This window comes from Salvia hispanica, chromosome 3 (assembly GCF_023119035.1).
Source record: "Salvia hispanica cultivar TCC Black 2014 chromosome 3, UniMelb_Shisp_WGS_1.0, whole genome shotgun sequence".
Taxonomy (NCBI): domain Eukaryota; kingdom Viridiplantae; phylum Streptophyta; class Magnoliopsida; order Lamiales; family Lamiaceae; genus Salvia; species Salvia hispanica.
In genome coordinates this window covers 35529163-35668486 of record NC_062967.1, presented here as the reverse complement: position 1 = coordinate 35668486, position 139324 = coordinate 35529163, and the positions used below count along the sequence as shown (strand labels likewise).

At 37.1% G+C, this 139324-nt stretch overlaps 18 protein-coding genes, 1 non-coding gene and 2 pseudogenes across 31 annotated transcripts; 10 read left to right on the top strand and 11 right to left on the bottom strand.

The window, feature by feature from the left end:
* Positions 1-326: 326 nt before the first annotated feature.
* LOC125212834 (probable arabinosyltransferase ARAD1) lies at positions 327-5078 on the top strand. Of its 2 annotated transcripts, XM_048113104.1 has the most exons (4): positions 327-608; positions 818-1953; positions 2391-2887; positions 3199-5078. In XM_048113104.1, exons 2-4 carry the CDS (start codon positions 1033-1035, stop codon positions 3218-3220), a joined length of 1440 nt encoding a protein of 479 aa, XP_047969061.1. In that variant the 5' UTR covers positions 327-608; positions 818-1032; the 3' UTR covers positions 3221-5078. The 2 variants fall into 2 exon arrangements, with proteins under 2 accessions (XP_047969061.1, XP_047969062.1); XM_048113105.1 differs by lacking the exon at positions 327-608 and having other exon boundaries at positions 619-1953.
* Positions 5079-6089: 1011 nt separating this feature from the next.
* On the top strand, positions 6090-7811 carry LOC125209980 (pentatricopeptide repeat-containing protein At3g47530). The gene has a single exon (XM_048109556.1). The coding sequence runs from the start codon at positions 6090-6092 to the stop codon at positions 7809-7811; it is 1722 nt and encodes a 573-aa protein (XP_047965513.1).
* A 709-nt stretch (positions 7812-8520) lies between these two features.
* Positions 8521-11645, bottom strand: LOC125212835 (malate dehydrogenase, chloroplastic-like). 2 transcript variants are annotated; one of them, XM_048113106.1, is made up of 2 exons: positions 11489-11645; positions 8521-10031 (listed from the first exon to the last, which is right to left on the bottom strand). In XM_048113106.1, exon 2 carries the CDS (start codon positions 10015-10017, stop codon positions 8782-8784), a length of 1236 nt encoding a protein of 411 aa, XP_047969063.1. In that variant the 5' UTR covers positions 10018-10031; positions 11489-11645; the 3' UTR covers positions 8521-8781. The 2 variants fall into 2 exon arrangements, with proteins under 2 accessions (XP_047969063.1, XP_047969064.1); XM_048113107.1 differs by having other exon boundaries at positions 11399-11623.
* Positions 11646-18155: 6510 nt separating this feature from the next.
* On the bottom strand, positions 18156-21506 carry LOC125212836. Its single transcript, XM_048113108.1, has 4 exons — positions 20939-21506; positions 18773-18811; positions 18518-18602; positions 18156-18341 (listed from the first exon to the last, which is right to left on the bottom strand). Exons 1-4 carry the CDS (start codon positions 21317-21319, stop codon positions 18259-18261), a joined length of 588 nt encoding a protein of 195 aa, XP_047969065.1. The 5' UTR covers positions 21320-21506; the 3' UTR covers positions 18156-18258.
* Positions 21507-24530: 3024 nt separating this feature from the next.
* LOC125212838 (probable calcium-binding protein CML46) lies at positions 24531-25258 on the top strand. The gene has a single exon (XM_048113109.1). It carries the CDS (start codon positions 24560-24562, stop codon positions 25037-25039), a length of 480 nt encoding a protein of 159 aa, XP_047969066.1. The 5' UTR covers positions 24531-24559; the 3' UTR covers positions 25040-25258.
* A 576-nt stretch (positions 25259-25834) lies between these two features.
* LOC125212833 (pentatricopeptide repeat-containing protein At2g03880, mitochondrial) lies at positions 25835-28961 on the top strand. Of its 3 annotated transcripts, none has more exons than XM_048113103.1 (2): positions 25835-26164; positions 26408-28961. In XM_048113103.1, the coding sequence occupies exon 2, from the start codon at positions 26439-26441 to the stop codon at positions 28368-28370; it is 1932 nt and encodes a 643-aa protein (XP_047969060.1). In that variant the 5' UTR covers positions 25835-26164; positions 26408-26438; the 3' UTR covers positions 28371-28961. The 3 variants fall into 3 exon arrangements, with proteins under 3 accessions (XP_047969060.1, XP_047969059.1, XP_047969058.1); XM_048113102.1 differs by having other exon boundaries at positions 26392-28961; XM_048113101.1 differs by having other exon boundaries at positions 26341-28961.
* Positions 28962-35501: 6540 nt separating this feature from the next.
* Positions 35502-37149, bottom strand: LOC125211146 (thioredoxin-like 1-2, chloroplastic). 2 transcript variants are annotated; one of them, XM_048110851.1, is made up of 4 exons: positions 36611-37149; positions 36331-36507; positions 36071-36235; positions 35502-35971 (listed from the first exon to the last, which is right to left on the bottom strand). In XM_048110851.1, the coding sequence occupies exons 1-4, from the start codon at positions 36812-36814 to the stop codon at positions 35759-35761; spliced, it is 759 nt and encodes a 252-aa protein (XP_047966808.1). In that variant the 5' UTR covers positions 36815-37149; the 3' UTR covers positions 35502-35758. The 2 variants fall into 2 exon arrangements, with proteins under 2 accessions (XP_047966808.1, XP_047966807.1); XM_048110850.1 differs by having other exon boundaries at positions 36331-36513; positions 36611-37146.
* A 2711-nt stretch (positions 37150-39860) lies between these two features.
* On the bottom strand, positions 39861-39934 carry TRNAI-AAU. Its single transcript has one exon. It is a non-coding gene; the product is annotated as a tRNA-Ile (tRNA).
* A 1214-nt stretch (positions 39935-41148) lies between these two features.
* LOC125217087 (two-component response regulator-like APRR1) lies at positions 41149-45782 on the top strand. Of its 2 annotated transcripts, XM_048118913.1 has the most exons (7): positions 41672-41788; positions 42474-42533; positions 42889-43050; positions 43123-43256; positions 43696-43866; positions 43953-44061; positions 44449-45782. In XM_048118913.1, coding segments are annotated over exons 2-7 (1452 nt in total). In that variant the 5' UTR covers positions 41672-41788; positions 42474-42532; the 3' UTR covers positions 45324-45782. The 2 variants fall into 2 exon arrangements, with proteins under 2 accessions (XP_047974868.1, XP_047974870.1); XM_048118911.1 differs by lacking the exon at positions 42474-42533 and having other exon boundaries at positions 41149-41788.
* Positions 45783-45890: 108 nt separating this feature from the next.
* LOC125216117 (vesicle transport v-SNARE 13-like) lies at positions 45891-48639 on the bottom strand. The gene is made up of 6 exons (XM_048117742.1): positions 48535-48639; positions 48145-48259; positions 46879-46937; positions 46607-46786; positions 46298-46468; positions 45891-46216 (listed from the first exon to the last, which is right to left on the bottom strand). The coding sequence occupies exons 2-6, from the start codon at positions 48236-48238 to the stop codon at positions 46052-46054; spliced, it is 669 nt and encodes a 222-aa protein (XP_047973699.1). The 5' UTR covers positions 48239-48259; positions 48535-48639; the 3' UTR covers positions 45891-46051.
* An 854-nt stretch (positions 48640-49493) lies between these two features.
* LOC125216705 lies at positions 49494-51047 on the top strand (annotated as a pseudogene).
* Positions 51048-51583: 536 nt separating this feature from the next.
* LOC125209979 (formin-like protein 20) lies at positions 51584-78975 on the bottom strand. The gene is given in 29 exon segments (XM_048109555.1): positions 51584-51687; positions 52317-52383; positions 52465-52533; positions 52611-52727; positions 53150-53221; positions 53677-53771; positions 53889-53970; positions 54045-54095; positions 54404-54484; positions 54758-54799; positions 54892-54990; positions 55242-55313; positions 60499-60596; positions 69903-69969; positions 70058-70126; positions 70211-70327; positions 70413-70484; positions 70600-70694; positions 70757-70838; positions 70920-70970; positions 71065-71145; positions 71302-71343; positions 71436-71534; positions 71725-71796; positions 71984-72104; positions 72517-76715; positions 76793-77014; positions 77125-77831; positions 78730-78975. Coding segments are annotated over 29 exon segments (7218 nt in total). The 5' UTR covers positions 78803-78975.
* Positions 78976-83216: 4241 nt separating this feature from the next.
* Positions 83217-84365, top strand: LOC125209977 (zinc finger matrin-type protein 3-like). Its single transcript, XM_048109554.1, has 5 exons — positions 83217-83221; positions 83315-83408; positions 83458-83571; positions 83649-83744; positions 83811-84365. The coding sequence occupies exons 1-5, from the start codon at positions 83217-83219 to the stop codon at positions 84363-84365; spliced, it is 864 nt and encodes a 287-aa protein (XP_047965511.1).
* Positions 84366-87658: 3293 nt separating this feature from the next.
* LOC125216790 (angio-associated migratory cell protein) lies at positions 87659-91492 on the top strand. Its single transcript, XM_048118560.1, has 12 exons — positions 87659-87812; positions 88513-88614; positions 88755-88805; positions 88932-88973; positions 89105-89224; positions 89776-89921; positions 90001-90151; positions 90251-90334; positions 90549-90664; positions 90748-90806; positions 90924-91023; positions 91103-91492. Exons 2-12 carry the CDS (start codon positions 88515-88517, stop codon positions 91328-91330), a joined length of 1197 nt encoding a protein of 398 aa, XP_047974517.1. The 5' UTR covers positions 87659-87812; positions 88513-88514; the 3' UTR covers positions 91331-91492.
* Positions 91493-91957: 465 nt separating this feature from the next.
* LOC125216009 lies at positions 91958-95821 on the bottom strand. Of its 3 annotated transcripts, none has more exons than XM_048117607.1 (3): positions 95421-95821; positions 93489-93714; positions 91958-93305 (listed from the first exon to the last, which is right to left on the bottom strand). In XM_048117607.1, exons 2-3 carry the CDS (start codon positions 93690-93692, stop codon positions 92088-92090), a joined length of 1422 nt encoding a protein of 473 aa, XP_047973564.1. In that variant the 5' UTR covers positions 93693-93714; positions 95421-95821; the 3' UTR covers positions 91958-92087. The 3 variants fall into 3 exon arrangements, with proteins under 3 accessions (XP_047973564.1, XP_047973565.1, XP_047973566.1); XM_048117608.1 differs by lacking the exon at positions 95421-95821 and adding an exon at positions 94876-95408; XM_048117609.1 differs by lacking the exon at positions 95421-95821 and adding an exon at positions 94628-94783.
* Positions 95822-101335: 5514 nt separating this feature from the next.
* On the bottom strand, positions 101336-104530 carry LOC125211303 (PLASMODESMATA CALLOSE-BINDING PROTEIN 3-like). The gene is made up of 4 exons (XM_048111034.1): positions 104374-104530; positions 103831-104070; positions 103550-103583; positions 101336-101783 (listed from the first exon to the last, which is right to left on the bottom strand). Exons 1-4 carry the CDS (start codon positions 104423-104425, stop codon positions 101558-101560), a joined length of 552 nt encoding a protein of 183 aa, XP_047966991.1. The 5' UTR covers positions 104426-104530; the 3' UTR covers positions 101336-101557.
* Positions 104531-105621: 1091 nt separating this feature from the next.
* LOC125216783 (protein CANDIDATE G-PROTEIN COUPLED RECEPTOR 8-like) lies at positions 105622-108637 on the bottom strand. Its single transcript, XM_048118551.1, has 6 exons — positions 108129-108637; positions 106885-107076; positions 106357-106516; positions 106161-106263; positions 106003-106084; positions 105622-105922 (listed from the first exon to the last, which is right to left on the bottom strand). The coding sequence occupies exons 1-6, from the start codon at positions 108408-108410 to the stop codon at positions 105845-105847; spliced, it is 897 nt and encodes a 298-aa protein (XP_047974508.1). The 5' UTR covers positions 108411-108637; the 3' UTR covers positions 105622-105844.
* A 1564-nt stretch (positions 108638-110201) lies between these two features.
* Positions 110202-113761, bottom strand: LOC125213855 (chaperone protein ClpB1). 2 transcript variants are annotated; one of them, XM_048114613.1, is made up of 5 exons: positions 113605-113761; positions 112130-113308; positions 111865-112046; positions 110684-111784; positions 110202-110594 (listed from the first exon to the last, which is right to left on the bottom strand). In XM_048114613.1, the coding sequence occupies exons 2-5, from the start codon at positions 113280-113282 to the stop codon at positions 110301-110303; spliced, it is 2730 nt and encodes a 909-aa protein (XP_047970570.1). In that variant the 5' UTR covers positions 113283-113308; positions 113605-113761; the 3' UTR covers positions 110202-110300. The 2 variants fall into 2 exon arrangements, with proteins under 2 accessions (XP_047970570.1, XP_047970571.1); XM_048114614.1 differs by having other exon boundaries at positions 112130-113284; positions 113605-113751.
* A 1124-nt stretch (positions 113762-114885) lies between these two features.
* LOC125211791 lies at positions 114886-124263 on the bottom strand. Of its 3 annotated transcripts, XM_048111726.1 has the most exons (11): positions 124130-124263; positions 122102-122200; positions 121805-122004; positions 119100-121660; positions 118878-119011; positions 116939-118801; positions 116727-116775; positions 116395-116639; positions 116186-116284; positions 115658-115865; positions 114886-115239 (listed from the first exon to the last, which is right to left on the bottom strand). In XM_048111726.1, the coding sequence occupies exons 3-11, from the start codon at positions 121992-121994 to the stop codon at positions 115234-115236; spliced, it is 5355 nt and encodes a 1784-aa protein (XP_047967683.1). In that variant the 5' UTR covers positions 121995-122004; positions 122102-122200; positions 124130-124263; the 3' UTR covers positions 114886-115233. The 3 variants fall into 3 exon arrangements, with proteins under 3 accessions (XP_047967683.1, XP_047967681.1, XP_047967682.1); XM_048111724.1 differs by lacking the exon at positions 114886-115239 and having other exon boundaries at positions 115291-115865; XM_048111725.1 differs by lacking the exon at positions 114886-115239 and having other exon boundaries at positions 115291-115865; positions 122136-122200; positions 124130-124257.
* Positions 124264-131233: 6970 nt separating this feature from the next.
* Positions 131234-134796, top strand: LOC125213189 (annotated as a pseudogene).
* Positions 134797-135380: 584 nt separating this feature from the next.
* On the top strand, positions 135381-138564 carry LOC125213190 (biotin carboxyl carrier protein of acetyl-CoA carboxylase 2, chloroplastic-like). Of its 2 annotated transcripts, none has more exons than XM_048113586.1 (7): positions 135381-135901; positions 136546-136596; positions 136729-136817; positions 136899-137211; positions 137440-137511; positions 137810-137875; positions 138298-138564. In XM_048113586.1, exons 1-7 carry the CDS (start codon positions 135779-135781, stop codon positions 138319-138321), a joined length of 738 nt encoding a protein of 245 aa, XP_047969543.1. In that variant the 5' UTR covers positions 135381-135778; the 3' UTR covers positions 138322-138564. The 2 variants fall into 2 exon arrangements, with proteins under 2 accessions (XP_047969543.1, XP_047969544.1); XM_048113587.1 differs by having other exon boundaries at positions 135386-135895.
* The last annotated feature ends 760 nt before the right edge of the window (positions 138565-139324 follow it).

The window sequence follows — 139324 nt, the reverse complement described above, 5'->3', positions numbered from 1 at the left end:
TAATGAATTGCACAATAGTTGATTATGAAATTTTACCTAAAATCATACAAATTAAATACTCCCTTCATCCTAATTACTGTCTCCCATTTCCTTTTCACGAATGCATGTTTCATTTATTTTTTACTTATTTTGATAAACATCTCCAAAATGTAATATTTTTATTATAAAATTATAAAATAGAATCCACATTTTAAAAAAAAATTATATTTCTTTTATAGTATATTTTTAAACCCAAACTAAAGTGACAGATAATCACCAAAAAGGGCGTAATTATTTTCATATATTCATACCAAAAACTTGACTTGTGAAAAGAAATCAACATCTGTCAAAAACTTGACAGACAAAAATCCGTTCTTGGTATTCAACATCTGTCAAGACTCAAAATCACAACAAAAATCGAGGAAATAATAATAAATTATACAGCAGCCTGCAAAATCTCTATTTCAAAATTCTCAAACCCTGCAAGCATTTTCTATTGAATCAGTGTAATTATTTTAAAATTCAAATTGAGTGTAGAAAAAAAATGGTTTTTCTTTTGTAGTGATGATCAAGATTTAGTGGGAATTTCAAGAAATTGGTGAAGAGAGCTGATGTTCAGCTGAAAACAGGTATCTCTGTCTTGCCCATCTTTTTCTGCTTTGGTAATTTGTTTATGGTGATGAAATTTGAATAAATTGTATAAATTCTTGATTGCCCAGAATATAAAAATTGAATCTTGACAATGTTTTGAGCTTGTAATTATGCTGTGATTTCTGTTTCTTGAATTTATCGATGTCATATGCTTTTCTGTGTGTGTGTGTGTGTTTCACTTTTGCAGGTTGGATTTTGGGGCATATTTATTGAGTGATGAAATGATCAAGGGAAAAAATATGATTTCTAGGGTTTATTCTTCAATTTTCAAATTTTTTTATAGGGAAATTGCTTAAACATGTGTAATATAGTAGGATTGGGATTCAATTGATTCCATATAATTTCCATTTATATGAATTTGGGAATAAAATTAGAAGTTTTTGGAGGAGATTTGTTGTGTAAATGTCTTCATCAGTTTTAGAGAAGAAGGTTATGCCATCAAGGCATCTCTCTTGTCTCATAGCAATCTCAGTGTTTCTTTTCATCTCATCAACACTGTCCATTATCGAGTTCCGTCGTTCTTCAGCGCCTAGCCCGGTTTTTCCGTTTACAAGCTTGAGCAATGCATCACCGGCTGGCTCGAACTTGAGTAGAGAAGGCGGTAAACAGGGGAGTCGTGTTCTTGATAGAGCGAATTTAGTTAGTGAGCTCGACTCACAGGGCTCGTCTTGTGACGTAGAGCGGGCTCTTCTTAGGGTGTATATGTATGACTTGCCTCTCGAATTTCATTTTGGGTTGTTAGGCTGGAGGGGGACCGGGGATCATCAAATTTGGCCTAGCGTTGATGGAGGGAGTGTGATCCCGTCTTACCCCGGTGGTTTGAATCTGCAGCATAGCGCGGAGTATTGGCTCACTCTCGACCTTCTTGCATCGAATGGCGCGAATGTGGCCAGGCCGTGTAGTGCGATCAGAGTCAACAACTCGAGAGAAGCTGATGTAATTTTCGTGCCCTTTTTCTCGTCTTTGAGCTACAACCGGCACTCAAAGCGACAGGGAAAGCAGAACGTTAGCCTCGACAGGATGCTGCAGGAACGGCTCGTTTTGTTTCTGAAAGGCCGGAGCGAGTGGAAGCGATTTGGTGGGAGAAATCATCTGATTTTGGCTCATCACCCGAATAGCATGCTGCTTGCTAGGGACAAGCTGGGGTCGGCTATGTTTGTGCTCGCTGATTTTGGGAGATATCCGCCTGAAATAGCGAATGTCGAGAAGGATGTGATTGCCCCGTACAAGCATATGGTGAGAACGATTCCGGCTGCTGATTCTGCCCCTTTCAGTGAGAGGCCAATATTGGCCTATTTTCAAGGAGCAATTTATCGGAAGGATGTAAGTACTATCTCTCTACCTATCTACATATATACCCGTTCGATAAAGTATTTGTCTTTAATGCTTATTCCGCTTCGTGTGGAGCTCGTTCAGTCATAGAGTTCAAAGAATACGAACATGTCTAGTTTCTTTTGTTTACTTGAGCTACCTTTTCAGATTTTTATCTATAAGACTTTGATGTTAGGCTATATTAGATCTCGAATAGACTTATGTAGTTGTAATAAATAATGATCTCGGGATATATCGTTGTGGCAAACGTAATACACAATTGTCATGTAGACAAGGGGTGTGTATTTTTGGCTGCCACAACGATATCCCGATCATTGGAAATCGTTTGCGGGGGCATTTTATTCAAAAAAATGACGGGAAAAAAAATCGACCATTTAACCTATTGTTTTTATCTATGGTATGGATATACCATTTGTTCGGTTTTTCAGGGTGGAGCTATTCGTCAAGAGCTATTCTACCTTCTTAAAGACGAGACCGACGTGCACTTCACATTCGGGAGCGTCCAAGCGCACGGGATCAGCAAGGCGAGCAAGGGAATGGCCTCGTCCAAGTTTTGCCTAAACATCGCTGGAGACACCCCCTCGTCCAATCGCCTGTTCGATGCCATCGCAAGCCACTGCGTCCCCGTGATCATCAGCGATGAGATTGAGCTACCGTACGAGGATGTTCTCGACTACTCGGAGTTCTGCATATTCGTCCGTGCATCGGATGCCGTGAGAAACAACGGCTACCTCCTGAATCTTCTCAGAGGCATCAAGCAAGAGGAGTGGACCAAAATGTGGGAGAAGTTGAAGGCAATTGCCGGACAGTTCGAGTACCAGCACCCGTCACGGCCTAATGACGCTGTCGACATGATCTGGCAGACTGTTTACCGCAAGAAAATGCACACGAAGCTCGATGTGCATCGGAGGACTCGCTACCGCAGGTCACAATTTCAATAATGTTTATAAAATCTTGAATTCTAGGGATTCATAGTTGAATGTTTTTGTTATCCCCAATTTTGCTGTGTAGAATATGAAAACTCTGTTTTTTTGCAATTATATATAAATCTTGTTTCAAATAGAAAGTGAACTATATATTCCTATGTGAAAATGAGCATAATACATATGTGATCAATGTATAGAATCTTAACACATGTTTGCTTCTTCGAGCGAGCTGTGTATACGAAGAAGATACAACATCTAAACAAATGAAACAATCGTAGGCAGCGAAAATTTGTAACCTCGTCGTTTGCAGGGTCAGGATCGGTTGTGAATAGGGTCCGATCCTCCTCGGACCGTTCTCTTTTCCGATTGGTTCGAATCAGAAGTCATTGCAGGTGAAGGCGCAGTTTCAAATGGCACGTCCACTTCCTCTAAGGCAACGAGAAGCCTCCCTCCTCCTCCTCCTCCTCCTCCTCGTCTTAGAGCAAGACCGACGCCTCTTGTCGTGGGAACAGTTATCGAGAGCAGCCCGACACAGAAGAATACGAGAAGGGTGATCCGGTAAGTTGAGCGGCACATCTTTGAGAGTGAGATAGATTCTTTGTCTGAAAATGAGGGTGCTTGTCTGTTTACTTAATGCCTTATTTGTACTTGAAATCTAATGTTGGATTAAAGCACAAAGTAGATAAAAGGGTCCCAAAACATCTAGAGAAGCTAAATTCACCCCAATCATAAGCAATGATAAGGCTGTTTTAGAAGATTTTGACAGGTTTGAACAAAAAGTTGGTTGGAAAAAGCATCAACCTTGAGAAGCCAAGGATCTTTGTAGCATTGGTTCCCAAACTCCCTATTCCTTTCCTTCCTCTTTAGACCATCACTCAAAAAAAACTGCCAAAACCCAGGAAGTTAGCCTAGCGGTGGAGTGAGTGAGCCACACTAGTGCACGACGATCAATTCAATGTCGTAAACTTAGGTTTTTCGAGACTATTAAAGAACGTAGGTCATCGGCTTAAGACAATGTCTAGACTGGTGAATCTAGGCTCGTCGTGCCTAATAGAAATAAACACAGTAATCACAAATATAACAAGACAAACACAAGAATTGTTTACCTACTTCAATACAATTTGTATCTACGTCTAGGGGTGATGTTAAGCTAGAGATTTTACGGTATATTTTCGGATACAAGTTACCATGAGAGACACCAACTCTATATCGAGACTTAATCCTAGTAACATTAGGAAATGAAATGGGCCTAAAGTAAAAAACATGTATTGGGTCTTTACTTATTCACTTCCTTTCGGGCTCCATACTTCTAACACTAGTAGATTCGTCCAAATAAAATCCTGATTGGATTTAATTAGGGCAGATGCACCGTAGATTAAGGTGTGCACAAATTTTTGCATTTAAGAATACAAGAACTTTGTAGTTATATTTTTCATCCAATGTAGCATATGAGAACCTTTAATGGGACAAGTGAATAGCTATTCTTGGTTTGTTGGAATCACACTGAAAAATTATACCAAGTCACTAAAAAATGTTGTGTTCCACATCACTTTCAAAAATAGTGGCTTGCTTACTAAAGTTGAGAATAGTGAGCTGCAAAAAAGCTAGATAAAGTGGAAAATTACTTAGGACATGTTGATAATAGTAGTATAGTACACATAAAAATCACCCACACAAAATTACAAAGCATTATTTTGCTCATTTTTTTTTGCAAAACTCTTGCATTGAGAGAGAGTCTTGGTTACTTGTGCTTAATGGATTTCCTTTATGCTTTTCTTTACTTCATTCTTTAGATTGTGTTCAACACTAATATAAATCTCCCTTCATTCAAACTTGTAATAGTCCTTCAAATAAAGTACTCCCCCGTCCTGCTTTAGAAGTCCTAAGAGTTCCAGTTGGGATAAACTAATAAAAAATGCTTTCAGAGTAAGTAAAAAAGTGTTAAAAGTGGGTCCCAACATCCACTAAAGTATTTATTTATTATACACTCAGACACTTTCTTAAAACATGTGTCCGACTCAACCGGGACTCAAAGCAGGACCGAGGGAGTACTACACTTATATTTTTTTCCTGTTCTTTTTATTTTTTGGGATGGAGAAAAGATAGAATTTTCACTAATCAATGCAAGACTTTCTTTTCCTTTCTTTAAATTTTTATCATGGTTAAACACTCTCTTTATTGAAGAAAATGTCACATCCGAAAACAAGTACTCCCTCTGTTCCATAGTAATGAAGACGTTTCTTTTCGGCACGAAGATTAAGAAAAATTGTGTTAGGTAAGTTAAGTAAAAGGAGAATAAAGTGAAAAATGAAAAAGGTAGAGAGAAGAAGAGAGTAAAGTAGGTGTGGAAAAATATCTTGACATTTACTAAAAAGGAAAATGACTTTATTACTATGGAACGTACTAAATTAGCAAAATGACTCTATTACTATGGAACGGAGGTAGTACTACTGTACTAAAAATTTGATTTGTAGCAGTAGACAGTGACAAATCTAGAAAATGGAATTGTACAAACGACCTGAAGCTTGAAGAATTCCTAAAGGCCATGCGTATTTGGGTTTAATATGTTGTTGTATCGAATTTTGTTTTTGCTCTCTTTTAAATATGGATTGTGTCAATGAATCCATTCGCTAGTTTTGTTGTATAGTACTAGTATTTTTTTTTTCCTTGTTATTTTAAACCGATTTTATTTAAAGTTTTTTCTTCAAAAGTAAATTTATGTATTGTATGAAAAGCTGGATTTAATTGAATTTCTGTGTCTCTCAACATTAAAAAAAATACTCGTACTATTTACATAGGAATTTATCTTCGGACTTTTTATTGGTGATAATATAATAGATCAAATCAGTAAATTTGATGTAAAGGGATCTTAAAAATGGATCCCAGTCCCCAAATGATCTTATAATTCAACTGGATTTTATATTCTCATTCTTTTTTTTTATACTAGAATATTATCAAAACACACACAAACAAATAGAGAAACTCTTAAAGGAAGAAAATCATACACTTACTTTATTAACAATTTAAAATTCAATAGTATATTTCGTTTGTATCAACTATTTTTTCCTTTCAAATATTATTACGGAGTAGTATTAATTTATTCAGCAGTTATTAAATAAATAAATATAATTGAGATGGATTTGCATTTGCAGAGAGAAAATTCGCCGGCAAATTCCTCCGGTAAGCGCGAATCGTCAAGATATGAAGATCATCTCTCTCATAAAATCAATCAAACACAAACCGCATCTTCTCCAACTCCACTCCTTCCTTCTCCGCTCCTCCCATTTCTCAAACCCCACCGTTTTCCTCGCCTTCCTCTCCCGCCTCTCGCTGCTCGATTTATCCTACTCCGGCAGACTCTTCTCCGCCTTCCCAGACCCCAACATCTCCCTCTACAACATCCTAATCAGGGCCCATTCCTTCCGCCGCGATTCCTCCCGCAGAGGTTTCCAATTCTACCATGAATTACTTCGCTCCGGCATTTCACCAAACGCGTTGTCAGCAACCGCCGCCGTCAAGTGTTGCGCGAAGATGGAGTCCTTGAGAAGCGGGACGCAGGTCCACGGAAGGATTTGGAGAGACGGGTGCCTATCCGATTCGCTTTTGCAGACAACATTGATGGATTTCTACTCATCTCTGGAGGAAGGTGACGACGCCTGCAAAGTGTTCGACGAAATGCCTGAGCCAGACGTTGTCGCTTGGAACGTCTTGATCTCTTGCTACACTCGCAACGGGCGAACCCGCGATGCCTTGGCTTTGTTTGATGAGATGAGAAGGTCGGATTCATGTATCCCCGATGACGTCACTTGCTTGCTGATGCTTCAAGCTTGCGGCAGCTTGAATTCGTTGGAATGGGGCGAGAAAGTTCACACCTTTATCATAGAACACGGCTTGATCGGTTCGAGAAGAGTCTCCAACGCCCTCATAACGATGTACTCCTGCTGCGGCTGCGTCGAGAAAGCGTTCGAGGTGTTTCGCCGCTCGGCTGATCAGGGGGACGTCGTTTCGTGGACCGCGATGATCTCGGGACTAGCGAGCAACGGCTATGGCAGGGACGCTGTTGAGGCGTTTGAACGGATGCTGCGCGAAGGGGTCTCGCCAGGTGAGCAGACGTTCACGGCTCTGTTATCCGCGTGCAGCCACTCAGGGCTTGTGGGCGAAGGCCGGATGTATTTCCAATCGATGACGCCCGATTTTGGCGTCACGCCTAATGTCCACCACTACGGGTGTATGGTGGATCTCCTCGGCCGCGCAGGGCTGCTGGACGAGGCCTACGGCCTCGTCCGTTCGATGAAAATCAAGCCGGACGCAACAATGTGGAGGACGTTGCTCGGAGCCTGCAGGATCCATGGCAATGTTGGCCTCGGGGAGCGAGTAATCGAGCATCTCGTTGAACTCAAGGCTCAAGAAGCCGGGGACTACGTGCTCCTTCTCAACATATATTCGTCGTGTGGGGATTCGGACAAGGTGATGGAAGTTAGGAAAGCTATGAAGGATAAGGGGATTCACACGACGCCCGCTTCTAGCACGATCGAGTTGAAGGGGAAGGTGCACGAGTTCTTCGCGGACGATATTTTGCATCCGCGGAAGAGGGAGATCTACGAGATGCTCGGAGAGATCATCCAGCAGCTGAGGATTGGTGGCTACGTGGCTGAGATATCCTCGGGGATGCAAAGGGCTGAATCTGGGAGCGAGGTGTATGTCTTGTCCTACCATAGTGAGAAACTCGCGGCTGCTTTCGGGATTCTCTCTACGCCCCCCGGGACTACGTTGAGGATTGCGAAAGACCTGAGGATATGTGTGGATTGTCATAATTTTTTCAAGATTCTGTCTGCGGTGTACAACCGGAGAGTGGTGATCAGGGATCGCGCTCGTTTTCATCACTTTAGGGACGGGGTTTGCTCTTGCAACGACTACTGGTAATGGGCGGCGTCTGAGGTTGAGACGGGACGATAACGGAATGCGGGCGAGGTTCATCAGTGAGGCTCACAAAGTTAAGCACGCCTGGGTGGAGAGAAGGCCGGAGCGCCTTGAGCTGTCACGACAATGCTAGCCGATTTTCGGGTGGATTTTGATAGTTGCCATTAAAGATCTACTAGCAACTGAATATGGTCCAGTACTTCAGCTCACTCTGTTTATCAACTTCTTGTTTCTTATGTATTTGGAATTGAGAGATGTAGAATCATACACAATCAAACATGGAAAAAGTTCTTACTTGGAGTTACAAAAATTAGTTAAGCACTTCTCTCTTTGATAATTCATTTTTATGAAGTATTCATTCCTCGATTATGAGTCTCCTTTTTCGGTATGAATTTAAAAAAATGTAAAGAAATACTAGTTGAAATGGAACTTCTATTTGACGGATGAACAGAAATCCAAAAGAGGGATCCTATTGTCGGAGGGAAAGAGTGTGCCGAGATTAAGTACTAGGTCATATCTACTCAATCGAACAATATTTAACAAACTATACAACAATATATTAATAAGATTCAATTTTATCTAATCCATCAAATCAAACAACCTGAGTTCTCGAGTCCTTTCTACTCTACGAAAACCGTGATAAATCAAAATTTCATCTAAATAACCACTCTGTGTGTCTGTGTGTGTGAGAGAGAGAGAGAGCAGTGCCAAATGAGAAAACACAATACAGCAGTTTGAACAGCGTAGCAACACTGTCTCTGCAATGTTATTACCAAATATAAATAAAACACAGAATCCCACAACTTGTAAAAACACTACATAACTTAATTTCTATGTAAAAGAAAGTGACGATGGGTTTTTTAGTAAGATGCCTACAAAACTGAAACAAGATGCCCCAATCGCCGCACTACTTTCATTATTATTACCCTCCAAATAGATACTGCCGCTCGAGCTCTACCAAGACTTACATTCTTCACGCAGCGACCGCCTGCTTCTGAACAAACGCGACTCCTTTCTCGATGCTCGCCTTCAGCTCCGCCTTCAGCTCCTCCAACGCCTTCTGCTCGTACTCGGTCAGCCCTTGAAGCTCGGACGAGATCACCGCCTCCACCCCGTCCTTCCCGAGCTTGATCCTTGATGCGAAGAACGGAAGCTCGGTCAGCTCGGACTGGATGAACGAGCACTCATAGACATCCGTGTCCCCGTCGAGCGCTCGGAGGGAAGACTCGACGAATCGCGCCGCGGCATACGCCATGGAAAGGGTGGCGGACCCGGCTCCTGCTTTTGCCTCGACGACCTCAGTCCCGGCATTCTGAATCCTCACGGTCAGTTCTTGCACTTCCTCGTCAGTGAAAGTGACGGACGGCTTTGCCTTCGACAGTAGCGGCAAAATGGTGATCCCTGCGTGTCCACCAACGACTGGGACGTCGACATCGATCAGCTTCAGGTTCTTCTTCTGGGCGACGAACGTGTTTGCTCTGACGACGTCGAGAGTGGTGACGCCGAAGAGCTTCTTCGGATCGTAAACTCCTTTCTGTTTCAAGACCTCAGCAGCGATCGGAACTGTGGAGTTGACTGGGTTGCTGATGATGTGAATGAAGGCATCGGGGCAGTTGTCAGCGACGGCCCCGACCAAGGTCTTCACGATGTTGGCGTTGATGTTGAAGAGGTCATCACGAGTCATGCCTGGCTTCCTCGGAACACCAGCTGGGATGACCACAACATCCACGTCTCTCAAACAAGCAGCCAACTCAGACTCTCCTGTGAAATCCGACACCTTGGACGGGGTGTTGCAGTGGCTGAGATCGGCAGCAACTCCCTTCACGTTTGCTATATCGTAAAGGTTCAACTTGGAAACCAGTGGCGACATCTTGACCAAAAGGGCTAGTGGTTGGCCTATACCACCAGAAGCTCCGAGAATAGCCACTTTATACGAAGCCTGAGGCTGAACACGACTGTAAGATCTGTTGCTGCATTTCCGGGCCTTCGAATTATAGCCCTGCTTAAGAACTAGAGTGCTTTCATCGCCCAAGAACGACGATTGTGACTCACAACTCACAGAGTTTGCTGCCTTGAGGCCACTGAAGCTCGTGAGGTACTTCTTTGGGTTCAACTTCACGCTGGAAGCCTTCAACTGCGTGGAGCCAACTCTGGGGCCGGCAGATGCAGTTGATCCAACAGAAAAACCGGTTGCAGATGTTGCGGCCATCTTAGAGTTGCAACCTGCACGGATCGGATTAAACTTTTAACTTTCTCAGATAACAATTACAATACACATTATACAGAACATCATTAAACAATGTAGCGAATCCATAAAGTGCACAATTTATGCAAGTTTTTCATGATAAATACGAGTAAAGAAATACAACCAGACAAAACACAACAAAAGCTTATTAAATCTCAATTTTCAGCATGCATCAGTCTCTCAGATAGAAACCCTATGTTTCAGCATGAAAATAACAAACTTTCCACTGGATTCAAAGGAAAACGATCTATTGTTCCTAATAAGATTGTGATAGAACATCAAGATTCATACGAAATCCTTTTCATGGTGTATTTATTCTTCATCACAGGATTTTGACTATGCAAGTAGGCATATCCAACCAATTGGTTGAGAATCAGATCTCATCAGACTCTAAGCCTCCAATGCTTGGACCTTAGCTTGACACCAACTAACATAATTTCACTTCCTAATATTTTTTATTTCAGAAACCGGTTCCAAACCAAACACTTCATGACTATAGTTTAGCAGCCTCATACCTACTCTCCGATGAAAAAGAAAAGGAACTGAATATACATAAAAATTCAAAAATAAATTAAGCATCCAAAAACATCTGGCAATTTTCATCAAAGAAAACTTGCATACAGAAATATCAAGGAATAAGTCAATTTCAACCAATATCAGCTTAAAAAACCACAAATTGAAGAAAAACTTTAGATCTATTGTATCACAGAACACATCAATAAGCACCCTACACACAGCAAACCAGCTAAAAAACTGCCTTTTTTCCTTTTCTCATTTTACCTAATCCCAACGACACTCAGGAGATCAATAAGAAACAACATAACATAACAAATAAAAAGGAACAACTGAAATCTGGCAGTTTTCATCCAATAAAACTTGCTGGCTTGCATACAGAAATCTCAATAAATAAGTAAATTTCAAACAATATCAGCTTAAATTGAAGAAAATTTTTAGATCTAATTCATCACAGCACACACCAATGAGCAACTCACAGTTCACACACAGTAAACCAGCTAAAAAATCTGCATTTTTTCCTTCCTTTTATAGAACATAACAACTTATAATGAAAAAAAAAACAACTGAATAAACACAGAAATTCAAAATAAATTAAGCATCGCAACAGAAATTAAGCACACCAGCTTCAAAAACCACAAGCAAAATAAAAACTCTAGATCTATTCAATCACAGCTCACACACAGTAAACCAGCTCGAAATCAATAAGAAGCAACACAACACAATAAAAAAATCAACAAAAAACGAATCTATTAAACACACTATACATCGAATCAGCACTTCCAACAAATGAATACGCAAACAGATCTACGCATGAGGAATCGAAACATACGGCGATTTAGGAATCAATGAAGAGCGAAAATTGAGCAGAAATGGAGTTAGGTAAAGAGAAAAAGGGAGGAAAAGGGAAGACAATGGGAACCTTTTGCAAGCGTGGACGTTGATTTCGACAGAAATGCAGATTTGATTTTTTTAGGAGGTTTGGTGATTTTGGAGAATAAAAAGGTGGGATTACAAAACACGCACAAACCCGCTGGAGTGTGTGTGGTTGAGGCGTCTTAATTTCTCCGCCAAATACCCCTCGGTTTAATCTCTCACATATATTTCCAATTTCACCAACTCTTATTCTTTTTGTTTTTTCTATTTTATGGAATATCTCAATAATAACGACCGTCAACCGAACCGAATCGAAAAATTGAATTCGGTTCAAATTTTTCTGATTTTCTGTTCGAATTAGTTTTTTATATAAGTCCAAGATCAAATATTTTAAGTTATATATTTAGTATATACGTACGTTCATAAAAAATAGTCTATCTTTTAGTATTTTGGATGGGCTTTTAAAATTAGTTAAATTCTATATATTAAATTTGTATTTGTTTATTTAAATATTTCTATACCTAATGCATAACAAAACCAAAATTTCTCTTGGATTTTTTGAATTTTTTAATTCGGTCGGATCTAGCTTTAAAAAATTGAAAATTTTGAATTTAGATTTTCATAATTTTGGTCCCTCAAAATTCTAATTTTCGGAATAATTTAAATTAATTCAATCAAAATCAATGTTTACCCCTGGTTCATTCATTAGATACAAGTAAATTTATTTTGGCAACCTTGTGGCTATTGAGTCATTACTAAAAGAAAAATCAATTATCAAAAAAAGCTTATATATTTGGGCATTGGAAAAGTGTCCAAACAAATTTCCAAAAGGTTACTTACTTATCAAGCATGCTAAGAGCCAACAATGAAATCAATTGGACTCTTACTTTTTGTTTATATATATTTGGGATTTTTAAAATTTAGGTTTGGACTCAAGTTGTTCTTAGAATGAAATTTGCATCACTAAGAAAGAAACATAATTCTTTTTTTATTTATAACAAAAAAAGTACACTTTGTTGATATAAAACGGGCCGGGCCACCTCAACATCGACCTGCCATATTTTTTTAAGTGTACAGGATCTTAAAATGGGCCCAAATTTCTTATCGGCCCATTAGTAAAAAATATATCTGCTGTTTGTTAGTGTGTTTATTGGAGTAGTATTTTTGTGTTCAATCCAAAACCAAAAGGACATATTTATGGAATAGTATAATTAGGTGTAGGAATTAGGATTGATAATAGTATCAGTTTTTCAGTTAAAACTTAAAACTGACCTCCTAGCAAATACTTGAGTGAAATGAACTCTCAATCTATCGACGGGGGAAGCGTCTTATAAACTGAGACGCCCTTCAGCGTGGTCGGATTTGATAATATCATCCGAGGCATATTTTAATAATTGGAGAAAGAGGTTGGTGGAAATTAAATCGTAGATCTCTTTGTTAATAAAAAGGGGGATTAGCCCTTTACATTCAATTAAATCCTAGATCTTCATAATGTATTAAATAGGTTTTGTATAAATGTATTGTATGCAAAATTTAATTAATATTAATTCAACATTTATAGTATAATTTTATATTAGTAATAGATCTAATGCATATGAAAATGTTATGCTACATATTTTATATATATTTTATATGAGCAACATTCGTGAGAATGAATATATATGTTGTTCACCATTACATTAATACTATACACATCATTAAGTTTGTAAATTGCATCAAATTAAATCCTTTATTTTTTGTAGTTCTTTAATGTCAAAATGAAAAAAGAAAGAAAAACAAATTGTTGATGTGAAGTGTGCTCATAAATCGCAAGTGACACATTTCCTCTATGGAAGTGATTGATTTGAGTGATACGGTAAACATACAAAATAATTCAACTTAATCGGATATTCGATTTGCATGATTCGACCCGTGATAGATATCTCAGTGCGCAAAATTAACATGTGAAGCTCCATAATAAGCATGACTTTTCAAGGGCATTTTGAGTTTGTTGCTCAATCAAAATTGCACCATAGGTTGATGGTGCACCACCTCAAAAAGCACTTGTTTGATATCCCAATAAACAATTGACCAAATTTCCTAGTTGGTGGAGATCTTTGTGGCACCCCTAAAATAAGGTGATTTACCTAAAAACCTCTCACTTTCAAACTTTTAACTTAAAAAAAGCTGCATGATATATTAATTTATGGCATATCTTAACAACCACAATAGATCTCAATTCTTTTATCCTAATCTAATAAAATACACTATTAATTCGATCTTTGCTTTAAAACTAAATGAATAGATGAATAATGACCATATAGTAGCATTTTCTTGATAGCTTAACTGATTTCAAAATTTAATTATGAAGAAATCATCAAGCTACATTTTTTTCTTTCATTTTCATGGAGGGAAATCAAATGTATAGAGATGCATAAAATCATGAAACAAAAACAAAAGAGACAAACATATTAGTACTTATCATTCTTCATGCCATAAACTTTGATCTTACAAAAGAAATTAAGAAAAATACTTAGAACACTACTTATTCATCCACTATCTCCTTAAATAACCTAGATATTCAGATCCCATAACTTAAATTACATCTCATGACTGTTTTCCTACTAAAATCAAAACTATGCCTACATTTTCTCATTGTGAAAACTAGACAACATCTACTATTATAGAAAATATTGAATCAACTATTACCAAATGATTCAATTTCTATTCATTTGAGGCCTTGGTGTGTGTCGATTGTTCGCCCCGGATCCCGGATAGTCATTCACCTCTATCTCCATTCTTCTCACCACCAAATTAGGGTTTTCCTGCAAATTTACACTCCAATTATAAGATGCCTTCAAATTTTACTATAACATAATGTTTGTTAATAATTTTCTACAAAAAGATCAAGATTTGGTTAATTAGTACCAAAAGGGCTCCTTCTTCAACTTGATATTGATCACTCTTGATTTTCTTGACAAGATTAGAACTTCCTGCAAAAAAGAGAGATGTAACAAAAATTAGTACTATCAATTTCACTATGTATAATTCATGATTGAATTTTTACTACTTACTTGTAAATGGGATGGCTCCATTCATGCTCATGTGCAAATACAAGCATAATATCACCACCATTACCCTAATGCAAGTGCTAGCCATTGATGCAACACACCAATTATCTCTCTCTCTCTCTCTCTCCCCTATGTGTATGTGTGAAATGTGAGAAGTGGATTAATGTATATATAGTTTCCAAAAGGCAAATTGAAAAGGATGGATTGTTGGTAATGTGGGAAGTGGGCAGTAGTGCACTTTGTATGGTGCATGGTTTACTATCACAAAAGTCAAAAAGGTGTTTTGATTGCAATATATTGGCATGTATTAGGAAAGTTGTTACACTATGATAATTATGTATAACATAGAATTAATGATAAAAATAATTAATGGGTCCTTTGATGTTGCCACGTTTTTGTACAATAATTGAGTCTCCAATTTTAGTTTTGTCAAATCTGGATTTTGGAATTTTGGATTATTTCCTAATTTAGTCATTGAATTTATTTTGATTTGAATTTATCCCTTTTGTTATTATAAAAAATTAATTAGTCACAATTAAAAATATAATTATTTTAGTGAAAATACATGATAAATTAATTAACCCATAATGAAAAGATGCTTTACAAGCAAATCAAACAAAAAAAAACTCAATTATAATATTATAATGTAAAGTTGAAGGACCAATTATTCATTATAATAGATTTAAAGTTCCAGCTGATATGAAATCTAGCTTGACATATACTGTATATGTCTGTTTATAATCTTTTTAAAAGTAAGTCAACAATGTGAAGTTTGCATGAAGGTTTTGATATGATGATATTTTATAAATGTTGGACTTTTTGATTAGTAAAGAAGTGGAAGATATGATGAGAATTGTTTAAGTCAAATTTGGAACAAAAATATGGTTCGGCAATTGCTAGTGGAATGTGACAATTCCTACAAAGCTATAGTGATGTATTTAATATATAGGTTCACATCATGATTACGGAATTCTGTGGATTAATTTCCAATTTGATTAATTCTTTTGATAAAAAAATTGTGTTACTAGATAATTAATTCTGAATTTTTTTTAAAAAAAATGATAATATATAGTATTATTTTGTAATTTTTATAGTGGACTTTTTGTAGTGAATTGAGGCCTAACGCATCGTATATATAATCGTGTGACGTGTTATTTTGTTAAGGTTCAATTAACATCTTGACAGCAGTTGCTTCGAACCTTTTCCAAAAAAATAAAAAAGAAAATTGCATTAATTGTTCATTCTAAGTTGGGATAGACTTGAACCTTTTTCCCAAAAATTAAAATGAAAAATGCATTAATTTCAGTCGAAGTAGGGATAGACTTAGAAATTTGTTTGGGAAGAGATTATACATTTTATTATTTGGAGTGTGGAGGTATTTTATTTTCTATGTTATTTTGTTAAGCTTCAATTTAAGTTGGGATAGACTTGAACCTTTTTCCAAAAAAATAAAAATGAAAAATGCATTAATTTCATACTAAGTTGGGATAGACATGGAAATTTGTTCGGGAAGGGATTATATATTTTATTATTTGGAATGTGGAGAAAGATATTAATTTTTCTATGTTATTTTGTTAGGCTTGAATAGTGTTAACACCTTGACAGCAGTTGTTTCGAACCTTTTTCCAAAAAATAAAAATGAAAATTGCATTATTTTTATTCTAAGTTGGGATAGACTCGAACCTTTTTCCAAAAAAATAAAAATGAAAAATGCATTATAGTTAATTTCATTCTAAGTAGGGATAGACTTAGAAATTTGTTCGGGAAAGGATTATATATTTTATTATTTTTTATCTGGAATGTGGAGATATTAAATTTTCTATGTTTTGTTGTAATTATATGAGTTTTTAAGATAAATTATTAAAAAAAATTATGAAAGTCTAGTCAAATTCTAATTTATCCTATAATATAAAGAATCAATCATAAAAATGAAACTTCGATTTAATTCCAATTATTCAATAATGAAAAATTATGGCATTCTACGTGTAATATTTGTTTATATTATTCAATCAAAAGATATTGTTTTTCTTATAAAAAGACAACATTGGTTAATTTATCTACGATGACATCCCTTTATGATTTTTCAATTGTCAATTTCACTAAAAATGTATTCAAAGAATAATTAAATACGAATTCAAATTTCATGTTTTTTCTTGTTAATTTTCATTATTACGAGGCGAATCAAAATTTGACCATAGTTTCATAGTTTTCTAGCAATTTTCTCATATTCACTGAAAAATATCAAAAATTTAATGATGCGAAATGGATAAAAAAATATTTTGAGAGGTGCTTAAACCCTCCAATTACCAATAAATTAACTTAATAATTAAATTGTACTCTCGATTTTTATATACTCCCACTGTTCCATAATAGTGGAGGCGTTTCTTTTCGGCACGAGATTTAAGAAAAAATGTGTTAGATGAATTAAGGAAAGAAAGAATAAAGTAGGAAATGAAAAAAGTAAAGAGATGAAGAGAGAATAAAGTAAAAGAGAGTAAAGTAATGTTGACGACTTTTACTGAAAAAGGAAATGACTTCACTACTATGGAACGTACCAAAATGATAAAATGACTCTATTACTATAAAACTGGGGGAGTAGAAAATTACTCACAATAAAAAATACTCCAGTATCTATTCATATGTTCTATCATAAGTCGAGAGTAACTTTCAAAAAAGTAAAAGTCAAGAGCAAAATAGACCGATATATCAGTACAATTTAAACACATGTTAGAAGTATAAAATCCAAATTCTCTATCAAAATGAATCATATATTAGTAAGTTTTATTTATGTACAGTTTTACTTTTTTGTGAAGAAATTAATCATAAATAGTTAAGACATGCAACTTTGTCACCACTACATAATTTTTAGCATGTGAACAGAAGTAATCATCTTCTTTACGTTGAACCTTTTGACTTTATATACCAAATTAATCAAGTAAATGGTAGATTTTAATAGATTTAGTCATTGACTTTCTATATGCAAGCTGTGAAGCGTGACATAAAATGATAAAAATGTCTACTATTTTTCACACTATGAGATTAGTTAACCTTTGAACATTATTATTATTATTAATCATAAAGCTTTCTCCACCTTGTAAATATTAATGGAGTCCCACAAATTCTCACGTGTAAACAGTGTAAGTATAGAATCAAAAGATTCGAAAATAGTTCAAGGATAAAATTAAATTAAAATCATTACTTAATTTCTTGAACACTTACTATTTACATTTATTATTATTTTTCTTTACATATATTAAAATTATGAGTTTTGAATAAAATAAAAGGTATTATTTCCATTATACAACTAAAAGTTACATATAAAAAAATCAATAAATAATTATTTTCAAATTTGAGAATTAATTGAGAAGCCATGTGTCACATGATCATTGGCTAAGCTAGTTTTAATAGGCCTATACTATACTACTTTGTGAGTACATGATATCGAATTTAGATGGGCCTTTGAATTAGAATATTTGTTACTTTTATTTCTTTTTACAAATTAAGCGTTACATTTCAATTATTTTTATTACATTTTTGTTATGTCATCCTTCCTATTATATTGATGGAGGAATATAGTCTCCAATATGGTATTGCATATATAGAATTTTAAAATTAAAAAACAAATTTCCTTCCGAGTGAACATGTGATAGTATACCTCAACTCTATAATCTAATTAAAATATTTAGCAGTAAAAATAGGATTAATATACAGTTCGAATAACTATTTGGTACACAGATTATATAACTTGGATCACATCCTAATCTTATCATTGAATCTTACATCCCCCGGAATCTTGGCCACGACGAACATTGCCATAGGACGACAGCTCAAGAAAGTCCATTTCGCGACCTGCACCCGTTAAAACAACATTCTCACTAAAAGAATCCATCACATTGGCTCCTATTTCATTCACCGATTCACTAATCTTGGTTGCTCGAACGTATTCTAACGTTTCATTGAAGTGACATGTTTGTATTCAAATCACTCTCAAGAGTTTCAGAGCCAAAAGTAGAAGTCGAATATACCTGAGACCCGGCAAGTGGCACTCCTCTGAATAAGCTCGTTTTTGGAGATCTCAGTCCGGTTTCCTTTTGATCGGTTGACAGTTGCCTGTGACACCAACAAAAACGGTGGGTTAGACAAAAAAAACAGGATTTTTATCTCCGTGCCCGAAGCCTTTTCAGACGTTATTAATGGGACGGAGGGGAGTAACTAACTGATTGGTAACAATGTGTTCATTTCAAGATAAGCAATGTTTGGAGTTATTAGGAGGAATTTACCTGCAAAACTTGACAATTTTCTAAGGTGCTTTTCCCACCCTGCATAGCAAATCTTGGATTTCATAAGCAGCATCAAAATCGAGTAAAAAGCTTTGAGAAACAAAAGGCTTTGGTAAGTTACGAACACGATACAGACAAAAACCATCGATCTTTCCATGAAAACCTACTGTACTGTCGTACGAAATACGAATACACAAGACAAGAAATGAAAAAAAAAATGACATACTAGTACGACTACTGCCTCGATCTGGTCCTAATCGTCCTAAAAAAGGCGAGGTGGAATGCACATTTTGTCATAAAAATGTCAAAAAACCAAGAAATTCAAGAACGTCAGGAACAGAAAGGCAACCATCGATCTTTATGCAAACATACTTTACTGTTGTACGAAATTAGAAAATGTTGCACAGTTTCGCATTATGACGGAATCTATGCTACTGCCCGACACCTACTTGAGATTCCGAGCCCAGAAAGAATCAACAAATTGGAATACGTAAGGATCTTTAGAACCAGCAATCTGAGCCTCCGAGTTCAGATTTATCCGAGATGAAGTGAACAAGCAAGATCTCAACTTTGACAGTAAAGTTAAGCCATATGGTTACATCAGGTCTAAAACAAACTGAAAACAACTTAAACGGTTAAACCGATGTCTACTCATTGGGATCGTTTCACAAATGTTAATTCATTTCTAATGACCAATTTGGCTGAAGATGAAAACAAGGTGGTTCATGGTCGTTAGCCACATTCACGTCATAAGACATAGTATTATGTTCCACACTACATATTAATCCCGGCCTTGGTAAGTGATAGTTTCTCAAGCCATTGGGGCGAAAATATACTTTATCTAGGATTAAATTAGTCACGGGGGTGGTGTGGGACCGTGGGAGAGATAATCGTGAGACACAATGTAACCTTGACACTATGGAAACGGGTTGGCATGCAGGGTCGTGGCCTCGTGGGCCAGGTTTTTGAGAAAAATGGCAACCCAACGAGAGATGAGAATAAATATGGCCTCTATTCATGAGCAATAGTGAGAACTGAACAGGTCCTATCGTATCTAAGTTCTAACGAACCGAGCACCACTATATGTACTAAAACAGAGTCGTCTTTGAAAAAAAATTCCCGCCATAAATCAAATACTCTCATGCAACAAACAAAGCATATATTCGGTTATTTAGGAAACCTTTCTCAACTTTTTTTTCTGGAAATCTTTTCCAAATGAACAAAAGAGCAAAATATTTGGATTGGAATTGGAATTGGAATTGAGATTGAAATTGGAGCCTTAAATTCCAAATTCAAGGTTTGGTACCATAAAATATTTGGATTTGAATTCAATTCCTATTTCACAATTTGAATTCCATATCAAAAGTAGATGATTGAATTTCAAAATAGCTATAAAATTTGGCATCTGCACACACTTACACACACTTGCACACACACTACACACTCATTGCACACACTTACACACATACTACACACGCATTGCACACACTTACACACTGCACTCACACTACACACACATTGCACACACTTACACACTCATTGCACACACTTACACACATTGCACACACTTACACACACACTACACACTCTGCACTCACACTACACACACTACACACACATTGCACACACTTACACACACACTACACACACATTGCACACACTTACACACACACTACACACTCATTGCACACACTTACACACATACTACACACACATTGCACACACTTACACACACACACTACACACTCATTGCACACACTTATACACATACTACACACACATTGCACACACTTACACACACACTACACACTCATTGCACGCACTTATACACATACTACACACACATTGCACACACTTACACACACACTGCACACACTTACACACACTACACACTCATTGCACACACACTTACACACACTGAACTCACACTACACACACATTGCACACACTTACACACACTTATACACATACTACTTACACACTGCACACACTTACACACACTACACACTCCATAATAAATCATCATAAAAAAACTCAACGGGCAAAATTTCTAAATCATAACATTATAAACAACCTCAATTCTACAACAAATCTCCAACGCATCGCAACCAACCTCAAATCAATCAATTTAACTAATTTCACCACCAATTTCCACTGAAAGACTACCTTAGAATAAGGAACAATGTGATCGTAATCATGGCAGAGGCAGCCTGGGCAGCCAGCGAGTTTCCGGAACACAATGTTGCCCAAGGAGTCGCGCCGCCACCTATCCGGATGGCGGCCCTTGATTTTCTCCGCCTTCTCCCAGCATTGCTGCTTCACATAGTGCGGGAAGCTCCTAGGGTTCGGACTCTCCGGCGAAATTCGAAGAGCCTCAAATTGCGAGAGCTCTTCGATTAAGAGGCCGCCGTCGGCGATTGGAGCTGCGGACGGTGGAGGGGAGACTCGCCGGGTTGGGCTGGTGGACCGGAACCGCCGCGTGGAGGGGAAGGGAGTGGATTTCTTGGCCCGGCGGCGATTTCCGGCGGTGGCGGAATTTGGGTTCATTTTTTGGGATGATGAAATGTGAACAAATAAAACAAGATAAAATTAATCAATTACTTAAATTTGATAAATAAAATTAAAACAAGTCAATTTTCTTTTTGCCATTTTTCGTGGTTTATACTTTATAGTGTTTAAATTTAGTATTACTGTATTAGTATGAAATTTATCAGTATTAGCACTATTAAATTAAAATTTTGGTTTAATTGATTGCATTAGTGTAAGAGCATCCACGCACAAACTAGTCATAAACTACTATAAGCAAACCAAAAATTTCACTGCCACGTCATTATAGACTTTTCACAGTTAAGCAATAGACTAATCAAACAACAACCTAGCAATAAGTTAGTCAACGCCCTAGCCTAGCAAATAAATTGATAAATACAATTAATTCATTTTAATTGATGATGTTTATCAAATATTAAAAAAATGAAGTGGAGCTGTAAATATAGAGTATAAATAAAAAAAAATTTAGTTAGTCTATCGATCACCACGCATTAGGCGGCTAGCGATTGGTTAACCGGGTAGTCCGCGCCCAACCTCTCATCCATCGTCCGTTCGTTCATCGTGTTAGCCTGACGCAATAGCAGACGTCAGCCATGCCCTTCCCGCTAGCCTGTGGCTAGTCCGTTTTGACGTTCCTTATTATGGATGCTAATAACAATTGAGACCTACTACCTCCGTATTCGAAAAATATAAACATTTGAAATGGCACGTATTTTAATGCATGATTGATAAAGTAAGTGAGATGAATTGATAAAGTAAGAGAGATAAAAAAAATGAATAAAATAAGAGAGATTGAGAGAAAAAGTAGTGAAAGTAGCATTAGTGGATTGTGGAGTCTATGTCCTAAAATAGAACGATTCTAAAGTTTCTATTTTTAAGGAACGGTAAATAGTTGCTATTTTTAAAAAACGGAAGTAGTATTTTGGTTTAAATAATAATTAATTGATAACCAATAAACCGAATTATAAGTCCCAATTAAAAATACAATTAGTAGATTAAAATACCTTGTGTGTATCTTAAATCCTTGATGATTAATATTTCGAAATATCCATCCTTATTTGTCAATTTTAAAGTCATAAAGAATAATTTTAAGCTTCTAATGAACAAAAGTCATCTATGAAATTTCTCTTAAACTAACTTGCCTAGCTTGAACCGTTCTAAACAATATACTAAGACGTGCATGACTTAGGGAACATTGCCATTATTATTGGTGATTAAATATATACTTACAAGATGGGGATAGAATAACGATTGGTTAATGCGATAGTAGTTCCAAACAAAAAAGTATGATTAATTAACTAAGTCTGATAATATTTTTGTACAGTTATCGAAAATCAGCAATTGGCACAGTTCACAGCTATGGTTTCTTGTCGTTTGTGAATATCCGATCTCTTTAGTGTATGATCAGATTCACGAATAATTTCAAGATGAATTATATATACTTATTTATTAATTTTGTTGGATTTGATGTTATTTTTCTTTTATAATAATTTTAAATTAAATACTAAATTTTGTCTATATAATAATAGTAGTAGCACTACTACTTTTTTTCTATGCCGTCGTTTGGTTTTTTTATAAAAAAGAAATGAGTCGATGAAAGTGACAAAAGCTTAGAACGAAGCAATTGCTTGCTGTGAATTTTGTCGATGAATTTAATATTGCTTTCTTTGACACAACAAAGTCTTCGTCTAACCTCATAACTAAGTCAAGTCATTTTTTATATATATTTCTTATCACGTTTCGAACCAAGGGACAAGCCATTACCACTTACTTGAGTGAAGTCACTTTAATTTTCCAATTTCGAGACTATTAAACCAATCAATACTCTTGTTAATAAATTCAACATGTTGGAGTGTTGATTACTTGAGATCAATGCTACTCGAGCTATTACTAAATGTCTACATTGGTACGAGATTTAATTTTATTACTCATGAGAAGGCCAAGACTTCTTTACGTGATACTATCTGAAAATAACTACTTATCGAGCTGAATTCACTTAATCGAACAAATATTGGTCTTTTATTATTGAGTTTACAAGTCAACCAAGAATAATGTTAAGAAATTCCAAATGTTTGGAGTTTTTTATTACTTGAAATTAATGCGAATCCCAGACAATTACTTAATTGTTATGAGATTTAATTTTATTATAAGAGAAGGCCAAGACTTATATACTAAACATTATACGAAAAAGACTAGTTAACGAGCCGAATCCACATAATCGAACAAATATTGGTCGTATATCGTTGAAGTTTACAAGTCAATGACTGATTTTGTTTTTTCTTTTCAATTTTCCTGACAATTAAAATCACATGTGTTGAAAGTTTAACGAAATGGGCAAAAGTGTGTTTACACTTCAAAATCAATAATTTTCTGGTCTACTATCTAGAGAGGCCTGCACTACAAATCTACGATATTAAGTGTAATTAAAAATTGATATTGTAAATCAATTTGTTATTAAAATAAATGTTACTATGTTTTATGATAAAATGAAAAATTACACCATATTAAGTGAAAAAAATCAAACTAATCGGGAAATTACGTATATATATTTATTCTGAAATAATTTTGTATAGTTATTTTGTTATTCTTGTTTTTAACTGTACGTTTCAAATCACATGCAAACAGTATATTTTTTTCTTTATTTTGGTCATTAGTCATGCTTCATAGGAAGGAAACAACCTATCAATCATTTATCATTGAAATCTTGACTTTCATTTTCACTAGGTCTCCCTCTTATTAATATTTACTCTTCCCATAAAATATGTCTCACTTAAATTAAACTAACAATATCATATTCTTATTTTTTTTTAAAAGCTCCCTTTCATATAATATAAAAATTATATTCATCTCTCCAATAAACATAAAAAATAAAACTTTTTAAAATCTCGTATCATTAAGTTGTATAATCTATTGTGGGACCTGGAGAGTATTTAAATAGCTCCAAAGTTATGTAAGAGTTCCACATTAACGTTTATCACTAAGCAGTCAAATTATTATTTAAATTTGACCACTAATTAAACAATGAATTAATTCACATAAAAATCCCTATTCCACAACTTACTCGGAAAGTCCATCCACACTCTTTTACTATACTATCACTTTCAACAAAGCTTACACAAAATTTCAAAGAAACTTCCTAGAAATTATTTTATTCCACCAACCATGTCTATAAAATTTACAAGATTATCAACTAACAAATGCCACAAAAAAATGTAATTCAATTCCCTCACACATTCAAAAATGTCGTCAATTTCACTTATCATCGCCTCTTTAAAAAATATGATCACAATCATATCTCTCATCTTATGCCATTTGTTTCATCCTCCACGGCCCGACTTCTGCCACCAGAAGTCGGGCCGTGGGCCCACCAAGAGCGTCGCTACCAGAATCACTGGCAGCGAGGTTGGGGTCGTGATGAGGCGGCTACGTCTACCTCATCACGAGCCGTTCTCGCAGGACTCTGTCGAGAACATCGAAGGCATCTTCGAGGGGACGGAGCCGGGGCTAGAGGAGGTGAGGGAGGCGTTCCGGATGTTCGACGAGAACGATGACGGGTTCGTGGATGCGGAGGAGTTGGAGAAGGTGATGAGCTCACTAGGGCTGGTGGGGTTGTCTCAACAAGAGTGTGAGAGGATGATAATGGTGTTTGATGATGATGGTGATGGGAGGATTAGTTTTGGGGAGTTTGTGAAGCTCATTGAAGAAAGTTTTTGTTGCTAGTTTTTTTTTTTTTTATAAAACAAAAAGGCTCGAGTTGGCAAACAGCAAGCAAAGGTTCAAGACAAGCGGCCTGATGCCAAGCCGCAAAACCCGAAAACATAAAAGTACAACGACATCTCAGTCAAAGTTTTTGTTGCTAGTTCAGTTGTTGGTTGTAACTTGTAAGTCTTTGTGGTTTTGGTTCGTTCTTAATAACAATTGTGTATATATTGAAGGTTTTTTTTTTGTGTGTGGTTTTATTTTTCTTGGACTCCTTGTCTAAATATTGAAGTGCACGTGTGAATCTTAAATTTTCAAAAATCCTAATCCGATGAAAATTTGAAAACCAAAAATAAATTTTTTTAATTATTATGGATACAAGGTTAGATGTTAAAATAGAATATTATTTGAGTAAATATAATATTTGAATATAATAATTAAAACAAGTATGTAAATTGAAGGAAAACTATTAGGATAAAAAAAATATTTAGAATTTTTCGTATGATAAATGGGACAATGTTAAACTTTATGATTCTGAGACACATATATGTTACATCAACAAGTGACTTGAATATTTCGTCATGGAATAATTGCAAATTAATTAAACTTCATTATTATTTTAATTAATTTTAAAATTACCACTATAGTCCATGTGTACAACAAATGGGCCTTGAAAATAAAATACTGATGGACCTTAGCCTAAACTACCCAAACCAATTTTCATTTATTTTGTTTATATATGTACTTATTTTTTAAAATTTCCACATATCTTTCTTCCACCTTTTATTTTTCATATTTCTTCAATAATCTGCTGTTTTTTCTCTCAAATTTTGGTTCTTTGCCATAAATTAATCGAACATAATTACTCCTTCGCCTAATACACAAGTTTTACGAAAAAACAGCTCCGAACACTCATTCAGTAATTTCAACAAACACATTGCCTGCCTAAGCAAAAGCATCCTCACCCTGTTCTTGTTATTTAATAGAGAAAGAAACCATCCTCGCCTCGGAACACGGTAGCTGAATACAGCGGCGTTGGATAATTTATATAACCAACCGGCGGCGCAAGCGGAAGGGTCGAGCTGTGATTTTGCGGCGGTGAAATGAAGCGGCGGGCAGATGAAGATCAAATTCTCACACTTTGAGGTACAATTCGAGAAAACTAAGCTGCGATACTTGTGATTATACAGATTAGCGATAATTTTAGGATTTGGATTGAGAATTGTGTAAGATATAACTCCAATTTGGTATTTATGATCGCTTGTCCTGTTTTACTGTATTTTGTGGATGCTATAGATGAAACTGGTGCTTATTTTTTGCAGAATGCTTCTAGGAATTTATCGAATTGGTTAAAAATGAATGCTTTTTCACAGATTGAAAATGTTGCAGTTATGATTTCAGTGGTGTTCAGTCTTTAGCTATGAAAATTATGTCAAGATTCAAATGCCCTATAGCAGTATTAAACGTAGCTATTCAGCTCCGAAGATTCGATTCTGTTCGGGTATTTGAAGGTAGGACGAGACCCGTTGGGTTTACGAGTGATCACCGGAATATAGTCGATGAGTTCACCATGTATTGCTATCAAAAGGATCTTCCCAATGCAATGAAAGCATTGGATTCTATGCAGAAACATAAGCTATGGGCGGATTCGATCACTTACTCCGAGCTCATTAAGTGCTGCATAGCCTGTGGAGCCGTTAAACAAGGGAAGCTAATCCACCGTCACGTCTTCTCTGATGGCTATGAGCCGAAGACTTTCCTTATCAACTCACTTCTGAACATGTATGTGAAGTTTAATTTGCTGGATGACGCGGAATTCTTGTTTGACCGGATGGTCGGGAGGAATGTGGTGTCGTGGACGACCATGATCGCTGCGTACTCTAATTCGGAGTGTAAGCATAAGGCCTTGCGAATGCTGGTTATGATGCTTAGAGATGGTGTTCAGCCGAATATGTACACGTATTCTTCGGTTCTGAGAGCCTCGGAGGAGATTTCGACCCTTAAACAGCTTCACTGTTGCATAATCAAGGTGGGCTTGGAGTTGGATGTTTTCGTCAGGAGTGCTTTGATCGATGTTTACTGCAAATGGGGTGAGCCGAGATCAGCGCTTTTGATGTTCGACGAGATGGGAACTTCGGATATTGTGGTGTGGAACTCCATCATTGGGGGCTTTTCTCAGAACAGCGATGGAGAGGAAGCGCTCAATCTGTTTATCCGGATGAAGAGATCGGGTTTCTGGGCTGACCAGTCGACTTTAACGAGTGTTCTGCGTGGCTGCACTAGTTTGGCGTTGTTGGAGCTGGGAAGACAGGTTCACGTTCACGTCATCAAGTTTAATCGAGACTTGGTCTTGAACAACGCCCTTTTAGACATGTATTGCAAGTGCGGTAGTTTGAAAGACGCTGATTTCGTCTTCACTCGAATGGTTGTGAAAGATGTGATCTCTTGGAGCACCATGATAATAGGCTTTGCCCAAAACGGTTACAGCCGGAAAGCGATAGATTTATTCGAGGCAATGAGGGCATCGGGAATGACACCGAATCACATCACAGTTTTGGGGGTTCTGTTTGCTTGCAGCCATGCCGGGCTAGTGGAGGAGGGACGGTGTTACTTTGAGTCGATGAAGACGGACTTTGGAGTTGATCCGGGAAGGGAGCATTACGGCTGCATGATTGATCTCCTCGGAAGAGCAGGGAAGCTTGACGAAGCTAAGAAACTGATTCATGAAATGAAATGCGAACCGGATGCTGTGACGTGGAGAGCTTTGCTCGGTGCGTGTAGGGTCCACCGTGACATGGATTTAGCCGAGTATGCAGCGAAGAAGGTCTTGAGCCTGGATCCTTGCGACGCAGGGACGTACACGCTTCTGTCTAATTTATACGCCAACAGCCAACGGTGGGATGAGGTTGCGAAACTGAGGGGACTCATGAGGGACCGAGGGATCAAGAAAGAACCAGGATGCAGTTGGATCGAGGTAGATAAGCAAGTCCATGCTTTCACGTTGGGCGACAATGCTCATCCGGAGATTCATCAAGAGCTGGGGCGTGTCGTTCGGAGATTGAAGGAAGAGGGCTATGTTCCGGACACGAGCTTCGTGTATCAAGATGTTGAAGGAGAGCAGATGGAGAACTCGCTCGTCTACCACAGCGAGAAACTGGCTATTGTTTTCGGGATCATGAGATTGCCGAACGGGAAGACGGTTAGAATTCGAAAGAATCTGAGGATATGCGGCGACTGCCATGTTTTCGCAAAGCTTTTGTCGAAAGTGGAGGGTAGAAGCATTATCGTTAGGGATCCGGTTCGTTACCATCATTTTCACGACGGGGCTTGCTCGTGCGGTGATTACTGGTAGTGGGAAACGAAAACACGAGCGTTAAATGTCGGATATCTCACGCGTAGATTTGTTGAAGTAGTGCAACACATTGTTGTACATCAAATAGACTGGTATTTTGATATGATGCTGGAAAGGTCGTTATATGGGGGCACGTGATGATTTGCCACTCGAAATCGAGACACTGGGATTGGACTTGTAATTGATTCATAACGTTTTGAGCACAACTAGTAACCATTCGAACCCGTTTAAATTGTAGGAGTGCGTCTTGGATCGGTCGATTATGTTATGGACGGGGTCCGACTCATGGCGATCTGGTTGAATTGGCAGAAGTCGTATATTATTGTAGGTCGATCGATTGGAGAAGCAATCACTCAAGTTAACATTATGAAATAGCAAGCAATTGCATGTGATTGAGTTGTTTGTGTAACACACACTATTTGCAGTCAAGGGATGCCATTTTCTTATGGTACTTATTTTAATTATATAATGTAATCAAAATATTTCCTCTAGCTCCATCCGTCCCACGTTGATTGATTTGTACTCTTTCTTTTCGGGCCAACCCATGTTAAATGACTAGTATTTTTTTTTTATAAAAATTAAATTTTATTCTCTTCTATCTCCTATTTTATTTTTCTTTTATCTTATAGTACTTTATTTTCTCTTCTATAATCCATCTAATTTCTTTTTAATTATTTGTATCAAATGAAACTGCTCACTTAAGCTGGGACAAATACTCTCTGCACAATAAAGCACCTTGTCAAATTTACTACTCCATTCGTCCAAAAAAAATAGAGGATAGTTATCATTTTTGGCCGTCCACAAAAATAGAGCATAATCATTTATGGAAAAATTCTTTCTTACTTTTTCTCCTTCTCTCTTACATTTTTTCTCCTTCTCTCTTACCCCACATTCCACTAACACTACTTCTCTTTTACATTTTTTCTCTTCTCTTTTACTTTACCAATTCTACATTAAAACTTGTGTCATATACACTTTGTTCTATTTTTTTGGACGGAACTCCTGCTAAACTCAGATTTATACAACCAAGATTTTTAAGCAACATGTATTTGCTCACAAAATGATAATCTTTCTATCAATAACAAATGTTATACTTTCCTTTTTAGTTTGTCGCAAAAAATATATCACATTTTCTTTGTTAGAAAACAATATCACCTAAAATCTCATGTCAATTCCCAAGTATGTCATCTGTTCGACGGAGGAAGTACTAATATTAGTACTAGTAGTATTATTTTGAAATAAACTTACAATATACAATTTCAATTTTAGTATTGAAGTCTAATTTTATGGGAGTACTTGCCACATAATTGAGGTTGGGACATGTGTTTGAAATCATCCTCAGCTCCACACGTCCTATTAATTGTTTTATCCTATGTTTGTTTTCATATTAACTAGTGTCATCCACGTGCGATGCACAGCTCAATATATTTTCTTCCAAATTGTATATAATATCAAATTATTATGCATCATAAATATGAAATGAAAATTCATATATTATTAATAATCCATAAATATTAATTTAAATCTTTTAAATATAAACACAAAACTGGCAGACATACATAAACTATAATCTAAGATTGCACTGATGAGGTACTTCCTAGTCGAGCTTCATTTCATTGCAATATAGTGACCCTATACGCCAAAAACCCAAACCCTGAAATCTAAATCCTAAACCCTTAACTTTAAAATATATTCATCATGACCAACAAATTATCAATAAAATTCTCCCTTCATATTCTTGCTATATTTATGTTAGAATTGTCTTAAATAAATTGACAATCATCAATTTTAATGTTTAAGATTTGACATGCCAAAATCATTTATGTTATTTTCCTTTAAAACCATTTTATTTTTTTCAATTTTTATTAAAGAATTCATAATGTTATAAAGTAAGCATCATCTAGATTATATTTTTCTAATGTCCATTTATTAAAGAAATACACTTTTAATTATTCGATGCAATTATGGACGAAAGTTATAAAACTGCATTGTTTTGACTTGCGTTTTTTTTCTTTTCTTTTTTTCATCTTATAGTGTATATTTATTAAAAAAACAATAGAAAGTATTTTAAAAATTGGAGTATGAAATAATGATATTTTGAAGAAAACATTTAGTCATCACAAGTCAATACTAAAAAAAATGATTTAGTTTTAATTAATTCATGAACAAATAAAAATACAAAAACAATATTGTGTTGTTAAAAACTCAACCAAGATTTTTAATAAGTGTTCCAAAATTATTGCTTTTTATAACTAAAATTTATCGTTACCCGCTAGTTTATTTTTATTTGAGTGAAATATTATTTCAAAGATTGTTTATTTAATATACGTCATTGTATAACGTTTTATTATTTTTAGATTTTTTCCGATCATTCTTGAACTTGTAAACACATTCAAGTTTATAGATAGTTTTTAATTATATAGTAATAGATTCTCTTAAGGATAGATAAAAGAAAAAAGTATTCTAAATTTATATTCCATTTTTGAGTTAAAATAAGTATAATCTCATTAAAAACAATAGACTTGAGTATTATAATTTCATATTACGATTTACAACTATTATATTCCATTTTAAGTATTGTGTTTCTAAATAAATACATAAAAAAATTAAATATTACGACTTACAACGATTTCATATTACGGTTTCGAACTATTCTATTCCATTTAAAGTATTGTGTTTTTAAATAAATACATAAAAATATACATATTAAAAAGGAAGAAAAATATGGTAAAAATGTGTACCGTAAATCGTAATTATCAAGGTGACTCATTTTAAAGGCCCACTTTAATCTAGTAAAGTTTAAATAAACATAGTGTTACTAATATTTACCATAATGCGCTGATTATTATTCTTATCTCGTATCTGTGGTCTTCACTCCCCTTTTACACGGCCCTCTTCACTCATTCATGGAAGATTACCGTTGCTTCTCACCATACAATCGCGCGCTTTTTTCGTTGTTGATTTTCAATGGAGATTTTTCGGTTAGTAGTTAGCTATTTGGATGTTGTCGGGGGCGCCTCCATCCTCTTCATGCTTTATCTTCTGAAATTTCTGGTAAGCACTCCATCTTCTTCGGAGTAGCGTCCATATTCTTTGTTCTCCAGCGACGCTTTATAGAATATTCACTATCAAATCGTCAGGAATTTTGGTACATAGAATGAAGAATGAGTATATTTATATATGATTGGGTGGTGTTATGAATTAATTTAATTAAAAGACTCTTTGTTTCTAATTCTCAACTCTTTATTTTCATATTTATTGTTATAATTAAAAACGGCTGAATTGAATAAATAATTTTAAATTAATAGAGAAGTGTAACTGCTGTCGTTATATATGAAACTAATACAATTATCCAAATGATGATTTGGAAACGCCATAATGTATATAATTATAATAATATATTATAATTGTAACCGCCATAATTTATTACCATGTATGTTTATGAAAATAAAAGAATTGTTCAACGGAAGGCAACGTCTATAGTCTATACTATAGTTTTTATTCTTAAATGTCTAGATTATAGTATCTAAATTATATATTTAAGCTTGAACGGTAATTCTATAAATACCCTCAAAACTCCCCAATCAGTCTTTACCCAAATATTAATATACAATATCACAGCCATATATTAGTTGTCGACGACTCGACTGGGATTATATTGGTTAAAAGTGGACAGTTTGAAGCTAGAAATCATTTTCAAATTTCCACTGTAATAAATCAAGACAAAATTTTAGTTTAAATCAAGATTTTTTTATTTTTTATTTGGCGTTACTGTGTTGTTTGGATAATTTGACTGCAATATTTTTTTATTAATCTAATTAAAAAAATTTCTAACTTGAAATATTTCGGATTTCTTTATTGCAGCAAAACTGAATTTGTGTGTGATCTTGTCAGCCAAATCACTAATATAATCACATTCAGATACCGTTATTTTGGCGTATAAAATATATAAATGAATGTATTATGATTCTGTCTAGAAAAATAATCTGATTCCTTTAATTTTAAATTTATGCGTTTATTACAATTTTTAATCAAACTGGGAAAGTAATCAGAATCCGAGAACAAAGAAAGTTAGTACAACTTTCTAGGATTCTGAATCCTAACTTTTCTTAGGTATTATTTTTCTCAGTTTTAGGATTCTTACATATTTAAGCAATATAGTATAGTTTTAATAATAATAATAATAATAATAATAATATAATGATAAATAATAATAATAATAATAACAATTACAATGTTTAAAAAATAATTTAAAATTATAAATCATACTTAATTTCACTATAATAAATACTATAATTAAAATTATCATAATTATATTTATATTTTATAATAATTCATAATAGTAAAAATAATTTATTAAATAATTAAAATATAATTATAATATAAATCTTATAATAAATAATAACTATTAGTATATTTTATAAATTAATAATTAATCAATAAAGTCATAGTGCAATTTTAATTTATAAAATTTATTCAATTATAATATTCATAATTATTATAATTATAATATAATAATTATTATATTTATTATTATAATAAATGAGTATTATAATACTCCATATAACTATAATTATAATTATAATTATAATTATATTATTATATATTACGATGGATAATCCATATTTAAACTATCCATCGTAATAATAAATATAATTATGTAATTATTATTATTTGTAATTAATAATTTATTTAAAATTTTGCAATATTTTCTTTTTTATAAATAAAAAAATAATAAGTATATTTTTAGTTTGATGTTTAAATTAAATATAAATTTAAAATCTTGATATTTTCCAAACACAGGAAAGTAAACTTACTAGAAATCATATTCCTGGGATTCATTTTCCCAGGAATCATTTTCCTTGCCAATTTTACTTTTCCGCCAAGCAAACATGGCCTTAATGAATTTGTATGATATATGGGGCGCATTCACTTAGAAAAATTTAATGTATGTCACGTTTAGCTGGACTAAGAGGATTGCTAATTAATGAATATATTTCTTTAGAACTAAAATAATCAAAATTTAATTATTATGGATTTACCATAACTATTATGTGTGGTAAAAAAATCATTCCGATAGAATTAGTTTGTAAGTCGCAATATATACGGTCCAAATTTTATCACTTTAAACATTAGGTGTTAATAATTCAAAAGCAATAAATTACTTTTTACAGAAAATTATTGCGTGACTACATTAAATACTTTAATATCCACTGGTGAAAATACGTGACAAAGTTTGGCACAATGAAGGCCTCGAAAATTCGTATGGTTTTGATTGAATATAGATATAGCTTTTTATTTATGGATTGTTTTTTCCAATTGCCATGGTACATGTCTCACTTGATTTTGATTTTAAATTTAGTGGTGATTTTTTATATTTTGTCAATTTCTATTATTGATTGTGGGACCAACATAATCTTCTTATATTTGTATAGAATCAATTAGTACGATAATTTTGTATTGACATTACGAAGAAAAATCAAATAATAATGACTGTTATACTTTCAAATAGAAATAGTGAAATACTATTCATCATCATCGTTATATAAGAATTTAGAAATATACGAAACTAATAAATAATATCAATAATAGGACTGCAAAATACTCTTCATTGTTAAAAAATTAGTACTATTAAAAAAAACATGTTTTTTTTTTTGTTTTAAAATACAATTCGAACACCAAAACCCATATTTTGATTTTGAAGGAAAAGAAGTCTGATTCTATCTTAAAAATTGAAATATCCAAATCGAAATATGATCTGATTCGATTCAATTATTCAAATTATAAATATTTTACTCATATATGATGCATTAAAATACATTTTTGAAGTGTAGTTTTTCATTAAAAATAATTTCATTTTCGAACTTTGTTAGTGGGTTTTGACAGCTGAAAATGTAATAAATTTGACAACGCCCTCTCATAAAACCAAGTGTCACGTTATAGTGTAATGTCTATTGTCTCATCCAAGAAAAAATGGTGAGCTACAAAATCACACGTTTCGATTTGCTTTCTGCATTTGATTCCATTAAACAGTGAAATCGACAAAAATAAAGTGGGGAAAGGACATCGATATTTTGTAGTTGGAAAATAAATTTTGTTCAACCACCTGCTTCATTTCAAACCAGTAATTTTTATGAGTAGAAACAAATTATTACATAATTGTTTACTCATTTTCTTATGGAAATAATAAATAACATAGAAAATAAAATTTACTACCTCGTCCACCAAAATTTGTCCCATTTTTTTATTTTCGTCCGTCCCCAAAATTTGTCCCATTTCACTTTTACCATTTTTTATAGTGGACCCATATTCCACTAACTCATTTCTACTCATATTTTATTATAAAACTAATATATAAAAGTAGGACTCACAATCCACTAACTTTTTTAATTCACCTTCTATTACATTTCTTAAAACTCGTGCCGGATCAAAGTGGGACAAATTTTGGTAGGCGGAGATAATATGAAAAAAAGGGAAAAATGCATTTATTAAAATAAAAAAGTTTCACTTTCCAGTTTGTAGGACCCCACCTCTTATATAATCCATATCATAACCTAAACCATAATATCAAAACTTTTTTTATTTGGAAAAAAGACAAATAATCTCTGGTGGTTGGTTATTTAATTTGGTTGAGTGCAAAACTTTATACACATTGTAACAAAAAGAAATTAGTCACTTCTTTTTAATCATGTGACAATACTACTACTTTCTTCTACTGCTATTAAAAAGACAATACTCCTACTTGCTACTTTTCCCAATTATCTTCTTCCCTTCCAAGTTCCAAGTTAAATCGATTCATATTTATCTTTCGAGATATTCTGAAGTCATTTTTTTTGGATGTTCAAAGTTATATCGATTCATAATTATCAGCATGTTTACTACTACACTATTCTCTTAGCAAGAATATTCTTTCGAGATGTTCTGAAGTACTTTTTCGAGATGTTTCAAAGTTAATCGAATTCATATTAGTAATTTTGATCTTTTGGAACTTATAAACATGTTTATTCTTTTAGCAAAAACTAAATCCAAAACACATATACTCCGCCTAACATGTCGAAGATCGAAGATTCTAGTAACCATAGATAAGAAAAGAAACCACTATCGATCCTCTTTAAAAAAAACAATTTCTCATGCTCTAAATCCATTTCATTTCATTGCATCTTCATTCTTCAACATACAAATGAGAAATCTAACACCACCACCAAAAAAAAGGTGCTCCATTTTGGAACCATTCTCCAAATACTTTTTCAGGGCTTATATCTAAAACAAACAGCCCTGAAATCATAGGAATATTACATATGAAAAACATATTTACACCTCCAAACAAAACATGACAAAACTATATTAAAAAACACACATAAATATCATTCCCAAATCTTGACAAAACCCTATGCAGCAACCATGGCATTGCCTTCCTTGAGCTCAACCTTGCTAAAAGAGGTCGATTTCGCAGCTCCATCCATCGCTCGCACCTCCAAATCCTTAGATATTAGATCCATCGATGCCAATGCCACGAGCTCCTTCTCCTCCAAACCCTTAGCCGGGGCGAGGGAGCATCGTTCCTTTCCATACTTCGCCAACGCATCCTTGAATTTCTTGATCTACACACAACAAACAATCACAACCGCGAGTCAAAATCCACAACAAACAATCACAAACGATGCAATTCTCGATCCAATTCAATCGGATAAATCGCTTACGGTTGCATTGGTGCAGCTGAAGCTACACACTTTCCCATCTGCACCTCTGTAGAATCTGAAGAAAGGCAAGACATGAACATGGAGGGCATAGCACATGGGCTTGTGCTCTTCATAATTCACAGTGAGGAAAATGGTGTTAGGGTTTGATTCAGCAAGCTGACAGATCTGCCCACACATACATACACAACAAATCAAAATCAAGAAACAACTATTGAAGTAAAAATCCAATCTTGATTTTAAAAAACCCCCCAAATTCTCACCTTTGGATGCAAAGCTTTACACCCTCCACAGCCAGGAGAGAAGAAATTCAGAACAACCAATCTATCACCAGCATTCCTCAAACCCTCCACCAATTCTTGAGCTGATTCAATCTCAATCACATTAGGCTGCAGAGATTTCTCCCACCATTTTTGAGTTTTCGGAAATGAAATTGCTCCCTGTGCCTTCACATTTAACAACACATCACTATCAAAAACATGAAATCCCAAATTTGGGGGTTTCTAAATCATCCCAAATCAAAGCTTGAAAACAGATACTCACATAAACAGGGTCCAAATTTGGGGCTTTGTTGCTCCAATTGGCGACGAAGCCTCTCTGATCTGGGAAATCGAGAGTGTTCCCCCAAATTTCCTTCGAATTAGGGTTCCTCAGCTGGAAACCCCCAATCGAGGACCCTTTCTCTCGATTGCCCACGATCAGGCTGCTTGAGCCAGAAACAGAGAAGGCAGCTGGTAGACACGACATGATTTTTCACCGATTTTTAACGAAATCGAAACTAGAAAAACAAATACCATGAAACGAAACAGAAAACCCACAAAAATAAATCTTTTTTTGTGGATGAAGAACCCTCAATTTTCTTGTTTACAATCAAGAATAAATCATATAAGAACTTGCGCTCAAAGAGGCGCTTCAAGGAATAGGAGGAATTCGATTTATGGTTTTCTTCTTGTGATTGTTTCTCTTGTTAGAGAGAGAAGGGTTGGGATTAATTGAAAGGGGTTTGAGATTTTGAAGCTTGGGAAATACAGAAGCGTGAATTGAAGGAATTGAGCTACAAATAGTGAAGACACAGAGAGAGAGAGAATGGATAAAATGAAAAAAAAATGTTTATCCAAAATTAAAATGTTCCCTTTTTAGTCTATAATATTTTTTTAACTTAAGAATAATTTCCTGTAATTTAATAATCGGATAAAACTATTTTTAATTTCGTTATGATTATTGTTGATTGGATTAAACTATAGTATTTTAAATGGATTAATTGAATTCGGGTAAATAGCCAATATGCATTCTAAACGGATTATTTGAATTATGGTGGATTAATTGTCAAATTTTAGTTCGTTTTACCTTTTTTTCAAAATTGAATTATAAATAACAAGGTTTGTAATATTTGCAGTTCGTTCACACTTCAAAATCTGAATTATCAATTACTCCACACAATTAGTAATTTTTGCAATTTTCTTGTTCGTGTCATTTTGGTGAAATACACAATGATTACGCCGCAGTTGAAATGTTATTATGAATGGCAGCAAGACCACATTTATCGGTAACCATTCAACCCAATCCAACCATTCACTTTTTTAATATTTGATTCATTTCTATTTCCTCCCCATCATCTTTCACATCATCAATATTCGTCCAACCAACTACACCTATTTTCATGATTTATCAATGACCACCCAACCACACTATTATACATTTATTTTTATATCATTTTTAAATAATAATATTATTACATGAATATTTATTATTGATGTTTTGGGAAGGATTGAAATTTAGGGAATCGGAGAATATCTCATCATACTCCATAGTTAACAACAAACGAAACAAAAAAATTATGAAATTGTATCAAACAAGGAGGATTATAGGGGGAGAAAAGATGATTTTTTTTTATGCAAAACTATAGCAAATGTGGTCTCTATTTATAGAGGAAGAAAAATTATGAATTTTGATATAATTTTTATAATTTTAATATAATATATTAAAGATATATAAATTTTAAAAAAATATATATATTAACCAATGAGATGATGCCATTTGGCACAATCACATTGGATGATGGAAGGGAGACCGCATGGTTGGTGTTTGGGTTGGAAGAGACCACGGTCGGTTGGGATTGAGGTATTTTATTCCATTTTTTCTTTTTCTTTTTTAAATATTGGGTGTGGTGGCGGTCAACCACCCCACCGATAAACGTGGTCTAAAGGTTTGTGTTAAAATGACAATCCCTTTTAAAGTGACATTGTGACACTACGTATCCAGCAATATTATAAACGCTACACAACAACAGTATAAACGCTATCTATCGTATTGGATATTGTTGGGCGAGAAAAAATTGATGGTATAGCGTGGTGGATATTGCTGGCCGAAAAATTTAGCCTTGAGCATTTTTTATAATTACCACATAATAATTGATTATTCGTCCACGTGTATAAATGATTGACTAGAAATAGTGGTACGGTGTTACTTTTGTCATCGTGAATTTTGTTAGGAAATATACGAATGAGAACATTACGAAACATACAAATTTCAAAAATTGATTTCTTTACTAACTTATTTGAAAATTTGATCTTATATAATCTCGTTTCTAAGTTTTGACTCATTCCAAATCAACGTCAAAATTTGCTAGCTCTAAAAACAATCTGCTTTTGTTTTAGTAGAAAATTCTTTAGAATTGATTAATTAATCACCCAACACCGGAAATTTATCCAGAAGGAATAATTTTACTAATTATAAAATGTAATAATCTAATCTCCATTTAGAATAGAACGGCAATGTAGTTAGTTAATGGGACTTTCTTTTTAATTCAAACCAGAAATTTGTTATTAGAAATTTAATTTTCGGATAATTTGTTAATCAAATCAGAAATTTAATTTGCGGATGATTTGTTATTAATACAAAGTGGATAAGAATTGCAGGTTTGTGTAATTATGCAGCTTTGGAATATGTATAAAATTATCATCAAATTTTTGGTTATGATTTCTGTGGTCCGTTGTAAATTTTAATCGTTCTTTATACATCATTATTAAATGGAGTTTCCAAATTGCAATTAATAGTAAATTGACTTTAATAGAGTTAATATAAAATGCTAATTAAGTAGTCAATTAAAATAACATTAAATGTGAAAAACATTAAATTTAACTTTAAATTCGACTACAATTCATTCCAGCAAAATTTTGAATGAAATTGAGAAGAAAATTAAGCAATAAATTATAACAACCAGCTACTTAAAAGTTGGCTAAAATACAACAGGAAGTACTAACTGTAGTATTTATATTAAACTTAAAATACCTTTATCATTCCAATTTTAACTTTAAAATACCGTTTTAATCTTTTGTTTCAATCTTTCTATTGTTTATTCCATTTGCTTCTCAACCAATTTCACCACAGCTTGCATACATATGAATGAATGAGTTGTTCGATGCGACAAGAATCAGCTTCTTGCAGCAAGGAATTCCATTCCACTCTGCCATTTCATCGAACACCTTCTTCGCTTCAATAACTCCATCTCACCCCACCATTCTTAACATAAAAATCAATCAAACTGCTCTAGAACGAAATCCGCTCTTCAAAACCTTCACGATCACCTGCATTCCGCGGATGATTTGGTCGAACAGGTGATGGGCGATGGGGAAAGAGTTGTGGGCCGTGTAAAGGGCCAATAAATTAACGAGAAGGAATCCGTAGCCCTTGTAAGCCCATTTAGCCCAAAAAGCACCAAACTTTGATTTTAAAAGCCCATTTAATTTAGCCCAAAATAAATGTAGAATTTACAACATAAAAAATAAAAAAGTGGCCCATGCAGGTCTCGAACCTGCGACCTTGGCGTTATTAGCACCACGCTCTAACCAACTGAGCTAATGGGCCCCTTGTACAAAACTATAAAGATTACTATATAAAACTAGTGATGACAAACACTGAAAAATCAACGTCACATCTTATTGAAGGGGATGTATTCAATATATGCACTTTTAACAAATGAAACTAAATTAACAAGTCAACCCCATTTCCTCCATAACTTACACCCAAAACCACAAAGGCATATTTTTTTTATCAATAAAGATAAAAGATAAGGCATATCATTTCCCATAATTGATAAATGGAGTATCATTTATCAATCCAAAACTCTATTAAATTTGTTATTTGGAATTGTCGTCTATCTCTTGACTTGACAACCACTTTTCAATTATTTGTGATAGTGGATTTTTGGTTAACTTTTGTTCTTCGTGTGCTATTAACTGGCAGTAAGATCCATCGCACCACCTCTGCCTTCAATGCAGACAAAGACATTTTTCACTGATTTTTATAATAAGTATCATTGGCTCTCATGATTTAAACATCATTCGATTCATGTGCTATATATCATAGAATCCAACATAAAATTCCATTAAATTTGACTATTAGAGTTTACGCTAATTCCATGGTCCGACAACTCCTTCCCAACTATTTGTGGTTAACTTTCGTCCTTCACCCGTTATCAATTGTCAATTGTACTGTATCACCGCATCTGCCTTCTACAATGAACTTTTTTCACAATACTCACCCACGAGTTCGATTTACCAAATCCACCCTCACCACCATCCAAATGCACCCCTCATTGTCACGACGACCCAATTGTACCCAAGTGGAAAATACACCAAAAAAGAAAAGCCAAAAGAATATCTAGTAACGTGATTGAATCAACATAAATATAATTCATTCTATTTAAAAAAAAAAAAAAAAACAATTTTTGTGGATACAAATATAGATGGCCAATGAGAGTTGCAAAAGGGGCCTTTGGACCCCACCAAGAAAAATCGAAATGTTCTGTCGAGTCTATCTTGATTCAAAATCACAGCTCATCCACCTTTAGTTAGATCTCTCCGCTGACGTGGCATTTTTCTATCTCTTTAATCGATATAATATCTTCCCTTTCCACTTTTTCCTCATCCAGCCTCTCCTAGCCCTCCACGTCATCCATTTCCCTAACCTGCGCCGAATGCGCTCGATCTCCGCCCTCCATTTCACGCGATCAACGATCCGCGCATTTTAGCAGCCACCACTACAGAATTGGAGAAGAAAAAGCGCTATTAAAATATCTTTTTCTCTCTCCCCTTTTTCGGCACTTTATTCTGAGCTTTTCTGCTACAAGCGAAGGAAATTCATTCACTGGATAGAAATAGATAGATACAGGTTTTGATAGGTGGTGTGCTAAAGTGCGCCGGGGCGGCTCGGGTAATTAACCGTTGGATTCGGAGTTTCCTATTTCAGCTGCTCCCTGTGATGATTGATTGCCGTTTATGGAAATCGGGGATTGTCAATTGGCTGATTGATGATTTGATTTGACGCTGTTGGCGCAGCTGCTGCCTAATTGATATTGAGCTGAGTTCTGTGGTTTGGTTTGTGGTGTGGTGATGATCTGGAGGAATGGATGTTTGTGGTGTATTTTGGCGGTGAATTGGATTGGATTGGAGTGTTTTTGATCGATTTGGGGAGGTTTTTGAGGTGTGAGAATGGAGTTTGTGTAGAGCTGATTGGTTTTGGGGGTCAATTTGGAACCCTAGTTAGTGATTGAGATTAGTTTTGGAGGCTGAGGAGTGAGGAGAGTGATGGAGAAGAGTGAGATAGCGAAGGCCGGGGACGGGTTTATTGATCGGAGTAAAGTGAGGATTTTGCTTTGTGATAATGATGTGAGGAGTTCTGAGGAGGTTTTCACACTTTTGTGTAGATGTTCTTATCAAGGTTTTGATTTGCTATTCCTCTTCTTGATTTGGAATTCATTGATTTTGAGTGTTGATTGAAGTTGCTTTTATTTATGGTTAGTTAGTTATTTGTTATGTGGATGAATTCTTGTTGTAAATATGTGTATGTTTGATTAGTTATTTGTTATATTGATGATTCTTGTTTGCAATATGTGTGCTTTAGTCATGTATGTACTTATGCTATTTGTTTATGAAATAGTTGTGAAGTTTTTAGTGATCTGTAGTTGTGATACTGATGTTTCATGGATCGAAAAGATTAAGGAAGCTGGAGTTTACTGTTGATCTTTACCATGGTAATTATTCTATTATAGAAAATAGGCTTAATTGCCGATATGTATGATATATGTTCATTCGAGATGTAGGTTGCTCTAAGCTGACGTGCTCTAAGTTACATATCCGAAAGATTTTAATTAATCACAGAATTCAATGAATTAAGTCAACTGGCTTCCTTAAGTTTCGGTACTTCAGTAAGGTTTCCTGAGGATCGGCTGGAATCTGGATCACCACTTAAACATGAGTCCAGCCGTTGGCTATCTCAACCTTGCAGAACTCCTCCTCACTTGTATCACTTTATCTTTGTCATGGCAGTTCACATGAAAAATATTGGAGTTGTTTACTTAAGAACTTGTTCTAATTAACTTTTACATCATTTGTCACTTAATCAGTTGATGAAGCTATAGGAGTTCATTCAACTCTGTATATATGCAGTACTGTCCATCTCTAAAGTAAGTTGCTTTAGTACTACATTTTGGAAATATTCTCAATCATATAAGTATGTCGTAAGGGTTTCTGTTCTTTTTTCTCATCTATAAAGTTCGCATCACACGCGCTAACAGATGTCTAAATTAGATTCATGTTCTTTCAAGTTCCGAATCTGTATGCTGTCCGCTTTCTACTCCTGCTGGTGATTTTGGGTAGTACGTACACTAACAAATACGTTTTTGATTTGGTGATGGTTTGAGAACTGAGAAAAAAGGATCTAGTTATTGATTCTGGAAAGTTGATTTGAGTTTTATTCTTTTAATGCATTCAACCATTTATGGAGTTTTGGTGCTGAATGTAATGGATCTTTCTTTTCAGTGACTACCGTAAAGTCGCCAAGACAGGTAATCGATGCACTGAATGCAGAGGGGCCTGATATAGATATCATTCTTTCTGAGGTAGAGCTTCCAATGTCTAAAGGACTGAAAATGTTAAAGTACATTACGAGGGACAAAGAGTTGCGACGAATTCCTGTGATAAGTAAGTATCCACTTTATTTGATTATGAATATTTGAATTTAATTTAATTATTTTTCTGCATGCGTTTTGTTAGTGATGTCCGCTCAAGATGAGGTCCCTCTCGTTGTCAAGTGCCTCAAATTTGGAGCAGCCGACTATCTAGTGAAGCCATTACGTACAAATGAGCTGTTGAACTTGTGGACTCACATGTGGAGAAGAAGGAGAATGGTACGTACTATCTACTTTGCATGACGTGGTTATCATTTAATTTAATATTTTCAAAAAGGCATATATTGAATAAATCAATCGTAAATTCTAAGTTGTTACCCTCTTGGCCCATGATGGGTCTCCACCGGCTACAGCCACTTCTTCTTAGTTGCACCCTTGGCAAACACCAGTTACCTTTAACTGACTAGCCGAATAAACTGATAGATAAATGGTTATTAACTACGGAGTATAAATTACATCATGCAAACCATACCTCCTTTTCGCACCCAGGCTACCTCTAAGCCAGGGGTCGTAGTCCTATTGTCAAACTTTGTATGCAGAGTGTTGCGTGTATATATATTTTGTTTACTTTGACAGAGTACATTAGCCATATATTCCCTAAGGTTTTAGTATATATACAATTGTTGCAATTGCATCCGTCTAACTTTCCTATCTTCAGCTTGGACTTGTGGAGAAGAACATCATAAGTTATGATTTTGATCTGGTGGTGTCAGACCACAGTGATGACGCTAACACCAATAGCACTACCTTATTTTCGGATGACACAGATGACAACTCTCGAAAGAGTACTAACCCAGAGATGTGTGTCTCAACTCACCAAGAAAATGAGGTGAGGTTAATTTAATGTACTGAAGAATCTGAAAGCACCCCTAAAGTGTGCCTGTATTTGACTTGTCTTTGCATCTATATTTTCAGATAAATACCACCACAGTTGTTCCTATAGCTACTGCAGATGAGACTCGTCGGGAGTGTCAGCCTGATGTGCCAGGAATAAGTGACAGGCGTACATATGAAATGAGGATAGGTAAATTAATCACAAGATTTAATCATTTTTTTACTACTAAAAGCTGCTAATCTTGTGCATGTCTGTCTATGTGTGTATATTTGAAGAATGAAGTTGAAACTGTTTTTTTTATTGGCTTAGTTGCGCATGATTTCTGTGACTGTTAACTAAAAGCTCGAAGCATGAATCGAATAGCTGAAGTGCATTTACATGCTAGAGAATTGTAATTTTGAGTTTCTCTGATAGTTTTCACAGCAAAGTTAGCATATGAGTCATCATTCATTGATTTCTTCCAGGTGCTGTATTTTAGATTCTTCTCAGTTAGTTCTTGAATTTCCTACTGAAATTTGAAAGATTAAGGCTTGATCTAAGCAAGCTTTTGTTAAGTGTGCTTTTAAATTGTTTCAGGACAAATTTTACCTTTTTTAAAGAAGAGCGAATTGAAGATAGGCGAATCTTCAGCCTTTTTCACCTATGTCAAATCCAGCACATCCAAGAGCATCAACCACGCTGTTCCTGAAATTACAGCTCAACATGTGAGCTTCGTGGAGAATCACATACTGAACCGTGAAGTGGGTTCGAGCATTCAAGGAGAAAAAACTCGAGAGACCCCAGAAAACCCTTCACCACAAGATGACCAACCAAGCAGTAACAGTGCTCCCGAATCTTCTGTTATGGACAGGTCAAGCACTCCTCCTAATGAGCATATGCATTTAGGAAATGATTCTCCTAATGATGTGACGGCTGCTTATAACCAGACCCCATATCCTTATTACATGCCCGGGGTGATGAATCAAGTGCCGATGTCATCAGCATCTATGTATCCCAAGAACCTCCCCGATACAAGCAACCATGCCAATTCTGCTTTGATTCCTCAGTACAGTCATGTTCCACACTGTCCTCCTCACATCCCGGGAATGGCACCTTATCCGTACTACCCGTTTGGCTTATGCCCACATCCAGGTCAAATGCCTGGTCCACATCCATGGACATCATTTGGGAATTCTACGTTCAGTGAAGTGAAGTTAAGTAAAGTTGATCATAGAGAGGCAGCACTGTTGAAGTTCAGGCAAAAACGGAAGGAAAGATGCTTTGACAAGAAGATCAGATACGTGAACAGGAAAAAGCTAGCTGAACGTAGACCTCGTATAAGGGGCCAGTTTGTGAGGAAGGTAAATGGCATTAACGTGGATCTTAATGGCCAACCTGCTCTAACCGAAGATGATGAGGGAGAAGAGGAAGAGTACGATGAGGAAGATCAAACTGCCAATATGCAAATTTGACACGAAGATGGCGCGTCCATGTGATTCATTACCAAATGATTCTGCATTCATCTTTGAGATCAGCTAGGTGTGATCATTAAAGATAATATCTCAGGATACAAAGGTAGGTATGTAGAGCTATTCATGGGGGTTCTCATCGGGGCCAGGCAGACGAGACGATTCGTGGAATTCAGCAAGTTCTCTAACTAGGCCAAAGAGGGAAAAGGTAAATTTAGATATATAGATTGATTTCCATCTGTGACAACTACTCATGACATGATCCATTTCTACGACGGCAATTTATGCCTTCTCTTTTACATGACTTGTGTCTAATCGAACAAAATTTGTGCTGTATTTGTTTGCTGTATATGTTTTGATGTTGTTAGGGAATAAGATATTCTTAGAGTAGAGAGGTACTTATACTTGTTGTAATATTGATAACTATCAATCATTTTGCAATTTTCACACTTCTTTCAAACATTTCTGCGACTACTCCACCTCTTGACGTGTGGCAATTTTGATATCAACAATTTTCCAGCTTTGAAACATCAATTTTTCCCAAAAAAAGTATCCCTCAAAACTGCTACGAATCAAAAAAATGAAGTCGTATTGAAACGTTATAGTATAAGCGACATCAAAATTGCAAAATGAGTCGTATCGATTTATTTGAGATTCAAACAACTCAAGGATGACAAATGCAAATCATGTGGCATAGAGATTGTATCCAAAACAACGGAATCAAATTCCAGTTATGAAGACGAGCGGCGGGTCAGCTTGAAGTAGAGAATAACGACTATGACAATTACCAAGAGTGCGATGATAGTGCCGATGATCCATTTGTTCCTGCTCATCCTTCTCGACATGTTGGTCAGAATTTTTTTGCTCCGGCCGATGTTATCATCCACCGCATGAAGCTGCAAAAAGGGGTCGTAAAATTGTAATGCACTAACAGTTTCACCAGAACGAGGTTGGCAAGGCAAGAACACAAGGCGTACGTTGTTATGTGCATGCAGTAGGGATTGCCGTTGCTGGTGGAGATCATGAAGAATCGAGACTCCAAGCTCTTCAGTTTCAAGCATTGTTTTACGACCTTCCCTGATCCTGTCGCTCGACTTACCTAATTTTTCAGTTGACATCAGCAGCCTTGCTCGTTGATCTGCTGATGCCTATTTAATTCAACATCAAATTCAATACCAGTATATTAGATAATTTATGGGGGGAAGAAACCAAACAAGTATGAAACATGATTCATTTTTAGGACAAATAAAGCCACAATACTAAAAGAGATATGGAAGAATCAGTACCGTCGCCATACTTGATTCCATCAAGTCATCCCGAGCTGCTTGGTTGGCATTACCCGATGCGATCCTCTTCACTTCTGATTTCAAATTGTTCAAGTCTGTTTTGTACTCTCTCAACTTGACAAGAAGTGTAGCTTTCACACCTGGCGGCAAGCTCCTAGCTTCTAGATCCATTTTACGTATCTTGGATGTTTAAGTACAAGTTGGATGTTAGTATAGAGTCTAAAGGCATAAGAATCAGCCGTAATTCATGTGTGTGTCGGTAAGCCAGTTACCAGTGCCTCGGCATCTTCTAATCCTCCTGCAACTTCGGATACCTTCTGTTTCTTTTGTTCTGCCAATGGGAAAGTTCCACCAATATCAGCAGCAAATGGAAGTAAAAATAAATTACATGCTTTAAGGGATTAAGGAACTATATGAACTCATCATCCATAAATTGATGGCTGATTGTTTCTGTCACAGTTTCTAAGTTATATAAGATCTTAAAAGACGGCCTAGCAAGCAGATTTGTCTATCAAGAAAAATAAATACAAACAACTTAAAACGCTACATCTGCCAAACTATGAGGGAGATTTTATCCAGACTTTATAGACGTGCACTTGCAATTTATGGCATGAGTAACTCAGTCCTTGTAGCTTGAGATTATTGTCAACAAGCGGATTCAATTTTTGTCCCAAATACTATGATACAAATACAGAAATACGTAAATGGTACTTGAACTTTAACAAATATTAGAATCTTTTTGCAGCTATGATGCGGAAATAGACCAGCTTGTTCGAAAAAGAGCAATCTTCAGAAAATTGTAAATATGATATTTCCATATTTTCATCAACTGACATGTTAAGCGAAATCGAAAAATAGGCAAATGGATCTCCTCTCAACTTTCCTCTGGTCTACTATTGAACACTATAAAGAGACAATTTACAGGCATTCAAATTTTCATCCTCCTCCCCAATACCATCCCCCCCAGACACAGTCAAGAAACACCAAATCATCATAAGTCATAACCATACACACCTCAGAAAAATCAATCTTAAACACCATGCATCAATCAGCAATTTAAGTTTAAGTCTCATTCTGCCAAGAGAATATTATAGGATGAAGGTAGTAGGGATGCATAGTTAAATCGTCCATGTTAGATGCATCAAATGTGCAGCTAGATGGAAATCCAAATATGCATAAATTTAACAAGACACCATGCTAAAAATTTCAAATAACATACTGTTTAAAACATGAAATCGGACAGACTTCTATCCACACAAAAAATTCAAAACATACACAGCCAACATATGTTCATCAAATTATGAGTACCACCACGTTTAATGCTTCGATCCATTTTCTAACATTTCATAAATGATTCCAATGAGCTGCACATTACTCTATCAAACTGTCATCCTACATTCACCAAGAAGCAACAATTCCTTTCCTCAAAGAGACACACAGACATTAGATCATAATCATCACATAACAATCAAACTGACACTACTGAATGTATAAATCTCATAAGAAACTCAAAGCAGAACGAAATATTTTCGCCTCACCTCCATCGAGAACAGTAGCTGAAGTAACCTTTTTCGAAAGATTAGCAGATATCTCACAGTATTGCCGCTCATAACCCTCAAATACTTGACTCATCCTTTAACCCCTCAACAATTCCTGCAATCCACAACAACAATGCTCAATTCCAAAATTAATTAAATCAATCATCGCCACGGATATCCGATCAAATTTTAAATCATCAGCTGATTCTAGTTTCTCAAAATCATACACCACACTCATTCCGTCAACACCAACATCTACCAATTTAAATAGACATTTCAGCACTGATTCGATAAACAGAAGCTATTAATCACCGGAATTCAATGAAATTCGAGAATGTGAATTGTGAAATGAGGAGCGCTTGAATTTTGATCAATCGATACGATTTTTACCTTCAATTGCTCGGATCGGCGCCGGAAATTAACAGGCAATGATCGGAGAATGCACTCCGGAATGCGGTGAAAATTTGTCTAGAAACGGTTAAGGTTAATGGCCTTCGGAAAATTGTTTAAAACGATAATGGAGATTGAAGCTCAACTGAATCTAAGCCGTGGCGCCACGTCAGAATACGCAAAGACGAAAATACCCTCTTAACTCCACGTCGGATGTAGTATAAGTTAAATGATTTAATCTAATGTAAGAATTTAATTTCAATAATTTTTTTCTCTACAAGTTTTGTGTAACTACTATCATTAATTTGAAAATGATCAATTATATACTCATTTTTCAATTTTTTTTATAAAATCCAATATTTCCTAAAGTCTTATTTAGCTAATTTTTAGGACGTTATATTCAAAATACTAACGCGTTTTATAAAATAGAAATACAACTACGGAATTTATCAACTCTTAACTAAAATCACAATATAACACTATATAAAATTTTATGATAAAAATGAAAGCTTCACATTTGATGACATGATATCTTTTATGCTCGTCTATTTATTTTCAGAGAAAGTAAAATGTAATGTCACCAATTTAGTTATAACATTTCAAAGATCATAAATTTAGTGAAGTAATAATATTATTCATACAAAATACTTCATTGTTATTTTATATTAATAGTACAAAATATTTGAAATTTACATAAATTATAAAAAAAATATCAATTTGATTAATTCATCTATACTTCAACGATTCCACTTTTTGTATATATAACATGTTTTATTGTTATTTTATGTTGCTATAAAAATTTGATAGGTAAAGAGTTTACAATTTCATTTTGCACTAATAAATAAACCTGCATTTGGAAGGTCAAATACAAATTTGAATTTCGTAAAACCGTTAATATTTCCACAAATAGAAACAAAACAGGAAGATAAACATTCTTTTTTTAAAATTGAAGACGACGATGAATCAACAGAAATATCGACAATCAATATCTCAATCATTCACGAGCTTCTTCAACAATCCGCATCGCCATTTCTAGATTAGAGAATCACACCATTGTTGAAGCTGAATTCGCCATTCATTCCCTCTCACAATGGGCGCAGATCCCGCGCATTCCGCTCAGAAACGGAGCGCCACCGTTCTCCCCCAATCCGCCGCCGCCGCCCGGAACCGCCTCCCTCCGAAGGGGCGGAGCGCCGATCGAGCATTCAACAACCTCAAAATCACAATCCTCTGCGGCCTCGTCACCATCCTCGTCCTCCGCGGCACAATCGGCCTCAGCAACCTCGCCTCCTCCGACACCGACGCCGAGCGCCGATTCCTAATCGAAGAAACCGAGCGAATCGTCGCCGCCATCCGATCCGACGACGATTTACCCGATTCCGACGACTACGCCTCCCGAATTTCCCCCAATTCCAGCTCGGATCCCGTATTAGGCCCTAAAATCACGAATTGAGATGAGGATAAGAAGCTCTGGCGCCGCCGGAACCCTAAATTCCCTTACTCCGTCGACGGCCGCCCCAAAACCTACCTCGCCACCGCCTCGCCGCCGCGCCCGTGCGAGAGCGCCGCCGCCGACCACTACCTCCTCAAGTTTTTGAAAAACAAGGTCGACTACTGCCGGATCCACGGCATCGAGCTCGTCTACAACGCGGCGGAGCTGGACGGCGAAATGTCCGGCGGCGGCGGCTGGGCGAAGCTGCCGCTCATCCGCCGCCTCATGGTGGCGCACCCCGAGGCCGAGTGGATTTGGTGGATGGACAACGACGCCCTGTTTACGGACATGGTATTCGAGATCCCTTTCCACCGGTACCGAAACGCGAATCTCGTGGTACACGGCTACCAAGACATGCTCTTTAACGAGAAGTCGTGGATAGCCCTAAACACTGGCAGTTTCTTATTAAGAAACTGCCAGTGGTCGCTGGACTTGCTCGACGCCTGGGCCCAGATGGGGGGCAGGGGGCCGCCCCGCGAGGAGGCAGGGAAGATCCTGACGAGTTTCCTCAAGGGGCGGCCGGACTTCGAGGCGGACGACCAGTCCGCCCTGATATACCTGCTCGTCTCGCAGAGGGAGCGGTGGATGGAGAAGGTGTCGGTCGAGAGTTGGTACTTCCTCGGCGGGTTTTGGGAGGGGTTGGTGGACCGGTACGAGGAGATGGGGGAGAAGTACCGGCCGGGGTTCGGGGACGAGAGGTGGCCGTTGGTGACGCATTTCGTCGGGTGCCGGACGTGCGCGGGGACGGGGATTACTCGGGGGAGAGGTGCTTGAGGAGCATGGAGAGGGCTTTTAACTTCGCGGATAATCAAGTGTTGAATGAGCTTGGTTTTAGGCACCGGGGATTGGTGAGTCCTAATGTAAAGAGGATTAGGAATGAGAGTGTTACACAATTAGTGGACAATGTAGATAGATTTGGAATTAGAAATTCTTTGAGTGGGAAAAGAGGTTGACTAATTTACCTACCATTTTCGAACAAGTATTGGATCTGTTGTTGTAGTTTGTGGTGCAAATGTATATTTTTATTTCCAAATGGAGGGTGTGTTTATGTTGGAAACTTCACCACTTGTGGAAAATTTAAGGTGGATTAGAAGTGATTTTTTTAAAAATAGTAATTTCATAAAAAAAAAAAAATTCTAAATTTAAAAAGACGTAGCTTGATGTATACATATTCGAAAATAAATTATGCAAATCTGGGTGGCGATCGTAACATTTCCTGCCAACTCTACAAAATTCATACTAATTTTTTTGGCAATTTCTTGGAAGGTTCTCTTCATGCTACATGAAAGAATCAGTGTGAATGTTAGTGCTTTGTACGTGAAACATTTTAGTATCAACAATCTTGAAACATTATAGTCTCATGACATCCTCATGTAGCTGTAGTCGCAACACGGGCTGGATTAGAGGGCCGAACATACCTCTGATTAGTGGTCGGGCCAGATGTATACGTTTAGAGGAGGCTGTAGTCGCATTGCTAGTTGATCTAGCAATGGCCGTGCTCCAACTGTTCTCTTCTTTTCTTCGTTTTATTTACACCTTCGACACGTTCTCTACAGCCTAAACCTTCTTCTGAGCCTTCTTCCTTTCAACTTCGGCCTGCTGTATGTTTTCTTCGCAGGCTTTCTGGAATTGCTTCACAAAGTTCGAGAGGGTTGTAGTGACTGGATGCATCAAAACACACTGGCTCAGTAGCCTGAAATGTGGAGGTCGCACAAGAAAAAGAAAAGGGAAAAAAGGGCACGACTGTCCAACGTCGCTCAATTTTTTCTAGTACAACTTTTGATTAGGTTTCTGCTTTCTCTCTCCAATTAACCACATTAATCAATAACTCTTAAAATCCCGTGCCGACTAAGAAATGTGTCACCTTAGTCGGGACGGAGGGAGTACTATATAGGAGCTTTGTAGAGTGATAATAATGGACCACTACTTTTCTATAATACTCCCTCCGTCCTACTTTAGAAGTCTCATTTGAGTTAAACACGAGTTTTAACAAATGTGAAGAAAAGTGAATGAAAAGAGATAGTGAAATGTAGGTCATACTTTTATATATTAGTTTTATAATAAAATGCGAGGGGTAAAAAGTTAGTGGAATGTGGGGCCTATTTCCATTTATTGGAATATTCCAACCGAGACTCCTAAAGTGGGACGGAGGGAGTATGTCTATATTTTTTTTGCATGTGTCTTTATTTTATTTTTCTACAAAATGTAAGGATGTTTTTAGGGAAAATGTCGTGTTTGGGTATTTTTCGTATACTTTTTTCGAGAAAAAAAGGGGGATATTTTCAGTCACCTTGTTCGAGGGAGATTCGCTTAGGATCTTCACCGAAGTACATAGTCATTGCATCCATATTAATACCCTGCCAAGTGCCTCAACTACAGTGAGACAGAGAGAGTAAAATCTGTAACTGATATATATAATGTTTGTGTGAAAATTTTACTGCGTCATCAAATGTCTTCTTTACATCGGCCACTTCACTCTTAGCAGAAGCAACAAATTCCTTCAACGTCTGCCAAACAACAACATGAAAATTGGACAACCGGAAACTATTTTAGCATGTGGTACAAGATGCTCTAGAATTTGTACCTAGTGAAAAACTTCGGAGATAGGACCATCATCTTCCGAAGCATCCAATTCCTTCTCCACCTCCTCTAAACCCTTGGAGATGGATTTCATTTCTTCCGCCGACGGCTTTTGTTCAATCTGCGTAAAGAGAGGTCATATTCGATTTTCGAAAGGCGGGTGGATCATATGACAGAATATTGAAATATGAACTAAAATGAATAATGTTATCCATTAACAAGGCCCGACGATAAAATTACGGTCCTTAAACTACTCTGTCATGCTTGTTATAATGGAACAGAATGAGGGTGGAACGAAATGAAGATAATATGGAATGGAGATAGAAATTAAATGACAATTAGAAATTAAATAGAAGTAAGAATCATATTTCATTCTACCGTACCTTTGACAAAGGGCGTATATATACTACTAAGAAAATAAAGATAACAATTGCAATAACTACTAAATGTAACTATTCAAATAACTACCCTAGCCTGTCATTTAATCATCAAGCAATGATATCAACATAACTCAATTTAAGTACGTGTGGTTGAGATAAGAACCTTGGTGGAAGCTTCTAGATTAGGAAGATCCTTGTAAAAGTCTAGAAGGTCCGGATTCTTAGCGGCAAGGGCCTGTAAACAAAAATATTGGTAGGGCTCAAGGAAGAGAATGAGAAATAGTCTCACTTGTCGAAGACATAGATTTTAATATGAAATTAGTAAAGGAAAGAGGAAGAGAAAAATAAATAAAACTGAGAGAATGAATAAACAATTATGAGAAATTTTCCATGAATAAAAACAAAAGTAATTTTGGTAAACGGACCAAAATGAAAATATTAGTAGTGGAGGGTAGGATATTTAACAGAAAACATCTATATTGATACTCATAATTAACATCTATATTGATGCTCATAGTTATAATGCCCCATCCGTCCACTAAAATTAGTCTATTTACAACTTAATTAAACAATTATGGTCAACCATAATGTATCTCATTATCCACTAACACTATTTTCACTATTTTTTTTTCTTCTTACTTTATCAGTTACAAATTAAAACACGTGTCATCCCAAAGTCTACGCAGATACCTTACAAAGATAATGCATAAGTGTCATCCAGCTAGTGGTTGAACGCGTATCGGCCAGTTTCAAAAGACTATCCAGTTTGAATCCGACGGCGGCACCTATTTGCCGGAATTGAAATTGAAGACATTAATTAATTTCAGCAAAAACTTACTCTAAATATAATGCTTAGGAAAAATTTTAAGCAAAATTTACTAAATCCATAAATATAGATATACCTCTTGCAGTTCCCTCATTCAATGTATTTCCAAGAATTAATATTTTCTGCAAAATTTCTCTTAGTTTGCTGGAGTTGCGAATCTGAAGAAGCATGAGTGAGATGCTGTGAGGGTTCGTCGATGCACACCTGAACTCACTAGAATCCATATGTTTACCTCTTCACATGCCGAGTTTACAACAACCAAGTTTTTTCTGATATTAGAAAGCTGGGATCATGATAAATAAAATTAAATTAGAAGAAAAACATGGGAAAATTTGCACATATATTAAGTACTTCCTCCGTCCCAGACAAAGTGAACCATTTCTTTTCCTGCGACCGAGTTTTATGTAGTGTTGTCTTGTATGTTAAGTGAAATAATAATACATTATGAGAGATAATAAAGTAGAGAAATTGATATTTTCATATTTAGAAATGTGTCAATTTTGAATGAAACATTCTAAAAAAGAAATTGTGTCACTTTGAATGAGAACGAAAGGAGTACTTCTCGTAAGTTTGTTGAGTAGTAATCAAGACCTGAGAGTTGAATTGAATCTTGAAAACGAAAACGCGAAATTTAGCTTCCACTCGTGGTACCTTCATCAGTTCTAGGAAAAACTAAAACATGAAAAACTGTCACAGACAAATGCAGAAAAATATGTGTTTTAATTAGGAAAAATAAAACTTCATCAAACAAAGCACCATGAAAATTTTTAAATAAAATATTCCCCTTTTTCATTAGCATTGAAGCATTTCTTTTAGGGAAATGTAATTAAAGAATAAATATTTAGTAAATTAAGTTAGAATAAAATAGGTAAATAGTAAATTAAGTTAGAAAAAAAAATAAAAATAAATCATCAGTGAGACAACCCAAAAAAGAATAAGACGAACCTGTTTACTCTTTCCCAACATCTCTAGATCACCTGCGTATGCCTAAAAGAAATAATGCTAAATCAATGAAAGTGTAAGGGCTTCACTCACCACAGTTATTACAAATTCAAAGTTATTGTCTTTCAATATTTTACCTTGAGAAGCTTCACATCCTCCTCATTTGGACAAAACTTTATAAGATTTTCTACTTGATCAGCATCCAGATCTGTATCATCCAGTGAAAGTACAGCGGCCTATCCAAGAATATATAAACGAAACAGAATCATCACCAAGTTGATATGATATAAGAATGGGGAGTTTTTCAACACACTCCCGCACATGTGGACCGGAGTAAATATCGGATTTACACATGTGAAACAGAGATCCATCATCGACTGAGACATGATCATTACCAAGTCGATGTATAATAAGAATAGAGTTTTTCAACAATTTCAGTTATATAATTAAGAAATGACAAAATATATGGACTACTAGTTTACCTTACCATCATATCAGGAATTGACATTTTCACTTTTGATAGCATGATTTCAACATTATAGGCCCTCTTAAGATCAATCTACAAGATGCCATGAAACCATAGAATAAGAAAAATAATACTTCCATAGTAAAGTGATAACAAAATAGATTAAGGGTGGACTAGTACGATATACCACACCAGAACTGTCATATCGTATACTGTACCGAAGATTCAATATGAGTAAAAATCATACATTTACCTTACCGTAATTTTTGATATAGTTTTTATGATATACCAAATTTTGATACGATGTACCGCAAAAAAATCAGTATCACAATATATATTGAAAAAACAATATATATTAATATTGATATATATACAATATACCTTAAATTACAATATCTTCATCCATCCCTTAAACCTATGATTTTTTTTTCTTTTTAGTCTGTCTCTTCAAATTATGAATTTTCTAATTTAAGAAATTATTTCTTTCTAATAAGAAAAGACTCATTCTACACTAACAATACTTCAATCAATTTTTCTTCTTTCTATCTCTTACTTTATCAATTGTGCAACTAAACTTGTATCCATCCATCAAAAGTTCATACTAGTGTATATCAAGGATGGAGGTATTATATTGTAACTTAGGCATGCTTTGGTATATCATAGTATAAGAAAATTCATAATGTTAACATAACCAAATTGTTATCTTATCGTACCGAAAATCATGATGTAAAAAAAATTGATATTTTTCGATACGATATGTCCGGTATACTGGTATTTTGGTATGTTTCCTAACATCTAAATGTTACATGCGTGTATATATCAGCTAGTATTTCATCATTATATAGTTTACCCCAAAAATAGATATTGGATTTACACTACTATTTTACCAGCTGGATTTTAGTAGGCTTAGCTGCAAACTTCTTAGCTCCATTGTTTTCCGCTATTACACGAAAAAGAGTCTCAAGTTCTGAAGCATCAAATTCTGGTGCACTAGAATTAAAGGGACATAAATTAGTAACTTCAATAAATCAAGAACATAATAAATTTATTAAAAGGAATGCACATTTGATGATTATTTAATTATTTGTGTGTAAAAATTAGAGCAAACCTAATGAGTAGTATTTTGAAGTATTTTATTGGAAAATGGGATTCATCTCAATAAAGATATAAACTTAACATAGAGACTAATTTTGGGGAGGATCCAAAATAGAAATGTACAACTACTTTTTGTGGACAAGAGCAATATTGTTTTGGAAGGAGGGTGAAAAATGCTCAAATAGATTATACTCCCTCCGTCCCACTCTAAGTGCAATATATTTTATTCGGTACATGATTTTATGCAGTATTATTTTGTGAGTTAAGTGTAGAGAAAATAGAGTAACTGAAGTAAAAAGTAGAAAGAGTGTTGCTCCATTTTAACAAATGTGTCACATATTAAAGTCGAACATCAAAAAAAAATGTGACACTTAGAATAGGACGGGAGAAGTAGAAGATAATGAACATATACACTATAAGTGCGCATGTCTAACTTAAGAAATTTGACAAATTGAGGAAAGTATTACACTTGAGGAGTTCCTAGGTTCTGCAATTCTTCCCACACACTTCCTTGTTGTGCTCGACCAACCTTGATCCAGTAAAACGGCTTTAAATTAGATTTTTTTACATTAGGGTGTGCCTGCCACCTACCACCACCGATCCCTCTACCTAGTACTCTAGGTGGGGGTGGTGGACCTCCTCGTGGACCGGGTGGTGGTGGTGGTAGTGGACCTCCTGGTGGACCTGGTGGTGGTGGGGGTGGTGGACCTCCTCGTGGACCTGGTGGTGGTGGGGGTGGTGGACCTCCTCGTAGGCCTGGTGGTGGTAGTGGACCTCCTTGTGGACCTGGTGGCAGTGGTGGTGGACCTCCTCCACCTAGTGGACCTGGTGGTGGTGGGGGTGGTGGACCTCCTCGTGGACCTGGTGGCGGTGGTGGTGGACCTCCCCCACCTAGTGGACCTGGTGGTGGTGGTGGTGGTGGACCTGGTGGTGTGGATGGTAGACCTAGTGGCAATCGTGTACCAAGTGCACCTACAAGAGTGAGTGGTAGATGTGGGGCTCCTTCGGGTGGAGGGCGTGTTGGAAGGCCACCCTCAGGCAGAAGCAAAAGAGGTGGGGGTGAAGATTGACTTGGAGGACCAAGTGCACCTATAGGAGAGGATGGTGAATGTGGGGCTCTTTCGGATGGAGGGGGAGAAGGAGAGAAACCCTCAGGTAGAGGCAAAGGATGTGGGTATGAAAGTTGACATTGTGGACTTCCTCCTCCCAGTGACAATAGTGGACCAAGAGCACCTATAGAAAGGGGTGGTGGATGTGAGGCTCCTCCGGATGGAAGGGGAAGAGAGGGTCCACCCTCAAGTAGAAACAAAACAAGAGGGGTTGAAAGTTGATTTGGCGAACCTAGTGAACCAAGTGCATCTATAGAAGGGGGTGGTAGATGCGGGGCTCGTCCGGATGGAAGGGGAGGAAGAGGGTCACCTTCAAGTAGAGGCAAAGGAGGAGGGGTGAAAGTTGACTTAGTGGACCAAGTTCACCTATAGGAGTGGATGGTGGATGTGGGGATCCTCCGGATGGAGGGGAAGGAGGAGGGCCACCCTCTAGCAGAGGAGTCGAAGAAGGTGAGGGTGAAAGTTGACTTGGTGGACCTACTCCTCCCAAAGGACATGGTGGTGGACCTCCTCCTCCCGATAGACCTAGTTGCAGTGTTGGACCAAGTGCACCTATAAGAGGGGGTGGTGGATGAGGGACCCTTGGTGTCGATGGTGAACCAAGTACACCTATAGGAGGGGATGGTGGATGTGGGGCTCCTCCGGGTGGAAGGGGCAGAGGAAGGCCAACCTCAGCTAAAGCCGAAGAAGGTTGGGTTGAAGAATGACTTGGCGGACCAAGTGCATCCACTGGCGGGAGTGGTGGATGTGAATGTTTAGTTAGTGTAGTACCCATTAAAGGAGATGAAAAGGATTTGGCAGGTGTTTCGCAAAGCAAGGAGTACTGAAAATATCATGAGATAATTTGAGGGATATTGATGTTGGTCGCGGATCACTAGTCATTCGACATAGAGAAGGGAGAGATTATAAACTTCCCGATTAGGAACGGATCCGAAGTTGAAGAATTTGATAACACAAGAGCCATGGTCACCAAAGGGGTGGTGGAAGTGGTGGTGGTGGGATGGTGATCCTGATATTGTATTCATATGAATAAATTTTGTAAATATGTCAAAGAATATTTTAGAAAACAATATTAACAATCTAGTTCGATTTTTTTAAGTATTGAAACAATCTCATCATGGAATATCTCAAAACATTCAATTTAGTATACTTCATTTGAATTATAAAATCTCCTACAATTATTTAAAAATATTATTGGTGATTGTGGATACATAATATTAATTGTAATATGCGCAAAGAGGTAGAGTAATTCACTTACCATTTTTGAACAAGTCTTTGCCATGTCATTATAGTTTGTTTGTCGTTGGTTTTTCAATTTTTTTAAGGGTGTTTTACTTGTTAAAGGCAGTGATGGAGGAAGGAAAATAATGTTGGGGTCCAAAGTTTATTTTCAACAATAACAAATCTATGCTAGGTCAATCGATACCTTCCTTATATAGAAATGACTAACTCTTTTGAAATAGAAAATCTGAGTTTGGTCAAAGTAAACATTCCATAAATAGAAAGATTTCAAAAATAGAGAATCTTGCAGTCCGAGAAATAGGAGTCTTCCAACCCAATCCTCGATTATTACTCCAATTACTTTACTACTCTTTCAACTCATGTAACCTACAACCAATGCAACATTTGGAAAAATAATCCAAAACATAGATAAGTACACGGGGAGTGTTATAATGCTAAATCAATCCTTAATTGCTAACTATAACTAAATAATAGACATTAGATATTTAAATTAAGGGCTTAGATCATTAGCCCCGAAATGTCAATACTATAAAAAAAATGCCAATAAGGGTATTAAGGTCAATTTACAACAAATTAGTTGTAATTAACTTTTGAAAAATACTCCCTCCGTCCACGATTAAAAGTCCCATTTCTAAATGGCACGGGTTTTAAGAAATGTTAAGAAAAGTGGGTGGAAGAAAGTTAGTGGAATAGGGGTCTCACTTGTATATATTAATTTTAAATGATATGTGAGTGGAATGAGTTAGTGGAATGTGGGGTCTCTTTACCATTTATGGTAATTATGAACCGGGACTCTTATTCGTGGACGGACAAAAATGGAAAAACGGGACTCTTATTCGTGGACGGAGGGAGTATCTCATATCTTTAAAACGCATATAACTTTCTCGATTTAAATTATTTTTTCGCACAACATATATCAAGTTAAAGATAATTTCATAAGGATTCTAACGAGATCTCACTTGCATATGTTCCAATCTCAATTTAAGTTGGATTCTAGAAGTGAAATTTTTTCTTTTGTAAAGGGTAAAATAGTAATTTAACAAATGAAGCTTTTTTCCGATTTCAAAAGAATGTTGTTTGACGTATTCATCTTTGATAGGGGCGGACGCAAATTATGCAAATCTAGGTGCAGCGGCGGACGCAGTCGATAGAGACTGAGATTTCTAAATTTTATTTTTACATATATTTTTGAGTAATTTAAATAATTTGTAGAGGCTTTTAGTAACTTACACTAAACTTGACTAATCTTTTTTAAAAAAATTAATAGAAAAAAGTAAATTAAAAATAAAAATTATTTCATTGAGGGCTTAAGCCCCTTCCCCTTTCACTTTGGGTCTACCCATGATTGGGACTAATTTTTTTCGGCAATTTCTTGGAAGGTTCTCTTCCTTCTAGAAGGAGGAACCTTACCATTTTCTATGTTACAACGAAGAATCAGTGTGAATGTTAGTGATTTGTACATGAAACATTTTCATATCAGCAATCTACCTTATACTCCCATGACATCCTCATGTAGCTGTAGTAGCAACACGGGTCGGATTTACAAAAATCCTAAACATTTATCCCGGGATCGAATAGAGGGCCGAACATACCTCTGATCAGTGGCCGGGCCAGAAGTATACGCTTGGAGGAGGCTGAAGTTTTAAAAAATCCAGCTAGGGGGTGCTCGACCTCCCCCACGAACAATATGAAATTCTAGGGGGTGCTCGAGCCCCTCCTACTCCATTTTATGGAGGCGCATTACTAGTTGACCTAGCAATGGTCGTGCTCCAATTGTTCTCTTCTTTTCTTCGTTTTATTTACACCTTCGACACGTTCTCTACAACTTAAACCTTCTTTTGAGCTTTCTTCCTTTCAGCTTCGGCCTGCTGGATGTTTTCTTCGCAGGCTGTCTGGAATAGCTTCACGAAGTTCAAGAGGGTTGTAGTGACTGGATACATCAAAACACACTGGCTAAGTAACCTGAAATGTGAAAGTCGCACAAGAAAAAGAAAAGGAAAAAAGGGCACGAACGATGCTCGATTTGCCTGCCTCCACTACAACTACTTTACCAACGTTGATCGATTTTTTCTAGTACAACTTCTGATTAGGTTTTGAGTTTCTCTTTCCAATTAACCACGTTAACCAACCACTCTTAAAATTCCGTGCTGACTAAGAAATGTGTCATCTTAGTTGGGACGGTAGGAGTACTATATAGGAGCTTTGTAAAGTGATAATAATGGACCATTACTTTTCTATAATATGTCTATATTTTATTTGCATGTGTCTTTATTTTATTTTTCTACAAAATATAAGGATATTTTTAGAGAAAAAGTCGTGTTTGGGTATTTTTCGTATACTTATTTGAGAAAAAAAGGGGATGATTTTCAAGTCACCTTGTTTGGGGGGGATTCGCTTAGGATCTTCACCCAAGTACTTAATCATTGCATCCATATTAATACCTTGCCAAGCGCCTCAACTATAGTGAAACGGAGAGGGAAAAATCTGAAACATATACGTAATGCGTATGAGAAATTTTACCGCGTCATCAAATGTCTTCGTTACATCGGCCAATTCACTCTTAGCAGAAGCAACAAATTCCTTCAACGTCTGCCAAACAACAACAACAATAACAACATGAAAATTGGACGACCGAAAACTGTTTTAGCATGTAGAACAAGATGCTCTAGAATTTGTACCCAGTGAAAAACTTCAGAGACAGGACCATCATCTTCCGAAGCATCCAATTCCTTCTCTAACATCTTTAAACCGTTGGAGATAGAATTCTTTTCTTCCGCCAACGACTTTTGTTCAATCTGCGGAATGGGAAGTCATTTTCGATTCTAGGGTATCTACATATGATACGGATGGAAATGGAATGGAATGGGGATGGAACGAAATGAAGGTAATAATGGAATGAAGATAGAAATTAAATGACAATTTCATTAGATTTTCATTTGCATTTTCTTTCAATTCCTTTTTCATTTCATCGTACCAAATAAATGAATATAATAGAAGTAAGAATCACGTTTTATTCCATTGTACCACAAAGAGTGAATGCATACTACTAAGAAAATAAAGATAAGCATTGCAATAACTAGTAAATGCAACTACCAATTAACTCTCGATTAACTTCAAATAATTACCCTGTAATTTAATCATCAAGCAACGATATCAACATAACTCAATTTAAGTACGTGTGGTTGAGATAAGAACCTTGATAGAAGCTTCTAGATTAGGAAGATCCTTGTAAAAGTCTAGAAGATCTGGATTCTTAGCGGCAAGGGCCTGTAAAACAAAAATGTGAGAAATAGTCTCATTTGTTGACACATATTTTAATACGAAATTAGTAAAGAGGGAGAGAGGAAGAGAAAAATGAATAAACTGGGAGAGAATGAAAAAACAACAATGAGAAATTTCCATGAATAAAAACAGAAGTAATTTTAGTGGATGGACCAAATTAAAATAGAAACATTAGTCGTGGATGGTCGGAGATTTAACTATAAAACATCGATACTGATACTCCATCCACTAAAATTAGTCATAGTTACAACTTATACCATTATGATCAACCATTTAATTATAATTTAATGATATGAATCACATTATCCACTAAAACCTCCACTACTTTTTCTCTTTTACTTTATAAGTTGCACGTTAAAAGACATGTCGTCCCAAAGTCTAGGCAGATACCTTACAAAGATAATGCATAAGTGTCATCCAGCTAGTGGTCGAATGCGTATCGGCCAGTCTCAAAAGACTGTCCAGTTTGAATCCAACAGCGGCACCTATACGTACGCCGGAATTGAAATGAAGACGTTAATTAATTTCAAGAAAACTTGTCCTAAATCGCTGCTTAGGTAAAATTTTAAGCAAAATTTACTAAATCCATAAACATGGATATACCTCTTGCAGTTCCCTCATTCAACGTATTTCCCAGAATTAATATTTTCTGCAAAATTTCTCTTAGTTTGCTGGAGTTGCGAACCTGAAGAAGCACGAAGAAGATGCTGTGAGGGTTCGTCGATGCACACCTGAACTCACTAGAATCCATATGTTTACCTCTTCACATGCGGAGTTTATAACAACCAAGTTTTGTTTTAAATTAGAAAGCTGGGAGCACGATAAATAAAATTAAATTAGAAGAAAAACATGGGAAATTTTGCACATATATTAAGTACTTCCTCCGTCCCAGACAAAGTGAACCATCTCTTTTATGCGACCGAGAATTATGTAATGTAGTTTTGTATGTAACTAAAGTAATAATAATGAAACATTAATGTATCACTTTGAATGAGAACGAAAGGAGTATTTCTCGTAAGTTTGTTGAGGAGTAATGAAGACCTAAGAGTTGAATTGAGTCTTGAAAACGAAAACGCGAAATTTAGCTTCCACTCGTGGTACCTTCATCAGTTCTAGGAAATACTAAAACATGAAATACAGAAAAATAAGTGTTTTAATTAGGAAAAATTAAACTTCATCAAACAATGCACCAAGAAAAAAATTAAATAAAATACTCCTTTTTTGTTATTAGTATTGAAACATTTCTTTTGGGCACATGCATTATTAAAGAATAAATATTTAGTAAATTAAGTTAGAATAGTACAATTAAATAGTAGGCACATTAAGTAGGTTAGAAAAAAGTAAGTACGATTAAATATTGGATTTTCAAAAAAAAAAAAATGTGACAATCCAAAAGAAATAAGACAAACCTGTTCACACTTTCCCAACATCTCTGGATCACTTGTGTATGCCTAAAAGAAATAATGCTAAATCAATGAAAGTGTAAGAGCTTCACTCACCACAGTTATTACAAATTCCAAGTTATTGTCTTTCAATATTTTACCTTGCGAAGATTCGTATCCTCTTCATTTGGACAAAACTTTATAAGATTTTCTACTTGATCAGCATTCAAATCTGTGTCATCCAATGAAAGTATCGCGGTCTATCCAAGAATATATAAATGAAACAGAATCGTTACCAAGTTGATATGTATAAGAGTGTGGAGTTTTTCAACACACTCCCGCACGTGTGTACCAGAATAAATATCGGATTTACACATGTGAAACAATGATCAATCATAAACTGAGACATGATCATTACCAAGTTGATGTATAATAACAATAGAGTTTTTCAACAATTTTAGTTATATAATTAACAAATGACAAGATATATGGACTACTAGCTAGTTTACCTTACCATCATATCAGGAATTGGCATTTTCACTTTTGATAGCATGATTTCAACATTATAGGCCCTCTTAAGATCAATCTACAAGATGCCATGAAACCATAGAATAAGAAAAATAATACTTCCATAGTAAAGTGATAACAATATAGATTAAGAGTGGCCTAGTACGATATACGACACCAAAACTGTCATATCTTATATTGTATCGAAGCTTCAGAATGAGTAAAAATCATATATTTACCTTATCGTTATTTTTTATATAGTTTTTACGATATACCAAATTTCGCTACGATGTATCGCAATACCGTTATATAAAATTTATCAGTATTACAATATATATTGAAAAAACAATATATATTAATATCGATATATATACTCTCTCTATCTCACTAAAGATGACTCACTTTCCTTTTTTATTTGTCCCAACCAAGATGACTTATTACTAAAAATGGAAACTCTTTTATCTCTACTTTATTCCCTCTCTCTTACTTTACTCTCTCCACTTAACACATAAAATAAAAATTGCATAAAAACCCGTACCGCCCAAAGAAGGGGTCATCTTCCTTGGGACGGAGGGAGTACGATATACCTTGAATTACAATACTTCATCCATCCCTTAAATATATGATTTTTTTTTCTTTCTCGTCTGTCCCTTCAAAATATGAATTTTCTAATTTAAGAAATTATTTTCGTTCTAATAAGAAAAAACTCCTTCTACACTGACAATACTTCAATCAATTTTTCTTCAATGTATCTCTTACTTTATCAATAGTGCAACTAAACTTGTATCCATCAAAAGTTTATACACTAACAATACTTCAATCAATTTTTCTGCTCTCTATCTCTTACTTTTTCAATTGTGCAACTAAACTTGTATCCATAAAAAATTCATACTAGTATATATCAAGGATGGAGGTATTATATTGTAAATTTGTAACTTAGGCATGCTTTGGCATATCATAGTATAAGAAAATTCATAATGTTAACATAACCAAATTTTTCCGTAAGTTATCATCGTACCGAAAATCATGATATACAAAAAATTTAATATTTTTCGATACGATATGTCCGGTATACTTGGTCTTTTTGGTTTGTATCCTAACATCTAAATGTTACACGCGTGTATATATCAGCTAGTATTTCATCATTATATAGTTTACCCCAAAAATAGATATTGGATTTACACTACTATTTTACCAGCTGGATTTTAGTAGGCTTAGCTGCAAGCTTCTTGGCTCCATTTTTGTCCGCTATTACACGAGAAAGAGTCTCAAGTTCTGAAGCATCAAATTCCGGTGCACTAGAATTAAATGGACATAAATTAGTAACTTCAATAAATCAAGAACATAAAAAATTTATTAAAAGGAATGCACATTTGATGATTATTTAATTACTTGTGTGTAAAAATTAGAACAAATCTAAGAAGTAGTATTTTGAAATATTTTATTGGAAAATGGGATTCATCTCAATAAAGAGATAAACTTATCGTAGAGACTAATTTTGAGGGAGGGTCCAAAATAGAAATGTATAACAAGAGGATGTAAAATGCTCAAATAGATCATACTCCCTCCGTACCACTCTAAGTGCAACATTTTTTATTCGGCACATAATGTTATGTTGTATTGTTTTGTGAGTTAAGTGTAGAAAAAATAAAGTAACAGAAAGAAAAAGTAGACAGAGTGTTGTTTTCATTTTAAGAAATGTGTTAGTATATTAAAGTGAGATATCCGAAATGAAAAAATGTGTCACTTAGAATAGGACGGAGGAAGTAGAAGATAACAAATACATGCACAATAAGTGCAGCGTGTCTAACTTAAGAAATTTGATAAAGAGAGGAAAGTATTACACTTGAGGACTTCCTAGTTTCTGCAATAGTTCCCACACGCTTCCTTGTTGTGCTCGGCCCACCTTGATCCAGTAAAACGGCTTTAAATTAGATTTTTTTACATTAGGGTGTGACTGCCACCTACCATCACCGATCCCTTCACCAAGTGCTCTAGGTGGGGGTGGTGGACCTCCTCGTGGACCTACTGGTGGTGGTGGTAGTGGACCTCCTCGTGGACCTGGTGGCGGTGGTGGTGGACCTCCTCGTGGACTTGGTGGTAGTGGACCTCCTCGTGGACCTGGTGGCGGTGGTGGTGGACCTCCCCCACCTAGTGGACCTGGTGGTGGTGGGGGTGGTGGAACTCCTCGTGGACCTGGTGGCGGTGGACCTCCCCCACCTAGTGGTGGTGGACCTACTAGCAGTCGTGGACCAAGTGCACCTACAGGAGTGAGTAGTAGATGTGGGGCTCCTTCGGGTGGAGAGGGCGTTGGAAGGCCACCCTCAGGTATAAGCAAAAGAGGTGGGGGTGAAGATTGACTTGGTGGACCAAGTGCACCTATAGGAGAGGATGGTGAATGTGGGGCTCTTCCAGATGGAGGGGGAGAAGGAGAGCAACCCTCAAGTAGAGGCAAAGTATGTGGGTGTGAGAGTTGACATGGTGGACTTCCTCCTCCCAGTGACAATGGTGGACCAAGAGAACCTACAGGAAGGGGTGGTGGATGTGAGGCCCCTCCAGATGGAAGGGGAAGAGAAGGTCCACCCCCAAGTAGAAACAAAACAAGAGGGGTTGAAAGTTGATTTGGCGGACCTAGTGGATCAAGTGCATCTATAGAAGGGGGTGGTAGATGTGGGGCTCGTCCGGATGGAAGGGGAGGAAGAGGGTCACCTTCAAGTAGAGGCAAAGGAGGAGGGGTGAAAGTTGACTTAGTGGACCAAGTTCACCTATAGGAGTGGATGGTGGATGTGGGGATCCTCCGGATGGAGGGGAAGGAGGAGGGCCACCCTCTAGCAGAGGAGGCGAAGAAGGTGAGGGTGAAAGTTGACTTGGTGGGCCTCCTCCTCCCAAAGGACATGGTGGTGGACCTCCTCCTCCCGATAGACCTAGTTGCAGTGCTGGACCAAGTGCACCTATAAGAGGGGGTGGTGGATGAGGGACCCTTGGTGTCGATGGTGAACCAAGTACACCTATAGGAGGGGATGGTGGATGTGGGGCTCCTCCGGGTGGAAGGGGCAGAGGAAGGCCAACCTCAGCTAAAGCCGAAGAAGGTTGGGTTGAAGAATGACTTGGCGGACCAAGTGCATCCACTGGCGGGAGTGGTGGATGTGAATGTTTAGTTAGTGTAGTACCCATTGAAGGAGATGAAAAGGATTTGGTAGGTGTTTCGCAAAGCAAGGAGTCGTGAAAATATCATGAGATAATTCAAGGGATATTGATGTTGGTAGCAGATCACTAGTCATTCGTCATAGAGAAGGGAGAGATTATAAACTTCCCGATTAGAAGATAGTGAGGACAAGCAGCGCAAAAAGGAGATAGAAACGAACCCGAAGTTGAAGAATTTGATAACACTAGAGCCATGGTCACCCGGTGATGGTGGAAGTGGTGGTGGTGGGATGGTGATCCTGATATTGTATTCTTATGAATAAATTTTATAAATATGTCAAAGAATATCTTAGAAAATAATATTAACAATGTAGTTCGATTGTTTAAGTATTGAAACGATCTCATCATCGAAAATATCTCAAAACATTCAATTTACTATACTTCTTTTGAATTATAAAATCTCCTACAATTTTTTAAAATATTATTGGTGATTGTGGATACATAATGTTAATTGTAATGTGGTCAAAGAGGTAGAGTAATTCACTTTCCATTTTTAAACAAGTCTTTGCCATGTCACTATAGTTTGTTTGTCGTTTGGTTTTTCAAAAATAATTTTAGTGAAAAAATGGTTTTTTTACTTGTTGTAGGTACAAATGTGTTTTATTTCCAAAGGGGCGATGTGTTTATGCTTGAAATGGCACCATGTGCTGCTTTATGTTGAAAGCCTAAGTTGGATTCCGTCGGGCGAAGTAATCCTAAGAAGTAAGAATTCATTAATTGTAAATTAGTGTGGCACAAGTTTTAATAAAATGGATTTAAAGTAAATGAAAAGAGTTTTTAAATTGATATAGTAAGGGCGATGTAGTAGAAAGAGTAAATAACTTGACACTCCATCGAAGATTAAGTCCAAATCCACAGGATAATGTTTATTTTAGCAACATATTAATTCTTAATTACTTGTTAATTGGAGTAGCAGATAAAATCCATTTCAATAATAACAAATCTATGCTAGGTCAATCTACCGTCCTTATTTGAAATAGAAAATCTTGACTTCGGTCAAAGTAAACATTCCATAATAAGAACTATTTCAATAATAGAGAATCTTGTGTCTGATAAATAGGATTCTTCCAACCCAATCCTCCATTGTTACTCCAATTACTCTACGACTATTTCGACATAAGTAATCTACAATTAATGCAATATTTGGAAAAATAATCCAAAACATAGACACGTATGCATACATTTAGATTATTTTTAATTATATAACTCTAAAATAAATGAGTTATCTATCCTATCAAATTACCCCTTCGAATAAACACTTGTTTGGTTTGTAGGTCATTTTCTCCTTGTTTTCGCGACTACACCCGATATAATGAATTATGTGACCTTTTTTTGGAGTACAAGATTTATCATTTCAACATGTAAATTCGGGTGCATGATACAAACTACAAGATTTTTTTTTTGTAGTACAAGATTTATCATTTCACTACATGGAGTAATACTATTCCATATACAGTATCAAGTAATTGTCTTTCTATAATACCATAATGAAAAACTGCAATTTATGTTTTGCTTCAAGGCGAATATGATATTGAGAATTTTTCCGGAAACACAATTGGTTTCGAAAGGATTAACAAAAGTGCTAGAGCTATAATCAATAACACTATAACCAAAAAAAAAATCAATCAAAATCCAACATCTCTTTATAACAAAACCAATTACTACCCAACCAATGCTTTTTCCCTTGATGAATGAATGAATGATATATTCTAATAAAAAATCAATGGGAATACCTAAAACTTACTCAAAAAAAAATGACTATATTTTCTATATTTGACTAACAGCCTATTCTCTTATCCACTCTTTCACTTTACCTTTACTGCTGTACAACAAAATATATTGGAAGGTTCTCTTCTTTCTATGCTACAACAAAGAATCAGTATGGATGTTATTGCTTTATACATGAAACATTTTCGCATCAGCAATCTGCATTATAGTTCCCATGATATCCTCATATAGCTGACGTCAGAACACAGGTCGGATTTTGCCTGGCTCTGCTTCCACTAGGACGGGAGAGCTCAATCAGCCCCAATCAATCCAGCCCGTATTCAACATTTATCTCGGGGATAGATAAGAGGGCCGAACATACCTCTGATCAGTGGCCCGGCCAGAAATATAGCTTTGAGGGAGCTGAATCGAATATTTTCAGCTACTGGGGGTGCTCGAGCCCCCTCCAGCTCAGTGCTCTGCCTCTGATGACTTGGTTTGTGAAGAATCCCTCCTCTGGTAAGTACATCCCCGAGACTAGCATATCGGCTGCCTGCATCATCCAAAGCAGCCGCTGGCACTCTTGTAACAGCCCCAGTTGGTTATGCAAAAGGATCGACAGCCTCCTCCAGGTTCCTTTTCGGAAGTGCAAATCTGGTTGTTCCAGCAGGGGCTGTGCTACAATTGTTCTCATATTTTAGTTTTACAATATTTACACCTTCGACGCGTTCTCTGCGGCTTCAGCCTCCTTCTGAGCCTTCTTCCTGTCTGCTTCAGCCTGCTTGCTGTTTTCTTCGCAGGCTGTCTGGAACAGCTTCACGAAGTTCGAGAGGGTTTCAGTGACTGGATACATTAAAACACACTGGCTCAGCAGGCTGAAATGTGAATGTCACACAAGAAAAAGAAAAGGGAAAAAGGGGGCACAAATATTTAACACTGTTCTCACAAATGTCATAACTGCAACATTTTGGCACCAAACAAAAATGCCGAGTCGAATTTTTTCGAGATTGGAAAACCAGTCAGATGTGAATTTATGGATATATTGCTCAAAGGTTGCGCAACATTCTTATGTTTAAACGCAACCACATTTTTGGGGAAAACGTTGCATTTTCCTATATTTTTCAGAAAAAAAGAATGGATTATTTCCAAGTTACCTTGTTCGAGAGGGATTCGGTTAGGATCTTCGCCAAAGTACATAGCCACTGCTTCAGCATTTTTACCCTGCCAAACGCTTCAAATGATGAATAACCACATTACCAAAGCAAATAAATTCTGAGGCTGTCACATGATAATATAGGTCAAATTTTACCGCAACAGCATATGTGTTCATTACATTGGTCACTTCACTCTCAGCAGAACCAATAAATTCCTTCAGAGTCTGCCAAACACATCAACATGAAAATTCAACAACTTCATGATTCGGAAAATTGTGTTAGCATGTATAAGATGCTCTAATGTGTACCCTGTGAAAAACTTCGGAGATAGGACCATCATGTTCCGAAGCATCCAATTCCTGCTTCACCTTCTCTAAACCCTTGGAGATAGATGTCATTTCATCTGCCAACGACTTTAGTTGAATCTGCGGAAAGGGAAGTCGTTTTCAATTCTAGGGTATCTACAAAATCAAATTTAAGTATCATCTTGTGGTGTAGCTGAGAAAGAACCTTGGTGGAAGCCTCCAGGTTAGGAAGATCATTGTAAAAGTCTAGAAGATCTGGATTCTTAGCAGCAAGGGACTATAAAACAAAAAAACAGTTTCAAAATGTGATCCTCTGTTCATAATGTGTTTTTGGTCCAATATAGATATTAAACATACATGAAGAATAAGTTAAAAATAAAATATGCAGATACCTTACAAAGAAAATGCATAAGTGTCATTTTGCTAGTGGTTGAACGTGTATCCGTCAGTTTCAAAAGACTATCCAGTTTGTATCCGACGGCGGCACCTACATTGCAGAGAAAGTTTTCATAATTTCGGCATTTACTAATTCCATAAATACGGATATACCTCTTGCAGTTCCCTCATTCAATGTATTTCCAAGAACTAATATTTTCTGTAAAATTTCTTTTAGTTTATCGGAGTTCCGGACCTGAAGCATGAGGATGATGTCAAATTCATTCCCAGTGATTAAAACTACAAACCATGAACTCACTAGAATCCATCTGTTTACCTCTTCACAGGCGGAGTTTACGATAACCAAGCTTTCTTTGAAATCAGAAAGCTGGGAGCATGATAAATAAAATTAAATTAGAAGAAAAACATGGGAAATTTTGCAGAATTTACTAAGTCTCGAAGTTTGTTAGCATCAATCAGACCTGAGAGTTAAATTGAATCTTGAAAAGGAAAGTCTTCAATTTAGTTTCCATCCGTGGTGCCTTCATCAGTTCTAGGAAAAACTGAAACATGAAAACTGTTACAAACAAAAATGAAGCTTTGCTGAAAAATTATGTGATTTGATTAGGGACAAAAAACTTCATTTCATCAACCAGAGCACCAAGAAAAAAATAAAATAAAATAGCATAATGGTGTAAGTTAGGGTCCAGTTCACAGACCTGTTCACACTTTCCCAACATCTCTGGATCACCTGTGTATGTCTAAAAGAAATAATGCTAAAAATCAATAAAAGTGACAGCTTCTTAGATCACAGTTGTTACAAATTCACAGTTATTGTCTTTCAATATTTCACCTTGAGAAGCTCCATCTCCTCTTTTTTTGGACAAAACTTAATAAGACTTTCCACTTGATCAGCATCCAGAACTGTGTTATCCAGTGAAAGTACCGCGGTCTGTGAAAGCAAACCATGCATGATATTAAAAGAAAATTGTGACAATTTTCTAACTAGTATAAAGCTTTAAATAGTTTCACACAATTTCCTGGCCTGGCCATAAAACAAATTTGTTTTGAACAAATCCATTATGTAATTAACCAATGTAAACACAAACAAATGACAGAAAAGATGCACTAGTTTAGCTTACCATTAGGTCAGGAAGTGACATTTTCACTTTTGTAAGCATGATTTCAACGTTATAGGCCCTCTTTAGGTCAATCTACAAGATGCCAAACCATAGAATAAGAAAAATACTATATCTTGTTTATCCAAGCTAAGGCAAAGTAAATGATCACAATGTGAAAAGTATTATCAGCTGGTAGCCTGGTATTTCTCCGCTGTATAGTTTACTCCCAAAAAGAAACGATTGAAGAAAAAAAATTATTGGATTGCCAATACTACTTTACCAGCTGGATTTTGGTAGGCTTAGCTGCAGCAGCGTTCTTGGCTCCATCTTTGCCTTTGTCTTTTCCCGGGGCTGTTGCACAGAAAAGACTCTCAATTTCTGACGCATCAAATTCTGGTGCACTAGAATTAGAGGGCAAGAAATCAGTAACTTCAAGGAATCAGAAGCTACAAAAGGAAATAAACAACAAACTCATGTAAAACTTAAGTCCATGAACATGGATGATATTTAATTCATGCAGTATAGGCATTAAAAACAAAGCAACGGGCATAGTTCATATAGATCAACGCATAATGTTATTCACTAGAATTAGAGGACGGGATTTTGGTAACTTAAATAAATCAAGAACAGATTTAATTCATTCAAATGAATGCACATTTGAAAATTAGTTAATTAATTTTCAAAACAATATCTTGATATTATTTTGGAAGGAGGGTGAAAAATGCCCAAAGAAATTATAGAAGATAATGAAGATACACAATAAGCGGAGCATGTCTAACTGAAGAAATTTAACAAAGAGAGGAAGAGTAGTACACTTGAGGGGCTCCTTGTTTCTGCAATTCTTCCCACAAGCTTCCTTTTAGCGCCCGGCTCACCTTGCTCCAGTGAAGCGGCTTTAATTTAGATTTTTTTACTGCAAGGCGTGCCTGCCCCCTTAAAGCACCAATCCCTCTACCTACTCCAGGTGGGGGTGGTGGACCTCTTTGTGGACCTGGTGGTGGTGGTGGTGGACCTCCTCCTCCCGGTGGACCTGGTGGCGGTGGTGGGCCAGGTGCACCTCGAGGAGGGGGTAGTGGACGTGGGGCTCCTCTAGCCAAAGCGTGTGGTGGAGGTGGTCCACCTCTTCTAGGCAGAGGGGGTGGTGGAGGTGCTCCACCAAAAGGGGGAGGGGGAGGGGGAGGGGGGCGGGGGGCTCCTCTATTAGGTTGAGAGGGGGTGGAAGCCCAGGATGTTGGGGGAGGTAATGTTCCTGAAGCAGAAGGTGGGGGTGAAGGTTGAGTTAGTGTAACACCAGTCGCAAGAGATGGAAAAGGTTGAGTAGGTGCTCCAAACAACGCAAGGGGTTGTGAAAATCCTGGAAAACCAGGAGGTATTGGTGTTGGTTGTGGAGCACTAGTCATTTGAGGTAGAGACTGTGGAAGATAATAAACTCCCTGATTAGGAGGTAGTGATGGATAAGCAGCGTGAAAAGTATATGGGAATGGACCTGAAGTTGAAGAGTTTGATAACACTAAAACCATTTTACACCAAATTGGTGGTGGAGGTGGAGGTGGAGGTGGTGGGGTGATGGTACTAGTATTCTCCATGATCGATGAGATAGGAGGTATTGGTACTGGAGGATGATTTTGGTTTCCTTGCAAATTTATGGCTAAGCTAGAATCTACAGACAATGATGGGGGAGTCGAATCCTGGAGAGATGGAGACGATGCCAGTGCAGGTGGGGCTGCCGGTGAATAAGTAGTAGTATGAGTAGATGGAAAGGGTGGAGTTGGAGGTGGAGGCGGAGGTGAAGGCGTGGGAATGGATTTGGCCTGAGATAGAGACCTAGGTGGAGGTGGAGGGTGAGGTGGAGGCATATGCATAGGATGAGGCGGAGGCGTGGGAATAGACATTGGCTGAGATGGAGGTGGAGGTGGAGGCATGGGAATGGATGTGACCTGAGATGGAGACTGAGGTGGAGACATGGGAGCGGAGGCCAGCTGAGGCAGAAGGTGAGGTGGAGGCATAGGCGGAGGCGTGGGAATGGGCATTGGCTGAGATGGAGGCGGAGGTGTAGGCATAGTTGTAGTCATGGGATGAGATGGAGGCAGAGATGGAGGCATGGGAATGGATGTCGGGTGAGATGGAGTTGTGGGAGTGGGGGTCGGCTGAGATGGAGACGGAGGCGAAGGCACATCCGTAGGAGTGGTCGTGGGCTGAGATGGTGGTGAAGGCACAGGCAAAGGAGCGGTGGGCGCAGATGAAGTTGGAGTAGAAAGCGGAGACACATCCGTAGGAGTGGTCGTGGACTGAGATGATGGTGAAGGCACTGGCGAAGGAGTGGTGGGCTCAGATGAAGTTGGAGTAGAAAGCGGAGACACATCTGTAGGAGTGGTTGTGAACTGAGATAGAGCAGGTGTGGCTGGAGATGGAGGCGGAGGAGGAGGCACAAGTGTATATGGAGATGGAGGCGAAGGCGGAGGCGGAGGAGAGGTTGTGGGCTGAGATGGAGGTGGAGGTAGAGGCGGAGGCAGATGCACAGGCGTAAGAATGGTTGTAGGCTGAGATGTAGGGGGAGGGGGATGCACAGGCGTAGAAGTGGTAGTGGGCTGATACAGAGGCAGAGGCGGAAACACAGGCGTAGGAGTGCTCATGGGCTGAGATGGAGGCAGAGGCGTTACAGTGGGAGTAGGAGTGGGCTGAGCCGGAGGTGGAAGCTTCCTAGGTCGAGGCGGAAGCTGCATAGCAATAGGTGGTGGTGGAGGCGGAAGTGACAAGCTCAGTTCTTCTTCACAAGGAATTGATGTGGGAAGTAAAGCATGTATTTCTGATAATGATTCTGAAGGAGGAGGTGCTTCTGATGGAGGAGGAGAGATGGGAGATGGAGAAGTGTTTTTGGTACGTATCTCCACTAGACTAAGTTCACAAGGCTTTATGACTTTCGATTTAGATGGAGAAGTTGGGGCAGCAGCTGCTTCGACTGCTGATGAGTCCGGAAACCATGGAGAAGTACAGTGGGATGCAGGAGCAGATTGGGGCTTTCTTTTCACCCTATACACAGAATCCTTGCCGAGAACCAATAATGCTGGAGCACTGTTATGTCTCGACCAAGGATAATGTATGTGCATTGAATTCGTGTAAGAACCTTTGTTAGAAGGTATCCACCTCGCTACAACATCTGGTGAATCTTGCTCCTTATTTTTCTTACTTGTAAAAACTGCATCTAGATCGGATCTTGATCTGTACACAGGCTGTTTCATATGGGCTATTGAAAAACCCTTGTGCTCATTATTATCATCACCTAACTTCAGTTTTGCACCCTCCTTTTCACTTTGTTTGTTGCCATCTTCTTCAAACTTGTTGCTCGTACCATCAGCCTTATATAAGGTTTCAGCGTCGGTGGCTACCTCAGAAAATACATACGCATCTGGTTGGACTTCCCCATTATGCAATGAGTTGCTAATAGGATCCAGCGTGCTGCAACGAATACTACTGGTCTCATGTATAGTACATTCTTGAAACACCTGTTGTTCCGGTTCATCCTCCATGGGAATGCCGTGACGACCTTCATCAACCAGAGTTTTATCAACTTGGGTTTCATTAACAATGTCATCATCAACAATGTCTTGAAGACCCAGCTTGTGCTCATCATTATCACCACCTAACTTCTGTTTTGAACCCTCCTTTTCACTTTGTTTGTTGCCATCTTCTTCAAACTTGCTGCTTGTACCATCATCCTTATATAAGGTTTCAGCATCGGTGGCTACCTCAGAAAATACATACGCCTCTGGTTGGACTTCCCCATTATGCAATGAGTTGCTAATAGGATCCACCGTGCTGCCACAAATACTACTGGTCTCATCTATAGTGCATTCTAGAAACACTTGTTGTTCCACCGTGCTGCCACGAATACTACTGGTCTCATCTATAGTACATTCTTGAAGCACTTGTTGTTCTGGTTCATCCTCCAAGGGAATGTTGTGACAACCTTCATCAACCAGAGTTTTATCAACTTTGGTTTCATCAACAATGTCGTGAAGACCCTTGTGCTCATCATTATCACCACCTAACTTCTGTTTTGAACCCTCCTTTTCACTTTGTTTGTTGCCATCTTCTTCAAACTTGCTGCTCGTACCATCATCCTTACATAAGGTTTCAGAGTCGGTGGCTACCTCAGAAAATACATACGCCTCTGGTTGGACTTCCCCATTATGCAATGAGTTGCTAATAGGATCCACCATGCTGCCACGAATACTACTGGTCTCATCTATAGTACATTCTTGAAACACTTGTTGTTCCACCGTGCTGCCACAAATACTACTGGTCTCATCTATTGTACATTCTTGAAGCACTTGTTGTTCCGGTTCATCCTCCAAGGGAATGTCGTGACGACCTTCATCAACCAGAGTTTTATCAACTTTGGTTTCATCAACAATGTCGTGAAGACCCAGCTTGTGCTCATCATTATCACCACCTAACTTCTGTTTTGAACCCTCCTTTTCACTTTGTTTGTTGCCATCTTCTTCAAACTTGCTGCTCGCACCATCATCCTTATATAAGGTTTCAGGGTCGGTGGCTACCTCAGAAAATACATACGCCTCTGGTTGGACTTCCCCATTATGCAATGAGTTGCTAACAGGATCCACCGTGCTGTCACGAATACTACTGGTCTCATCTATAGTACATTCTTGAAACACTTGTTCTTCCACCGTGCTGCCACGAATACTGGTCTCATCTGTAGTACATTCTTGAAGCACTTGTTGTTCCAGTTCATCCTCCAAGGGAATGTCGTGACGACCTTCATCAACCAGAGTTTTATCAACTTGAGCTACATCAACCTGGGCACTAACTTCAATTGGATAGTCATCAGATGCCACCATGTCATCCTGCGCATCAATGAAACTACTAAAGATCTCCTCTGCCTCAAAGAATTCCTCAGGAGTGGCAACTTCTGTTTCACTGTCTTCGTCATCTTTGTTCACAACTTCTGTGGTGATGATGGGCAGGAGAGAAGATTCATCTGAGAAGTGAACCTGATAAAGAGAGGTAGGTTTCAACAAGTAAGGTAACAGAAACTGAGACACTTGATGCAAGCAATACAAAATTGTACCTCTGCTTTGAATTCCCTCGAGATAAGGTCCTTTACATCCCAAAGAACATCTACTTCGCTGTGGGTCAGCATCAAAATATTTTCCCGTACAAATTCAGTATGGAACATGGTTCTAAAAATAATTTTCTCACTCACTAGATCATCCTCCAAATGGATGCATTCAAGGACAACATCTCCTTGAACACGGCAATGGATATCTATTGTTACTAGATCACACTCTTCCTGCAGTCAAAGATCATCATCAAAGCCTAGTTAAACCAAGAAATCATTAAAGTAAACAACCATTGTATCGAATTCAAATTTAACTTTTAAATGTAATATCATGTCATTACCTTTTGATAGTAAGGTATATCTTTAGTCACTTTAGAAGATGAAAACAAAAGCTTTGTGCTTATACTGGACAATCTGGAAGAAAATTCATGACCATATACTCGTACTACTGGTCGACATCCTTGTCCTTGGTCATATCGAGGAAGGGCTTGGAGTATTATGCAATCCACGGCCAGAGGTGCATCCGATGTTACCCAATCCAACATAGAATTTCTTCTACTGATGTATTGAAGATACCTGAGTTGAGACGGTTGTGGATTCAAAGGAGTCAAAAGGGAAAGAAGGTCCTTGGGCGCTTGTTTGTATACCATCTCAAGTGTCTTCTCCTCACCAGTATATTGTTTCCTGTAAAGAAGAAGGCCAGCTAGCATAAATGCAAGCAGAGGCCATCCTCCCCTTTCACAAAGCAATAAAAGAATATTATGCTGGCCCTCAACCGTCAACCAGTTCTCACTCGATCGCAAGAAGTGGTTGATCATCTCCATAGGTAACAGTGGACACCTTTCATACTGCTGAGGGTAATCCATGACCGTCATACCATTTTGAGCTAACAGATCAGAAAATAGGCTCCTACCATCCCCGTCTTTGAAATTCAAAACCATGAAAGTTCCATTAGGGAAGTAATTATGCAGCTGAGCTACAATCCTATTCATGTATGTCCTGTACTCACCCTCGTCAGGCACATGAGTGGAGAAGCAGCAATCAAACACTGCATTGAGAACAAAAAACAAATGGCATCATCATTTTGTTGTAATTTACAATTCCAATTTTCATACAATAGTACCATTCAAAACTCTGTACTCTATAACCAAGTATTGCAAAGGTGAGACCCCATTAAAGCTTGCAGAACGTCATGAAGCAAGAAAAGTTTATATGATCGTCCACTTTAACCATGTCATTCAAATGCAATCCCTCATTTTCAAATAGTAATACCAAAACCAGCTCAAATACAACATTGTCAAGATGCCAAAATACCCTAAACTACTTGTTGCACCATATAACTCCGTCTCAGCACAATATCACACCTCACAGGAAATGAAGAATCAACTCAAATCATCAGGCTCAAAATTATTACTACCACAAAGTTTTGAACTACAAATTTATCCAAGGACTTCAAAATCACAATTCCAATCTTCATATAACAATACCATTCAAAATCCATACTCTATAACCAAATATTGGAAAGGTGCGACCCCATTACTGTTTGCAAAACATCATGAAGCAGGAACAGTTCATACAATCATCCACTTTAACCATGTCATTCAAATGCAATCCCTCATTCTCAAGTAATAATACAAAAAAGAAACAAGAAACCACAAGCGGGGGAAAACTTTGGTAGCATTCAATAGTAACAACAAATTTCCAACACAGTTTATACCTATATCCTCACAGGAAATGAAGGATCAACTCTAATCACCAGGCTCAAAATTATCACTACCAAAAACAGTCTTGAACTACAAAGTTATCAAAGGACTTCAAAATCTACATGATTTAGGGGCAGAAGCCATGAAATAGTTCACTGATGCACTTATCCTTCCAATTTATCTCCAGCTACATTAACCACACAACAAAAACTAAAAGGCCATTAAAATGCAATCAAAGCATACCATACACCCTCTCAGTGATTTCCAGAAGTTGATCCGGCGGCTTCCGGTAGAAGAACCTTCTGAACAGCGCCATTCTAGCGGCGCTCTCTCACCCCTGATTGGATCCAAAACTCCTTCTCCCAATCCAATCCCTCGATTCCGTTCTCTCCAACCGCAATCAACGAAAACATCTCCATAACTCACTAACTAGCACCAAAATGCGATCACATCTTCACTACCGCCATACTGCGGGCTGAATTCGGTCAATTCACACACACAACCAATATGTAAGCAGGAACCTGCTAATTTCAGCTAAGGTTTTGGCCCCCGCAATCAACCAGTGTATTGTTGCAATGTGGGATAAATTGAGCTCGATTAACAGAGGGAAAATTGATTAATTCTGCAGGTCAACTGGAACAGTAGAGAATTGATCAATTCTGAGAGGGAAAACAATTATCCCCCGATTAAAATTGGATTTCGTTAACCTCACTTTTTCTAAAACAAATAATGTAAAGGGGAAGAGAGATCATGCAGCTGAGAGAGAAAAACCATGCGACCAATTCTCAGAATCGATTAATTCTGAGTTTAGGGTTTGAGGCAAAGGGGAAGTAAAATTGGAGATGAAATTGGAAGAAGATGGATTAATGCAGGAATAGATGCAACGATGCATGCAGAGGAGAGAGAAGAAGATGGTTTTCGTTTTTTTTATTATTCCATAATTTTTAGTATATTTTTCTCAATTATTTATAATTATGCATAAATAATTTAGCTTAATTATGTATAATTTGAAACCAAAATACTTTAGCTTAATTTTATAATTGTTCAATATTTTCCAGGCATTGGTGACTAACATACAAATTTTTTTAAAAAAATTGAATTTTGTCCGTGCATATATAATTTCCAGAGATCTAGTAGTCTATAAATTGTCACGTGTTGTAATTTCGTTTTATTATTTAATTTAAAAAGATAAGAAGAAGGAGTATCAAATTTGGGAATTTGGACAAACTGTTAATATAGTGTATAAAAAATATCAATGCGATTCCTTGAATATATCAACATAGTTTAGCATTGACATTGTATATGTATTATATTTACATATTTTGATAGCTACTTTGAAATTAAACTTCTTCTTAAAAAATAAGAAAATTCAAGAATTTTTTTAATATTTTAACATTGGAACCTATGCAATTGAGATCTTGTTAGAATCCTTATAAAATTACATTTAATTTGATATATGTTGTGTAAAATTTAAATTGAGATTATAATTATTTAAAGTTTTGAGATATTTTTTATAAATTAATTATAATTTGTTAATTGACATTAATACACCTCATTGATATTTTTTGTATATTGCATTGATACAGGCAGGATGATCTCGTGCCATGATTTAATGATTCAATACAATATCATAAGCTATAAAATATTTTTTTAGAAATTATTGGAAAGTTGGTAGTACAATTATTCGCAATGCGATTTTAGTGATATGTTGTAGTGATCTGATTATTATTACTACTAGTGTCACGCCCGTGCGATGCACGACTCATTTTAATTTTTTCATACTTGTTTCATTATGTAAAATAAAATTTATGAAATGATAAACAAAAGAATATTCGGCATCCTCTTTGAATTATACTTTTTCAATCACATTAACCCCACATGGCCACATCGCTTATCATTATTTCATATAATGTAAATACCAGAACAAAATTCTTATTATTATAGTACTTATTAAATATATAATTTATTCAATAAATTGCACGGTTGCAAATTAATATACATTAAACATATTATTTGGCTTGTGATTTTAGAATTTATGTATTATGCATTTTTTATTATTAATATTATTATAAAAATAACAACAACAACAATAATAATTAATATTTTGTTAAATTTCATATTGTATCATGCAATTTATTTAAGTTGATAATCCCACTTTAATACATTCTGAAAAAAATAATTTCGCATAATATATATTTTTATTATACATCCAATATTTCAATAACCTTGACAACGGAATGATCTAAATCTTTCAATTGGGACGTAAATTTACCCCATTGACATCAATATTATTGAAAGTGGTAATTAATAGATATTATATGTGATTGTAGATTAGACTTTCTAAGCTAAACTAATCACCATTTAATAAATTTCATTAATTGAAAATTAGTTAACAATAAAGTATTAATTCAACTCTATTAATCAAGAAATAGTAGATTAGAAAGCAAATGAAAAATTCAATAAATTCAATAAAGTTAAAATATGTTTTCCACCACCACTTCTCTTTTGCTCTAATATGTTTCCATCTTACCTTCTCCCTCAATCATTTACATTCGCTTCCATCTATTTCCAGCAACTTTCATATTTTCTGGTAATCATCTCATCACTTTTTTCATCTCGCATTAGAATCATCTTCCTCATCAAGCCAGTTATGGAATTTCAAACAAAAATCAATCACATATCCTATATTGTAATTTGTTTGGGGACCACAAGAGTTTATGATATAAAATTGTGCAAGAAGGTCAATATTGAAAAATCACAATACACAAAGTTCATGACTATAAAATTCCAAAAAAATACTCATTAATTTCAAAACAAAATTCCGCGATTCGCATTCCTTGTTAAATTTGAGTACACGCTCCCAACCTTCCTTTTTCTTACTTTTTATTATTGGAATTGTGATTGAATCGTGAATGAGTATTTATAGAGATTTGTTCTGTTTAATATTGTAATTAAGAAGTCTCTTCTTATTCCTATATTAATTAGGATTAATTATAAAATAAAGAAAAGACTAATATGTAATTATGTAGAATAAAGTAAAGAGACCCCCCAATTCAATTGATCCTTCTTATTTCTTCAATTGTTTTCAAATTTATTTTATTTTATTTTTTAAAATATTTATAATATTGAAATAAAAATAATTGGAAAGAGTTCAACGTTTGCTAAACGCCTAAATTCAATTACTCTATAATTTAAAAATTAATGCGGAAAATTAATATTTGAAATAATTAATGGGTTCAAAGATTAATCCATGGCAGTTACTAAATTATCATCTTTCTCTAATGGCACGTCCAGTTTGAAGTAATTGTGCTCAAAATTTAATCCAATGACACATCCAATTCGTAACTGAATATATTTATTACTGCATCAATCTATCAAATATCCACACTATTATCTACAAATTAACGTAATCCTGATTGTCTATATATCAAATTCACCTAAACAAATGGTGTAGGTAGTGCTCAATTTATTAGGTAACTGCCATATTAATTATTGATTAGTGTATGTTCAATTGATTAGGTAACTGCCATATTAAGAAAAATACTTTATTATTTTGTTTATTTTTTTAATTTCTGACAAATTTCAGTCTATATAAAAATAGATGAGCATAAAAAAGACTCAAACTTTTGCAATGCTCATTCCTCCAAATCCTTCTTTCTTCCATTAAGGCAAGTATTATTTTCCTTGCATGAAAAAATATTATTAATGTGTTCTGTTTTGATTTTTATGTTGTTCTGTCTCACATTTACTTTCTCTTTCAAATTAATATTTCATGATTGAATGATTATTTACCAGTAGAATGATACTAACTGGAACTCATGCAGATTAACACCAAATATTAGTTTTAATTAGTATTTATGTAATGAGTAGTAAAACATTTATTCACTCTGTTGTGAGATAGTACTAATTTTCATCCATTTTTAGTGTTAATTTTTATTTTTTTCATGATAGATAAATATGGCTACAGATGAGCAAAAACCAGACCCCTCACTTCTTAAACTTCAGGTTCTAACCTTATTTTTGGCTTTATTTTTTTCAACGGCTTAGATTTAATTAATACTCCATTTTACATGCTTTATTTGTGGCTACAAACATCATTTTCCGTACCTTCAAAATGTGCTTAACTTATTCAAGTAATCTGTATGAATACAACAGAGTCATAGTACAAAATGTAGCTAAAAATAATAGTTCAAAATCAAATCCTATACTTTTCTGATGCATCTTTTTACATTAGTATCCTTCTATACTTTCTGATGCATCTTTGGAGTGTAACCGGAAAATAAGCTTCAAGGCTTGGTTGGTCGAACGCGCAGCCTCTAAAGAGGGCGTTCCTCGACAATCGTCTAAAACTCAGACACCACCACCTGGACCACTTATGATCAAAGATGTGAGTATTTTTCTCATCACTTTCTTCCCGAATCCTCTTCTTACACTGGTTCATGCAACAGGAGCCTTGGCAGGGTCCGCCCGGATTCTCACCCGCTGACTATCTGAATCCAGCAGCCCGAGATTCGACTGAACCAAGGAACAAACTTCAAACTCTTCCTCCATCAAAAGAGGTAACAAAACATTTGTTTTTAACCATACATGATTCATTTTAGCCTAACTTTTCCTCATCTCAAAGGCCATCGTCCCAAAAAGGCCTCTTCCGTTGCAAGGTCCACCGGGACTATCACGCGATGAGCATCTGAATCTACCGTGCAACAAAGCTCAAGCTCATCCTCCATCAAATGAGGTAACAAAACATTTGTTTTTAACCTATTTTTTCCCATATATGATTCTTTTTAACCTAACTTTTCCTCATCTCAAAGACCATCGTCCCAAAAAGGCCTCTTCCGTTGCAAGGTCCACCTGGAATATCACGCTACGACCATCTGAATCCACCGTGCAACAAAGCTCAAGCTCATCCTCCACCAAATGAGGTAACAAAAATTTTGATTTGTAACCTATTTTTTCCCATATATGGTTCAGTTTAGCCCAACTTTTCGTCATCTCCCAAAGAACATCGTCCCAAAAAGGCCTCTTCCGTTGCAAGGTCCACCGGGAATTTCACGCGACGAGCATCTGAATCAACCACCAAATGAGGTATAACGCATTTATTTTTAACCTCTTTTTTCCCATATATGGTTCTTTTTAACCTAACTTTCCCCTGTCTCCCAAAGACCATCATCCCAAAAAGGCCTCGTTCGTTGCCACAGGAGGCGTGGCAAGGTCCACCCGGAATACCACGCAACGAGCATCTGAATCCACCAAACGAGGTAACAAACATCTGTTTTTAGCCATACATGTTTCATTTTTTGACCTATTGTTTCCCCATCTCTCAGCTGCCATTTTCAAGAGGAAATCCATCTTCGAGGCCCAATCCGTTTCTCCCAAAGACCATCGTCTCAACAGGGCCTCATTCATTCTTGAAGAGGAAAGCTACAACGCCCAAGAAGCCTGCCACACCACCACCTCCTCCCAGCAAGATGAGCAAGCCCGCGGAGAATTTGGTCTGCGATCTCTGCAAGGCCAGCTGCTCGAGCGCCTTAGTAATGCAGCAGCATTTGAGAGGGCGGAAGCACAAGGCCAAGATTAGCTTCATGAAAAGGAAGAGGGAATCCAACACCACCACTGTCTCGAAAACTAGATGTGACCTCTGCGAAATCTGGTGCAGCGACGCTGGTGCATTGCAGATGCACTTCAAGGGGCAGAAGCACACGGCCAAGGTGCAAGAGCTGCAGCTGTGCAAGGAGAGGGGCGGGCACAAATCCTCGAAAGCGCCTATAGTCTGTGAGGTGTGCAGAGTTCCTTGCATGAACCAAGACGCGTTCGAGCAGCACCTCAAGGGCAGGCAACACGGCGTTAAGCAAGACCTCAAGCGCCGCAGACTCCTTTGAACATCCAACCTCTATATATGCATCTATCTATCTATCTTGACTTTGTTAAATTTTCAGACTAAAGCAACTGTGTTTTTTCTACTTTAAACAACTAAATTTCCTAGTTTTTCTGTGATTAAGTATCATCTATATAGCTTTTAAATCACTATTTTAAATAATGAAGCTCTCTTATTTTATTTGGAAAGACAGGAGAATGATAATTGCCATAGAAAATGTTGGTTTGGAAAATGATAAGCAAGACTAATTGTTGCTAAAAAAAATCCATTGCAAAAAATGGAACCAATAGAGTCAAAAAAATTCCCTACTTAATTCAGTGAACACCATTAATCTAATCTTGTGCAAAAAAAAACATCTAAATAAATTACTGTAGAATAATTAAATATAATGATTCCTATTTAATTGATGTGAGTAATGGGTTAGTTTTGTAACGCTTGGTCTAAACGGACCGTGCTAGATATTTATTCAGTTAGGTATGCAACAAAATTAGAGATATTGGTCCTTAAAATCATAAACTTTGCTTAAAATTTGGTATTTTTCATGAATTTTAAAATTGGCATATAGTAATATCACAAATTTTGCACTTTAGTTGGTGTTTTCCATGGCATATATATTAAACTAACTTACGAGGGTTTTTTTTATCATAACTTGACACAATTAAATTAACGTGGTTTTCAACGTGACTTTTTATCCTACATGTTATGAACTTAAAAGTGGTTTAAAATATCATAAAACGTATTACGGTTGCCTACGTAAAATAAAATTTTGATGAAAATACCTTATTTGAGTGAGTTTGGAAAATACCAAACAAAATGCAAAGCTTGTGATATTATAGACCAATTTTAAAGTTTATTAGGCAAAGTTCATGGTTTTAGAGCATCTTCAGCCATTACACAAAACTCAAACCCATTTTAGTGTAAATGTCACACTAAATATTGATTTTACTCCGACCATTTGCACTAAACTCAAACCCAAAAGGATATTCCCCACCCACTTGCTTTTCATACTTTACAATCATACCTATATATTTTATATAAATTATACATTAACCCCATACACATTTTCAACAACTTAAATTAAATTAAGAGTGAATTACATAAATGGTACCCGATCTTTCACTTTCGCACGTAAATGGTACCTGATATTTATTTTATATCGTTTTTGGTACTTATAAATCACATTTTTGGTACCTGATGCAATTTTCTTCCCAAAATGCCCTTTAAACAAATATATTTTCTCATTTATGTCATAGAGGGTATTTTGGACAAACATAAAATTAGTACCAAAATTGATATTATAATATCTTCTCTCATTCTCCTAATTCTTTATACTATTATAACTAATCAATATTAATATTAATTTTCATTTTTAATATCATTCAAATATACTTAAATATAACTATAGTTATAATTATATTTAATTATTATTGTTATAATACTAAAAATTGATAGTAATTAATAAATAATTGTAGTATAATTATATAAATTATGAATCACATAATATTATGTAATAATTATTATTATTATTATTTTACATTAAATTAGTAACTAATCAATATAGACTATTATGGTTATAATACTAAAAAATAATAGTAATTAATAAATAATTGTAGTATATATATATAAATTATGAATCACATAATATTATAATAATTATTATTATTATTTTACAGTAAATTAGTAACTAATCAATATAGATTATTATTGTTATAATACTAAAAACTGATAGTGATTAATAAATAATTATAGTATAATTATATAAATTATGAATCACATAATATTATGTAACAATAATTATTATTATTTTACATTAAATTAGTAACTAATCAATATAGCCTTGATAAAAATATAACATTGTGAATTGTATTTTTAGTTAGGTGTTTCAACCTTAAAATGAGTATTAAATAATTTAATAAAAAATATTCAATTGATTTAATTACTTTAAGTAATTAATTTAATTAGGTATTTTATTTTTTATTTATATTATGAATGCAATTAGATGTATTTATAAACCACTAAAAAGAAAGAAGAAAAAAGAAGGAAGAAGAAACATTTTACTAAGGAGAAAAAAAATAAAAGAAAGGAAGATAAAAAATACTAAAAAGAAAGAAGAAAATGAAGAAAAAGAGAAATAAGAAAGGAAGAAAAAATAATCACATATTTGGTACTATTTAATTGAAATTTCCAAAAATATCCTCCAAGAAAAAAAATCACATATATGGTACATGGGGTTATTTTTGTCACTGGGTACCAAAAACGATATAAAATAAAGATTAGGTACCATTTATGTGCGAAAGTGAAAGACCAGGTACCATTTATGTAATTCACTCTTAAATTAAATACTAATATAATAGTTAAATTTATTAATTAATATAACTATATATGAAATCAATTACTTTAATAAATAAAAAATTACATGATTTAAAAAATTTAAAATAAACAATTCTTAATGTTGAATTATGTACGTAAATTGTCGTCCACAGATTTATATTCAAAGGAAAACTGGATTCTCTATTTGGGAACAAAATAAAACAAGTTATCGTATTTTTTATTTAAACAATAGATTAACTTTTTCTAATTATGCTGAATACTATTAACTTATAGTACAGTATATACTAATTATGGGCTAGCCCACTAATTAGTAAACAACCAAATAAAACCAAATTAGGTTAATAGTATTTGACAACATCTTCTACGCGCCTGCCGCTGCTTTCTTCTGTAAGTTTTCTTGTCCATAGCTTTTAATCTCTTTTCCTTCTCTTCTTCTATTTTGATAAATATGAATTGATTTGAACTTTATGCAATAACTCAAATTATGAAAACTCAAATCATGAAAAGTACTTTTAGATATTTTTTCTTCAAAAATCTATAATAAGATTGGTTTTACAATACTGTTGGAGGGATTATTCTACTGCATTTGTATTTTAAATTTTGCAGTACTATTGAAGATGGTCTTAGAGACCAATATCCCAAAAAATTACTAGTACAATTTTAAAATCAATTGTCACATTATCGCATATTTCTTTGGATAGATAATTGCAAAAATTCCAATGTCCGTAATTTATAGTAATTCAATTTTTGAAAAATTTGGCCGTCTTTACTAGGGTGTCAAAACGGGTAATCCCGTTACTCCACAAAATCGGCAGAATTGGGTTAGGCCCGAGATACCCTGTATGTATATAAGTAATTTTATTTTGTAATTTTAATACTTGCTAACTGGTGTGACTCAAAAATCATAATGTAATTTTTTTTATTAAGCTTTTTTTTAAAGTTTTGAACTTTTAATGTAGGTTTAAGTTTTCCTCCAACTCTTTAAGTCTGAGACTGCTTTATCGAATCAACTCCTTCCACCCGCCGCCTGTACCGATTCTACTCCTTCCACCCGCATCCGCTGCCATTTGCTGCCGCTGGTTCAGCCAGCTCTCCAGCGCCGCCAGTTCTCCCCTCCGAGGTATTTGAAATCTTAGAAGCTTCACACCGACGCTTATTGCTTGCGGAAAATTGGTCAATTTTTTTTTATTTCTTATTCCTCTTTTATTCTAAAAGATTGAAGTAGCGAGAGTTGTACTTGAATTGAGCTGGCCGTGAATTTATAAATTGATTTGGGAGTGTTTCATGGTAATTGGCTTGACGTGATGCTCAAACTTGTATGGTAGGATGTTTTATGTAGAAATAGGTGTTTTGCTCAATACTTTGGCTTTTGATGTTTTGGCATAATTGAAGTTGGAATTTCTCAATCTATTACTATATTCATAGGCTGTTTAAGCTTGTGTATTGTTATGGATTTATATTTTTATTACTGCTCATTGCTGTATCAATTGTATGAATCGGTTGAAGTTTGCTGATTTCAAGTTTGCGATTTTTTTTGCTGAAATCTGCTGAATTAATATTTCTCAACTGATTCGCATATGAAGATTTTGAGAAAAGGAAAAAAGATTGATTAAATTGGTAAATGGATGCCAATGAAGAAATTATGTTTATATGTTTATACTCATTTTTAGGCATTATGTTGGTTGATGCTTGAGTTTGATTGTGTTTAGTGGACAAATTAGTCTAGTAGTATCACACTCTGATATGATTATTCTGCTGTATTGTTTGATTTTTGATTGTTTTAGCTTTGTTGGCTTCAAATGATATGTTTGTTTTCTTAGAAATGAATGCGCCATCTCCAGTCCACGACGACAATGATAATGGGGAGCAGACTTTCATAGATGAAAGTGATATAATTAACGAGTATGAAATCGATGATGAAGGTACAATTGTGCAGCTGTGTTATTATCTTCTATAGAGTGTATTTGATTACAAACATGCTGGTTGAGATTCTATCTTCTTTATAATATGTGTAGTGCGCTTTTGTACGTTTTTGTACTGATTGACCTAATTGTGGCTTTAGAACTCCCTGATGCTGATGAGGAAGGTGGCTCCGGTGGAGAAGAAGAATTTGGTGCGTCCATTTAATGCAATTTTCTTTCAACCATGTCACTTATTTAAATTTAATCCATGTTGGCATTTGTGAAAGAAAAACAATTTCGTATTGTTGTCTTACCCCATCATCCTTCTTTGGCTGCAGATGGAGTTGATGATTCTGTACATATATTCACTGGTCACACAGGTGAACTATACTATTCTCGTCTTTCGGTTTTTTTTTAGTTTTATTGTGTACATGTTACTCATTCTTAAAAAATCTGATCTGGTTCGTACATCTAATAATGTGTTCTTAATAAATGCTTCTTTTGCATCTAGGTGAACTGTATAGTGCTGCATGTAGTCCAACAGATGCTTCTCTAGTGGCAACTGGAGGCGGAGATGATAAAGGATTTTTGTGGAGGATTGGTCAAGGGGATTGGGCTTTTGAATTGCAAGGTGTGTGGAATTGGTCTCCTGTCTTCCTGTTCACGGTTTTAGTTGTCTGATATATGAACGTAAATGGCTTTTAATGTATCAGAGTTTTAAGTATGTGTTTAATTATCAACAATCTAAACCTTTCCAACAAATTTTTCTTGTTTTGGATCCTCTTGGAGCAAAGAACTGGATGAAAAATACACTACTATTACTTTTCAAATAAAAGTTCAGTGGATTGACCTTTATCAAAAAACTGTCCATGTCTTCTTATTATATGGTGAAAATCATATATTGCTGAAGAATTTATTGATTCCATAAAGTTACTCAGTTAAATTGTCAGTTTCGCTAATTCATTATTATAGCATGGTATAAATGCAGTCCTAGACATGTAAATACTGTTTTTTATGGTATTTTTTTCGGACTACTAAAGCATTAGTTTATCACATTATTCACTGACCTTTATCTCTTATTAAGTGCATGTCTCAGTATCGAACAACTTCTTTTTATCGAAGAGTAGAAACGCTTTTAGTACGTCCGTTTGTATGTTTCATCTTCTTAAACATCCGCTACAGGCCACCAGGAAACTGTATCTAGTTTATCCTTCAGCATGGATGGACAACTGATTGCATCTGGAGGCTTGGATGGAGTAGTGAAAGTGTGGGACGTAGCAAAGGAAGAATTGAAATGTACTCTTGAGGGTCCTGGTGCAGGCATTGAGGTTATTTTTACGAAGTTATGGAGGTGTAATTTGCCATAGTTTACTTCATGTTTATGCTATATCAATGATGTGTTGTTAGTGGGTCAGGTGGCATCCGAAAGGACACTTAGTCTTGGCTGGTGCAGAGGATGCCTCAATCTGGATGTGGAATGCTGACAAAGGGGGCGCTTATCTCAATGTTTTCTCAGGTCATGGGGGTAGTGTGACCTGCGGAGATTTTACACCCGATGGTATGGACTTGTTGTCATGAGAAAAGCCTCTTGACCTTTCCTTTTGCTATGATTTTGTATTTTGGTGGCTTCATCATCTGATAATTTCACTTTCTGAAGGTAAAATAATTTGTAGTGGTTCTGATGATGCAACTATGAAAATTTGGAACCCTAAAAATGCGGAAATCATTCATGATGTTAGAGGTACGTTATTTGGTTGGTTTTTGTTTTCATTTTCATCTATGTGTGAAACTTGAGCTGCCTTTTGTTGTATATATGACTACACTATTTACGACTTCCCTTTCCATTATTATTATACTTGTTCCATTTTCCTTTTCTTTTCTTTAAATTCTTTCATATCTGCAATTTTTTGCTACAACACCGAAATCTGATAAACGAACTGTATTTTTATTAAAAGGTCATCCTTATCACACTGAAGGAATCACATGCTTGACAATCAGCTCCGATTCTAGTCTTGTCATTACTGGTTCAAGCGATGGTTCGGTGCACGTTGTCAATATATCAACGGGCAAGGTACTTCTTTACCTCATTTCACCTCTCATTATTTCTTATACTGCTTAGGCAAATGAGTGATCTTATCATGTCTCAATCCACAGGTTGTTCTCTCCTTGAATGCACATACAGAATCAGTAGAGTCCGTTGCTTTTGAACCAAGGTTTTCCCCTGCCACTTTTTCCTCTTCCTGGACGAATTAGACATAGAAAAGATTCATTCGGACATTCTCTTGTGAAAATTGCGTAGAATATTTACTGGTATAACTTCCTTCTTGTAGCTCTCGACGGGATAGCTGGAGGGCTGCAACCGGAGGCCTGGACAAGAAGCTCATAATCTGGGATCAGCATTCATCTCCACGTTGCATATGCGAACACGAGGTTTGCATAACTAGTTATCATGAGTTCTTTTTTCGATAGAGGCAGGCTTAAGAGTACATGATTTCCCTACGTTGTGCAGGACACCGTGACATGTTTGCTATGGCTTGCCGGTTCGAGATACATAGCCACAGGCTGTCTTGACGGGAAGGTACGCATATGGGACAGCCTATCCGGAGATTGTGCCAAAGTGCTCAGTGGACACTCCGATGCCATTCAATCCATTGCTGTGTCGTCTAATGGAGAATACCTTGTGTCTGTTTCGATCGATGAAACTGCTCGGGTGTTTGAGATTGCAGAGTTCAGATAGATATTCATTCATGGCAGAATCGTGAGTTCAAGCTTCATTTATCTTTTGGTTTACTTTTCAGACAACCTTAAAAGCTTGTGTTGAGTAAAGTGTGGTATTTATATATGTATCATAGCTTGGATGATATATACTGTTATGGAAGTTTTGGTTTATTTATCTTCATTTTCAGATTTTTGAACACTAAATATATCTGGAACTCAACTGGAAGTGTAATAATCTTCAATAAATTTGTGAACTAATGCCAATAGTATAGAATATATATCTAGTTAGTGGCAAATGTGTTGTTATCAAATTTATCTTTTTTGTTTGAGTTTTGTAGTATAACTTAATGAATGTTGTCCGGTTAGATAGATAATGCCCAATATTTAATCTCGAGACTGTCATTTAAAGATTAGGCTTGACTTATAAATTTTCCACTCCATATTCGATGAAAGTCATTCGGAACTATCATTTTGTATGGCACGGGGGTAGATTTTTCATAGCAAAATTCGGTCCAATACATCGTAATTAACATGTTGGTTAACCGTAGTCTAAAATACACAAGAAATATCGGCTTCGGGTCTCGAGCCTCTTGCTCTTTCCGTGTATTACAAAATTAATCTTGGATAATCTCGGACAAATTCAATCTTACAACAAATTAATCTCAATTAACTGAACAAATCAACCACAGTAGCAAGACTAATTCATTTGTATATGTACATCAACATATCATCCAGTCAAGAATCTAATTTCAACGTGTAACATCATATCCTAACAATCAAACCATCACAAGCAAGAATCGACTATCCCTACGCCTCCGGCCTCCTTGCCGTCTCCTAGTCCCTCCCCAGCTCCGCACAACAGCACCACCGGACTGCTTCAAGATCGAGCTCATTGATAACTTGGATTGTTTCCTTGTTTTCGCGCTGCCCTGTTTGAAGCCCTTCTTCCCCCTCTTCTGGCCCTTCCCGGAAGAGCGTTTGCTGAAACGAGACGAGTTTAGAGTGTTTTCCTCCGTTGCATCTGTCTCGAGTTTCACAACCACTTCAGCAAACCAGCACAGGTTTCTGAAGTTTGCTAGTGGATCGAGAACATCAGCGTCTACCACGACTCCGGAGGAAAAAATCGCGACTAGAGTTTTTGCAGCAGTGGTGTTATCGAGTTCCACGAATGGCTCTTCCGATGTTTCCAGTTGAATATCTTCGGATTCTCCTCTTGGAGGAGAACGCTCCTCGTTCTCCGGGCTCACTGGTCCCTTCAACGATCTTTGCTCAGGAGTCGAGGAGCTCGATGGAGCCAGATGCTCGTGTGCTACGCCACTGTTCAAGTCTATGTAACCTTCAGTTTTCAAGAAACTGTCACTGCCTCTGTTCTGTACAATCGGTTCATCATCAAATGGCAACAAATTCAAATCAATATCGAGACCAGTGAAGGCTCCGAGAGGATCAGACGAACTAGTAGGCAATGACTCCGGCTCTATGGGCTCGTTCAAATCAATGAAACAATACGTTTTCCTGATATCTGAACTGGATCTCGACAAATCCCATGTTTTAGTCGAACCAAAGTCTGAACGAGTAGCATGCTGGAAGTCGGATATTTTCTCAGGGGTACGATATGTCAACTCGGGTGCTTTGAACTGCTTCACCTGATCGTCTTGGTACATATGAGCTGGAATATGAAGGTCGACAATTCCACTTTGTTCGCTACTATTTCTTCTTATGCCACACTCGGATTGTAGAGTTGCAGGTCTCAGAAAGCTCTCTGCAACGAAATGTTTAGGCCCTTGAACGTTCCTTGATGTTAGATCAGACAACTCACGATGTGAAAGATTTCCAAGAAGCCAGTCTATTGCAGGAGAAGACTTATGAGGAATTCCAACCCCGGGATGAGACGAGGAATAGATTGATTCTGATGTTTGAGACAGTAAATGCCGTCTCACTCTCATTTCATCCATCAAGTCCCTCTGCCTTCCGTGTAAACGGTGCAGCTCCTGAACCTGTGCGTTGAAAACATTAAACAGCTCAACATTACGCAACACGAATGCCCCTCCTAATATCATTTTTATGTCGAGAGGGCCACTCTAGTTTTGATGAAACGAACAAAGAATACTAAACATATATACCAACGTTTCGTCTCAATCAACAGATGAAGCAAAGTTAAAAGGTCTGATGATGAATACCTGAAACCTAAACGTGGCTTCGTGATTCTGTATGATCTGTTTCACCATTCCCTTGTCATAACCTACGTACTGATCAGACGATGGCACAAAAATGGTGTCGGTGTAGCCTCTTTCTTCTCCATACAGGTGCCAAGAATAGCCACCTGCACCGGAATTCAGATCCCTCGTGTGGCAATACACGGGTGTGTAGCTACTGCACTGCATAGTCACTCCGGCTCACCTTGAACTGAAAACAGCACAAGTTAGTATTGTCCGTAAAGGAGCTCAAAATCCCCCAAATCGAACATACTAACACATCACATTCAAAAACTCAACAAAAATTCACAGAAATGAGCATTTCACATAGCTTTCTTCACACTATCCACTCTTCCGACTCCAAATTTGATTCGAACAGAACAAACACACGAATATAAAATTCGAACATACTAACACATCATATTCCAAAACTCAAAGACTACACAGAAATTTAAAGAAAATCATGAAGAAACAAGTCGTTGTATCCTGCAATACAGCAATAGACATTCATCACAAACTTCGCCACATATATGAAAACGTTATACGAATAATCAGGAGCATTCCAAATAGTTTTCTTCAAACTACCATCTCTTCCTCTGACTCCAAATTCGATTCAAATTTCAAAACAGAACAAGCACACGAATACAAAATTCATACATACCAACACACCATATTCCAAAACTCAAAGATGTCACAGAAATTCAAAGAAAATTATGAAGAAAAAAACAGTTCTATCCTGCAATAGACATTACTCCTCACAAACTTCACCACAAATATGAAATCCTTAAGACATTAAATCACGAGCATCTCACAGAGTTTTCGTCGCACTATCCTCTCTTTCAACTCCAAATCTGATACCAACAGAACAAAGACACGAATATGGAGATCGACATACTAACACATCACATTCCAAAACTCAAAGATTACACAGAAATTCAAAGAAAATCATGAAGAAACAAACAGTTCTATCATGCAATAGACATCACTCCCCACAAGCTTCACCACAAATTAAATTTCTTAAACCAAAGCATTTCACATAGTTTTCTACAACCTATCATCTCTCTACTAACTATATGAATTTGCAACAAACACACAAATACAAACTAGAAAGATTCAAGAACCACCTTCTTCAAATAAGAAAAGCAAACACACAAGCCTCTGAGAAGGAGATCATATAATCCAAAACTGTCTTAATTTGAGAAGTATGAAAAAATCTAACTAACTTTTCACAAAATTGCACATCCATATAAGACCAAACAGTATCCAAGAATACTTTATCGTTTGATAAGATCAAGCCGACATTTATCCAGCTAAGCAAGGAAAAAACCATCAATATGATTCCTTATGTTGACATTAGGCCAAAAAAACTCACCACCTCCAACAGAAGATCAGATTGTGACAAGATAAGATTTGGACTTCAAAGCATCACACCAATTAATGTTCTTGACTATAAACCAGAAAAGCCAAGAATTTGAGATTTTAGGAAGATAAATTCACTTTTTTTCACCAAGAATTTGGAAAATGGAAACAAGAGAGAAACTATCTTGTATTATGAGAGATCACACCAGTTTACATCTCAACTTTAAAGCATCACACCAATTAGTGTTCTTGACCATGAGCCAGAAAAGCCAAGAATTTGAGATTTAAGGAAGATAAATTCACTTTTTTTCACCAAGAATTTGACAAAATGGAGACAAGAGAGAAACTGTCTTGAATTATGAGAGATCACACAACTTATCCCAGAAGAGAAAGACAAAAGGAAAACACACACACACACTGGCTGACTGACACACACAAACACACACACACAGTGGGGCAGCATTCTGAGAAGAGAGAAATGCCCAGATGAGAAAATGAAGAAAAGATCAGACCCATAATCCATCTTCTCAGAGAAAACAACAAAGATTGGAACTTTACCTGAAAAGGATAAAACCAAAACCAAAACCAACTCAAAATCACAGCTTGATTACTTCACCAACATCGAAATTGCTCGGAAAATCAGGTAACAATGAAAGCGGGAAAAGGGTGCTTGGAGAGAGGAAAAAATCTCAGTGAAGAGAGCGGATTATGGGATGAAAGTGAAACTGAAACAGCTCAGAGACTTTGCTAAAGCTTGCATTTTTTTAGAGAGAGGGAGAGAGAGAGGAGGGAGGCATGAAAACATTGAAAAGGAGGCTTAAATTTGCAGAGAAGCAAAGGCAAAAGGAAAAGCGAAAAAAGGTGAGGTGCGTGAGAGAGAGAAGATTGGAGTTTGTTTCTGGATCTGCTGGGGCCACACGCACTGGGCAAAGAAGGTGGAGAGAGAGAAGAGGAATATATTTTGGGATTTGTCAATACATATGACTCTCTGAGAGGGAGACAGAGGTTCCAGTATATTACGTGGATTGCTTTAAATTCTGGAGCGAAATTACGTTTCGATACTTATCTTTCACTTTTGCACATAAATGATATATAATTTTTTTATATTAATTTAATATGCTAATCATATGATTTCTTTATTATAGAAGATATTTTTAAAAATTTCAATTAAATAGTATAAATATGTAATTATATTTTCTCCCTTTTTTCCTTTTTTTAGTTTCTTCTTCACTCTTTTTTTCTTCATTTTCTTCCTTTTTTTTAACATTTTATCTTTCTTTCTTCTCTTTTTTTTCTCTCCTTAGTTTATATTTCTTCTTCTTTCTTTTTTCTTTTATCTTCTTTTTCTTCTTTCCTTTTAGTTTTTTATACATACATCAATTGCATTCATAATATAAATCAAGAACAAAATATCTAATTAAATTAATATTTAAAATAATTAAATCAATTGAATATTTTTTATTAAATTACTTTATACTCATTTTAAGATTGAAGCACCTAACTAAAAATATTCGACTCTTTATATCATTATGAATACAATTCACAATTATTATTACATAATATTATATAATTCATAATTTATATAATTATACTATAGTTATTTATTAATTAGTATTATAACAATAATAATTTATAATAATTAAATATAATTATAACTATAATTATAATCAACTATATTTGAATGATATTAAAAATTAATTAATTATTAATTTATAATATCAAAATAATAATATTAATATTGATTAATAATAATAGTATAAAGAGTGAAGAGAATGAGAAAAGATATTACAATATCACTTTTGGTACTAATTTTATGTGTGCCTAAAATATCTTTTATGACATAAATGAGAAAATGTATTTGTTTAGACGATATTTTGGGAAGAAAATTGCATCAGTACCAAAAATGTGATTTATAGGTACCAAAAGCGATATAAAATAAAAATCAGGTACCATTTACGTGCGAAAGTGAAAGATCAGGTATCATGCACGTAGTTCATTCTGAATTTTAAAATATAGCATGAAGATAAAGGTTAATTGATGAGATTTTCTATAATTTTTATGAAGTTTGCATTGATAGTACAATTTGTTGTTATTACATTAAAATAGATATTTTTAGTTTTTTTTTTTAACTTTGAAAAAATTACTACTACTATATTGTGAGTTACTTCCTCCGTTCCACAGTAACAGAGACGTTTATTTTTGGCACGAAGATTAAGAAAAATTGTGTTAGGTGAGTTAGTAAAAGGGAGAGTAAAGTGGAAAATGAAAAAAGGTAGAGAGGTGAAAAGAGAATAAAGTAAGATAGAGTAAAGTAGGTGTGGAAAAATATGTTGACTTTTACTAAAAAGGAAAATTACTCTATTCGTATGGAATGTACCAAAATGGCAAAATACTCTATTACTATAGAACGAAGGGAGTATAATTTTTGTTATTTATATTTATATAATTTTTTATATAATTATGAGTTTGCGCTCACAATGCGCACGGATTTGATCAGAGTGAGGGGGCGAAAGTAAAGAAGGGGAGATAGGGTGGCTAATGGTGAAGGAGTTGAGAGAAGACGGTGATGGCGATGGAGGAGGGGTAGATAACAACAAGGCATGAAGGGGGAGGATGAGGAAGTGGGAGGCAATGAAGGAGACGGTGTCGATGGTGAGGATGGGGTGAAGGTCACGGTTGGGGGGCGAACGAGGGGAGGAATAAAACAATAACATTTATGCGCGCATTAGTGTGATGGAGGCAAGACAAGCCACCACCCTCCAATGCATCTTGCGCTCCATGCACGGTGCACGTGTGTGCACCTTCTCCTGTGTTGTTAATGCTCTTATTATTAATATAAAAAGAAAAACTGAAAAAATACAAAAAATAATTGTAAATAAATTAAGCTTTAATCACATTGGGATGGTTTTGCTTTTTTGGGCTCTCTCTATAGTTAGATCATATTTGTATTTACCAATAATGTGGGATTTTAATTATTCTACCAACAATATTCGCTACAATCTAAAGTATAAGAGAAACATAACCACCAACATGTCAACTACCAATTCTAAATTTATAGTCTTAATCTCACTTAGTCAACTCTAATCTTCTAACTATATCACAACATTATATAAATAAATAAATTACATTAAAATACATTTAGATGAATGCAATTAATTCGATTATTAACTAAGTAAAGCTACTTATCTTCGCAAATTAGATTAATTAATTTACAATCATATCATTGTTCAATAGTGTCAACAACTTTCGTAAGCATATGCTATTATTGCAAAATTCCAACATTGAATAATTATAAATTGATTTTCTAATTTCGACAAAATCATATTGAGGCCAGATTCCTATGATGTTATAGTATATCCTATGATTAAAATATTCATTACTAAATAGTTGAATAATTAATTAACGACAGTACTACTCCCATTCCAATTAATATACATTAACTCTTCCAACTACCAATGATAAAGTTTAGCATATAATAATAGAAGTCGATCGTGATCTGGATTTACAAAAAATAATTATTTGAAGGACCAGTGTCTTATTTTAGTTAATAATAGCAGTATAAAATTAAGTCTTATTTTACTAGTACTATTATTATTAATTATGATGATCTTTTAATATTTCTAAGTTACATAATGTAATATTTCTAAGTTACATAATGTACTTACTAAAACTCTTGATATTACATGTACTATTTTCTATTCTATGATTCTATCCATACCATATTATAAATTCGTTTCTCTTTCATTATTGTCATTTCATAAATTCATGACATACATCCTGAGTCAAATTAAGTGTCAAATAGCTCATTTTATAGGTTGTTTAAATAGTATCAACCATCAACCAATATGTCAAATCTCAAACGGCAAAATTGACTCGTCTTAGTTTAGTTTAATTTAATCGAAAAATTATTCAAAAAATAGCATAATCAGGATTTAGCTATTCTTCGAAATTAATTACATTTATATATTTACCAATGAGACATATCTGAAGTAACAAAATTGAGATATCACAATTTTGTTCTTAGATAGTGTATAATATGTCACACCTATATTGTGAATGTGGTGGGTGTAGTGGCGTGGCCCCACCAATATTGGTATAAAAAGGTTAGTAACAAAAAAAGAACTAAATTTTAATGTTAATTTCTATTCTAATTTGATAAATATAAACAAAAATTAATAAAATATAACCCTATAATTATAAATGAAAATAGTTCATGAATATATTTGTGTCCACTGATTTTTTTTTCAAAATTCTTCCATGCCTCTCAAGTCTCACTAACAGCTACCGTCACAAATAGAGATTTTTTTTAGATTTCGCTTTCGCAATTGCTTAAAATCAGATAGTGCCAAATTCCTACTATTCCTCGCATTTTACAAAAAAGAGAATATTTATTTTCCTATTTATAAAGGTGTTACTAATGTTTTGTGGCAATTACCCGTAGAGCCTCACACAGTGAGAAGTTCATATATCCCAATAAAAAAATAGAGGCGATACAATGACAACCGGTGTTAACAATGACATCAAACGACAAAGAACAAAAACAAGGGTTGAAACAAGCTACCAAATTCAATGGAGTTTTTCGTTCTTCATTTCGACAACAAGTCAATCGATCCCTCGACCTCACATGCATCTGTCATTGTTGAATCCTAATTAAGTGCCGAAGCTAAAGCACTTTTATAATAAATAATAGTTTCTCATTTTGTAGACTTACAATCATGATTTGTTTGTGTTTCTCCTTCTGAGTTTAGAGATTTTTAAAGACTTTAAAAATAAATTAAAAGATGCATTTTATCAATTTAAGATTTTAAAGGTTATAAATGCTTCTCTATGAGACATTACTATCTAAGGCTCAAATAATACTAGCATTTCCCTTTTTCTTTTTTTTCCATTGATTTACAGAGTGTAAATTATAAATGAAAATGATACAAATTGCTCTATTATAGAAGCTAGTTAATATAGCTAAAGAATACACATTTCGAAATTGGGTCATAAATACAAAATTAAGACTGTTTCCCCTCATGCGCAATACTATATTATTAGGAGCCTAGTCAACTTATGTCTTCGACTTTCGAGATACAACTCACGTGCACACGCACTCGAAGACTCGAACCTCCGATTCATTAATTTGAAAAGAATTGTCTTACTAATTAAGTTGTATTTTGTCTAATTACCTACTATTAGTTTCATAACATCTTATAGATTGAGGAAAGTTATTTTACTAATTAAACTTATCTTCGTTTAATAATCTATTGTTTTATCTTTCATAACATCTTATGATAGATTGGAAAACTAAATATCTTACCAATTAAGCTCCATTTGTTTGATTACCCTACTGTTTTAAATTTTCATAATATCTAAGATTATCTTGCAAATTAAGTTATGATTAGTATGATTATATACTAATTTTAATTTACATAGCATCTTATAATAAATTGAGGGTCTTACCCATTAAGTTGCACTTCGTCTAATTCATAAAATCTTATAATGGACTAAGAAGAAAAATACTGCTCAATTAAGTTGCCTTTCACCAAATTACTTAATATTTTTAGTTTTATAGCAGTATTTCATTTCAAGAGTTCATTATAGGGGATTCACCTAAAACATTAGGTTATTTGAGCCCAAATATATTTTCGAATTGGACCAAAATATATTTAGTCTGCTGGCTTAAATCATTTCATTTTTCAAACTGGTTTGGGCTAAAATGTTTTAAAGAAATAACACTTGCGAATTTGGGCTCATAATGTTAATATGGGTTTAAAGCTTAAACTATCTTTTAAATTGGTTATTTTTAAAATATTAAGTGTATTTAAAGATACATATAAATTATTTTAATCCAAAATAAAATGATATATTTATTACTAAAATAAAGTTAGTTGGAGACTTGGAGACTTCATATTATCATTCATTTATAGAATTTGACTATAGAATATAAATGTACTTTGTAGTTTGTACAATTAATAATATTATATTTTTTTATATTCTTGGAAATTATAAAGTTTACTAAAAATTCTAGTTTTGCTCGTAACTTTATATGGCAGCAAATATTATACGTGAACGACAACATCAATGATAAGTAATGGTAGTAGTTTATGACCTAAACTTTGGTATTTTGATCCATGATTTTGATCCATGATTCATAACCAACTATTATTCGGTGCATCAAAATTAATCACTATCGCCCATCCAAAAAAAAATAGTCTTTTTTATATATATTAGTCTGTGCATCAAAATTAATCACTAGTAGTATTTATTTATAGTAGATTGTTCTTTCTACTTAAGCCACTTTTTCTCTTCATCTCTTTACTTTAATAGCACTAACCTTTATAATTAAAATCTACGTTGTCCATCATCATCATTTCAGAATAGTGGAAGGGTTGAATTGAAGTTACTTAGATTAACACATAATCTATAATAATAATAATAATAATAATAATAATAATAATAATAATAATAATAATATTCAAGTTGCAATCTGCAAATAGTACTTGTCCTATTTATAGAGAGAGATCAAGCAACCACCAAAAACTACAAACTCAAAAAAAGAATTGAGCATCCCATCATGTTTTTACACCGTGGAGTAGAGACAGAGAGAGAGGAACAAAAACCATTAGCTGCCTCAAAACCCATCATTTCTTCATCCATCGACATTAATCTTGAAGCAACTTGTCCGAGCACCATTGCCGCCGTGTTCAAGCTCACCAGAAAACGAGTGCTGAGAAGGCGAGGAACACCGAGAAGCAGAGGAAGACGGCGTTTGAGAGCCGGATCCCTGCATCACTCAAGTCAGTATTGGGGTTTATCCCTGACGGGCCTAGAACGGGGTTTCCTAGTCCGCCAGTGTTGGGGTTCGTCATGCCCGGGGTGCTACCCGTCGTCCCGGAGACCGGAGTCGTAGTCCCCGTTGTGGGGGTGGTGGAAGCACTGCACTAATTAACAGCAAATCATGTTACTTATGAGTTATAAAAAGGGATCTTCTGACAACATTTCAAGTTAAAAAAAAATGGACAAGATTTTCTGACAATATCTACTTCAAATTAATTTAATGGTATAAGAAAAACTAGTTTTAATCCAAACTTAGTGTCATTTCGCCTCAAATTTACGCACGCCCACATGCGATAGCTAGTGAATTATAGTACGGTGTAAAATATACGAGTGGCATTGCACTCGCTGACAGATGAATCTATTCCATAGGACGGTTGTAGAACGAAAGGGGAGCCCGTCGATTCAACACACCATGTCTATTTCGTGAATCGTGATCACAAGGAAGACAACTAGCTATAGGAATGAATGCTCAATATTAGGGAACTAAGGACACACCTAACTCCATCCAATTCTAATAATGATACATAGATCTTTCTATGTTGAGCACACATAACATTTATTTTATTTATCTCAGGAAAAAAATAAATATACAGTGATTGGTTGTGTAATAGTGCAAGCAATTACTGCCATAAATTCTACAGTCTGTAGACTCCTGTGGCTTTCTCATGGGTGCAGAAGTTTGGGCAATCTTGGAATATCCACCACCACTTTTTTGACTAAAGGAGTAAAGAGTGATGAAAAAAGTGAAATATCTAAAGCTTTAGATGCTCTACCATTTGCCCATCATTATTTTGGAACATCTTGAAAGATTGTTGAAAGATGATTTTTTTTTATTTAATACGAATACCAAACTGAATTTGTTTATTCCAAAAACTAAATCTCTGCATTTGATAGGAATGAATCTTCAATGGTCCAAAAAGGCCATGCTTTATGAAGCATATTTGACCTTTTGGAAGATGCCATTCTAGTTAAATAAACAAGAATCTAATACAAAAACTTAATCCCTCCGTCCTCTCATTAAAGATGACCACTTTCTTGAATGACACGGTATTTTAGGTGGAATTGTTGAGTGTAGTAAAATAGAAAGAAAGATGAGAGAAATTTATATATTCATCTTAGTTGGGACAAATCGAAAATGAAATGTGGCAAATCTTGAATTGCGCGAGAGGAGTATAAAGCAACCTCCACCTCAATCCGAGATCCACTGCACCGTTTCTTAGCGTGTATACACCAAAACGGGATAGAGGATCAAGTGTTTCGACACGAAACTAGACAGCTTAAAATGCAATCACCAACCAACCCCAAATTAACTAGCATGTTTTATGCAAGTGCACGGACAGATCAAGGAAAGGGCAAAGTGTAAGGAGAAAAAGGGAAACCATTTAAAGTTTTGGAATTTTAAACCATCTTCTCAACCTAAAGTTGAAATTTTTATGCAGTTCAAATTGGATTCCAATGCAGCATAATGACAAGAATAGAAAGAGGATAGCTTCTTTTGAGTGAAAAAGGACATGACATAAAGTTGGAAATTTTGAAATGGGGGTGGGTAGTTCCATACAACTGGAGGGCAAATCAGGGATTTCACACCCCAATAAAACCGACAGGGTTTCAGACAATGCATTGAAGAGTGAACTGTCATATTCCCAATTATATATTCGTGCTTCATTTCAAGATTATGAAACCAAATTTTGTAGTACTACACAATTATATACTTCTTCCCAAGAAAAGATAAATTTATTTCGACACAAGTTTTAATAAACATGGTATCTAACCTACAATATGAGTGAATTGGTATATTAGTACTATCAAAGTGACAAAAATTAAATCTTTTTGGTAAGATTGTAAAAAGAGTTAATTAAAATTACCTTGCAGTTGCAGGATACGAACACCCAGAAATGCCTGTAAAATCCACAAGAAAAAAGACAAAAATTCTGAATCAATAATTTATTAATCACAAAGCAGATCTGATAAACACAAAATAAAATATAAAAATATAATGCGGAGTTAGTAATTTGTAGAGATTAAATTGAAAATATTTTTTTAATGTACGAATATTTATCAAATGCATTCGATCTATTCTAATTTCTATAGGTCGAAATTATAAAAAATTGAGTTATGAATTTTAAAGTAAAATTAAAAAACTGACTAGGATCGGAGGAGGTGACGGTGGCGGCGCCGGCGAAGTCGCAGGCGGTGGATTGTTGGCGGTTTCTCTGGAAATAGCTGTTGGCGGCGTAGCTGCAGTGAGCCTTGACGGTGTTGGGTTGGAAGCAGGGCCCGTTTTGATGGATCGGGTTGCAATCCGCGCCGGCTCCGCATGCGTAGTCTAGCGCCTTCTGCAGCTGTGGATCGGTTAATCCATCCTTGCACACGCACCACAACGCGCCTAAATCAAATCATAATTACTTCCATTTCTCAATTAAGTCTAGTAAAATGCAGCTATAATGTTTTTTGAGAGAAATAGCTAACAAATTTAGGAAATGTGAGGCTAAAATGAGAAATTAAAATGCAACTATAAAATAAAATTGGAAAGAAAATAAAAGGAGCAAAAAGGTGAAATTGGAATCAGGAAGAACTGCGTAGTTTTGTTGAGGAATGAGGAGTTAAGAGGTGAAATTGAAATTGAAAATATGTAGCGGAGATTTGGAGGTTTTGATTTGAGAGAAAAGTGGAGAAATGAGGAGCTTACTGGAGTGGGCGGCGATGGAGAGGAGGAGAGTGATGAGCAGGAAAGCAGCCATTGATTATTGAGCGCAGTGTAGGTGGATTCGAGAGGGAGAAGAAGAGAATGGTGGAAGCGAAGTGAGAGAGAGTGAGAGTGGAGGAGTGAGAGAGTGATTATTAATTGGTGAATGTTTTTGAGAGGGAGAGAGAGAAGGTGGGGCCAGGCTGCTGGTGGTGTCGCCTTCTCCGACTTAATTTCCGCTCTCTCTTTTTGGGACCGTCTTGAGCTCTGTGTGCGTCTTTTTTGTGCACCACCCGGCGTGCTGCACGCTCTCTCGTGCGAGTTTTCGAGTAGCGCCCGTTTCTTGGCTAATTGCGCGGTGTGTGTTGCATTTGCGTTACGACTCACGGTGAGAGATTTCAGTTTTGAGGATTAAATTAGACGAGTGATTAATTGGATCGATTCTCTCATCAGTTTTGAAGGAAGATAATAAGAAAAGAAGAAAAAATTTACTCCATCTACAAGGAAAAAGTTTACATGACCCGATTCCATATTTTGATTGGATCTCACAAATGAAGTCTCACATTGCAAGTTTAAGGTTTAGAGAAATTTTCTTGTTAGAAATTCATTTTTCGATTGTTTCAACTCCAAATTCGAATGATAGGGTGGAAGATCTCATGGAACTTTCTCGTTTAAAATGTACCAGTAAAACCTGTCATTGTTTTTTTTCACAGAATTTAATCCCTAGATAAGTTATTTACCCTACCAAATATGCGATAAGTTTGGAAGTATTAGTGATATTGTTTCTAAGTAGTGCAAATGACCTAGTTTAGAGAGGTGCTTTGAATAAATCAATACTTACTAATTTAATTATCAATAATAAATCAATATTTAATATTCTCTCCATCCCAACTAAGTTGAATTATAACTTTTGGACACAGATATTAAGAAATTGTGTTAAAAGTAAGAGAAAGAAATAAAGAAGTAGTAGGAAAGATGAGAGTAAAATAAATGATAGAATAAAATAATAATAATTGAATATTTTATTTTTTGTCAAAAAATGGAATAACTCAACTTAGTTGGGACATGCCAAAAAAGGAATACGAGTCAACCTAATCGGGACTTGGGACGGAAGAAGTAAAATACTTGTACTCTAATAATTGTAGTAAATAATGATAATAGAAGAAGTAATGCACATAGTAAATATGCTGATTTAATACTACTATATAAACAAAATAAGAAGCTGCAAAAAGAAAAAAATATAAAAATATATTTACTGAAATTAATGAACTAGCATTAATATGAATTTAGCTTTAAGTTGCTCCCACAATTATCCAAAAAGTGAAAAAACACATCACTATACATTATCACTAGTTAAAACAGTTATCTATTCTCTGTGTTTCTTCTCCATCGATCCAGATTGGCTATAACTCCCGAACGCTCCATGCTTGCTCCATTTCTTCCCCGCCCCGGCCTGGATCCGTCGCTGCCTCTGCTAGTCCCACTCAGTGTCGAAAAAACCAGCATCTTTCATCTCTGAGTAATACGCGTTGTCCAAGAGCCAGTCTTCCTCCTGCAAACATTAGCACATGTTAAAAACCAAAAGAACTAATCTTGCAATTCTCTACTGCTTACAGATTAAACGACGTTTACCTGGAAAAAGTCGGCCAGGAACGTTACATAAAGGAAGGGGAGATAGAGGGCGTGACGGCAGATGACTACAAGATTGTACAACCTGATGGAACAATGTCATTAGCAGAATCAAAACGACCACTGTACTAGATCGAAGGTCACCTGGTTAAGATACATACAGAAATCCAAAGCCAAAACCGATTCCAGCCATTCCGCTAGCACACAATCCCAAAACATTTACTACAAACATAGTGACCACATAGTTGTAGAATGAAGGCCTAGCTGCATTTGTTAAACATATTTTGAACGTTAGTCCAAGCACATGATTGAAACAGAGGCAAAAGGTTTTCGATATGAAAGAAACTTAGAACTCACGTGGCAACTTATCCCTCCATTTTGAGTAGTGAACGAATAGTATGTAGCAGTAGACTACAGTCAGGAGCAGAGTATGAACAAACAGTAGAGTCCATTTTCCCCAGTGTGCAGTATCAGCGCTAGTGAAGAGGGGCACCCCAAATCCAAATATGAAGATGGCCTACAGAGAAGAGTGATCACGTACTTTTTAGTATAAACCAGTTGATCGCAAGGGAACTCAACAATTCAACATACACGAAATGGATTCTATTCGAAGAAAAATTAAAACAATACACGAACTCTAAGAAGGGATCAAAAAAAGAGGGCTTCATTATTGCTGTCAGTGATTCTCTATGAGACTTTTATCGGGATATCACGTATCATATCCTTCCACAAGCTTGTTCCTACCCAGAAGTTAATTTTCATTTTTTTGTTGTTTTATGTCTTGGTGTGAATCATGTGATGATAAATAAAATCTGTTAGTTGTATCCTAGATTTTATTTAAAGCCCACTTGACCTAGAAGTTTAATAAAGAGAGATATCCATTACCTGGATAAGCACATCGACGACAACAGAGGAACCTGAAACGAAGAAAGTGTGTGCTAGCGCTTCCAATCCATTAGCATAGTTCTCCTGAAGCAGAAACGCTACTATGCTAATTTCCAGAGTTAGCATCCCACATTCTGTGAGCAATGACAGCAGGTTCCAAGCAGTTGCCTTTTCAGGAGTACATTCCCATCCCTGATTTTTTCATCAATGAATCACTAAAAATGAATGAGAGAGAGAGAGAGGGATGCTTTATGATGCAAACCTTCAATGATAATTGAACAATGCAACATATACAAACAAACATTTTATGGAAGTGAAAGTTTTAACATCACTGGGAAACAAATTTCAAAACAATCAGTGGAGAAAGTGCTACAACGCATATCTATAATTGTAGTTTCAAAACATCAGGCACCGCTATAGCTTTTCACTGAACAACCAAAGCAAAAACTGATTTTGACTACCATTCAGTTCAGATTGTGGACAGTCACAGTAACGCAAACAAAGGATTCTTCAGTGAAACACATATAATGTGTAATAACATGGAAAATTACAAAAACCGAACAAATTACAGCAGTTGCTCCAGAAAACCTCTCCCCTACCGACAAATTATAACTTGTTCCATCATCCAAACAAATCTTATCACATGTGCTATCGTGCATATCTGTGCGCAGTACGTTACTTTTAAGAATGATTATATCAACTCAACTAAAACTGCAGTGAAATTAACCAAATCACAGCAGCTGTTCCAAAAAAAACACTCTCCCCTACTGACGAATTATAACTTATTCCATCGTCCAATCAAATCTTATCATGTGCGCTATCGTCCATATCTGTGCGCAGTATTCTCACGTTACATTTGAGAATGACCATGTCAACTCAACTCTAACTGCACTGAAATTAACCAAATAGTAACAAGGTACCAAGGCATGCATCAAAAACTCCCTACTGAAGAGCCTACAATAGATCTATTTAAGAAAATCAAGCAACTAGCAACTCATACTTCAACCTTTCAGTTCCAATTAATAAATATTTATGATCCCTCCTTTACAAACAGATATTGATATCGAAAATGCAGCACAATAAACAAAACCAATACTTTTAACACATAATTATCAAAAAATTGCAGCAATAAGTCACTAAAATCGCCTAAATCTACACAACAACAAAGCGAAAAGCAGCTCAATCTAAGGATTCACAAACACGCACTCCAAAAAAAATCCAAAATTCAGAGGAACAAACATCACCTGAAGAGCAGCCCACGCCAAATTGAGAAGAGCAGAGAGCCACAGGAGGGCGTAGTACGCGATCATGACGTAAGACTTCCGGTGGCGCAGCTTCTTCACATTGCGCCTCGCCTGGAACCCTAAGTACAGCACCAGCAGAACTGAGGGCACGAGCAGGGCCGCTTCGCGCCAGAAACTGTTGCACCCTCCGCTTTGTGAGGTGTACCATTCGGAAATCCGCGCGGGAGGATCCGTAATGTTCTGCTCTGAAGCAATCGCGAGGGTTATGTTAGGGTTTGACATTCGCCGGATTCGATTCAATTTAGAGGAGCGATGATCATCTGATCAATCATAGGAGAACCGCGATACTTCAACAACTTTCGATTGAGATAATTAGCAGTGAGCGGAGATCGGAGATCGGAGATGAATGATTTGAGAGCGAAAACGGTGAGAGAGAAAGATGATGATGAACTGTGGGTTTACGTTTCGATATTTTCACGTATGACCCTTTTGAATTTGGTAATTTCTACTTCCGCCCCTTAAAAGCATCTGCTCCAACCTAAAAGTCCTTCTGCCACGTCATCATGTCCTCCCCAGTCCCGATAACCTAGCCAATGCCCCTTCCCGCAGCCTAGCAACAGCCCAGCCTAACCCACTCATTTCATTCATTTTATCAAATTAATACAAATACGAGATTAATAATTGGACAAAAGTTCCAACATATAAAATAAAATAATAAAAATAAAACTTCTACGATGTGAATAAAATGAAATGCAATTAGCCGTTCGTCAATGGTTCCCCATCTACCGCCACCCCCCCAGATGGGTACAGGCCCGTTAACTGTCATGCCTACAGTCTACTAGACCACCCATTTCGGAGAGGATCGTCATGGTTCCCCATCTACCCCCGCCCCCCGGATGGGTACAGGCCCGTTTACTGCCATGCCTACAAGTCTACTAGACCACCCATAGTTGGGTACAGTCATAAAACTGTCCACAGGGGAAATCAATCTCAGGTTGCGCCTCCCAGGGGTCGAACTCGTGACCTCTAGGATATGAGGCTGTATCCTTGCCCCTTTACCGCTAGGCCAAAGGGCATGGATTGAGTTTGTTAGTATATCTTGAATCTATATTGTTTGCCGCTAGCCAAACGACGGTATACAATGCTGGTGAACAACGTAAATCTCTTTGTTTTTGTTTATTTCGATTACTCAATTAGCCTATTCCGTCAAAACAGAGTTGAAATAATAAATTACAAAAAAAAAAAAAAAATATTTTCGGACGGCTCGACGGTCGGCCATGCCCGTGAACGGGGGCATATCTCTCTCCTCTTCTTGGCTCGGCGGTCGCAATACCGTCCTAGCCGACTGCCTAACCGCACGCTGATGGCTAGGGCGATATTACGGATGCTCTAACAATTTATCTCGAAAATCCCTAAAACATAGTACTCCTAATCTACTACCGATGTCTCGTTCGAAGCATCTCACTTTTTTCGATGTGCCCGTTCGACGTATCTCAGCGAATTCATCTCAATTTCTTTTTTCAGTGTAATGTTTGAGACATTACATTTTCTTTTCAATGTCCCATTCGACCGTCTGACGCATCTCATTTTATTTTTTATCATTAGACTCTTTTTTTCTCATTTTTTCTTAACATTAGACTTTCTTTTCTCATCTTTTCAAAACATTAGACTTTCTTTTTATTTTCGGTGTCTCATTTCAAATATAATTGTAGTATCTAATTTTCTTTTTTGGTGTTACATTCGAAGCATCAAACTTTCATTTTCAGTCCAAATTTATCGATTTCTCATTTTAAGTGCCTCACATTATATTCTGTCTCATACGAAATATCTCACTTTCTTCTCCGATATTTCCTTTCAAGCGTTTCATTCACTATCGGACTATACTCTCCAATATCTCATTCAAACATCTCACTTATATCAATCATTTGAAATTAAAACATAGAGAAATTTCAAGAATTGATAAAATTGAAAATAAATTGCTGCAAAAGTATTTATATATTGACTAGAAAAGAATAAATTATTACATGATATTTTTTCAAAACAAAAAGCGTGGAAGTTTTAGGAAAGCACTTATTTACCTTACTCCAACACTTATATATCAGAAATTTAAGGAACCAAACAAAGAAACACAGCCAAAAACAACAGAAAAAACCCCAAACTCAGTTAACAACTTCAGTCATCCATGTCCTCATCATCAATCTCTTCAATCTTCATCCTCTTCACCGCCTGGGCTGCATCTGATCGCACCCCGTTAGGGATCTGGATCAATATATCCGACTTCTCCCCCGTTGCTGCGTTGACGAGCCCTCCGTTCTTCTCAACCCGGTACGTTAGCGCTGTTCCATCTATTGCAGCGTCAACAAACACTGTGGAGTTCTCATCTATCTCCTCCTTCACCAGCATCTTCGAGAGCTCCGTCACCACCCTCTTCTCCAGCCACCTCCTTATAGGCCGTGCACCGTATACCTGAGAGCATGAATAACACCACAGTCAGCAACACAACACATCAATTATCGATATATATATATATGCAGAAACCAAGCAATGGATCTTACCGGATCATAACTCTCGGCCAATATGACATCAAGCGCTGCTTCAGTGACGGCCATGGCGATGCCCCTCTCTGCCAGACGCTTTGCAACGTCTTTGAGCTGGAGGCGGCACACCTTCCTCAGCTGGTCGTGCGACAGAGGGTCAAAGACCACTATCTCGTCCAGGCGATTGAGCAGCTCCGGCTTGAACTGCTTCCTCACCTCTTGCATCACCAACTCACGAGCGCTTTCCATGGTGCACTTCCCGCTTAATCCTCTCAGAAGATACTCTGCTCCAAGGTTCGAGGTCATGATAATCACCGAGTTCGTGAAGTCTACGGTACGGCCTTGGCCGTCAGTCAGCCTGCCATCGTCCAAAACTTGCAGCAAAGTATTGAACACTGTCGGATGGGCTTTCTCCACTTCATCAAACAGGATAACGCAATAAGGCCGTCTCCTCACAGCCTCAGTCAACTGGCCACCCTCCTCGTGCCCAACGTACCCAGGCGGAGCGCCAATCAGTCGAGCAACAGAGTGCTGTTCCATGTACTCGGACATATCTATCCTCACCATTAAGCTGTCATCGTCAAAGAGCTGCTCAGCCAGCGCCTTGGCTAGCTCCGTTTTACCCACACCGGTCGGACCAAGGAACAGGAACGAACCAGTCGGCTGCTGAGGCCTTCCAAGACCAGCCCGTGATCTCAACACAGCCTCTGCAACAGCAGTGACCGCCTGATCCTGCCCCACGACACGCTGGTGCAGCCTCTCACCAAGACCGATCAGCCTGTCCTTGTCATTCTGGCCAAGACGCGTCACAGGTATACCCGTCCAGCGGCTCACGACCTCCGCGATCTGATCCGGCCCCACAGTCTCCGTAAGCATCCCATTCTCAGTAGCACCACCTTCAAGGTTCACAATGGCGGCTTCAACTTCCTGAATGGCTCCATACCTCAAATCTGCAGCCCTCGCAAGATCATATCTCCTCTCGGCTTCTTGCAAGGCATACATTAGCTCATCCCTCTTTTGCTTCAGCCTTCTGAGCTCATCAATTCTCTCCTTCTCTTTTTTGTACTTCATCATCAAAGGCTGCAGCTTATCCCTCAGATCATCAAGCTCTTTACGCACCTACAAAATAGTCGAAAATGTCAGATCATTGCATCACATAATTAGCATGAACACATTCTCAATCATAAACGGACACTCACCTCAACAAGTCGAGCCTTGCTAGCTTTATCCTTCTCCTTATCCAGAGCGTGGAGCTCGATTTCCAACTGTATCCTCTTCCTCTCCATATTGTCAATTTCCTCCGGCTGGCTGTCGAGCTGGACTCTCACATTCGCGCAGGCCTCGTCAACAAGATCAATCGCCTTATCCGGTAGATGACGTCCTACACCACACTCAAAAACGTTAGACAATGAAAACAGCATAAAAGACAACGACGGAATATCACAGCCTAGCCTGAACACACACCAGTGATGTAACGCGATGACAACTGAGCCGCCACCACAAGCGCCCTATCCTGTATCTTAACACCGTGATGCCCTTCGTACTTCTCCTTCAAACCCCTCAGGATGCTAACCGTGTCAACAACGCTGGGCTCCGCCACATACACCTGCTGGAATCGCCTCTCGAAGGCAGCATCCTTCTCGACATACTTTCTGTACTCCTCAAGCGTCGTTGCGCCAATACACCTCAACTGCCCCCTTGCGAGCATCGGCTTGAAGAGATTCGCAGCGTCCATCGACCCCTCTGTCCGTCCCGCCCCTAAAACTAGATGAATTTCATCGATGAACAGTATCACCTTCCCCTCAGCTTCTTCCACCTCTTTCAAAACGGATTTCAGTCTCTCCTCAAATTCCCCTCTATACTTAGCTCCGGCTATCAACGCGCCCATATCCAATGCAATCAGCCTCACATCGGCAAGATTGCTCGGGACATCTCCAGCAACGATCCTCTGAGCCAATCCCTCCACCACCGCAGTCTTACCAACTCCTGGCTCTCCAATTAGAACCGGATTGTTCTTAGTCCGCCTCGAGAGGATACGAACAACTCGCCTAATCTCCTCGTCTCTTCCAATAACCGGATCAAGCTTCCCAGCCTGCTCCACGAGATCACGGCCGTAGGTCTTCAGCGCCTGAAAATTGGTGTCTCCGGACGCGCTCTCGACCTTCCTCCCCTCCTTACCCCGCAGTTTCTCAACCTCCGATTTCACCTTAGCGGTGGTCACGCCAGCCTCCTTCAAAAGGCCCTGAATTTGGGAATCTTCCAGAAGCCCTAGGATCAGCTGATCGACTGCTAAGTGCGTGTCGCCACGCGATTTCTGCAGCGACTGAGCGCGGCGGATGACCTTGATCAGAGACGTGCTGGCCGGTATCTCGTCGGGAGGCGGCGTCTGTGACGGCAGCTTCTTCATCGCTTGGTTGATAACCCTCTCCACCGCGTTAACCGAATCTTCGCCGGAACCTGCCCCGGCCACTGCTTGCCTGAAAATACCGTTTGCATCGGCGATCAGCGCTGCGGCGAAGTGAAGAGGAGTGAATTGAGCGTGGCCTGAGCTCATTGCGAGCTCGTGAGCCGCGGCGAGGGTCTCATTAGTCTTGTGTGTGAACTTCTCGGGATTCATTTCTGCGAATGATCAATTGAAATTAACTGCAACAGAATTCAAAAACACAATCATCAGACACCAGGGAAAAAAAACTGAATCACACACACAAAGCAACAATAATTGGTAGAAGTTCAACTTGTTCAATGAAATTCATGACAAATTTCAACAGTGAAAAACAGAGCATCAAACGAAGTGACGCCAAAGCTATCGATTAAAACTTTAAACTCCATGAAAACGATTTATACTCAACAATGTAGGAATATACCAACAGAATCGTAATTAGATATGCGCGAAGAAGATTTATAAGCAGAAATGCAGGACAATGGAACACAGATCGTACCTGTGATAAACAACACTGGCAAGGCGTGATTACGAGTTCGGATTCGATGAATCTAGCGTCGAGAGATTGCTTGGTGAATTCTGTGTGGATTGTGATTATTGATTGATGCTTTGCGTTAGAAGTGAAGAGTGAAGGTGGCTGAAGCGGCAGTTTTGATGAGGTCAAAGACATTTCTGGAATTCGAAAGCCACCGCTAGAAACTACTAGAATTTAATAATTGCACTTTTTTTATTTTTATATTCTCCTTGTTTTCTTTTCTACGTGGCGCTTTCTCTCATTTGATAAGTACAGTGGATATTTTACCGTCAAATAAAAAAATCATACTAGTAATTTTGGACATGAACAAATATTTTGAATTATAATTAATAAATGTTATTTCATGATATATTATTTATAAAAACTAATTTATTTACATATTCCACTTATCTACAACTTTATTTTTAAAAAATTCTCCATTTTTTAAAAATGACAAGAATTTTAATGCATAATAAGTAAAAACAAATTACAAAAAAAATAATTAAAGCATTATTAATTACTACAAAATAAGTCAAATCTTATTAAAGAGAATAATAGTTCTATTTGTAAGGGACGAAATCATTTCTATTTAAAAAGACGGATATAGTAGGATAGTTTTTTTCATTCACAATACCATTGCAAAATTTGAATCGTTTCCTGTTCAAATTACATTTTATAGACAAATAAAGCATTACTTCTCCAGTCCGACAACATATCCCATTTTTTTCATTTCAGTTTATTAGCTCCATTGAATTTTACTTAAAACATGCATCTACTTGATACTCACAAGTTAGATAGTGGAGAATATAATTTGTTACTTCATCACAGATTAATTGATTCATATTCATTTTTTATGGCATTCCAAATTAATTGATTCATTTCAAGTTTTGACTCTTATTAACTCTCTTTTCTCTCTCCCACTCTTTATCTTTAAAGTCAATTCACTAAATATATTCTTGTACCTAGAAGAACTGCCTCAGTTAATCGATGACAAAGGGAGTATACATTACCTTTAAAATCAACTAGTTCTGATTTGTTCTCTATTCCTTGTGTTTTTCCATATACTTTTTCTTACATAGATTCAACAAAACCTAGAGCTGGGGCTTATCAACTAGTTTCAGAAGGAGAAAGCATTTATTATATCTCAGTTAAGAAGATGGTTTAAAGTAACGTAACAAGCAACTATATTATGTCAGAGCAAACCAATTCAAATTCACTAAATCTAGCATAGTACAGTGCAAATAAACAAGAACTACACTACAGTAATTACAATGAAAAATAAAAATAGTAGATTGCATGTTCCAAAGGAAAACAATAATCAAGTAAAGAAACAAAGATAAAGTCCAGTAATGAACAAGGACACCATGAACAGCTTAAACCTTCTCTAACACTGCTAAAGAACCTCAAATTTGAGGAAACTGAAGCCAATTTCTTTCTAGGCAGACATGATCGTTTATATATATTACCAGATACGGAAAACATGCTAAGATAGCTGTTCCTGGCATATCAGTAGCAAGTCATTTACACCTAACACTATAAGATAGCTCTAAGACCAACAAACTAATTGAACCTGCTTTACAAAGATCGAGACTCCAAGTCATCGAGCCATCAGACCTAGGCCTGAATTTGAACAATGCAAGAAAGGGATTTCGTAAACTAAAGCCCCAGGAGGAAAAGAAGAATAGATACTGAATATACATAATAAAATATTTATCTACCTAAATGTCATATATCCATTTTTGCAATATCATGCTGCACTTAATATAATCCCCGTCTAGGCAAAAATGATGGGGAACCCCAAATTCATTCCATTTCATAGAGATGTACATGAACTGAACCTTGCATTTCTCAATAATGACATAAATGCCTAATCGAAAAGACTAAATAGCTTCCAGCACAATTCAGGAGACCTCGTGTCCATCCAACTGCCATTCGATCACACCATTCAACTGGCCTTGGTGAAAGTGCCAGTCGATAAAGTACTGGACACGGTTCAAATCAGCAGAAAAATCAATCATTATAGTGAAAGACATTGTACCCTGTCAGGAAGACTTCTAGGCATGGGCACAGCAGTTACGTATTTTTGTGCACAAGGTTTTTGCATAGCTGCAGTAGCATCAGTGGATGTCTCTGCATTATCAGTTTGCCCGCGACCATGAAACCTAGCAAATCGATTGATGACAGAAAACTTCTCTAAATCTTGACATTCCAATCTCAAGTCCAATATTGATGTACTCCTCTCCGGTCTGCCAAACACAAATAACATATTTACATCGAAGAGAAAGATCAATACGATTGCTAGTTTGCAACATCGTAATCGGACAAAAGCACAGCAAATGAAATGCAACCACACATTACCAGCCAAACAAGCTAATGTAATGGCAATTCTGAATTTCTTATGTGGAATGATATCATGTACTAATATGTAGGTAAAGAACAAGCTTATTATATGGTAAAAAGAAGATTCAATAACATTATTCACAAAAAGATAATTCATCACTCCATCCAATATATGCAACACTAACTAGATTAAATCACATAAACACATGATTTACACATGATTTACCTCAAGAAATCATTTTCTAGCTTCCCAGCTTTTCCCAAAAATTCTTCAATGACTTTTGCAAAACGTGGATCGCTGCTGAGTTTGCCCTTAGCAACATGCCTGAAAAAAAAATGTAAAATATATATTCGTACTTTGCAAAAACTAATTGATAAAAAAAAGTTACTGATTTGGCATGATTGAATCAATCCAGGTAGGGAGGAAGAACTTACGGGGCAATATCATGAGGGGGCGAACCCAAATTACTAGAGGTAGATAGCGCACTGCATGCGTCTCCAAGTGCTACCCTTGATACAGCATAGGCCACACTTTCGTATTCGGAAATAGCATCAGCTGAAAAAACTGTTGCCGGCGGAGGAGGAAATAATTGCTGAATAAGCTGTGTTGTCAAAATAAGCCTTCTCTTTGACCTAAGCAATGGAGGTCCATCTTCAATCAGGTCAATATCATCTTCAACCTGTCATCAGCATCAGAGGTAAAGAGCCTGGTCGACATGGTTTGCATAACTATATTAATGAGGGCATAATTAGCAACCACATAATACCTTTTCAGCAAGACGATTTGTTGCTTCAGTCCAGTTTGCTTCCACAACACTGCATGCAGTAAATTTACATAAATACTAATGAATAAGATTTTGTAGTAAAACCACAGGCAATACCAAATCCATAAAGCATACACTTCCACATCATACATTCTTGTAAACGAGATTCCAAATTGAATAAACCAGAAGAAAACATCCTGATTCATGATGATTACCTGAGAATTGATGGACTTAGTGAACAATGTGTTATCTCTTCATACCATGACAGAAGTTCAGAAGTAGCACTCTTACGCTTCTTGGGTCTCAAAATCACCTGCTGCTGACCAGTAGCATTCATCTGCATTGATGGAGGAGAAGATATGTGCTCATTTGTTTTGAAAGTGGGAGCAGAACTCTTAAGAGAGTCACTGACATATGCCTCAACAGGAGTAGCCGTCATTTTTTCTTCTAGATAAGGCATGTCCATAGCACTAGAAGATGTTCCAGGAGCAAATGGAAGTTCTTCTGGTCTCGAGGACATGGCATGGCGTATATTTTGCATAGGCAATGACCCATTTTTAAAGGATCCATACTGGTTGAACCACGATGGTGCCATCTGGGGGCTAACCATATGATGCTCAGCTCTAACAGCAGAAGGATCAGCAGGAGGTTTGCTCTGAGAACCATGCAGAGCAGTCACCACCACAACATCCTCTGAGGCAGCATTACCATGAGGCAAAGTGTTTCTCTGAAGCATATCAGATGGTGTAGAGAAGGTCACCACCCTAGAATCTTCAGGAGGAATCCCACTACTTGAATCCAATGAGTTCCTAAAATTATCTTGATTTTGCTTCTCTGTTACCAAATGTGATTGATGAATATCATGAATATTTTCTGGTCCTTTTAGTCTCTTTGAAAACCTAAGGCTAGGATCACTCTCTGCATGCTTCAGGACTCTCATTTGGTTTAGTAAGGCAAAATTTTCATTAGAAAAGGTATTAGGTTTCAGAGATCGACCAAAGTCTTCAATGTCCTTTTGTGTTGAAGCAGAATTAGCAGGTGAATCATCCAAGTGGTTCTTTTCAGAAGATGCACTTCCCAAAGGCACTTCTGTTTTTGAGGCTGAGAGAAACTGTCCAGATCTTTCCTTCAAACTTTGCTCTTTCTCATCAGCACCAATTGAAGCATGAACAATTGCAGTCGACTTGGTAAAAATATGCCCCCCTTTACCAACATCGAGATCACCTCGAGAACTAGATTCCAAAATATTGGGCTGGGGTAGCTCATGAATATTTGTCAGGCCCTTTGGGTACTGAGTCACCGAAGGATGTTGAGGTGTAGGAACATTAGACGGCATGCTTTGCAAGACCTGGCCTGAAGACCCTTGTCGAGAAATGCCTGACATCCCAAAATGCTGAGAACTGCGCATTTGATCCCTAGATGACGCAGTTCCAGCTGGACGTATCTTCTGTACATCATGCGGGCCGCTTTGTTGACCAGTGCCACCAGATGAAGGAAGACTATTTTTCTGAACATTACCAGATGTATCAGGTAGAACAGTCTCTGTAGAACCTCTTTCCATAGAGAGTGAAGTACTGTAGCTGAAGGAGGTGTCAATGTGTTGATTCACAGCTGGTCTTGTGCTTGGCCTTGTTGCTTGTTTACTCTGAAGCTGACTTCGCATATACGGAATATCAGAAGTTAATGCTGAATGATAATTCCCTGATCCCTTACCGACAGAGTTACCAATACCAGGATGCCTTGGACCTGCAGATGTATTGTTTTCATATTCCATCTGGGATTTTTCATTTGGGAACTGCCTAGATTGCAACGAAGATGCCATATGCATGCTTTTCTCTCCCATTCCTATACCAGCAAGACTGTTACGTGTTGCATTTTCCATGCTTTGAGCATTCTGGGAGGATGATGAAAGGTCAGGAATCTGCAACAGTTGAGATGGAGGACCAAGTTGCAATCCAAAACCTTTAGAGAAAGACGATTGGCTACGCTGAAGGTGACCAGCAGATCCATCAGAGTTTTCAGCTTCAGGTGGTTGAGATGATACATCCACCTTGTGAAGAAGCTCCAGCATGTTTTGGCTGGATTGGATAGAAAAAAAATCAGAATGTAATGACAACTGACAAACTCTTTAAAGTAAATGAAAACTTGAAGTACCTGGGTGATGAAGCCTTGTTCGTGCTTGAATCAAAGGACTGGCTAAAAAGATTAGATGTCCCGGCCGCATAACCAGTAAAGCTACCACCAGAAGACTCTTTATCAAGGCGTTTATTGTCTTTTGGAAGTTCACCCTGTAAGTAAAACAATACTTATAGTTTTTGTCTAGTAACATTGTAATAATTAAGTCTCGTATCTAATACAGCTCAATTGAGAAATGACCTTTTCTGCAGAATTTCTTGGAACCTGACCAAACAGTTTCAACTGGCCAAAATGGGCATGGGCACTCTGCACAGGTGTGGCCTGTGCTTGGCTGTGCTGCTTCAGGCCATGGGTTGACCCCGCATCATCATCCAGATTTCCCATGGGATGATACTGAAATTTGCGAGGAGCAGAACCTTTTTTAGCAAGCGGATTGCTTGACTTTTGCTTCCCAGATGATAGAGACCTTGAATCAATTGCATCAGTCGGACCACTTTCCCTGAAGCTACCTGAAGCATGATTAGATAAGTTTGAGCGATGGCTGTCATTAGAATTCTCTTTCATGGCACAGTTCTCCCTATCGTAATTTTTCATTTCATCATGATCGGAGCTCTTCCATGATCCTTGATTTTGATCTTTAACCTGGTCCATCATTCTCCCTAAGCTTTCACCCCCTTGGGATTTTGTTGAAGGAGAGGCATGCTTCCACTGATTGGGCAAATAGTTATTCTGAGCAAAGGGATAAGCTCCATCACCAGCTACCATATTAAATGAGTTCGCAGCTGAAGTGGCAGCATTGTGAAAACCCAAATCCCCTTTGGCTTTATTTACTTGGTGATTTCCAGACATAGATCTTACAGAACCAAATTCAACAGCACTAGTTAGGGGACTGGGTTTCCATAAAGAACCTCCATCTGCCATTTGTCCCTCCACTGACTTCACTTGATTGTTCTGGTTTTGAGGCACTCTCTCAGCATCATGAGCATTCAGTGATCTATCTCCAGCAGGTGGTACAGCTGCCAGGACATTCCCACCATTTGGTTGTCGTTTAGTTCCACCCTGACCCAGAGGCCAATCTGCGAAAAAATTCTTTCCATTTCTCTCAGCGCCCACAGCATTTCCCAAGGCATTTCCATGTATATCACTCTCACCTCCTAATTGATTTTGGACTTGGCTGTGATTTAGCCACTTGCTAGTTCCTGCCACGGCTTGCCCAAACCTTTGAGAAACATCAGTCGCTGCCGCCTCACTAGGCTGCTCCTGGAAAGTATGCCCAAGTTGATTCAACCCCATCAATTTGAGAGAGTCAGAAGAGCGAATGGATTCAGTGCCCGTTGCTGAAGAAATATGAACACGGTCATTGGGCAACGATGATTGTTTGACATTTACATTGTGAATTAGAGGGGACTGATTTGCTGAAGAGCCATCATTATTGTGATAGTTCAGACCACTCCATTCCTCCTGAGGCCCTACATCGGCAGTAGAAGTTTCAGCAACTGCAGACTGCATAAGAGCACTCCAGCTACCACTCTGAAGGGATGGAGCCCCATTTGATATTCCACTATTACTATCAAATAAATTACCAGCTTCTGCACTTATACTCGGGAGCTTACCAAATGCAGACCATATATTATCATCTGAACCATACAAGATCTTTTCTTCAGCAGGATCTAAGGTGACTTCATTCTGAGGTGAAGATACATGCATTGGATATCTTTCTTGCGAGGTTTCTGACAGAGTAGACAGCTCCTGCCTCCTTGCACGGTCCTGATGTGATGCATTATTCTGCAATGAATTCACCTGCTGGTGGAACCCTATATTCATTATGCCAGTATTCAGTGACTGACTAGAACCATGTTCATTAGTATCATTTTGATAGTTTTGTCGAGATATGGAAGTCCCCTCTGGTCTGGTAAGTCTGTCAGGCAGAAAATTGTGTTGATTACTGTGCAGAGAATTGCCAGATATTGGCATTTGAGGTGTTGATGATCTCTCTGTCACCATAGGAGAGTATTGGTTCATAGCCAAACCCCTTGGGTTGGATACTGGAACTCCATAAAGGGATTGATCATCCTGTTGATGCACCATGTCCATTAATCGGTGTGTCTGTCCAAGATTTGGTAGAAAGGTAGTGCCACCGGGGGATCCTTGCATGGCAGCAGAACCACGGCCAAGCCAGTTTGTACCAGGCTCAGCCGTCCAAGGATTGCGTAATGCATCAGAATTTGGACTACCATTAAACAGAGAGGACTGGCTTCCAGACGCCTGTTTGGTAACCTGAGGAACCTGATTAATAGGAGTTTGAGGCCTTGAGTCCAGCTGTTGAAGTTGCTGCTGTCTTTGAAGCTCTTCCATTTTCCTGTAAATGAGTTGCTGCTGCAGTTGTTGCATGTCATTGAGGCCAGATTGTTGGCGCTGTAATGCCTGCAGCATGCTTGCTTGCTGATGATGGTTCATCTGCTGCTGACCACCAAAGAGATCAAAACTAACAGGGGAGACAGATGTTCCCGATCTATCTGAAGCTTTTGGTGGTTGCTCATGGCCGCTAATTCTATGCAATTCATGCACAGGCAAGTCTCTCGAGGCTAATAAATGACGTTGATCAGAATACGCATCCAATTCCCGGAAGTTACCTTCATTCTGCCTACCTTGGGGATATTGATTGCCATACATATAGCCGTTGGAATATTGTTGCTCATTTAGGGGTTGGATTCTAGAGAAATCAGGCCTCAGATTTGGTTGAGGAAAATTCAATCCATTAGCTGAATGAGCAGGATAGCCAGACTGCCCTCTATCTATTTCTGCTCAAAATATAAAGGAGAAATTAGACATAAATCAGAAGCACTGTATAGCCATGTGTCTAAATGTAACGATAACGCCCAAAAAACAAACAAATTAGACATAGAGAACATGTTCAATTCCACATTGAAACAGAGAGGTAATACCTGGGTTTTGCCCAGAGTAATTTTTAGTGCTTGAGTTCAGCACATCAACAGGTCTTGGGCTGCCAACCCAAAAATTGCTGTTGGACACTGGCCAGTTTCCATCCACACCATGTGATTGATGCTGCCCCTGCGGTGAATTGTCTTGTGCAAAGAAATTGTGAACCCTATCTCCAAATTCGTTGCCAGGCATAGATGCTAACCTAAATTTTGATATAGGTAAGTTGAAATTTGTGAATAAAGAATTGACTAGTTTGACTTGGAATCTTTTTTTCTCAAAAATCAATAATGCATTACAACCTTTGGAAACAAGAACAATGTCAGCATACAATACCCCTGAAAGCTAACATCAGCCCCGTGCCACCTTCTCAAACACTGACAGCCTCCATGATAAGAACACTGCAGAGCAAGCACTAATTAGGTATGCACCATTGTAGAATGCCAAATGTTGTTTTTATACACCACATTAATGCAATGCAGAGATGGTGAGCAATAGAAGAAGTTTAACCACATTAAAGCAAAAAGATAGACAGATCACTGATAATGCTTCAACAGTTTAACCATCTAATCACCAATACATAAAGGAGTATGACAAGTGCAAAAAACTCATGTCGGTTTTGGAAACTTACAGGCTTTACGGATTATATGGGTAATAAATCTGGTATAAAGGTCCATAAACACATAATGTCACATTTTAATTTAAGTGTCTAGATGTAGAAACATATCTACCTAAGATGTAAGCAAAGTGGTTATGGGTGTTCCCGTGTTTCTTTATAATACAAGGGTTGTGAGGAAGTCCACAGGTGTACACTTATAGTCATAGATCTCTATATTCTGTAGAAAAAGAAAGCTCTTTAGCAGGGTGGGTAGGTAATCATGCTTCCTCCTAACCTTAGAGCAGAGCTTAAAGAAGGCTATAGGTGTGAGGCCGGCTTATTGATGTGAGGTAGATACAGAAAAGAGGAAGTTAAAGTTAAAGTTAAAGTTATAGAACAAAGGCAAAGCAAGTGCAATCTAGCAAAGTTCAGTTCTTGAACAGTTGTGAAGCCATAATTTGATCCATCTGATAACTTGCATTTCTTATTCAACATCTAATATCATTCCTTTCTCAAACATAGCAGGCTTTAGTTGTCTGCAAGTCAAACTACATTTATAACTGGGGGGAGGGGGTGGGAAGACATGCAAACCCAAATCTCAAACAGATTATTAAATATTACAGTTCAGAATCATAATTTAACAGAAATTTGAAATGGAAGATTGTCCAGACGCTCCTATTCCTATGATTTCTACTCTTCTTTTTATTTGGTTGGGTGAATAGTTACATGTTCTACGCTGTGAATTTCGAGTTTCCTCCTCACTACACAACATGTCCATTTTATAATCCTAAGAATCAAGAGCATGTCACACATTCAGTAGAACGGATATAGTGTACTTGCAGTCAAGCATTACATGATCATCAATACAATTTGTGTTTTGGTCGACACTTGACTGCGGGGTAAAACAAAATAATGTAACCTACAGTGGAGATGATAGATTTTTATCAAACTAAAATCAGTACAGTAAATGTGGTACTACATGTTATATATTAATTGACCACATCACAAGACAAATCCACTAGTCATCCACTAGAAGTGATTACATTCTACATGCAAACTCGGCCTAAGAGCATCTCTCCTTATAGGAATTGAGACAACTTTTATATTTCATTATTTCCTCAACTATATATGATAGCAGCACTAGATTTTCAAGGACAGGCCAATACTGTGATTCACGTGTTTCTTACTTCACCAATTGAGGTCATAACTCTCATCTCTAAAACCTATGGCCTATCATATTGACCATGAGGGAGAGATTATCTGTTCAAACCACTTTCAGTTATAGGTAGACCATCACACATATAAGCAACTTTTGCAGCACAAAATCTAGAAGAAAAAATATTACGAAGATAACCCCCTCCCCCCAACACACACACATGTCAAACACATCATCCTTACACACCAACACAACCCCAACTCCAGAGGTGCAGTTTTTAGCCCATTCTGTCAAACAATTACAACAAAAAACATTGCATCTGAATAGAACATCCTGATACTAACTCAATCTTCCAGAATCACTTCAAAACAAGCTGCCCACCTTCAATCCCTAAACCCTACCCCCAAATCGAACCATCTGGAGCAGGACTTTAAAGTGCACCTATCCCCCAAACCCACCCCTGCACCCTCGCCCACCCCACCCCATCCGGACACAGATTCACGCACAAAACAGAATCAGATATAAATAAATGGAAATGCGACGGGATTAAAAAACTACCAATCGAAAATGACTCACATTAAAATTGAGATGTGTGTAACGAGAGGGAAATGGAGGTGGAAATCGATCTTCAGATACAGATGAGTTTAGTTCTAGGGTTTTGAATCGACGAGCTGGAATATGAGGAGCTCGAGAGAGAGGAGTATTTTGGCAGTGAGAGAGAGATAAAGTATATGAATTTTTCAACGAACTGTGAGAGAGAAGGTTAGGTTCGGAGTGGGGCACAGGCTCGGAAGACCCGAAGCTGGGTACTGTTCTCGGTTTGGATGGGTCCACAACGAATATCCAATGAACACTCGCCAGTTGGCGTGACGAAATAGGTGAGACGTAAATGCTATTATGTTTATTACACATTTATTTAACTACTCCATTTTCGACATGTTTTTAAAATAAAATTTAATTAAGTAACATTAATTGATTAAATAAATTTGTGTATCGTTCACAATATTGAGTTCAATTATCCTTTTGTATAAAAATATTGATTAAAAATATGATAAAATGATAATGTGGGGTTGAAGATTTTATACTAGCGATCCGAACGATCATTTTTGCCTTTCACAACTAAGATGACTAGTATTTGTATTTTATTTCTATTTTATTTTATTATCTTAATTTTATTTTTTCTTCTATTTTCTCTGTCTATTTAACACATAAAACATATTCCCTCCGTCCCGCATAATTTTACACACTTTGACTCGGCACAGGTTTTAAGAAATGTAATGGATAGTGAGTTGAAATATTTGGTGGGATGTGGGTTCTACTTTTAAAGTAGGAGTATTAGTCTTATAATAAAATGTGAGTAAAAGTGAGTTAGTGGAATATGGGGTCCACTACCAAAAATGATAAAAGTGAAATGGATAAAATTATGTGGAACGGCCCAAAATGGAATACTTGGTAAAATTATGTGGGACGGAGGGAGTATTACTCTTTTTGTCCACTATTAATTTTTTTTATTTTTCCATTTTCACCTTTTCACCAATAAACTTCCTATTTGTCATAATACTACTTTTAGTAATGGCCCTCGCATTCCATTAACTTTATTTCACTCACATTTCATTCCATTATAAAAGTAATAAGTACTACTTATATATAAAAAGTATGACTCACATTCCACTAACTTTTAAACATATTTTCTAGTATATTTCTTAAAACTTGTGTCCAGTCAAATATGCCCTTATATTGGTGGATGGAGGGAGTATATAAAATCTTGTGTCATACAAAAAAAGTTATCTTAGTTTGGCGGAGAAACTAAAACACGAGGAGAAGAAGAAGTAGTGTGTAATTTCTAGTTTCTACTGAACATTTCAATTTTTCAATTGAGCTACAAATAATTTAAAACTACATCGATCATCTAAGCCAAATGCATGAGCATCATTTTCTCTTTGTTTTGAAAAAAGTAAATCGACTTGTGAGCATCAAATTAATCTCGAGCTTGTAATATTATAACTGAATATCGTATTAAGTTTGAAAGATCAAAAGAAGAAGAAGTATCTAATTTCTAGTTTCTATGAACATTTCAAAGTTTTCTATCGAACCACAAATAATTTAAAACTACATCAATCATCTAAACCAAATGCACGGGCATCATTTTCTCTTTGTTTTGAAAAAATAAATCGACTTGTGAGCCTCAATTAATCTCGAGCTTGTAATATTATAACTGATTTTATGAATGTGATATCGTATTAAATTTGAAAGATCAAAAAATATTTTTGGCTTGAGTGTCATCTCAATCATATATACCAAATTTGGCTTTTTGGCTTGAGTGTCATCTCAATCATATATACCAAATTTGGCTTATTGTATCATCTCATTTAACACTTGAAACATTATGTTCATCATCTTCTTTGAGTTATAAGGACCAAAATTAACATACGTGCATTATCTCGCGCAAAAACATCAAAACTAATCTATGATCATCATTTCGTTTGAAGCTCAAAAGACATTAGAGCACTCCCAATGGTCCGGCTAAAAACTCTCTTATTTCTCCCTAACTCCTGCCACATCAGCGCTACATCAGCACTAAAATTTATCCCCAGTTTTTAGCCAACATTTAGCCAACTGCTCCAATGGTTTCTCCCTTATTTCTCCCTTATTTTTCCCTAACTCAACATTTCATTTTTACATCATCATTTTTAATATTGTTTAATTTTCCCTACAAATGTGTTTAATAAATAGATTTATAATGAACAATTCATCGTTGTATTAATCATTGTAAAATATAATACAACGAGAAAAAAAAAACTACAAATAAAAAACAAAGATTTAAAAAACTAAGAGGGAGGGGCGTCCGGCGGGAGGCCCATCGGGATCTTCATATTTTGGATGGTCGACCAGAGGGACTGCTTCTCTTCTGGGGTTCCGCCGCCGGTGAAGTATAGCGTGTACAGGCTGCGTCAGATTGGCGACATTGGCAGAGAGCGTGGCTTGTTGTATGAACTGGGGTTCCGACTGGGCATCCGACGATGCGCCCTTCCCCTTCCGCCTCCCTTTCGCCTTCTTCGCTCCCACAGGGCGCTCGTGCGGACCATCCCCAGTCAAGTCGATGGGGGTCACGCTTCCCTCACTCTCCGCACCGCTAAGTCGCGAGCGCACCGATTTCCCGTGCAGCGCGGTGTGCATCCCCGTCCGAAATTTGGGGAGATCCTTCAGCCTATCATAGATGTTCCAATACTTGAAGCCCTTCGACAAGAACTGGACCATTATACCTCTGCATGGCCTCATCTCGGACCATGTGCTCGTTCTGGCCACTCGTCATGTTCGTCATCAAGTTAGAGTATATACCGTTGAAGTGGCTGCAGTCCCTCATGAGGCGCTCCCAATGCCGGCGGATCGCCTCGTTGCCATGGTCCTTCATCGAGAGCGAGTCTTGTTGCTCGTGTACTTCTCCGCAACCCGCTCCCAGGAACACGAGCTCAGTCTGGTAGTTGCTTGCGCTCCGCGTTCTGCGTCGTGTCCGCCCAGCAGTTGGCTATCAGCTCGGACTCTTCCATAGTGTAAGTAGTCCTTACCCGCTTCGGCTTCTCATCGGAAGCCGTATCAGTCGCAGCCGTCGACGCCGACGCCGGCGCCTTCCCCTTCCTGCTCCTAGAAGGCGGCTCGGCGGGCGTTTCTTCCACCTCGTAGTCGTCCGTGCTGAGTGTCGGATCCGTTGTGTACGTCGCGTCCTGAGATCCTTCGTCGTCTGGGTTGGATCCAGGGGTGTCGAACAACGATGTGACTATCTGGGGGCGATACACATCGTCGGTTGGAGAGGGCATGCTGAGGGCAGACTGGAAGTACGGAGAAAGTCTGCGCACCGGAGGAGTCTGCAATGGGGACGGACCCGCATATGGATATTGGTCGGGAGGAGAACCCATCGACAACAACGAGTTCATCCACTGCTGATTTGCTTCATCAGTGGGAATTTGCGTACTCGGCTCTTTGCCCTTACCTTTTCGGGAATTTTTCCTACTTGTTATCATAATTTTGAATATTGAAGATTGAGATAATGAGATTGAAAAATTGAGAGAATGAAGATTGTGTGTGATGAATGGAGGAGGATGAATTATATATAGTGTAGGAATTATAGCCGTTGGTTGAAAAAAAAAAAATCGCCGAAAATCGCCGAATCGCGTTACAGTGGGCGCCGATGATTCGGCGATAAATCGGCGATGAATCAGTAAAATTAACGCCGATTTTTCGCCGAAATCACCCCAACGCCCGGCGAAAATCCAGCGATTTCCGACGATTTTTCGCCGACGATAACGCTTAACCAGTGAGAGTGCTCTTAACTTACTTTTGAGCACCGTCATGTGTGAATCTTAAGAGACACTAATTGGGCTTGCCACATCATCTCATTTGGAGATTCAAACATCATAATTGGATCATGGACACTATTTCGTAGGATCATGAAGGAAATCAAAAGTTTTGAGCATATAATCTATTTCCATCTATTTAAAATAAGAGCTTTCGCAATGGTCGGCTAGCCGATTCGTCGCGCTAGCCGATTCGGCTAGCCGAACCTTGAACAATCGGCTAGCAGTAAGCCATTGCAATCGGCGAGCGCATCGGCGGAAATGAGCTGGCCGATCGCTCGTCATTGCTAGCCGATCAAGCTGGCCGATCGGCTAACCATCATTGCGGCGGCCCCCGATCGGCTAGCGATCGGCCCGCGGTTTTTTTCGATTTTTATTTTTTATTTTTTAAATCATATATAAACGCGATTTTTAGTTTCATTTTCATTTGCACCACTTGTTTTAACGAGTTTTCTCTCTCTATAACTTTGTGTACAAGAGCATCATCGAGCGATGGATCACAACAACGAGTGGTAACGGTAGCGGTAGTGGTGGGGATCATAAGGAGTACGAGCGGAGGATGAACGAGGCTATGGAGGCCTACATGAAACCGCGGGATGGAGCGGTACATGCGTATGGTGGATACGGGGAGAAGCATGGGTTCCACGGGATGTTAGGCAGCATAGATTTTATGCATTAGGAGTGGAAGAAGCTGATCGGCTTGCACTGGAAGGGGGCTGCTACACGGCCCGGCTACAAGTCAAAGAACCCCACGATAATCCTCGAGGCCGTAGCTGATTCTGAGACTGTGGATCTAGCATGCGTATTTTGGGGTAGTCGGGTCGAACAACGACCTCAACGTCTGAACTCGTCTCCCCTCTTCAACGAGAAGTGCCGGGCGTCGGTCCAGCCGTCTCATTCGTGGCCAACGGCAACCGGCATGATATGGGCTACTACTTGGCGGATGGGATATACCCTCGGTGGCCGGTCTTTGTGAAGACGATCCGACAAACAAGTGATGAAAAGAAGGCCTACTTTGCGCAACGACGGAGTCGGCGCGCAAGGACGTGGAGCCGCGCATTTGGTGTGCTCCGGTCTCGATGGGCGGCAATCAAGGGCCCAACGCGTTTGTGGGATGTCGGATGCGTTTCCGAGATAATGTACGTCCTGCATTATCATGCACAACATGATCGTCGAAGACGAAGGCGTCCAAGCTCGACTAGTTGGGTCGGCGTGACGATGAAGCCGGTCCAAGCCACGGAGCGGCCACCCCTAGTGTGCGACAGGGGGTACCCCTCGATGAAGCCGGCCGACTCAAGGAATTTGCCGACATGCGCCCAGTGGATGCTCATATTCAACTCCAAAAGGATATAATTGAAGAGTTGTGGGCACGGAGAACTGCACGACGATAGTTTTTTTCTTTATTATGCATGTACTTTTTTTTTTATCTATGTAACTTTTTAAAATGCAATTAATGAATTTTTCCGTACACGTGTCTAAATTTAATTCCGTATTTTAATCGTAATTTTAATTCCGTAAATGTAGTATATTTTGAATTGTTTTTATTGCGGCTGGCCTATGGCCTATGGCTGGCCTAAATCTGACGTGGCAGGTGGTTTTTTAGTGTTGCTGACGTGGCAGAGGAGAGAATGGTTGGCCTATAACTGGCCTATGGCTGGCCTAAGCACCATTGCGGATGCTCTCAAGTTGGAAGCGTGAAGTTTGAAACTGGCATTTACCAGCATGACTTTTGACACATGATCCCGTATTATAAAATGAGTTATGGATAGTATCTATCAAAATTTAACGCACTATCTCAAATTTGGGAGCATCATTTCATTTGAATCGTTAAATAGTACGAAAAGTCATGTAAGCATCATCTCATATACAACTTGTAAGTTCATAATCAGAGATTAAATGAGTTATGAGATTAATCTTGCTTGGAATTAAAAACCAAAACTGAATTTCCATTATCACATAATCTAGAGTTTAAAAATAGATATGTGAGAGAGTTACATGGAAAAAAGATTCTTTATAATTTTAGTATTTACTAGTATCACGTCCGGGACGTGCTTTGCACATATTAACATATTTTTACATATTAATTTTTAAGTATAAATGATTTAAATAAAATTAGAATCAATATTAACAATGAACAATATGAGTAACAGTTTTAATTATACGAGAATAAAAAATCTATACAAATCAACACTGAAATCATAGAGTAGAAGATAAAAATCTATCACAATAAAATAACTCGTTTGTCATCTTTAAAGTCGTCCGCCTTACCTAAAACTACAATAAAATAAGGAACAAAATCAATTTGTAATGCACAAAATCAATAATCAATATGTATTAAAACGATCACCCATAGAGCAAAACATAAAATGAAACCCATAAAAATATGCAATCGAACAATTCACACCACAAGCATTCATTGAACGGACAAAAAATATTTTTATTTGAAATTCTAATCAAACATTAAACCAAAATCAGGCCAAACCTCCATCACCCCCCTACAAAATTGAATAAACACAGTAAAAAATCAAAACCAGTTCACAGATGATATAAATATAGGCATATATCATGTGAAACCCAGAAAACATGTTCAACGGGCTCACCACAGTGCTGAACCAGTTCGTGCCCCAAAATCTAGTACTCTACTCCTTTAGTTGGAGCAAAATCAAGAATTCTTCTTCTCACCTAACACCGTCATTAAATACTAATTAGGGATAATAGTTCTCCAACCGTTAGAGTTTGAATTAGATTTTCTGGGATACTACACTTTCTTTTTTCTCTAAGAAACATATCTCACAAAATAACAATACTAATAAATAAAATCATGTTTCTAAAGTGAAGTATTAAATAAAAATCACCACAAAAACACTTCTAAACAACTATTTACAGGGACGAGAAGGACGTTTTAACGCATATCATGAAATCATTTAAACCGATGATCACATGTTCAGAACATTTCACTAAAATTTACCTCCCATTCACTCCACATAATCACACTTTTAATAATCTTTAAATTTTATATATTTAATTTAATATAATTTTTAAAATTAAATGTCAATTTTGTAAATTTCTCAAAAACTCTCCTTTTACATATCGTATAAATATTAAAATAGTAGATTTTATATCAGTATAAATAAGTGATTTTTTAAATAAAAATATATATAAAAATGAATAAACTTTTTGTCTAAAGATAAAGTAGCTAATTATTTATTCAGAATAATCCACGTAAATCTAGAAAATCCCCCACGATAAAAAGTGAATATTTAAACAGAGTAGGTTGAAATTTTCTAGTAGTTTCTAGCAGCGGCTTTCAAATTCCAGATATATCTCTGGCCTCATCAAAAATGGCCGCTTCATCTCTCCTCACTCTTCACTTCTTACGCAAACATCAATCATCGCAATTCACACAGCGTTTACCAAACGATCTTTCGACGCTAGATTCATTGAATCCGAAATCGCAACCGCCAGTTACCGGTGTTGTTCAAAGGTATGATTTATGCTACATTTTCCTGCATTTCTATTGATTGATCCTCGCCCATACCTAATACCATATCTGTTGGTATAATCTCTCTTCATGTGGTTTCAATTTGAAAATATGTAGAAACAGAGTAGCATTATGTCATGAATTTCATCGAACAAGCTGAAATTCTCCCAATTATCGATGCTTGTGTGCGAGTGTGTGATTGTTGTGTTCAAATTGATAATTCTTCGCTGATGTCGCAGTTTTTTTTTCGCATCTGATTACTGTGTTTTTGAATTTCGTTGCAGCATATTTCAATCAACTGTGAGCAGAAATGAATCCCGAGAATTTCACACACAAGTCTACTGAAGCCATCGCTGCGGCTCACGAGCTCGCAATTAGCTCTAGCCACGCTCAGTTCACACCTCTTCACTTCGCCGCAGCGCTGATCGGCGATGCAAACGGTATTTTCCGGCAAGCATTGGCCGGGGCAGGTGCCGGCGAAGATTCGGTTAACGCGGTGGAGAGGGTTATCAACCAAGCGATGAAGAAGCTGCCGTCACAGACGCCGCCTCCCGACGAGATACCGGCCAGCACGTCTCTGATCAAGGTCATCCGCCGCGCTCAGTCGCTGCAGAAATCGCGTGGCGACACGCACTTAGCAGTCGATCAGCTGATCCTAGGGCTTCTGGAAGATTCCCAAATTCAGGACCTTTTGAAGGAGGCTGGCGTGACAACCGCTAAGGTGAAATCGGAGGTTGAGAAACTGCGGGGTAAGGAGGGGAGGAAGGTCGAGAGCGCGTCCGGAGATACCAATTTTCAGGCGCTGAAGACCTACGGTCGTGATCTCGTGGAGCAGGCTGGGAAGCTCGATCCGGTTATCGGAAGAGATGAGGAGATTAGGAGAGTGGTAAGGATCCTCTCGAGGCGGACTAAGAACAATCCGGTTCTAATTGGGGAGCCAGGAGTTGGTAAGACTGCGGTAGTGGAGGGATTGGCACAGAGGATCGTTGCTGGCGATGTCCCGAGCAATCTTGCCGATGTGAGGCTGATTGCGTTGGATATGGGCGCGTTGATAGCCGGGGCAAAGTACCGAGGGGAATTTGAGGAGAGACTGAAATCCGTTTTGAAAGAGGTGGAAGAAGCTGAGGGGAAGGTTATACTGTTCATCGATGAAATTCATCTGGTTTTGGGGGCGGGACGGACAGAGGGGTCGATGGATGCTGCAAATCTCTTCAAGCCGATGCTCGCAAGGGGGCAGTTGAGGTGCATTGGTGCAACTACGCTTGAGGAGTACAGGAAGTATGTCGAGAAGGATGCTGCATTTGAGAGGCGTTTCCAGCAGGTGTATGTAGCGGAGCCCAGCGTTATTGACACAGTTAGCATCTTGAGGGGCTTGAAGGAGAAGTACGAAGGGCATCACGGTGTAAAGATACAGGATCGGGCACTTGTGGTGGCGGCTCAGTTGTCTTCGCGTTACATCACTGGTATGTGTGTAGGCTTGGCTGTGATCTTGCGTTAGTGTCCTGTTGTTTTCATTGTCTAATGTTTGAGGTTGGTGTAGGACGTCATCTACCGGATAAGGCAATTGATCTGGTTGACGAGGCCTGCGCAAATGTGAGAGTCCAGCTCGACAGCCAGCCGGAGGAAATTGACAATATGGAGAGGAAGAGGATACAGTTGGAAATCGAGCTCCACGCTCTAGATAAGGAGAAGGACAAAGCTAGCAAGGCTCGTCTCGTTGAGGTGAGTTTGTTTTTACAATTGAGTATGTGCTTCTGCTGCATAATGTGTAGGAATGATGTATTGTATTTACATTTTCGACTAATTTTGTAGGTGCGTAAAGAGCTCGATGATCTGAGGGATAAGCTGCAGCCATTGATGATGAAGTACAAAAAGGAGAAAGAGAGAATTGATGAGCTCAGAAGGCTGAAGCAAAAGAGGGATGAGCTAACATATGCCTTGCAAGAAGCCGAGAGGAGATATGATCTTGCGAGGGCTGCAGACTTGAGATATGGAGCCATTCAGGAAGTTGAAACTGCCATTGTGAATCTTGAAGGTGGTGCTACTGAGAATGGGATGCTTACGGAGACTGTGGGGCCGGATCAGATCGCGGAGGTCGTGAGCCGGTGGACGGGTATACCTGTGACACGGCTTGGCCAGAATGACAAGGATAGGCTGATCGGTCTTGGTGAGAGGCTGCACCAGCGTGTCGTGGGGCAGGATCAGGCGGTCACTGCTGTTGCAGAGGCTGTGTTGAGATCGCGGGCTGGTCTTGGAAGGCCTCAGCAGCCGACTGGTTCGTTCCTGTTCCTTGGTCCAACCGGTGTGGGCAAAACAGAGCTAGCCAAGGCGCTGGCTGAACAACTCTTCGACGATGACAGCTTGATGGTGAGGATAGATATGTCCGAGTACATGGAGCAACACTCCGTTGCTCGACTGATTGGCGCTCCGCCTGGGTACGTTGGGCACGAGGAAGGTGGCCAGTTGACTGAGGCTGCGAGGAGACGGCCTTATTGCGTCATCCTGTTTGATGAAGTGGAGAAAGCCCATCCCACTGTGTTCAATACCTTGCTCCAAGTTTTGGACGATGGCAGGTTAACTGACGGGCAAGGCCGGACAGTAGACTTCACGAACTCGGTGATCATCATGACTTCGAATCTCGGAGCCGAGTTTCTTCTTAGAGGATTGAGCGGGAAGTGCACCATGGAAAGTGCTCGTGAGTTGGTGATGCAAGAGGTGAGGAAACAGTTCAAGCCGGAGCTGCTCAACCGCCTTGACGAGATAGTGGTCTTCGACCCTCTGTCGCACGACCAGCTGAGAAAGGTGTGCCGCCTCCAGCTCAAAGACGTTGCGAAGCGCCTGGCAGAGAGGGGCATCGCCATGGGTGTCACGGAAGCAGCACTCGATGTCATTTTGGCCGAGAGTTATGATCCGGTAAGATCCGTTGCTTGGTTCTGCATGTACGTATATCGATAACCGATGTGTTGTGTTGCTGACTGTGGTGTTAATTGCTCTCAGGTATACGGTGCACGGCCTATACGGAGGTGGCTGGAGAAGAGGGTAGTGACGGAGCTCTCGAAGATGCTGGTGAGGGAGGAGATAGATGAGAACTCGACCGTGTTTGTTGACGCTGCAACAGACGGATCGGCACTAACGTACCGGGTCGAAAGAACGGAGGGCTTGTGAACGCAACGACCGGGGAGAAGTCGGATATATTGATCCAGATCCCTAACGGCGTGCGATCGGATGCTGCCCAGGCGGTGAAGAGGATGAAGATCGAAGAGATTGATGATGATGATATGGATGAGTGAAGTTGTTGAAAATTCAGTGTAGTTGGTAAATAAATAGGGTGCTCTCACATATTCCATGCTTGATTTGTTTCAATAACAAAATGAGAAAAATAAAAATGTACTGTAATATTTTTTGTATTATTCTAATCAATATTTATTATGCCTACTTTTGGCTATATCGAGATTACTAACTGATTTGTGTTTGATTATCATGGTCATCTATCGTTAAATTCTAACACTAATTTTAGTATTTTTATATATTGTGACTCAATTTAGAAAAAAATATAGATATCTACCCTTGAACATATCTACACCAGCTTTATAAATTTTAAATGGTCATCACGTATACAGATCGGTCAAAACATGTGACCATGACCAATCATGATTCTAATTTCAAACCATACGGGGAGTGAGTAGTTGATAGTTGCAATATAAATTGGATTTGAATGGTATTTATAAACAAAAAGTATTTCCAACTTATTTTTTTAATCTATATCAATTTTGGTATCTTTTGTTCATTTTCATTGTTTTTTAAAAGTTGTTTACGATAAGTGTGCGAGTGATCTTCATTTTTTGAGATTATTTCATAGTTGTGATTTAAAAAAATTATCTTGTAATATTCCAAGCTTGTATCTAGTAATATTAGTGATTCTACTAGTAAATCCCATCTACTAGTAAATTTTAATGGTGTTCTATATTGTAAAACACTCATTTATTTGTACATTTGTTCGCATCTCTAAAATTATATCGAGATGGTATTCAATTCAAAGGATTATAATATTATTAGACTGATTAATTATTTCAAAACATAGATGATTTATATTCCCTGCTGTTAGTCTTAACAGCTAATCTCGATCCCAGTCAATATCAAAAGAACAAGTTAATCTCGATCAATCGAAGATGATATTATTAATACGCCAGTAGGCAGTATGTATTGCAGTTTGTTGGTTTAAACTTCCAAAACGCCACCTCGTATGCATCGCCTGCTCAACCGTTATTCTGTTTCTTCTGCTAATTTTTCTTCAAATTTATCGTCACTCTCTCTACAAAAAAAACCTTCAAACTCTTCCCAAAAATCCACCTCTCTCTCTACACGCATTGTTCTGCATACATTCATAGCAAAATGGCTTCGTTCGCCACTCCATGTCCAAATGCTTCGTCGCCGCTGGCTGCGCCATCGAAGCATATTGATTCGTTCCCGCGATCAAAATGCCGAATGTTTCCGATCGCGAAAATCAAGGTTAAGGTGACTGCATTTTTACGGTTTAGTTTGATTGTAGCTCGTGTTGATGTGTGTACATTGTGGTGCTATGTCTAACATTGCGCCGGATTTACGCGTTTGCAATGCAGTAATGTAGAGAGATTTTAGATGAGTTTTGATTGTTGATTAGCAGAAACACTGTTAATTCGCGCGTATGTTGAAATGGAACGCTCTTTCCTTGACTGGATCAAACACTAAGTAGAGGTGCAACGTATTTCTCTGTATTTCGTAGTTCAGAACTCTAATTTTTACCCACTGTAGGTGGAGTTAGTGCTGAAATTCTTGTTTGTTTTGGCTCTTATTGATTATAGCCTTGAAGTTTTTTGTACGATTTATGAGATGAAATGTGTTCCTGCTAAGGAAAAATAGTTCAATTAGTTTGCTGATGTCTGGATCTGTGCCTTGCGGCGTGTTGTGCTATTCTAGCTCGTATTCAAAGCGAATTAGTTGTGATGAACCTAAGTAAGATAAAGAAAGTGGGATGAGCTTTTTAGAAGGTTTAGATGTACAAGAACTTAATGTTTTTGCTCAAGTACTCCTATCAAGGGCAGTTTAGTTCACAAATGATAGAATAATGGTACGTTGTTACTTAAACCGCGATATGGCTAAAGCTCCTTTTTCTCTTACAGGGGATTAGCCGGAACCATTCTGATGCGTTTAAGGTGTTCGCCATGAACGAGGTAGTACATATCCAGTAATTTGTTGAATGCAAATTACATGCTGGTTATTGTATTATTTCTTCTAGCCATCTTCCAGTCATCTGCGTGATGCTGCCATGAACTTGGGCTGATATTTTTCGTTACCTTGATAAGGTCTCCGTTGAAAAACCATCACTTGTGGCAGAGATCCCAAATGCAGAATCTGTTTCAGTTTTTATGGATCAAGTATCCGATCTCATCAAGTGTGTACGCTTATTTGCATAAATCGTCATACTGTTTCCTAGTGTAATACTATTAAATTCCATTTTATGAAAAATGGCCAGACTTGTAGACTCGAGAGATATTGTGGAGTTGCAGCTGAAGCAATTGGATTGTGAGCTGGTTATAAAGAAAAAGGAAGCACTGCTGCAACCTTCAACTTCAGCTCCAGTATTTTACGCCCCACAGACTACATATTCACCTCAACCTCCTACAACAAATGTACCAGCTCCTACTTCATCAACACCTTCACCTTCACCTTCGCCTGCAGCATTACCGGCCCCAGCAAAGCCAAAGTCATCGCATCCCCCATTCAAATCTCCAATGGCTGGGAACTTTTATCGGTCCCCTGCCCCTGGTGCTCCACCTTTTGTAAAGGTTAGCCCAATTGTGTATATATATGTCTTCCATCCTGTGTGATTTGTCCCCTATAATCTCTCCCAGATGCAGATGTATCAAGTTTGTTAACAAAAAAAAATGTAATCAATTTGTATATATACTACTATTTTATGATAATGTGCTTTCTTTTCAGACTTCGTTACTTTCTTCAATGCTGTAATAACTAATAAGTTGCTCCAAAGGCTAATTCAGAGTTGGTTTTTCTAGGTTGGAGATAAGGTTCAGAAAGGACAAGTAATATGCATTATTGAAGCAATGAAACTGATGAATGATATCGAGGTAAGCTCCTAGAGCCATAGACCTTAGAATCGAGATTTTTTGTCTATACATTCCGTCTCAATGAGTATAATCCATGAATAAATCAGCAAGAGATGTTTGGATCAGATGGGGCTTTGTGATGACTAAGTTTCTATGGAAAGTTCAATTATTTCGATAGCACCACGGGGAAAGAACTTATTTCTTGCTTGCATTGCAATTAGGCATTTCTTGGATTTGTTATATACTCCGTACTTTACATAATCCTCAAGCTATATGCATGATTATCTTATACATTTGGCGTGTTCGTGGTATCATTCAGGCTGATCAGTCTGGCACTGTGGTTGAGATAGTAGCGGAGGATGGGAAACCTGTCAGTGTGGACACGGTATCTCTTTTGCTCTTCTACACACATCATTCCTTCATTTTCAATTCATAACGATTAGTACCAGAAAATCCTTTCATTGCCTCTGTTTTGCTTAAAATAAAACATAAATAACAAAATTTCCCATCATAGCTAAAACCAAAACCTTTGTCACTGTGCCTTTTTTTTGTTGCTTTTACCCACTAAAATGCAAATTCTGCAAAAGTACAAAACAATTTGGTGGTATATATACAACCTAGGGGCTACCTTGCAGTTATCGAATAGCTAAGTTCATGATTTACTAAAGAAACAAGTTTAGTTAACACACATCGTTCCCTTAAAAATAACGACTGGTTTTGGCCCTGTGAAACGAACATTCTCACAGCATATAGCGTCTCATTCTTCATCTCCCCGTGTTCTTCAAAGTGTTTTTTCCTCATCTGCAGCCTTTATTCATCATCGAGCCGTGAAAAACCCAGATTATGATGGAGGACCATCTTTAAAAGGAAAAGAGTAAGATATTTCTTGGCCTTGTCGATATATTTACCATGAAATCAGCTTTGATAGCTAAGTCATCACTTATATTTTGACAATAAAACATACTCTGCTACAGAAAATGCAATCGTGTAGTCTCTTGTTATCATGTACTATTAATCTTGGTTAATCACAGTAAACTATGGAGTTGAATGATTAGCAATATGGAGTACTACTTATTTTCTTTGGCGTCTCTATTTATGATTTTTTAATGTATTTTTCTTCTCTGTAATATTGTGGTGAGATATATGTAACAGGCGGTGGATGACACGATTCTTAATCCAAGTTAGTACTATATAGTAAAGTAAGAGAGATAGGATAAAATAATAATTAAAATTTTTGAAAAAAGAGACCCATCAAAAAAAAATTATCATATATAGATAGAGATTATCAGATTAATCTTGGTTGATAAACCAAAATGAAAAAACAAACGAGTATTTTTTGAGAATACACTACTAGGAAAATGAATTTTGCAACGACTTTTGAAGCTTATTTAGGATTTCCCTATGTGATAGGGGAGTGATCAATTGTTAACTCATTCCTTAGTTGCTAACTACCACTAATTTAAGACTATAAGATTTTAGAAATCTTGTGGTCTACAATTTACCATGTGTAATTTCGTTTTTCATTTTTTAATATTAAAAAAATAATAGTAATTACCAAATTTAGGGCTATAGAAATATAATGTCAATACAGTGTATAAAATACATCAACACGAAGACATAATAATATCAATACAATTTCATATTGACATTTTACAAGCATAATATTGACATATTATGTAAGGTGTATTGACATAAATTTGTTGGTCAAAAAATACGAAAATTCAATAAAAAAATTCAAATTTTTTTCAAATTTTGACGTCGGAACATATGCATGTAGTATATCGTTGGAATCCTTATAAAATTATCTTTAATGTGATATATGTTATATGAATTT

Bases quoted from the DNA above. Each gene is read 5' to 3' on its own strand.
- LOC125216009 (XM_048117607.1), bottom strand. From the start codon at position 93,692: ATGCAGTGCAGTAGCTACACACCCGTGTATTGCCACACGAGGGATCTG. The intron at 93,306-93,488 runs GTATTCATCATC...TTCAACGCACAG, and splicing joins AAGCCACGTTTAGGTTTCAG to GTTCAGGAGCTGCACCGTTT.
- LOC125216117 (XM_048117742.1), bottom strand. From the start codon at position 48,238: ATGAGTCAAGTATTTGAGGGTTATGAGCGGCAATACTGTGAGATATCT. The intron at 46,938-48,144 runs GTGAGGCGAAAA...TCCCATTGGCAG, and splicing joins AGCTACTGTTCTCGATGGAG to AACAAAAGAAACAGAAGGTA. The intron at 46,787-46,878 runs GTAACTGGCTTA...TAAACATCCAAG, and splicing joins TAGAAGATGCCGAGGCACTG to ATACGTAAAATGGATCTAGA.
- LOC125209980 (XM_048109556.1), top strand. From the start codon at position 6,090: ATGAAGATCATCTCTCTCATAAAATCAATCAAACACAAACCGCATCTT.
- LOC125212836 (XM_048113108.1), bottom strand. From the start codon at position 21,319: ATGAACCCAAATTCCGCCACCGCCGGAAATCGCCGCCGGGCCAAGAAA. The intron at 18,603-18,772 runs GTAAATTCCTCC...TTGGTGTCACAG, and splicing joins AAAATTGTCAAGTTTTGCAG to GCAACTGTCAACCGATCAAA. The intron at 18,342-18,517 runs GTATATTCGACT...TAACGGGTGCAG, and splicing joins TGCCACTTGCCGGGTCTCAG to GTCGCGAAATGGACTTTCTT.
- LOC125213190 (XM_048113586.1), top strand. From the start codon at position 135,779: ATGGCTTCGTTCGCCACTCCATGTCCAAATGCTTCGTCGCCGCTGGCT. The intron at 136,597-136,728 runs GTAGTACATATC...TACCTTGATAAG, and splicing joins AGGTGTTCGCCATGAACGAG to GTCTCCGTTGAAAAACCATC. The intron at 137,512-137,809 runs GTAAGCTCCTAG...GGTATCATTCAG, and splicing joins AACTGATGAATGATATCGAG to GCTGATCAGTCTGGCACTGT.
- LOC125217087 (XM_048118911.1), top strand. From the start codon at position 41,656: ATGGAGAAGAGTGAGATAGCGAAGGCCGGGGACGGGTTTATTGATCGG. The intron at 43,051-43,122 runs GTAAGTATCCAC...GCGTTTTGTTAG, and splicing joins GCGACGAATTCCTGTGATAA to TGATGTCCGCTCAAGATGAG. The intron at 43,257-43,695 runs GTACGTACTATC...TCCTATCTTCAG, and splicing joins TGTGGAGAAGAAGGAGAATG to CTTGGACTTGTGGAGAAGAA.
- LOC125212834 (XM_048113104.1), top strand. From the start codon at position 1,033: ATGTCTTCATCAGTTTTAGAGAAGAAGGTTATGCCATCAAGGCATCTC. The intron at 1,954-2,390 runs GTAAGTACTATC...TCGGTTTTTCAG, and splicing joins GAGCAATTTATCGGAAGGAT to GGTGGAGCTATTCGTCAAGA. The intron at 2,888-3,198 runs GTCACAATTTCA...CGTCGTTTGCAG, and splicing joins CGGAGGACTCGCTACCGCAG to GGTCAGGATCGGTTGTGAAT.
- LOC125212838 (XM_048113109.1), top strand. From the start codon at position 24,560: ATGTCGTCAATTTCACTTATCATCGCCTCTTTAAAAAATATGATCACA.
- LOC125216783 (XM_048118551.1), bottom strand. From the start codon at position 108,410: ATGTCAAACCCTAACATAACCCTCGCGATTGCTTCAGAGCAGAACATT. The intron at 106,517-106,884 runs GTAATGGATATC...TCTTCTCTGTAG, and splicing joins TCGTCGATGTGCTTATCCAG to GCCATCTTCATATTTGGATT. The intron at 106,264-106,356 runs GTGAGTTCTAAG...TAACAAATGCAG, and splicing joins ATGGAGGGATAAGTTGCCAC to CTAGGCCTTCATTCTACAAC.
- LOC125211791 (XM_048111724.1), bottom strand. From the start codon at position 121,994: ATGCCTGGCAACGAATTTGGAGATAGGGTTCACAATTTCTTTGCACAA. The intron at 121,661-121,804 runs GTATTACCTCTC...TATTTTGAGCAG, and splicing joins TTACTCTGGGCAAAACCCAG to AAATAGATAGAGGGCAGTCT. The intron at 115,866-116,185 runs GTAAATCATGTG...TGTGTTTGGCAG, and splicing joins CTAGAAAATGATTTCTTGAG to ACCGGAGAGGAGTACATCAA.
- LOC125211303 (XM_048111034.1), bottom strand. From the start codon at position 104,425: ATGGCTGCTTTCCTGCTCATCACTCTCCTCCTCTCCATCGCCGCCCAC. The intron at 103,584-103,830 runs GTCAGTTTTTTA...TGGATTTTACAG, and splicing joins CGTCACCTCCTCCGATCCTA to GCATTTCTGGGTGTTCGTAT. The intron at 101,784-103,549 runs GTAATTTTAATT...TAATTAGTGCAG, and splicing joins TCGTATCCTGCAACTGCAAG to TGCTTCCACCACCCCCACAA.
- LOC125212835 (XM_048113106.1), bottom strand. From the start codon at position 10,017: ATGGCCGCAACATCTGCAACCGGTTTTTCTGTTGGATCAACTGCATCT.
- LOC125211146 (XM_048110850.1), bottom strand. From the start codon at position 36,814: ATGTCGTGTCTACCAGCTGCCTTCTCTGTTTCTGGCTCAAGCAGCCTG. The intron at 36,514-36,610 runs GTGAGTATCTGT...TTAAATGTGAAG, and splicing joins CAAATTTGGACCCTGTTTAT to GCACAGGGAGCAATTTCATT. The intron at 36,236-36,330 runs GTGAGAATTTGG...ATGTGTGGGCAG, and splicing joins GTAAAGCTTTGCATCCAAAG to ATCTGTCAGCTTGCTGAATC.
- LOC125212833 (XM_048113103.1), top strand. From the start codon at position 26,439: ATGAAAATTATGTCAAGATTCAAATGCCCTATAGCAGTATTAAACGTA.
- LOC125213855 (XM_048114613.1), bottom strand. From the start codon at position 113,282: ATGAATCCCGAGAAGTTCACACACAAGACTAATGAGACCCTCGCCGCG. The intron at 112,047-112,129 runs GTGTGTGTTCAG...AGTGTGGTGTAG, and splicing joins GTCATCGCGTTACATCACTG to GACGTCATCTACCGGATAAG. The intron at 110,595-110,683 runs GTAAGATCCATT...TCATGCTCTCAG, and splicing joins TGGCCGAGAGTTATGATCCG to GTATACGGTGCACGGCCTAT.
- LOC125209977 (XM_048109554.1), top strand. The intron at 83,409-83,457 runs GTAACAAAAATT...TATATGGTTCAG, and splicing joins CTCATCCTCCACCAAATGAG to TTTAGCCCAACTTTTCGTCA. The intron at 83,745-83,810 runs GTAACAAACATC...CCCATCTCTCAG, and splicing joins ATCTGAATCCACCAAACGAG to CTGCCATTTTCAAGAGGAAA.
- LOC125216790 (XM_048118560.1), top strand. From the start codon at position 88,515: ATGAATGCGCCATCTCCAGTCCACGACGACAATGATAATGGGGAGCAG. The intron at 90,152-90,250 runs GTATGGACTTGT...CACTTTCTGAAG, and splicing joins CGGAGATTTTACACCCGATG to GTAAAATAATTTGTAGTGGT. The intron at 91,024-91,102 runs GTTTGCATAACT...TACGTTGTGCAG, and splicing joins GTTGCATATGCGAACACGAG to GACACCGTGACATGTTTGCT.